This window comes from Phaseolus vulgaris, chromosome 7 (assembly GCF_000499845.2).
Source record: "Phaseolus vulgaris cultivar G19833 chromosome 7, P. vulgaris v2.0, whole genome shotgun sequence".
NCBI lineage: Eukaryota > Viridiplantae > Streptophyta > Magnoliopsida > Fabales > Fabaceae > Phaseolus > Phaseolus vulgaris.
Genome location: NC_023753.2, coordinates 30,212,091 through 30,350,718, shown reverse-complemented (window position 1 = coordinate 30,350,718; position 138,628 = coordinate 30,212,091). Strand labels below are relative to the sequence as shown.

At 31.5% G+C, this 138,628-nt stretch overlaps 19 protein-coding genes and 1 long non-coding RNA gene across 39 annotated transcripts; 10 read left to right on the top strand and 10 right to left on the bottom strand.

The window, feature by feature from the left end:
* Window positions 1–3,611: 3,611 nt before the first annotated feature.
* LOC137829871 (vesicle-associated protein 2-2-like) lies at window positions 3,612–7,737 on the top strand. 5 transcript variants are annotated; one of them, XM_068636846.1, is made up of 9 exons: window positions 3,612–3,950; window positions 4,125–4,215; window positions 4,333–4,403; window positions 4,496–4,577; window positions 4,954–5,069; window positions 5,157–5,327; window positions 5,709–6,440; window positions 7,099–7,176; window positions 7,346–7,737. In XM_068636846.1, exons 2-9 carry the CDS (start codon window positions 4,164–4,166, stop codon window positions 7,454–7,456), a joined length of 1,413 nt encoding a protein of 470 aa, XP_068492947.1. In that variant the 5' UTR covers window positions 3,612–3,950; window positions 4,125–4,163; the 3' UTR covers window positions 7,457–7,737. The 5 variants fall into 5 exon arrangements, with proteins under 5 accessions (XP_068492947.1, XP_068492946.1, XP_068492945.1 ...); XM_068636845.1 differs by having other exon boundaries at window positions 3,625–3,950; window positions 4,024–4,215; XM_068636844.1 differs by having other exon boundaries at window positions 3,654–3,950; window positions 5,157–5,333.
* Window positions 7,738–8,693: 956 nt separating this feature from the next.
* On the top strand, window positions 8,694–18,257 carry LOC137828160 (bifunctional 3-dehydroquinate dehydratase/shikimate dehydrogenase, chloroplastic-like). 2 transcript variants are annotated; one of them, XM_068634618.1, is made up of 12 exons: window positions 8,694–8,827; window positions 9,146–9,354; window positions 9,423–9,528; window positions 10,698–10,916; window positions 12,651–12,997; window positions 13,292–13,355; window positions 13,432–13,540; window positions 13,639–13,779; window positions 13,873–14,021; window positions 14,160–14,322; window positions 14,431–14,522; window positions 17,455–18,257. In XM_068634618.1, the coding sequence occupies exons 1-11, from the start codon at window positions 8,804–8,806 to the stop codon at window positions 14,472–14,474; spliced, it is 1,575 nt and encodes a 524-aa protein (XP_068490719.1). In that variant the 5' UTR covers window positions 8,694–8,803; the 3' UTR covers window positions 14,475–14,522; window positions 17,455–18,257. The 2 variants fall into 2 exon arrangements, with proteins under 2 accessions (XP_068490719.1, XP_068490718.1); XM_068634617.1 differs by lacking the exon at window positions 17,455–18,257 and having other exon boundaries at window positions 14,431–14,785.
* An 869-nt stretch (window positions 18,258–19,126) lies between these two features.
* Window positions 19,127–20,731, top strand: LOC137829869 (uncharacterized). 3 transcript variants are annotated; one of them, XM_068636839.1, is made up of 2 exons: window positions 19,127–19,400; window positions 19,542–20,731. In XM_068636839.1, the coding sequence occupies exon 2, from the start codon at window positions 19,660–19,662 to the stop codon at window positions 20,491–20,493; it is 834 nt and encodes a 277-aa protein (XP_068492940.1). In that variant the 5' UTR covers window positions 19,127–19,400; window positions 19,542–19,659; the 3' UTR covers window positions 20,494–20,731. The 3 variants fall into 3 exon arrangements, with proteins under 3 accessions (XP_068492940.1, XP_068492941.1, XP_068492942.1); XM_068636840.1 differs by having other exon boundaries at window positions 19,151–19,400; window positions 19,523–20,731; XM_068636841.1 differs by having other exon boundaries at window positions 19,160–19,400; window positions 19,612–20,731.
* A 4,898-nt stretch (window positions 20,732–25,629) lies between these two features.
* Window positions 25,630–28,622, top strand: LOC137829868 (uncharacterized). Of its 3 annotated transcripts, none has more exons than XM_068636836.1 (2): window positions 25,630–25,887; window positions 26,038–28,622. In XM_068636836.1, the coding sequence occupies exon 2, from the start codon at window positions 26,162–26,164 to the stop codon at window positions 28,226–28,228; it is 2,067 nt and encodes a 688-aa protein (XP_068492937.1). In that variant the 5' UTR covers window positions 25,630–25,887; window positions 26,038–26,161; the 3' UTR covers window positions 28,229–28,622. The 3 variants fall into 3 exon arrangements, with proteins under 3 accessions (XP_068492937.1, XP_068492939.1, XP_068492938.1); XM_068636838.1 differs by having other exon boundaries at window positions 25,661–25,887; window positions 26,073–28,622; XM_068636837.1 differs by having other exon boundaries at window positions 25,751–25,887; window positions 26,018–28,622.
* A 936-nt stretch (window positions 28,623–29,558) lies between these two features.
* Window positions 29,559–34,170, bottom strand: LOC137829867 (cyclin-L1-1). Of its 2 annotated transcripts, none has more exons than XM_068636834.1 (9): window positions 33,974–34,170; window positions 32,092–32,258; window positions 31,936–32,017; window positions 31,724–31,864; window positions 31,324–31,493; window positions 30,656–30,926; window positions 30,064–30,493; window positions 29,949–29,993; window positions 29,559–29,870 (listed from the first exon to the last, which is right to left on the bottom strand). In XM_068636834.1, the coding sequence occupies exons 2-9, from the start codon at window positions 32,241–32,243 to the stop codon at window positions 29,809–29,811; spliced, it is 1,353 nt and encodes a 450-aa protein (XP_068492935.1). In that variant the 5' UTR covers window positions 32,244–32,258; window positions 33,974–34,170; the 3' UTR covers window positions 29,559–29,808. The 2 variants fall into 2 exon arrangements, with proteins under 2 accessions (XP_068492935.1, XP_068492936.1); XM_068636835.1 differs by having other exon boundaries at window positions 29,949–29,984.
* A 4,543-nt stretch (window positions 34,171–38,713) lies between these two features.
* Window positions 38,714–41,423, top strand: LOC137829866 (gibberellin receptor GID1C). 2 transcript variants are annotated; one of them, XR_011084101.1, is made up of 3 exons: window positions 38,714–39,163; window positions 39,747–40,800; window positions 40,878–41,423. XR_011084101.1 is itself a non-coding variant. In XM_068636833.1 (2 exons), exons 1-2 carry the CDS (start codon window positions 39,125–39,127, stop codon window positions 40,740–40,742), a joined length of 1,035 nt encoding a protein of 344 aa, XP_068492934.1. In that variant the 5' UTR covers window positions 38,714–39,124; the 3' UTR covers window positions 40,743–41,423. The 2 variants fall into 2 exon arrangements, 1 of the variants encoding a protein (XP_068492934.1); XM_068636833.1 differs by having other exon boundaries at window positions 39,747–41,423.
* Window positions 41,424–44,678: 3,255 nt separating this feature from the next.
* Window positions 44,679–47,027, bottom strand: LOC137829865 (uncharacterized). Its single transcript, XM_068636832.1, has one exon. It carries the CDS (start codon window positions 46,901–46,903, stop codon window positions 44,804–44,806), a length of 2,100 nt encoding a protein of 699 aa, XP_068492933.1. The 5' UTR covers window positions 46,904–47,027; the 3' UTR covers window positions 44,679–44,803.
* A 10,055-nt stretch (window positions 47,028–57,082) lies between these two features.
* On the bottom strand, window positions 57,083–58,782 carry LOC137829857 (histidine-containing phosphotransfer protein 1-like). Its single transcript, XM_068636824.1, has 6 exons — window positions 58,565–58,782; window positions 58,281–58,411; window positions 58,093–58,161; window positions 57,737–57,808; window positions 57,531–57,603; window positions 57,083–57,438 (listed from the first exon to the last, which is right to left on the bottom strand). The coding sequence occupies exons 1-6, from the start codon at window positions 58,625–58,627 to the stop codon at window positions 57,406–57,408; spliced, it is 441 nt and encodes a 146-aa protein (XP_068492925.1). The 5' UTR covers window positions 58,628–58,782; the 3' UTR covers window positions 57,083–57,405.
* Window positions 58,783–67,351: 8,569 nt separating this feature from the next.
* On the bottom strand, window positions 67,352–74,713 carry LOC137829864 (autophagy-related protein 18h). Its single transcript, XM_068636830.1, has 9 exons — window positions 74,105–74,713; window positions 72,883–73,326; window positions 72,134–72,574; window positions 71,580–71,825; window positions 70,523–71,317; window positions 70,266–70,441; window positions 68,376–68,506; window positions 67,851–68,165; window positions 67,352–67,657 (listed from the first exon to the last, which is right to left on the bottom strand). The coding sequence occupies exons 1-9, from the start codon at window positions 74,273–74,275 to the stop codon at window positions 67,653–67,655; spliced, it is 2,724 nt and encodes a 907-aa protein (XP_068492931.1). The 5' UTR covers window positions 74,276–74,713; the 3' UTR covers window positions 67,352–67,652.
* Window positions 74,714–77,565: 2,852 nt separating this feature from the next.
* On the bottom strand, window positions 77,566–80,682 carry LOC137829858 (receptor-like cytosolic serine/threonine-protein kinase RBK2). The gene is made up of 9 exons (XM_068636825.1): window positions 80,309–80,682; window positions 80,087–80,193; window positions 79,642–79,995; window positions 79,314–79,565; window positions 79,070–79,227; window positions 78,776–78,855; window positions 78,385–78,520; window positions 78,137–78,286; window positions 77,566–77,966 (listed from the first exon to the last, which is right to left on the bottom strand). The coding sequence occupies exons 1-9, from the start codon at window positions 80,338–80,340 to the stop codon at window positions 77,790–77,792; spliced, it is 1,446 nt and encodes a 481-aa protein (XP_068492926.1). The 5' UTR covers window positions 80,341–80,682; the 3' UTR covers window positions 77,566–77,789.
* A 1,076-nt stretch (window positions 80,683–81,758) lies between these two features.
* Window positions 81,759–82,725, top strand: LOC137829862 (uncharacterized). Its single transcript, XM_068636829.1, has one exon. It carries the CDS (start codon window positions 81,829–81,831, stop codon window positions 82,645–82,647), a length of 819 nt encoding a protein of 272 aa, XP_068492930.1. The 5' UTR covers window positions 81,759–81,828; the 3' UTR covers window positions 82,648–82,725.
* Window positions 82,726–89,274: 6,549 nt separating this feature from the next.
* On the top strand, window positions 89,275–91,624 carry LOC137829860 (phosphoglycerate mutase-like protein AT74). The gene is made up of 2 exons (XM_068636828.1): window positions 89,275–89,920; window positions 90,907–91,624. Exons 1-2 carry the CDS (start codon window positions 89,455–89,457, stop codon window positions 91,323–91,325), a joined length of 885 nt encoding a protein of 294 aa, XP_068492929.1. The 5' UTR covers window positions 89,275–89,454; the 3' UTR covers window positions 91,326–91,624.
* A 168-nt stretch (window positions 91,625–91,792) lies between these two features.
* LOC137829863 (uncharacterized) lies at window positions 91,793–92,729 on the bottom strand. Its single transcript, XR_011084100.1, has 2 exons — window positions 92,551–92,729; window positions 91,793–92,437 (listed from the first exon to the last, which is right to left on the bottom strand). It is a non-coding gene; the product is annotated as an uncharacterized lncRNA (long non-coding RNA).
* A 249-nt stretch (window positions 92,730–92,978) lies between these two features.
* LOC137829859 (uncharacterized) lies at window positions 92,979–99,247 on the bottom strand. Of its 2 annotated transcripts, none has more exons than XM_068636826.1 (12): window positions 98,883–99,247; window positions 98,701–98,741; window positions 98,464–98,564; window positions 98,294–98,374; window positions 97,037–97,116; window positions 96,712–96,763; window positions 96,290–96,379; window positions 95,016–95,084; window positions 94,777–94,878; window positions 94,052–94,120; window positions 93,888–93,944; window positions 92,979–93,245 (listed from the first exon to the last, which is right to left on the bottom strand). In XM_068636826.1, exons 1-12 carry the CDS (start codon window positions 98,960–98,962, stop codon window positions 93,144–93,146), a joined length of 924 nt encoding a protein of 307 aa, XP_068492927.1. In that variant the 5' UTR covers window positions 98,963–99,247; the 3' UTR covers window positions 92,979–93,143. The 2 variants fall into 2 exon arrangements, with proteins under 2 accessions (XP_068492927.1, XP_068492928.1); XM_068636827.1 differs by having other exon boundaries at window positions 98,294–98,341; window positions 98,883–99,076.
* Window positions 99,248–103,013: 3,766 nt separating this feature from the next.
* Window positions 103,014–106,035, top strand: LOC137829856 (GDSL esterase/lipase At1g54790-like). Its single transcript, XM_068636823.1, has 6 exons — window positions 103,014–103,319; window positions 103,487–103,740; window positions 104,380–104,577; window positions 104,683–104,849; window positions 104,946–105,216; window positions 105,599–106,035. Exons 2-6 carry the CDS (start codon window positions 103,506–103,508, stop codon window positions 105,853–105,855), a joined length of 1,128 nt encoding a protein of 375 aa, XP_068492924.1. The 5' UTR covers window positions 103,014–103,319; window positions 103,487–103,505; the 3' UTR covers window positions 105,856–106,035.
* Window positions 106,036–106,532: 497 nt separating this feature from the next.
* Window positions 106,533–111,286, bottom strand: LOC137829853 (UPF0603 protein At1g54780, chloroplastic). The gene is made up of 3 exons (XM_068636820.1): window positions 110,849–111,286; window positions 110,492–110,684; window positions 106,533–106,952 (listed from the first exon to the last, which is right to left on the bottom strand). Exons 1-3 carry the CDS (start codon window positions 111,284–111,286, stop codon window positions 106,705–106,707), a joined length of 879 nt encoding a protein of 292 aa, XP_068492921.1. The 3' UTR covers window positions 106,533–106,704.
* A 182-nt stretch (window positions 111,287–111,468) lies between these two features.
* Window positions 111,469–114,355, top strand: LOC137829855 (uncharacterized). Its single transcript, XM_068636822.1, has 7 exons — window positions 111,469–112,145; window positions 112,561–112,640; window positions 112,727–112,787; window positions 113,026–113,083; window positions 113,210–113,267; window positions 113,602–113,674; window positions 114,089–114,355. Exons 1-7 carry the CDS (start codon window positions 111,837–111,839, stop codon window positions 114,179–114,181), a joined length of 732 nt encoding a protein of 243 aa, XP_068492923.1. The 5' UTR covers window positions 111,469–111,836; the 3' UTR covers window positions 114,182–114,355.
* Window positions 114,356–115,313: 958 nt separating this feature from the next.
* LOC137829850 (sodium/hydrogen exchanger 1-like) lies at window positions 115,314–121,364 on the top strand. Its single transcript, XM_068636815.1, has 14 exons — window positions 115,314–115,619; window positions 115,747–115,865; window positions 116,389–116,486; window positions 116,663–116,722; window positions 116,833–116,879; window positions 117,111–117,305; window positions 117,754–117,800; window positions 118,033–118,099; window positions 119,285–119,385; window positions 119,661–119,762; window positions 119,933–120,071; window positions 120,147–120,209; window positions 120,522–120,608; window positions 120,731–121,364. Exons 1-14 carry the CDS (start codon window positions 115,446–115,448, stop codon window positions 121,034–121,036), a joined length of 1,605 nt encoding a protein of 534 aa, XP_068492916.1. The 5' UTR covers window positions 115,314–115,445; the 3' UTR covers window positions 121,037–121,364.
* A 406-nt stretch (window positions 121,365–121,770) lies between these two features.
* On the bottom strand, window positions 121,771–125,694 carry LOC137829851 (phosphoribosylamine--glycine ligase). 5 transcript variants are annotated; one of them, XR_011084099.1, is made up of 6 exons: window positions 125,520–125,657; window positions 124,918–125,190; window positions 123,899–124,269; window positions 122,963–123,493; window positions 121,948–122,416; window positions 121,771–121,876 (listed from the first exon to the last, which is right to left on the bottom strand). XR_011084099.1 is itself a non-coding variant. In XM_068636816.1 (5 exons), exons 2-5 carry the CDS (start codon window positions 125,180–125,182, stop codon window positions 122,000–122,002), a joined length of 1,584 nt encoding a protein of 527 aa, XP_068492917.1. In that variant the 5' UTR covers window positions 125,183–125,190; window positions 125,520–125,694; the 3' UTR covers window positions 121,771–121,999. The 5 variants fall into 5 exon arrangements, 4 of the variants coding, with proteins under 4 accessions (XP_068492917.1, XP_068492919.1, XP_068492920.1 ...); XM_068636816.1 differs by having other exon boundaries at window positions 121,771–122,416; window positions 125,520–125,694; XM_068636818.1 differs by having other exon boundaries at window positions 121,771–122,416; window positions 125,556–125,628.
* Window positions 125,695–133,557: 7,863 nt separating this feature from the next.
* LOC137829849 (transcription factor bHLH94-like) lies at window positions 133,558–136,034 on the bottom strand. Of its 4 annotated transcripts, XR_011084096.1 has the most exons (5): window positions 135,373–135,964; window positions 134,827–135,234; window positions 134,569–134,736; window positions 134,275–134,360; window positions 133,931–134,056 (listed from the first exon to the last, which is right to left on the bottom strand). XR_011084096.1 is itself a non-coding variant. In XM_068636814.1 (3 exons), the coding sequence occupies exons 1-3, from the start codon at window positions 135,880–135,882 to the stop codon at window positions 134,641–134,643; spliced, it is 1,014 nt and encodes a 337-aa protein (XP_068492915.1). In that variant the 5' UTR covers window positions 135,883–136,034; the 3' UTR covers window positions 134,158–134,640. The 4 variants fall into 4 exon arrangements, 1 of the variants encoding a protein (XP_068492915.1); XR_011084098.1 differs by lacking the exon at window positions 134,275–134,360 and having other exon boundaries at window positions 133,558–134,056; window positions 135,373–135,960; XR_011084097.1 differs by lacking the exon at window positions 133,931–134,056 and having other exon boundaries at window positions 134,158–134,360; window positions 135,373–135,992.
* Window positions 136,035–138,628: the final 2,594 nt, after the last annotated feature.

The following is a 138,628-nucleotide window of genomic DNA, read 5'->3' as shown; positions in this document are numbered from 1 at the left end:
CTTTTTTTATGAAAATTCTATTTATTATTAATTATTTATCTATGAAATAGGTTTAAATCAGAGATTTTTAATACCTAATTTTCTTTATTGTTTGATATCTAAGTTATATTGATTTTAATTGTTATTATTATTATTATTATTAGTTAAAAAGAGTAATCTGGATAAAATCTTATTATCAATTTACCTGACCTCATTTAATAATAAAGGGGTCTATTACCTCATTTAATCTTGTTACATAAGCGAAGATAAATGAAGACATCAAATATTATATTTACCAAACATTAGTCTTAGACATAAGCTAGAAGATTAATTAAAAGAGGAATTTTAACTAAGAATGGAAAAAATTATGAATCAGTGGATTAACTTCAAAAAATTATCATGAGATCTTAATTGATTAGTCAACTTCATAATTAAATTTAAAAGTGAAAGGGGAAAAGTGGAATGATTGTTGGCAGATTAAACTTGCATGGCATCCAAAGGTTTAAATAAAATAAAGTAGTAAAAGCCAATCATGGTTAATTAATATGATGTCTTCATTAATCACGTACAATAAAGATTCTTAACCTATAACAATTATTTATGACCATATTAATAAATAATTATAATTTGTTGTGTGTTACTTTTATAATATAGTAATCTCCAATTAATTAAATAAATATATAGACTTTTTATAATTACATTAAATAAAAATACTCTTAATTTATGCATTATTGTAAATATAAATAATATTGTATACAAAAATGCTCAAATAATTATTAGAATATTTAAAAGAAATAATAGAGTATGAAGAATTTGAAAAACACTATACCCAAATAAAGGTAACAAAGTACTTTTTAATAATATTAAAGTTGTATAACTTTAAATAATGTTTAAAATCTTTAGTTCATGATAAAGATTGTTCACCAAAAAAAAAAAGGTAACAAAGTACTTTTTTAGTAAAATGCTAAGAAAATATGAAATTTAAAATCATAAAATATTAACACTGTTTCTAACTCCAAATTTAAGATACTAGATTTATAAAAAGTTTTATTTTTTTTATATATGTTGTTTAATTTTTTTCATTTCTACTTAAGAGATTTAAATTTAAACTTGAATTAATTGTGAATAGAGAGATAAATTTTATAATTAAAAATTCTCGTGATTTTTTTCTTTTTAAATATAAAAATTTGTAATTCCAGACAGCTTGACCAGTTACAAAAAGCTTGTATATGCCTACAATGTTTTCTATCCCAATTATATGATTTTATAAAAAAATTATAATGTTCTTTTTCATTTTCGAATTGTATCCTTATTTTACTTTTTATAATCATATTTATGGTTTCTATAAGTTTTTCTATTCTCCATCCTTTGTCCTTTCTTAAGACTTTTTCTACTGTTTATAATTTGTACTTTATATATTCACATTAATTCTTCTTGGAACTCATTTTTGTTTATTTATTTATGATATTTTCATACTATTCATATTAAAGCTGATAAAAAAAAATACTATTCATATTAAAACTTCTTTCTATAATTTTATATTCTCTTTGTACCTCATTTTATTTATTTATTTACGATATTTTCATACTATTCATATTAAAATTGATATAATATATATATAATATAATATAATTTATGATGTTTTTATAATATGATATTAAATTAAACATAACAACTATCATGTTTAAGTCATAATACACTTTAAATTATAAAATTTATTTTCAAGTTATAATTTCTTCTATTACATTAATTTGTTTGGTCACCAGTTAATTAAAAAACTTTAAAAATATTTAATAGCTCAGTCTGTTCACCATATAAAAAATGTTATTTGATGAGATTCGTAAAAAAAATATTATTTTCAAACTGAAAACAGTTTTCGAATGACATTATTTTAGCTGATACATAACAGATTCTTAAAATACAACCATAAAAGCTTATTCTTAAACATGTTAAATATTATCTCTATTATGTGAAGGTCTCAAACTGTAACCCATTTTGAATGTACTTTATCTTATACATTTTAAAATTTGGTCAGAATTTTCATTTTGAAAAATATATAAAAAAAAGAAAATATGATTAAACTATATTGTCATTGTTTCTTATTTTGAAACTACACTATTATTTTCTGCAAGATTAATTTAAATTATATTATAAATTCCAAAAAAGTTAATGTTAATTGTTAAAGAATTATAATAGTATAGTCATCTAAATGACATTTAACCTTTTTTTTTAACTTTTAAAATTTAACATGTTATTAATAGATATATTTTACATTGTTACCAAAATCAACTTAATTTTTTTAATATAACTTTGACAAACTTAACAACCTTACTACAGATAACATGTATCATTGGTGAAAGGGAATACTGCTTTTAAATTGTTATTAAACTCTCGATATAATCTACAATTAATTCTAAACAATGTATTATTGATTTTAAAAATAAAAAAAATGATATTTTAGATTTTTTTTATCGGCAAAATTGATATTTTAGATACTTACATTACCTATTTCGGAACTTTATTCACACAAAGAAAATATGTCCTAAAGAAAATAAGTAAAAAAATTGTAAAAAGTAAAAAAAAAGAAGACAATTTTTCATAACACTCTCTCTCTTATCATGTTAATGCATTTATTGTTGTCTCTTCTTATATTTTTCCGTTTTATAAAATATTTCAGATTTTTCTATAATACAAAGAGCATGATCGGAATCACATATTGTTATGTCTTCTTCAAGTGGAAAGCAAGCTGAGAAGAGATAGTTGGGGCTTTTGTGGAAGTGTCACGTGAAGGATTGTTTATGCACGTGATCGAATAAAAAAGAAAGATCATTAGCCAACAAGTTGATATTCTATTTAAAAATTTATATAAATAAAATACTATTTTGTTCTTTCTTATCTACTCACCTGTTGGTAAAGAAAGCAACAATTTTTATGGTGGGGTTCGCATTTAAGTGAAAGGTTGAAACAAAAGGAGTAATAAAGTTTTTCAATGTGAATTTTAGTTTATTTCAATAAATGCCATGGTAAATTTAGCAATTTCAATGTATTAAATATTAAATTTAACAATGTCTATTCTTAACCATTTCACATAGGGTGAGCAATATACAAAACGATATTTGGATGTTCATTATAATAAGCTAATAGGTGGGAGAGATAGAATTTTTGGAAGTTGTAGAATTTTTGGAAGTTGCAACAGTGCTATATGAACCTTGACAACGGCACCACTTATGCACCGTCCTAGACGTTGATTGACCGAGAAAAAGGAGATGAGAATCGGTTTTCATGCACAGAACTAGCTTAGCTGAAGGAGCAGACAACAATGTTTACTAACACATTATAAGTTAACTCAATCTTATTATAAAATTTATTTTATATATTATGAAAGATTTCATTTTAATCAATGTGGGATTCAATATTATATAAATAGAGAGGGGTGTGATCTCTTCGATTTTATAAGCCGGCTGCGCCGAGCCATGAGAAGGAAGCAGATAAATCAAAAGCAGGTCCGTGTCGGTAAAAGGTCAGTACAATCAACGTCTTCGGTGGAGGTCACTTTCTCTTGGGATGCTACGTGCTCCTCACTGCAAAAAAAAAAACAGTATAATTAATTTTAAATAAATAAAACAGAATTTATAATATTTCAACAAAAAGCCCTTTTCTTTTCCGCTTCCCCCATCTCACTCCACTTTGTTTTCTCTTCTGCAACTTAATAAGCTGCATTAATCTCTCTATCTGTCTACTCCACTTACAAGAAGAAGATCACGATTCACACGCTTATTCCCATCCAATGCACCCACTTCTGTTATCTCAACACAACCTTGCATGAAAGAAAAAGAAAAAGGGAAATTCCTACCACCATTTTCGGCTAGTTCCATTTTAACACATCTTTCACCTCTCTCTGCGTCAATTGTTTAAACGCTGCCGTTTCTTCGGCTTTTCCAGTTTTGAGAACCAACTCACTTGTGCTACTGGTATGTTCTTCTTCACTCTGAAAACAAAATTCAATGATTTCACCTTTTTCCCCATTTTCTGTTACGAGTTCAGTAGAGTTGACTCGTTGATCTGCCGCGACTTGACTCGTTCCCCACTTTTTCACTGCATTCTGCGTCGAATCGAACGGCTTCACTGAAACGCTGCCATTTTAGGTGTCGATCTCGGCTTCGGTTATCCCCTCGGGGACAATCATGAGTAAAGCTCCGATTATCGAATTCGAACCCAAGGAACTCAGATTTATATGTGAGTGCATTTTCTAATTCTTCTATTAGTTTGCGCGGCCATGCATGCTAAATCTATTATAACTTGTGTGTTTGTGTGGTTGGTTGAATAATATGCCGTGATTTTTGGCCTCTGTAGTTGAATTGAAGAAGCAAAGTTCTTGCTCGATTCGGTTGACTAATAACACCTTCGACTATGTTGCGTTCAAGGTCTTAACACCTTTCTTTTATCCCTGTTACTTGGGGTTAGGCACGGGGCTGGACGGGGAGATTAATCATTTTGGTATCATTGATGTTCGCAGGTCAAAACGACGTCGCCTAAGAAATATTCGGTGCGTCCAAATGTTGGAGTTCTCATGCCGAAAGCTACTTGTGAATTCATAGGTAAGCCTTCATCTTATGTGTGTTTGTTTGGTATTTTTCCCTTTTGAGACACTTGACTTGTCATTCTATACATTAGTTAATCTCTCTTGAGAATAAGTTTAGCCATTGTGGTGGATTATTTTGGGATAGAGGCCAAATGGCCTGAATTGGGCACGACATAGTTTTCTTTGACTACTTATGTTGCTTCTCAATTTTAAATTGCTGTAATTGCAACCAACAGTGTTTTGGTGAAATTTATTTTTTTAAGGGATACCAGTTTTCCCAAAACAACAAGTGAAGATGAATCCTCAAATATGAAATTAATTTTAGCATCGTAGTTTCTGTCCCCTTCCCCTCCCAAATTCAATTTTTATTGCTTGTATTTGTCATCAAACAGTTACAATGCAAGCCCAAAGGGAAGCACCTGAAGATATGGTGTGCAAGGACAAGTTCTTAATCCAGAGTACAGTAGTTCCTGCCGAAACAACTAGTGACGATGTTACTTCCAGCCTGGTATGGATATTTAATAGTGCGTGATTTCGTACTATGGTAGATTTTATATTGATTTCTATATTTTGACTTATTGTTTGGTAATGGCAGTTTGTTAAAGATGGAAGGAAGTATATAGAAGAGAATAAGCTGAAGGTGACCCTCATCAGCCCACCCAATTCACCTGATCTCTCTCCTATTAATGGCGACTTTGCGAATGGTCTTGATCATGGAAAGGTTCAGATATATAGTAAAGATGAAATCCAATCGCCCGAGCCGATGGTCAGAGTAAACTTCACCCATACTTGGCTCTAAATTATTGTCTTTTCTCTACTTCGTTTTCGAGATATTTCAAATCCCTGAAAAAAGATAATCGAATTTCTTAGCTACATAATTTAAGGGTTTTATTGGTTTTTATTTCTGGATTGTTATTTTCATAATTTGAAAGGTGCATTGTTAGAGTTGCAAATTTTTCATTTTTTTCTTGTGTCACTTTGGAAGCATTCTTTAAGCATGTTATAAAACCTGTTATTATTTTCCGAGAGCTGTTATCTCTGCTGTTTTTGGTAGTCTTGCATGTAAGGATGATCAATTTTACGATTTCAATTCATAAGTGTTGCATAGGTCATTCAAATGTTTTGTTCTGTTCCTTGTGTATGTCAGGTTCTAAAAAATCCAGACATGGTTCATGAGGTATTAAAGCTAGAAGAGGATATGGAGTTGAGGCCAGATTATTATATGGGGCTGGACACTATGAAGGATGCAGAGGAGCCAAATGAAGAAGCACGGTTAAAAGTGTCAAAAGATAAGGAGTTGAACATGGTAAAAGATGTAGAAGAACTAAAACCACAAAAAGGTTTAGAGGTAGAAGTGTCAAAAGATATGGATTTGAACAAAGTAAAGAATGAAGAGGAGCTGAAACCAGAGAAAGCAACTGAGTTGAAAGTGTCTGAAGTTATGGATTTTAACAAAGTAAAGAATGCAGAGGAGCTGAAACCAGAGAAAGCAACAGAGTTGAAAGTGTCTAAAGTTCTGGATTTGAACAAAGTAAAGAATGCAGAGGAGCTGAAACCAGAGAATGCAGCAGGGTTGAAAAAGTTAGAATTTCAGATTTTAAACCCAGTAAATTCTGTAAAGGAACTAAATCCAGAAACAGAGTTAAAAAATCTGGAGTTCAAAACAGTAAACAATATTGAGGAACTGAAGCCAGAAAAAGTTGAAGAGTTAAAAATGACAAAAGATATGGAGTTGAAAGCATTAAAGAATGTTGAGGAACTGAAGCTTGAAAAAGAAGCTGAGTTAAGAGTTTCAAAGAGTATAGAGGAGCTCAAATTAATGAAAGCTATTGAAGAGATGAAGTTAAAGCTTGATGGACTTGAGGCAAAACTAAATGAGGTTTGGCATGCCACCATTCTTTATTGTTGAAACTTTTTATCTGCTTGCATGTGTGACATGCTTCCTAGTAAGTTGCAAGTAGAAGCAAATTTGGTTTATAAATTTTTCTATGACCAGTTGAAGAGTTTGATTATTTTTATGCCTTGTCAAGGCACATTTTGGGTTAGTTTTCATTCGAGAGGTTTGAAGCATAAAGTATTCTTTATACCCTTTTCAGTTTACTGAAATATTTATAAGCATACTTGTTTTAAATTATACAGCTTCACCGATTTTTGTGTGATTGTATGCTTGATTGTTATTTACATTACTTTTCCCTTCCTTTCATTTGATTGATCTGAGATCCACTACATTTTGTTTAACAAAATATAAGTTGGAATTAGAAAAACCAAAGGAGACAGCCAGGCTGCTCTTCTAGCGTCTTTTTTAATATACAGGGGTGCAATTTGTGGCATGATTAGGGTCACAAAATAGTATAACTGTATTAGCTGACTTTTACATTCTTCTATATACTTAATTCTTTGAAAATGTCTTTTTTTGTTGTTGCAAATAGCAATGGATCAATTGATCCTATGGGTTTCTTCATTAAAACGGGCCGGAAGTAATAGTGAGTCTTGAGATAACATTGTTTCTTATTGCTTGTTTCTTATTTACTATGCAGTCTGGACTAACAATATCAAAGTTAACAGAGGAGAGGAGACTCAGCAATTATGAGACAAAAATCTTGCAAGAAAAACTAGTAAGCTTGGGGGTTTCTTGAGAAAGTATCAATCAGTATTGTAAATTAGATATTGTCTGTTACTTTAGAATTATTGCCCATGTACATATGAAAATTTTCAATTTTATTCCGTTTCTTCTCTTAGGGTCAGTAGATTTCATTTCTTATGGTGGGTTTATTCTTTTTGTAGGGAGATCTTATTAATAAAGGTCCAAGAAAAGTTCAAGTCGGATTCCCACTTCTATATGTCTGTATGGTGGCGCTTATCGGTGTCTTCTTGGGATACCGTTTGCACTCGTAATACTTGGCTGATTAACCGAATTTTTGAATAGCAGAAGTTTAGGCATAAATCCACCTTATAAATGTTACAGTAGGGGGTCTGTATACTTGACGGTCAGTGATATTCGATCTGATCTCTGTAGTCTATAGTCTATATAGTTTGTAATCATGTACGTCTCCCCATTTGTATATGCAAAGTTACCCAGGTGTACAAGTACAAATAATGAGATATGGCTGTCTGGTTTGGTAGATAGATGGATGACTTGTGTGGATAGTAGAAAACTGAGTGTTTCAGATTCTTCACCTCTTTCTTTATCTCCACGTTCATCCATGTTTTCTAGGCGGCTATGGCAATTGGCCTCAGTGAATACCAGCCGTGATAGAACATCCAGTTTCAATGTTCAAAAAATTATTAATAATGGCCTTATTTAGAGTGGAATGCTTTTAGTCCAAACAACATTGTTTATCCTCCCAATGTCATAACGTTTTTATTTCTGCACTTAAATCTATAATATTATAAGTGAAATCTCGCAAGTCATACTGTTTTAAACCTACGAATAACTAAAAGAAAATAAAAAGGTTATAATCCCAATTATACACCCTCATTTTATCAGACTTTTCGGTTCCTTATCTCTAATTTTCTAAAGTAACAAACAGTTGCTTTATTTTAATTTTTCCATGATTTTTAAAGTAGATTCTTACTGCCCATCCAAACACGTTAGGTTTAAGTGATTTTCTCGTTAGTCTCGCTTCCATCCTTCAGTCCCACAATGAATCACGCAATACGAGCCTACGGTTTTTTTATGTTTAGCATGCCATACATTTTCTTTTTTATGCTTTGGCATACATTACTTTAAGGGCATTGCATTTTACGCTTCCATGAGACGATGAAATAACAAATCTATTCCTCAAAAAATGCATTTCGAATTATACATTTCAACATGTATTTATTGTACATTTTAATATGTATTTCTGATCCCAAAAATACCTTTAAGAATGTGTGCAATATATTCTGTACAATCTGATAGTATATTTTAGAACGTATTTTTGAATTTAAAATATAAGTTCTGAAATGTATTTTCAGATAAAAAATATATTTTAGAATAAATAATTTAGAATATATATTTTTTAAAGAATAAAATTGAAAATATAATTTTTATGAAATAGGGAGGAAAAAGTAGTAGTAGCTTATTCGAATAGCAATTTTCTCTATATATGGTTGGTACCCACGTGAAAATCATCTTGGGGTGGAACATGTGCACGAATATCTACGGTTCCCATCTGCCCATTTTCCTAAATAAGCCCGTTTTTCTTTCTGTTTTTTTCCTCAGCAGCATACCACACTCCGCCAACCTCTTTTCCTCGCCAAATGACTACCACCACCAGCGCCCCGGTAATTATTTTCTTTTGCTTCCTTTCTTTAAGCAAAAATAAAGCAATGTTGGACAAAACTGCCCCATACACATTCTCTCAAACAAAATGAAATCAATTTTTTTTATTTATAAATTAAATTTCTTAATGAATGAACTAATTTTGTACAATTTATTTCTTTTTAACACTTTCAAAATCCGCATTTAATATACTTATAAATTAATTTCACCTAATAAAAATGTCAATTTCATCTTTTTTCTCTTATAAAGGTAGTTGGAATAAGATTTACCATTTATCTCAAAATGTGAAAATTATATTCTAACATGGTGGCCAAATCCAGTTCCAGTGGGACAGAAGAAACTCAACACTGATATGTGGTTCAACAACAGCAGAGTCAGTGGAAGAAATGGTGTTTGAGATGGAGAAGGCAAAAGAACTGGGTGCTGACTTAGTAGAGGCTCGGTTGGATTTGTTGAAGGACTTCCACCCTACTCATCATCTTCCATTTCTGATCAAAAACCGTCATTTGCCCATTATAATCAGCTATAGGTTAATTATAACTTGAGCATTTTGATTTGATTAATGGTAGGTTATAACTGATGCATGGTTTGTTTCAGACCAATATGGGAAGGAGGAGAGTATAAGGGTGATGAAACCATGCGACAAGAAGCTCTACGTCTAGCCATTCATTTGGAATGTGAGTTCGTTGAAGTTGAGCTAAAGGTAATTTAATTAGCTACTGTACTCTTTACCTACCATGCAAAACACAATTAATTCAACAGCACTGTGAAAAATGATGCTACCTAAAAACAATTCTTCATTTAAGTTTCATTTATTTTACATCATACCACTATTTCAACGATATGCATTTTATTATTAAATACTATGTACTCATATAATTTTAGGGAGTTTATACCGTCTTCAAACTTCAAATTTGTAAATAAATAGCTCGCAACTTTAATATTTGATGGAAAAAACGCATGCGGAAGTAACACACATAATCACGAATCAACAGCAGAAAATAAACAACACAGAATTTAACGTTGTTAGGTTGCCAACTGCAACTTACACTAATTACAAGTACAATGATTTTTTAAATAAAAATTATAAAGAAAACACAATGATTAAGTCTATTCACTAAACATGATGTCTAGTTAGCTCAATTCAATTGACATGGTTTCATACTCAACAATATTATTGTGGTGTACTTTTGTTTTTTACCATCGTCATTTCTTTTTTAATAATAAAAACACACTATTCTTTCACTAAATAAAGGAATGCAAGTAATATTAAGTTGAAGATAACTACATATACTTTTATTTGCATCTTTTTTTTATCTTCATCTTGCTAATAATTATAGAATTAAATTTGATGAAATATAAATGAGAATATAATTCGTCAAATAGTATTTTTTATATTTTTAATTAGTATTTATTAAAACAAATTATATTTAATTATCTGAGTTTCATACCAAAAAAAAACGTTCTACATTAAATATCACTACTTTCTAATTTTTTTTATCATATTATATTATTTATTATTACGTTGAATAAAGTTTGTTGTTTACTGAACATTACTTTTATCATTGATTTAAAATTATTTTGGATTTATATTCAATTTTTTTAAAAATATGACTTTGAAATTGGTACCAAATTAATTTATAAACATCTAAATTATTATTTTTTTATAAAAAATATTGATTAAATTTCCAATCTGATTATTAGATTTAAGTAATTAAGAATTAAAATTAATTTAAAAAATATAAATTTGAATTTAGTTCCAGTACAAAGTGTTTGGATGTATATATAATAGAGTTGAAAAGTTATGAATATTTTGTGATCCTTGGAAGGAGCTCTACATTTATTGTTTGTAGGAGTGTTTGTGTATTGAAGGTAGCAGATGAGTTCTACAATCGCATTGGATGGAAGAAAGCAGAGAGTGTGAAGATCATTGTCTCTTCACACAACTTGGAAAATACTCCATCAATGGAGGAAATTGGTAACCTTGCTGCTACAATTCAAGCTTCCGGCGCAGATATAGTGAAGATTTCTACAACTGCCTTAGACATCACGGATTCTGCACGTCTTCTCCAACTCCTTCTTCACTCTCAAGTAACCTTTCAATTTACCACTGCTCATATATTCACTTCTCATGGGTCTCTATCACAAGTATATCATATCAACATAGATCAAAATTATGATTAAATTTAACATTCACCATCTTCACTTTGACTCTTAACAAATCCAAGGTTATGAAGATAATCACCAATTATACCCTCTCAAGCCTTATTTAAAGATCATACAAGGCCTCCTCTAACTTGTAAACCTTGTCCCTTAACTTCAAATCTTTCTGTTTGTTTCACAAATGTATCCTCCTACAAATAATCATTTAAAAATGAAAATGTGACATCTACAAGATAAATTTTCCATCCTTTTTGCAACCAAAGTAAGCAACATTTTGAACATTCACAAATGTTTCCGAAAAATTTACCCCAAACTCTTAAGTATATATTTTTATTACTAATCTCGCCTTGTATTTATTTATAGAACTATATAAGTTCATCTTACTGTTATGGAATATTTGTATCCAGGACTATCTACCATCTCCCATGTATAATATTGTAGGAAATTTTTTTATGAAATTGAAAGTTTTCATTGTTTTTTTGTTCTTTCACAACCATGGTATTCTAATTTGAGATACTTCCAAATGGCTTATTTGGAGACCTCATGTTAATAATTATTGTAAATATTACTTTTGACACTACAGGAAAAAAATTAACTTAAGTCTTTCTTGTTTTCATCTCTTTTTAAGTCTTCATCCGAACTAGGGGGGTTTTCTGATAGCCTAAAAAATATCACAATCATCTTCTATTACTTTCCATAGATCTAATGCTTCAAAAGTGGGTTCACTAATTGTGTGTAATATATCTTTTGTTCTTTCTCAACAATATCTCAAGATATCAGTTTAGAAGATACTAATTTCTAGTATTTTGTTTATTAAAACAGAGAAAATTATGAGGAACATAAACTAAGAAGTTATTAATAATTTATTGAAAGACTTTTATAAGCTAACACTCAAAATGTAAACAACTTAACGAATTTCCTATAAAATATGAAACAAAATATATGACTCCAATAGTTAAGTGTTCAACATTTATTTCAATTATAAGATTTACACGTATATGGATTTATTTGAAATTTCACACATATTTCAATATCTATCCTTAGGTTAAATTAACCATTAAATTATGAATTATTTGAGAATTTTTAAATAAGTTTCTTTACTTTTAAAAGTTATAGATGAAATTCAAAATATCTACAAACTTTAATAGAATTCTACATCAGGTATTCAATTACAAATGATTCAATATGTTTGAAAAAAAAAAACTAAAGGTTGAGCAAAACGCATGAATGTATATCTGATGTTTTGTTAATGACAAACCAAATATACACACTCGAAAGTTTAGAATTCTGATAGCAAGTTTTTTGAATGTGATAACAAGTTTTTTGAGTTGAGAAACTTTATGAGAAATTCATAAGCAGTTCAGGTGTTTGCTAGTTAATTTATTCATGAAAAAAAAAGTGTAAGATTTTCTGTTAAAAGTAAAAGAAAAAAGTGTATCATTTAATCTTATGACACTGTTTTGAATCTTTCTATTTAACATTCTTGATTCTATATTACTACTATTAGATAAAAAAAAAATTTAGCTGAGTCTCAGATAATCCACAGTGTAGAGATTTCGCCTTAAGAATAAAAACATTACTGAAAAGTGAGTTCATCCTTTCTTTCTTTATACTACAGATCTGTAAATCACATGCTGAGTTTAATTACGTGAATAACTGCAGGTCCCAATGATTGGAATTGCAATTGGTGAGAAGGGGATTTTGTCACGGATACTCTGCGCAAAATTTGGAGGATTTCTCACGTTTGGTTCAATTGAGGATGGTGCTGTATCAGTTCCTGGGCAACCAACTATCAAAGAATTGTTGGATTTGTACAATTTTAGACACATTGGTGTTGACACCAAAGTACACGGTGTTATTGGAAATCCTACTAGTCATAGCAAAAGTCCTCATCTTTATAATGCAGCTTTCGAGTCTGTGGGATTTGATGGAGTTTACTTGCCTTTCTTGGTCGATAACGTCTCAGATTTTCTCAACACTTACTCATCCCTTGATTTTGTGGGATACAGGTATCATGATATCCTCCAAGATTCTTCTATTCTGTAACATATAGTTGAATAAAGGCATTCCCATTTTTCTATACTTTAGCCATTAGTGTTATTGACTTATAAGTTTATTCTTAATGTACTTTAGAACACAAGTAAATGATCTATACAAAGCTTATTTAATGGTGTCATGTGGTCACAAAAATTTAGCTGGACAGCACTTTTGTATGTGAGAAAAAGGGCCATGTAATGGTTATGTCAAAATTATGGTTTCAATATCACGATTGCTAGTAATTCTTAGTTCTTTAACAAAAACAGTTACACGATTCCTCACAAGGTGGATGGACTTAGATGTTGTGATGAGGTTGATCCTATTGCTAAGGTATTTACTCTTAGGCCTTAAAAAACTTCTGTCACATTTTTTCTATCATTTAAACTTAATCAAATCATTTTATCAGGCAATAGGAGCTATTAGCTGCATGATTAAGAGGCCAAGTGATGGGAAACTAATAGGTTATAATATTGATTATCTTGGGGCCATTGCAGCTATTGAGGAACGACTACATGGTTTCTACATATGTTTCTGTATTTTCTTTGCAGATATTGAGGAAGGACTATACAAGGCTTTGGTTTATTTATAGGCTTTTTGTTACAATTGTTTGCAGATTCAAACGGAAGATCCATGTCTGGTTCACCGTTATATGGTAAACTGTTTGTGGTTATAGGAGCTGGTGGGGCAGGAAAGGCACTAGCTTACGGTGGAAAACAAAAGGGTGCAAGAATAGTTGTTGCAAATCGTACATATGGTGAGAAAGTGTTGTTGGTTTAGTTTCATAGTTCATTCATTGTGATGAATGAAAATGAGGAGCATAATATATTTTTTTTCTCTTTGTTATCAGCCAAAGCCAAAGAGCTTGCCAGCAGAGTGGGAGGAAAGGCTATTACTTTGTCTGAATTAGAGAACTTCCACCCAGAACAAGGCATGATTCTGGCAAATGCTACATCTGTTGGAATGAAACCAAAAAATCACGAGTCACTCGTACCAAAGGTTTTGTGTTACTTTTGCATATTCTGATATTACTCTAAAAAGTTACACTAACGATAGTTTCTGAGAAGTTGGCTCTAAAAAGAACTGTGATTTTAAATTATAAACTTCATGCCACATGTTGTTTCAATGTTTTAACAGGAAGCCTTGAAACACTATTCCTTGGTATTTGATGCTGTTTACACACCAAAATTGACAAGGCTCCTTCAAGAAGCACGAGAAGTTGGTGCTGCCATCGTCTATGGTACAGAAATGTTCATCAATCAAGCATTCGTGCAGTTTGAAAGGTTCACAAAGTTGCCAGGTTAGACAAGAACGAAAAAATAGTACAGCAATAACTAATGATCCGTTTTTATATTCTTTTTTGTCCCACACCTCCACCTTTTACATGAATCCACTTTTTCTGTTACAGCACCAAAGCAACTCATGAGGGATGTGCTGGCAAGAAATACCTAATAAGATACATCAACATAAGGTATATGAGAGGACTATAATCAACATAAGGTATATTTTATTGGTATAATAGACTTTCATCTAATTTGTTTTTAGAATTCTTTATAAATAGGTATAATATACTTATGTATCGTTTTTGTTAACATATGGGTTTTGGTCTAATTCCCCCATATTTTTGTATTTTTTTTAATAATACTTTTTTCATGTGATGACAGATGATTGTTGTTACTTGAGGTGTCAATCTAGCTGAGATGTCAAGTTGCATAATGATACATAACATAAAAGTTTTTTTATAAAAAAAGGACTTATAATCTATTTTTAACCTTCATTCGCTTCTAATGTGGTGGAACTTTTGGTCATACGATAAAACTGTATAAATTTAAGCAATTTGATTGGTTTCCTTCAAATGTATTAATTTAGATTCTAATGTAATGCCAATAGCAAAAAAAATTACTAGTCTATTAAAATTTAGGTATAATTACCTTATTCGTCCCTACATTTAGGATCAATATTTAATTTAGTATGGTGATTTTAAAAAAAATCAATTTGGTCCCTATGGTCACTATGTTTTTAAAATGTATCCAAATTGGTCATTTTTGTTAAGTCGCACCTTACGGCATCAAGTGTTGCTTATGTGGTAGAGAGAAGTAGGATTAGGTGTTCTTTGGGAGTTAGGATTTTTTAATTGCTAGTTAGACAACATCACGCAAGCTTTGCTTGTTCCTTCCATACGCAGCCAAGACCCCCTTCTTCCAGTGGACAGAAAACTTAATCCCCCGCTACCAACTCTTTTCCGGATCACTGGACAACTCATATATGTGATGAACATTTCCTTGAAATTGAAATGAAAGCATCTAAAATATGAGTAAGAAATAAATTACTGATTTTCCAAGTTAGATCCTTCAACAAGTCGGAGAGAGAGAATGCCTTCTACCCACTAGCTCTAATTCTTTCACAATTTAGAGAGAGATGCTACACCTGTCCTTGTATATGTTCGCACCCCCTATTTGAATAAGGCATTCGAGTAAGACTAGCGTCTCCTTCTTTCCCAATATATGCTCCACAATTGCTTGTTTCCTATCTTCCAAAATTTTAGCAACAACCATACTTTTTTTCAAGATTTATAGCAATTAGAGCCTCTATCATGCACAAATGTTCCTTCACTTTCATCATCATCAACACCCAAATTCTGCAAATCATCTGTATAATTTGGTTCTAAACCTTTTATGGGATTACTGACATGTAATTCAAAAACTCACTGCTTGCAATTAAAAAAATCTTAACCCCCAATTGTAATTCCAATAATCCTAACCCCCAATTGATTTTTCACTAAAGTAATTTCTCAATCCACGCAACTTGAAACCTCACACCTCACAAAACACCAAATCCCATTTCTCTCTGCCACATAAGCAGCACTTGACACCGTAAGGTGCGACTGAACAAAAATGACCAATTTGGATACATTTTAATAAACATAGGGACCAAATTGATTTTTTTTTAAATTACAGTATTAAATTGAATATTGACCCTAAATGTAGGGACGAAATAAGGTTGTTCGAAGTTCCCTAAATGTGACCCTAAACATTTAAATAAGGTTGGCCCTAAATGTGATGTTCTCCTTACGTTGTTGACGGTCTCCTTCGATACAGAACACGACGATATTCTCCTTGCGATGTTGAACGGGGGTATGCATATGTGAAAGGTACTTCGAAGTTCAAGTCAATTCTCATGAATAGTTGAGAGTAATAAATGTTATTAAAAATATACTTCTACCTTATCATTACCAACCTATTTATAGAGCTATATTGGGCATTCGCATGGATGGGTATGGATTAGTACGGATGGGAGTTAACCTTGTATTAGTCTAACACTAAGTACGTTTTTAACTATGGATTAATCTTGTTCTTAATCAACAAGTTCTTGAGATATGTTCGACGGTATTTTTGAGATCGTTATGTAATCTTTTCAACCTTTTATGGTGAAGATGATCTTATTTGTGTAAAGTACACTACCAACACAAACTCAAAAAACTTTGCTTGAGAGTCTTTTTTGCAAGAAAATTTTTACAAATGTTATTTGGCGGGTGTTGAGATGGACTTAGTTGGGTCTTAGTTATCTCCCTAGCACCCCAAGCTCGAAGGGTATTCCTTGTAGAGTCTAAAAGGTTCTTAGTGCATGTTGGTTGGGGACTTGAAACGACATCTCTCGTGATCTATGTTTGAAATGGTTGTATCCATCATATGTGGATAGATCTGACGGTTGGTGAAAGGATGTGCCTTTTAGGCTACCTTCCTTTCCAACTTCTATAAATAGGGGTGAGTCCTTGTGTTGGAACGGTGCAATTCCATTGACAATGTATGTCATGGTCTAGAAGGGGTTCTGTACGAGTTCTTTTATATGTTCACATATCTTCACATTCGTTTCCTTTTGATGAGTTCACTATGGGTTTTCTTCGGGTCTTAAATGTTGCTCCTACCCAATTACATCCTAATTCACGAGCTTCATTGCAAGATTTTTACTTGTTGTTTGAGTTGGTTAAACTAAAGTCTTCCCTTTAGGTTTTTCTATATTATTATATGCCCGACCAACTGACCAAGTTGGTTGGTTGTCACTTATCAGCCAATCATGAATGTGTCTTTTTGCACTCTATATGTCTTCATATAAAATTTGAAGGGAGAATTTCTTAAATTCATAGTGGAGCCTTTAAGTCGACACTTTTTTTTATGATGGGATAAAATCAAAGTTCCCTTTTTATTGGAATTGGAATCCCATTCAGTATCGTAATTAGGCGAGGTTGATGATGACCTCCCTAAGACATTGAGGTTTTAAACTTGTTGCTGAGGAGATTACCCATGTGAAAGATCCTTGTCATTTATCTTTTCCCCCAATGATAGGTGGATTTTACTAGTATGTATAGTCTTTATTTGATTTATTTGCTTATACTATTGATGTTAATTTTACTTAATGCTTTTATGTATTTTAGGTGTTATGACTCACGTCACTCATAATTTCAAGCAAGTCTTAAAACAACTTTAATAGCAATGTGGCAAAGTTGGTGACAAGGTTTTGAAAAAGGGACTCACCTTCCCGATGATGGTTGTCATTCCTTCAACGGGTTTGGCTGTCGACCAATTGCCTCTTCGCCGACAAGAAGAATCATAAGAGAGAGATAAACCCTTTGAGTCGCCATGGAAGTCTCTTAAAAATTTAGGCCATCGTCGTATGATGTTGGGACAAGTGTTGCCCCTAACTCCTCCGGAGAAACTTGCAAATTTCTAAAAGTGTTAATATTGCCCTAACCTCTATCGAGAAGGAAGTCATGACCACGACTTCAATGGAAAAACTGCTTGCAACTTGTCTGGAGATGCAAAGTAGAGCTTTTTTGCTTACAGAGTAAACGAGGTCGAGGCTTCCATGTCCTCTACTATCGAAGTAAAGAAACTGTAAGAGGTCGGCAAAGAAATAAAACTATTGACAAGAGATCAACAATGTCTTTTTCTCACGTGAAGCTTACATGGTCAGTGTACTACTTGAAATGCAAATAACTGGAAATGACAAACATCGCTTAAGAGTTGAGGTAAAAAACAATTTAAATACATTTTTCTCCTTTAGTCCTCTAAGATGTGTTTTAAGAATAAGACTATGACCAATTTATGAACTCCAAAATGAAGAGTACCTCAAAAACGATGATTGATCCTAATGATATTATATCAATATATATGAGATCAGAAGAAAATCATTCTTAAATAATTATTAGTCAATAAATAGATCAAATTGTGCTTATATAAATGAAAAAAACATTGAATTAAGTTGACTTTGTGGATTACTACTTCCAGTTTATTTAGATTATTATTTTTCTTATAAATGAGATATTATTTTTTTTATCAAATCATCATTGTTAATTTTCAATCATTATTATATTTAGATTGGATATGTTTATTATTACTAATTTAAATATGATTAAGTTAGGACCATATCAAAGAATTAAAACTCGTATTTTTCATCATTTAAATAAGTAATTAACTTAAAAAATATCCCAATTGAATTTAAATAAGCATATTAAAACTGTTTTATTCTAAAAGGTGTTTTTATTGTGGGCTTAAATATATAAACAAAAGTTTAAGAAGAACACTAAACCAAATTCTTACAATAATCATATACCATTTAAAAAATCACTTCGGTTGCGTTTATTATTTGAATTTGATTTTATTTGAAACACATATTTAAACTTTTTTTTTTACTCATTTTTTTATTTAATATCTTTCTCATTTAAGTGTTTTCTAATATTGGGTATTCAGTAAATATTTTCTAAAAAGATAAAAATAAAGAACTTATAATTTTTGGTATTTACAAAAATTACAAGTCAAGTTTATATATTGTTTGAATACTTGAGATAACATGAGTCAATTGTTTTGAAAGTCTCAACTCTATTATAATTTTATCTTAAAAATTTAAAGGAGAAAAATATATTTAACTTATTAAGGTGAGAAGATGGAGAATACAAACATATATTATTTAAATTTAAATTTAAATTTATTCAGATAAAAGAAATATGTTGTTTGAATCATTAATAATCCTTAAAAACTTGTGCTTGTTTAAATTTTATAAAAAATATACCCCATTTATTAAATAAATAAATAAAATATTTTTTTGTTATGTTTCATCTCACGAGAATTCCCATCTTCCCTGTGTCTGATTTAGAGTTTTCACTTTCCCTCTGGTTTTGATTTCCACTCCCGCGTTAAAGTGCCCTTTCTTTACATCTGTCTGTCGTTTTGATTTAGGGTTTTACATTTCCTTTTCCTTTGCCAACATGTCCATATCTGTTTATTGACTCGTTACAGAATCAACATCTTACAGAACGAAGCATTGTTATGCTCACCATTCACGCTTCCTCGATTTTGATTCATATTTAGTATTCGAAACCAGGTGCCATTTTTATTTAACTCTTATCTGCGCAGTTTTCTGTTTCATAATCGACATATTGCGTGCATATCTTGTTTAAACACTGTATGAAATGTGGGTAGATAGGTTTAACTTTACCGTGTTAGGGTTGTTTGTGTCAACCAGGCGAAAATCACTGTGCTTCTTGTGGATTGTGAATTGGTAAAATTACACACATTGTACTTTCTACTTACAGTGAGATTAGCAGAAATTTGGGTGGTTGGATTTTGATTTGAATTCTGCCATGGAGTGCAACAAGGATGAGGCTTTGAGGGCTAGAAAAATTGCTGAAGCTAGAATGCAAAGAGGTGAATTTCAAGAGGCTCTCAAGTTTGCTACCAAGGCCAAAAACCTTTATCCTGATGTGGGAAGCATTAGCCACGTTCTTGCGATTTGTGAGGTTCACAATGCTGCAAAGAGGAAACTCTCTCCCTCTGACATGGACTGGTATGCGATTCTTCAGATTGAGAGATTGGCGGATGAAACAGCCATAAAGAAACAGTACAGAAGGCTTGCACTCCTACTTCATCCTGATAAGAATAAGTTTTCTGGTGCAGAAACTGCTTTCAAATTGGTTGGGCAAGCCAATGGGGTTTTGAGTGACCAAGCAAAACGTTCTTTGTATGACAAGAAGTTTGCAGTCTCGGTGAGTTGCCCTGTGCCGAAATCCACCGATTCTAAGAAGAAACCTGGACAGAAGACATTCTGGACATGTTGCCAACATTGTAATACTAAGTACCAGTTCTGCATGCCATTTGTAAATGCAACCATACGCTGTAAGCAGTGTTTGAAATCCTTTAAAGCTTGTGCTATTCCTTTGGTAAATATCCAGAAGGAGTCTCCAACGCATGGTCCCCCAAAACCTGCCTCTGAAAGTACTGGTAGCAAACCCCCTGGTGGAGGAGAACATGCTAGTACGTTTATGAAAAAATGTTCTTCTGGCGTTGGTGGTCATTCTGAAGGTGCTCCTGCATCCACAGGTGCGGAGTCACAAACATCTAAAAATGTTGGAAGTAAAAGAGTTAGGCAGTCAGCACCAGATTCTGGAGAAAGTTTCAAAGCTGGTAAATGGTTATGAGATGAAAGATGCTTATGTTCGAGAAGATGATATTGATCCTTCAAGACTTGATGCAGGGAGTTCTTGTAGACAAAAGCAGCAGCATGTTTGATGCGTGGAAACTTCTGAAGGTGACGATTTTGAAGTCACTTCCAAGGGTAAAAGTTTTTTTATAATTGCCAGACAATTTTCATTGTACTAAATTGGATACATCATTTGGTATTACAATTCACTAAGCTAAGAAAATAGTTTGGATAAACTTGTCTGACTTACCAATACTGTCTAACTTCTCTGATATATACTTCTTCAGTAAAGATCATCAAAATTAGTTAAATTTATGTATATATTGATTGAATGATTAGTGACAAATGAACCAAATTATCTTAGCCTTTTAGAGCATTAAGATTTATGAAGATATTTTGAGAGGAACTTAGTTGTGTTTGTTTCCATGTATTATTGTGTTTGTTTAAGTGGTTTTGATAGTATGAGGAGAGGGTGTGACCCTTTTTTTCATTTCTCACACAAATAAAAATATTTGTGTTGATTGCATGTAGGATTCCTTCATTTTATTCAAGTATTGTTGTGCATTCATTTTATTATTATAATATACAAGATGTAAAATTAAATATTACATAAATTTATTTAACAATTTTAAAAATATTTAATTATACTATTAATCACTTGATCCAAATAAATGTGACATCTTCTCATTTGTGTAAATCTTGCCACCTCCGGATCCAAACAAATGTGACAATCTCCTTTCCATATAGGGATGACAATGCGAGGTAGGCTCACTAGTATAGCCTGATTAGGCTTGCCTTCCAGTCTGCACGAGCTAATAGTGAGACAGATTGATTCGTATAAATAAAAAAATAATTATATTATATTTTTTGCAAAAAAAAAAAATCATATCACACTCATTTATTATTGCATTGTGATCTTTTTTTATTTTATCTTTTAAAAAATGAATTTAATGTACTACAAAATGTAGTGTTTTATTTTAATCATCTAAAGGAGTTAATATTAAGAGTGAGAATTGATCTAATTTTAAGTAAAGTCTTAAATTTATAAGTTGCTAATAAAAAAATAATATAAATAAGATTTTAATAAGATACTCTTTAAAAAATTAGTCATCTTTATTCAAATATTTTGTACCAAAACTTTGATAGGATATTTTTATACATTTACATATATATAAAGGGAAAATAAATGTAAAATAAAATTACTTTTAATCAAACATTCTAATAATTCTCATACTTGAATTCATATTTTATCTTAATTGAATGAACTGAAACATAAATAAAATTTTAAATTTTAGCAGAAGAAATAAGTTTTTTTATAATTAATAAAATTTTATTTTTTTAAAAAAATATTTTTTTTATATGAACTACTTCTTATACGGGGTAGGACAGTAAAAAGAGTTTATATTTCTTACGCGAGTCAGGTCAACCCGGTCAACCCGACCCGTAATTTGTAAGTAAAATGTGAGGAAAAAACAATGCTAACATAACAAAAAAATTGAGTTTACATTGTGGATTATATTTTCAGTTTTTTTTTATTATCTTATTGAGTAGTAATTGTTTATCGTTATATATAATACTTATTATTGTTTATTCATGATATGATATTTTCAACGTTTTAATAACTAGCTAACTTTTATAAACAATTCATGTTAATTTAATTGAACTAAAAAGTGAAAGTAAATATGTTGAAAACAATATTGGATTGTGTGCTTATATTTAGAAAGAAACGTAAAAAAAAAGGCAAAACTGAAAATTTATTTGTGTTTGCTGGTTAGGATAACCTGCTAACTCACACAAAACATATTGGTTCAATTGTTGCGTTTTCTGGATCGAAATTTATTGAATTTGTTCAAACCTAATCACCATTGATTCAAGTAACAGATTCTTATTTTTAATATGCAAACATGGCGATTCAACTCATTTACATTATATTCTTTAAAAAACATTACTTATATGATTTGCACATATATTTTTTTACTTTGGGATTTTAATAAGTTATTCAAATTTGACTTTCTTTAACCATGGTAATCATAACTAGTTTCAAGTTATATATAGAGAGAGACACGTATATACATATATATGTTTTTGAACTTAATTATTTTTTCTAAAGGAGTAAAAATGACAGAATGAATAGTAAACTGAACAATTCATAAGTATTTCAACCTATCCACCATTTCTTTTTAACAAAAAAAAAAAAAAAAAAAATTTGTTGGTAAATAATAGGAAATAAGTTGTAAATAAAATATAATTTTAGTTCCAATATTTAAAATAAGTATTAAGAATTATCCATGCTCATTAACATAAATGCTAATGATATATGTTAATGTTGATATACGTTAATGTTTCGATTTGAAGTTTATTGAAATAATATATCTATGATCAATTATGATATTTGATGTATTGTCCGTTTTTGAGTTTTGTCACAATTTTATTTTTAAAAGGCATTTCGGTAGATTGAAGAAAGAAAAAGTATATAAATTGTCATTGATTTCACTCTAAATAATGTGAGATTATATTAGCGGTACCGAAACAAAATTGCAAGTATTTGTATTATTTTCAATAACTTAAATACAAAATATTTTGAAAACGTGTGATAGTCAATGACACGAACCAAACATGAGAAGATCATATTCTTATATACTCACGTTTCTAAAAATAATTTTATAAGATTTAAAACAAACACACAATATTCGTCAATTCCGCTTTAGAGTTTTTGAAAGATGTATTAAAAATAATACAATTAAAATTTTGAATTTCATGCAAAACATAATAATATTTGATTTTCTAATATATTATTTTGTCTCAAATTAATTACTCATTTATAAAATCCTGTTCTTAAATCTAACCAAAATCAAAATTTCACATTAATTAAAAACATTAGTTAATTTTTTAATTTATAAAAATAAAAATTACTACGTTTTAAAAACTATATTCGATCATATTTATATGGCGTTTTTTCATATTTAAATAAATATATTTTTAAATAATATCATTATAGTTAGAGTTTTGATAGTTGAAATTTACTTATGTTTATATTTAAGTTCACTGACAGTATTTTTTCTTATATTTGTGTTAAAGGGAGTATTAATTACGGATATTCTTAGGGGTAAAAAAAATTAATGCATCTGTTTTACAATATAAAAATTAATTTATAGTTTTATTTAAATCCTCCGATAATTATTGCAATTGTAGTATTTTTTTTATTAAAAGAACTGGTGCTCTCAATTTTCAATAACAGAATATTTTTTATTCCTCAATTAATTAATCTAATTTTTATAAAAAAACACACACATATATATATACATATATTATACACATATATATTCTTTTAAGGATGTTATTTAATAAAAATAATTCATTTTGATTTAAATATAAAATTACTTAATTTACAAATATTAGTTAAGAATAGTACTTTCAAACACATTTATTGAAATGGTATTCATATTTAAACAGAATGGTGTTTTGCTTTAAAGAATAATAAATAGGGTTCAATTAATTAGAATCTATACCAAACAGAGTGTTAAAAAATATTAATTATAGCATTAAAGCTAATAAAATAGAACACTGAAAAAGTAATAAATACTATTAATTGTCCCCTGTTCTATATTCTATAGGAAACTCTTGTTTTGAGTAAAATAAAAAGAAAATGTAAATGAAAAATGTGTTTGTTTATTTAAAGAGAAAATTACATTAAGACAAAATTAATTTCAAAAATAATAAATTAATTAATTAAACCAAAACTATCCTTATATTTATTATGAAAAAATACAACGATTTTTTTTTTTCATTTTTTTCTTTTTCCTAACTGTTTATAAATACAATTTTATAACTATAACTATATTTTCCTCTGTGGTGTACATAAATTATTACAATCTTATTTTAAGTTGTAATTTTTAAACTAAAATAACTATTTATAATAAAAAAATTATCTACACAATAAATAAAAACTACTACAAATAATCTATAACATTAATAAATGAGATTTTTTTTATTAATAGAAATTCTTACAATTTTATCCTTTGAGTATTGTTTTTAAACTAAAATAACTACTTTTAATAAAAAAAATTCTACCTACACAAAAATTATAAACATGATTGGTAATATAAGTGTAGGATAATTACTACTTACCAATAGTTTTTATTAATATAATAATAATATTTTTTAAAATTTATATTTTTATTATATTAGTTAATGCAAAGCCCTATTTGTATATCCATTTATTTTTTAATATTTTTAAAATTTATTGTGTCTCCATCATTATATTTATTTAAGGTAAATTTACAAATTTTGTACACGTGACGGTGTATTACTATGAATATATAATTTTTTTTTAATGAGGTATATTATTTTATTTATTTACTAATATACAAAGAGGATAAATATATAAAGAAATATTACAACATTAAAAATATATAAATACAATATAGATGTATATTATACTGCATTTATTTATATTTATACACATATAGATGTAATTATATATATATAAAGTAATATATATTATTATTAAAAACCTTGTAATTTATTTACTCAGGTATCAGATGTGTTTGTAAGTGATGTTAACTGGAAAACTTTTATTTAAAAAAAAAAAACTTTCTAATTTATTATATATTAGTTCAATAAAATAATAACTATCATAATTCTTTAGTGTAATATTTATAACAGTAGAAATATAATAATTTTTAGTGATGCAATTCATGAGAATTTTACTTTTGTTAGTGTCTTTTAAAACTAAATTAGCTATCTATTAAAAAAACTAGTTATAATAAATATATAAAAAATATTTATTTTATAATTGTTTTCTATAAATATATATTTTTATTTTAATAATTATGATAAATTTTTTTTAAAAGTAGTTATTATGCAAAGGTTTGTTGGGTGAAATAATTGACGTTGTTACGAATTTAAACACAAGAAAATATCATTTTCCACTTATTAGCAACAAAATATATATTTTTCACTTTATTTTCTTTTCTTAACTGTTTATAAAAAATATATATATTAATTTATAAAGCTAATATAATCTATTGTGATTTAACTTTTCCATTCTATTTTATGTAAAGTTTTGTTGGGGAAATAATTGATGTTTTATGAATTTAATTTTCAAATACACGAAAATCACATGTTCCCTCTCACTCATTTAGCATTTTTGTCTTCCCTCCATTGACTTTAAATTTTTTTGTTCCACCTTGGCTCCCGCTTTCAAGCGCCATCTCTTTGTTTTTATCTCTCTATGTTTCGCAGTGATTCATTTCAATTCCATTTGGGATCTCTTCATTTTAGGGTTTCTCGTTTCTCTTGGAACCAACAACTAAGCTTCCGTTCCCCCAACTTCCACAAATTTAGATGCTTCTTCTCATTTGAATATTGTTTGTTTACTATTCCGAACCAGGTTGGTACCTTTTGTCTTAACTTTTAATTGTCGAATGCATAATTTAAATCCTTTTGTGCTCCTGCGTGTACATATACTATGTTTTGCTTAAGTGAAATGCTCGTAGTTAGGTTTAATTTCATCGCATTAGGTTTATTTTGTGTTGATCAGGTGAGAATATTGTGCTGCTTGGGTATTGGGAATAGGTATAATTACAGAAATTGGCGTTTCTACGATTTGGTTGGTGTGAGGTTTAGAGAAATAAGGGTGGTTGGATTTTGATTTGAATTCCTCCATGGAGTGCAACAAAGAAGAGGCTGTGAGGGCTAGGCAAATGGCCGAAGCTAGAATGCAAAGAGGTGAATTTGTGGAGGCTCTCAGGTTTGCTACTAAGGCTAAAAAACTGTATGCTGATGTTGAAAACATTACTCAGATTCTTACTGTCTGCGAGGTTCACAATGCTGCGCATAAAAAGGTGTCTGCCACTGACATGGACTGGTATGCGTTACTTCAGATTGAAAGATTGGCTGATGAAGCAGTCATTAAGAAACAGTACAGGAGGCTTGCACTGCTACTTCACCCTGATAAGAACAAGTATGCTGGTGCAGAAGCTGCTTTCAAGTTGATTGGGCAAGCCAATGGGGTCTTGAGTGACCAAGCAAAACGTTCTTCGTATGACAGCCAGTATGGAATCTCTGTGAGAGCAGCTGCGCCGAAATCCACTAGAAAACGTAATGCAAAAAAAGGTCAGAAGAATTCTGAATCACACCATAACTCAGATGGGAACGTGTTCACTGCAAAACATGATGAAAATGCAACAAATGTTCAGAATAATTCTTATCCGAACACCGCCGGTCCCAACAGCCAAGCTGGACCGATGACATTCTGGACATCTTGCCGACATTGTAACTTTACGTTCCAGTACTCCATGCAATATGTGAATGCAAACTTATTGTGTCTGCAGTGTTTGAAGCCATTTAAAGCTCGTGTTATAAATTTTGGTGTCCCATCTTCAACGTTTACTTCAGTAAATATGCAGAACGAGGGTCCAATTCCTGGTCCCCCAAAACCAGATTCAGCAAGCACTGGTCAGAAACACTTTGGTAGAGAACGTACTGCCAGGTTTGTGCCGTCAGATACTACATCTATGAAAAAATGTGATGCAAGAGTTGGTGCTCATAGTGAAAAGGGTAAAGATGGCTCTGTTCCTGCATCCAAAGTCATGGAGTCACAATCCTCTAAAAATGTTGGAAGTAAGAGAGTAAGGCAGTCAGCACCAGATTCGGGAGAAAGCTCCAAAGCTGGAAATAGTGATGAGATGAGAGATGCCAATGCTCCAGAACATGATCTTGACCATTCAAAAGTTGGTGCAAGGAGATCTACAAGGAAAAAACAGCATGTTTCATATACGGAAACCTCTGAAGATGACGATCTTAAAATTCCTTCCAAAGCGTCACAAACAAATGAACCACTTAATGCGGATGACGTTGAGAATAAGAATGTGCCCACAAGTAATGGATCGTCCAACAGCGACAATCCAGCTACTTCAGCTGCTGGTGTGGCTGATCAGAACACAGAGAAGGTATCCGAGTCAAAAGAGTATAACTGCTCTTCATTGAATTCAAATGTTCCTTCTAGTCCAAAGATCCTTCCTTGTTTTGACGCAGAATTCAATGATTTCGAAATGGATAAGGAGGAGGATCGCTTTGCTGCTAAACAAATTTGGGCAATATATGATACCGATGATGCGATGCCAAGATTTTATGCTATAGTCAGGAAAGTGATTTCCCCTTTCAAGTTGCACATTACTTGGTTGGAGGCTGATCCAGATGGCGAAGACGAGCTTGATTGGCAAGAAGCAAATTTGCCTATTGCCTGCGGTAAGTTCAGACTCGGTAATTCTCAGAAAACTACAGATCGTACTATGTTCTCTCATCAGGTGCGGTACATAAAAGAAACTGGCAAACGGTCTTATCTGGCATATCCCAATAAAGGAGAAACTTGGGCAATTTTCAGAGATTGGGATATCAAATGGAGTTCTAATCCAAAGAAACATTTGGAGTATGACTATGAATATGTGGAGATCGTATCAGATTTTTCTGAAAACGTGGGCATCGCTGTTGCTTCTCTGGACAAAGTGAAAGGATTTGCAAGCCTCTTTCAGAAAACTTGCGAGAATGGAGTGGACGTTTTTTACGTCCGGCCTAATGAGCTTTATAGGTTCTCGCATCAAATTCCTTCTTTTAAGATGTCTGGTAATGAGAGGGAGGGTGTTCCAAGAGGATCTTTTGAATTTGATCCTGCTTCCCTGCCTTCTAATCTTTTTGAAGTTGGTGATTCGGGTAAATTTAAAGATGAATAGCTGAAACACCAGAGCAGTGGTTGATGAGAGTAATGTTGCTTGAAAAGGTTCCCCTGTCCTTGTAAGTTCGTCAAGGGGACAATAAAAGGACGGATAATAATCAAGAAATGTAAAATGGTACCGCTGCATGTTAGGCTAACGAGGGCAGGGAAAACATCAGTGTCTTGAAGAAATTGAAGGACAGATGATTTCTTCATTTTGTTTTGATTTAACCTAGAAATGTTTTCCCCTCTATCTGTTTGTTACTCAGCCTTTTCTGATTCTGCATGGCAATTTCTTCATTTGCCTTGTTACCATGGGTACCACCTAGGACCCAAGTTCATATTTTTCTCCGCTTATCTTTGGAATCAAATCAACTTTTAGCTATATTATTGACTAAAAGAGTTTTATTTTATGGTGGTTCTTAGATACATTTATTCATGTTTGCCCCCAAAATGTCATTGTTTTCAGTTAAAAAAATAATAATTTAAACACTTTGTTGAATTAATTAGATAAGCAATAATCAACAGTCTGCTTACTGTAATTGACACGGAAATTCTGTTTGAATAAGACTGAAAAAGATAAAGTTTAAATTCAATTTTTCATTAATGTTGGTTTATAAAACAATGAACTGGATTGAACAAACAGCATGTATGGTGACCTAGCAATTGATTGAACGAAAGTTGAAGAAAGGGATAATTTAGTTTTTAGACCAAACTAATATTACCCTTAATGCATCTAATGTAGTTGGATCTATGTAGTTAACTAGTTGAGCATATATGTTTTTATATATATGGTTAAATTAATCATTAGTCTGTCACAATTATGTTAGATTTAATTGTATTTTTTTATTTTTAAAGGACGTCGCATAGGTGATTTTGGTTCCTTTAATTGTAACTGTTCTGATAAAAAAATTATACTTTTCTTTTCAAATTATTAAAATTGAATCCAACTATTAATAGCGTGAATTATATTGAGAGGATCATGAATTCAAATGACATGCCATTTCACAAAATGGATTGTCACGTTACAGGAGACTACTGTCATTGAAAATGTCATTCTTATTAGATTAGAAGATTCTTTTGGCAAGATAATTTTTATTAGTTAACTATATCAGTAACTAGAGAGAATATTAATGGTTAACGATCATACTTTTTATTAGCTAACTATATCACAATATTGACTACAGCATATAAAAATAACATCATTAACTCTTCATTTAAAATAATTTATTTTAAATTTATCTGATGACAGAATATTTCTATAAATAGTTTAAAATATTATGAAAATAACTTATATCTGCTCTGTTTAGCTTATTCTAATAACATCTTCAAAACAACCTAAAGAATGCTTTCAACTCATAAAAATGATTTAATTCTATTCTCTCTTCGACTAAAAACAATTATACATAAGTGTTTACGTAAGTGCTTATCAAATAAGACCACAAATGAGCCCTAAATTGTTTCTACCACAAATGAGCCCTAAATTGTTTCTATCCGTAAACGCTCTTTACCTAAGTACTTAACAAACAGTGGTTACTGATTATAGGATCAAAGGGTGTGACCCAAGCGGGTAAATCTTGGAAGATGTTCTAAATAATGTCAATGATGTCTATGTCGATCTTTCTCCCTTGAAGAGTAAGAAGAACCATGGTAATCCCGATCTGTAAAATTGAAATATGTTAAGAAGATTCAATGCTAAATGGAAGAAAATGCAAAACCCCATTAACACAGAACTATACCGTGTGAAGAATGGCGTTTTGACTTCTCGGAATGTCCTGCATCCACTACAAAAACTTAATTTAAGTCGAACACAAAAGAAAAAAAAAAAGAAACACATGAAATCTGTAAGGACACCTGAATCCTTTGCTCTCTCCCTAGAACGGTGACCTCGATCCTTGAGCTTGTCCCTCTCAGCTTCCTCTCGTTCCCGTTCTTTGTCAGAATCCCTTCCTCGATCCCTATCTCTGGATTTTGTTCTGTCCCTGTCCCTATCTCTGTCTCTTTCCCTGTCCCTATCTCGGTCCCTGTCCCTGTCCCTGCGTGTCTCACCAACGACATCTGTTTTACGGTCAGACTTAGACTTCAGTATGTGTTCCTCTTTTGCCTCTCCGTCTGTACCCGTGCCTTTTGATTCATCATCAGACCTTTTAGAATCTTTCAGCTTATCAATGGCTACCTTCACCATAGCACCCTTGCCACCAATGGATTCAATGTTAGCTTCTCCTTGAGCACCCTTTGGCATAGAGGTGTCAGTATCAGCTAGTGGACTATATTGTGGAGCATCCTACAAATTGCCAGTGATTTATATATGTTATGATCACGACCGTATTATCAATGGTCAATAATACAGGTTTAGACATTTGTCTCAACAAACAACAGATGCTGATATAGAGATATTACACCACTACGGCAAATTACAGGTTAATGTGGATGAAGTGGGTATTACCTTTGGTGTTGATTGAGACTTTGATTCCAATGATTTGTTGGAGAATGTAAAGTCCCCATCCTTGCAGACTGGTATATATTGTGCCTTTGGAAGGCTATAAAGGTGAGCCAGAACCCTGCAGACTTCATCAATCCCAGACTTCTCCCCATCAAATGCCTTCCACCATGGTGGGTTCTCAGGAAGGGGTACTTGGAACCTGCGAGCAGCAGCATATACAACTCCACAAGCCACCACCTCACTCTTAAATCGAACACACAATGTAGTTCTCAAACTGCATGAAAAAAGTGTAGGCGAAGCAAAGCAGAAAACATGAGACAGCAAACATAATGTTGTGGTAAAAGATGGTGAATAAAAGTCATCACCAAAAATATTAGGACTAGTGAATAATAAAGAAACATTTTACTCCACTCCAAATTATGCTTCGATTTTGAATCGAATGCTTGTCATACAACATTTTAAGTATCAAGTGTTTACTAATAGCTATGAGATCAACAGTTCCAAAAGCCAAAATAAGGTATTATACCCTTCAAAAGACCTGATCATGTGACAACGGATGCACTCACTCTAATTCAGGAATCTTGTGGAAGATAAATAAATCATGGAGAATGTACGGACAAGCACAAAAACACACACGAAACAGAATAAAAATAATATATGCAATTATGTACCTATCATTAGCCAGATTCCAAGCTTCTTGCCTCAATTCTGGAGGTGTTTCAAGGGTAGCAAGGTAATTTGAGATAAACTTATGAGGATGTTCAACATGACAAATGAACCCCATTTCTTTCAAAATATGTCTTTCTGTTCTGCTCAATTCCATTTTCAAATCAACATATTTCTGTTCATGAAGAAAGAAAACGGAAAACATTCAAAATATGAAATAACTAGAATTGCTGAAATGAGATTCATAGCATGTGTTTGGATCATCTTGAAGTAAGTGTGTTTGATGCTCAAATTATCACAAAAAGTGGAATTCCACTGTTAAGCAAGTCCGAACTCTGAGAACTAGAGCAAATAGTATGTCTGCGTATTATAGGATAAGAAAAGTGAAAATTAGAAGCTTCTGACCTTGGAATACAAGTCTAAATGCTCCATGGGAAAGTTCTCCCTCCTGCACTCCATCCTGTGAAAAACAATAATTACTTGTCTGGCTTTTCTAGGGTTTTCCTCCAGTTTTGAAGCCAACCATACACAGCTTGCAGCCACTTTCTGCAAAGAGACGCTATGAGCATAGTAATTCATGAAGTACAGAAGACAATATATCACAGGATAATAATGACCTTGACATTGAACCGTGCAAACGACTTCTTGCAATAGAAACGTTGAAATAGAACCTGCCCAGTAGCCATGACTGCTTGAGGCCTGTCTAACAATTAAGGTAACAATTTGGAACAAGCATGGAAGTAAAATGAAAATGAACACAATCACAAGGATACAATCTGAGCAAAATGCCACTTTCTTGGACAAGATCACAGCCATAGATTCTAAGGGTGGTCTCAGTGGCTTCATCTATGCCATCTTTTCTAGAAGGTGAGTTTGCTACCTGCTCGTCGGTGAGGTAGAACGTGTCAATTGCTGTGTAGATCATCCTTCTTTCTCTATCCTGAGATAAAAATAGGCACAATTTTGTTCATGAAACTTCAAAACTCTGCTGCCAAAACTTGAAAGTGAATCAAGAGGCTAACATGATGGGAGCATTACAGTATTACAGTAATGGTTTTTAAATTAGAATAGCCACTAGTCGAGTGCCCAGTTCATCCTAGCCAATCTGAGATAGAACTAGTATTTAGTTTTAAACAAGTAACATGCAATAATGAGAACATTATGAACTACTCATAAAAAATGTCCATAACTAACATAATATTCTGAAATCGTACCACAGCATCATACTTCCTCTATATATCCAATATTCTGAACTAGCTTGGTTTGTGATGGATATGTAATTGAAATGTTAACTTTGGACTGCCAGTCCAGTTCTGTTTAACTAGAGGAGAAATCTCATTAATAATTTCATCCCATGGTAACTAAAAGCTCAGATCGGGATTGAAAAGAAAGTAAAAAATGCACTTGTATACAAAAAAAAAAATAGAGCAAAAGAAGACATATTACATAATCGAAAAGCCAAAATTATGTTACAGACGAATATCCCCAAGTCACAAATAAGACCAAAAAGCAGATCAGTCTTTTCTCTTGAGCAGCTGAGTATCCATATGTCAAACCCTTAATACCTTGTTGCAGGGAGATCAAGTGTAAAATTCGAATAAATGAAACGAAGCAAGATTTTTCAACAACACGTAATTTCAATTGAATAATTGTTAATTGCAAATTCACACAGCACACAGGTTCCAATAGCAAGGTTACACGGGAAGGACATTCATGATTGTTTTGATCCTATGCAGAGTAGCATATAATATTTACAGAATTCTACTCAGTCATACCCAACAACACCACGTCCTAATTGAGCACGCTATGTTAATATTACTAACAAACAAAAAGGGGGAAAAGAAGAACAAGAAGAAATTTTAGGTGGACTGTAAGAAGAAAGAAGATTGTGCAGATGGTGCGAATGAAAGAATACGTAATGAAAGTAGAAGTAAGTAGAAGTAAATTAGTTTGGACTCAAACAAGCCCAACGCAAAACAGACAGTACACCCAGAATTAAAAAAGAAGAAAACCATACTCCAACTTAAGCAAAGATCATTACAGTCAACTTAAGCAACAATATGCAATTAATTAACACAGTAGTTTCAGTACTATACTATAAAATGTAACATGCCTGCAACAAAGATAGCATTATCTGATAGAGCAACACATACAATCAGTTGCATAGAAAGAAACTCAACCACCAACATACTCGTATTAGAACAAGAACATCCATGTAATCCGAAAAAATATGAAAAAAATCATATTATCAACTACAGCATATCCAATGCTACTAATTAGAGCCATTATTGTTCTTCAGTCTTCAAAACATATTGTCAACGTGCGCCCAATACAGAACAATCAGCAACACAAACCAAAATCCACAGCAAATCCCGACCAAGGATCCATCAAAAACAAAACCAAACCTAGACCAAATCCAAACACGTCCCCACAATTCCGATTCCAAAAATTCGAATAACCACCAAATGCGGAATGCAAATCGCGAAATTCCACAATTGCAAAAACAAAACAAAAATAAAACCTAAAACCTAAACAAATGAAACCAAATAATAGAGTTTAATACGCAAAATTTTATAATTATGGTTGACATTAAAAGCGAAAAAACTTCGGAGAGAATTGAGAAACAGATGGAGAAGAAGGAGAGGAAAAAAGCACCTGAGGATCGAGCTGTAGGACGGGAAAAACGTTGGGAACTTAGAGACAGAACGAGAGAGATAGGCTTTTCGATATTGAAAAGTGAAATTGGGGGAATTAGGGTTTTGATTCAATGAAAAAGTGAAGAATCCGAAATTTTAGCGAAAAGAGAAATGAAAAATTGTCCATGTCCAAATAACGAAGCATAATATAGTAGTGAGGTTCAGTTGCTTTTTCCTTTCTTTTATTAAGATAAAATGTGTCTATCTTCTCTCTCTTAAATCTTAAATAATAATTATAATAAAATTTGATTTACTTTTAAATTTTTCATTTATTCTCTTAAGTCATTCTAAAACTTTTATATTATATATTATCAATTGCAAAGAAGTCATGGCATGTAAGATTAAATATTAGTCTAATTTAATTATTTCAGTCTAACACAAAATTTAACTTCAGTTTATTTTGAGATCAAATTTTACTTAATTTAAGTTTGTGAACACATGGTTAAGGTTGATAATTCGACGAAATTCAAAATTATAATTATCTTACATATTATTTATTATATAAGAATAAAAATTAATTATATAAATTTACTGTCTGATATATAATAATAATAATAATAATAATTTTATTATTATCGAAAACACGTCATTTTATTAGATTGTAAAATATATAATTATTATGTTTTATAAATAAATAATTAAAAATATATAATATTATAAAAATATTAAAAAAATTATATAGCCATTATTTTACGAAAAAATAAGTTATTTAGTTATTTTAAAACAAAGAAAAAAATTCAACTATTTATTTGATTAAATAAATTATATTTTATTTATTAAAAGGTAACATTTTCCAATTAAAAGATACTAAAAGAATTTATCCATAACAAAGGATTCATTTTTTTTATACACATCTTGTTTCCAATTTTATCTTTCATAATATTAGAATATAGTAAATTTAACAATTATTTATTTTAAAAACATCAATTTCAATAACAACAATTAATATTCTTTTTAAAAACAGAAAAAATGATATAATTTATAATTTAATCTATAACAATATATAAAGAGATTTTGTTTTACACATTTCATTTTTTTAATTTTATCCTTTATAATATTAAAATATAAAAAATTTAACAATTATTTATTTTTAATTTAAAAAAAATCCAATTTCTTACAATTTTATAGATAACAGCAATTAATATTCTTTAAAAAAACAGTAAAAAATAATATAATTTATAACTTAATTTAAATAATATTAATAATAAAAAATATAAATAAATACGTTTCTAACTAAATTTAAAATTAAAGATGATAATATGTTCATAATAGCAAAATTATATGCATTCAACTATAAATTCTTCATATGTCTGCATTTTTTAGTTTTGATTATTATAACTATGTTGAAATAATAATTATTTTTAAAGTTTTGAAAAAGATTAAAATTAAGTAGACTTGATATATTAAATTTTTTGTTTTATTTAAATAAAAATAATTAAAACTAACAATAACATTATATAATTAAACATATTTTTTCTTATTCTATTGTATAAGTGGTTGGAACCAAAATAAAGAGAAATAAATAAAGTTGTTGATGTTGTATACTCAAATGGTTGTTTTCCTGATGAGTTAAAATTTATGATCAGAGGACTAAATGGACCAACTATCAAATTTTCAGTCTGTTTGAATCATAAACTTGATGTTTTCTTTTGTACCTCCAAATTTTATTTCTCTACCTCCATATTTTTATGAAAAAATTAATTAATTAATTTTTTAAATTTAGAATTCGGAAAGTATTTCATGTAAATTATAAAATTTAAAATAGATTCTAACTCTACAATTTGAAATTTGAAATTATATTTTAAATTGTAAAATTTAAAAGTTCTTGAATTACACAACTAGAAAATGAAAAAAACAAAGTCAAGTCGAATTGTGGTTTTATAATTTAAAGAATTATGAAGATGCGTGAAGAAAATGCCCAGTCTAAACATAAATAAATTAGTAAAAGTTGAAAAATTAATTTTAGTTCACGCTGGATTAATTAAAAATGTTCTATTGAAAAAACAAAAAAATCTTAATATAGTATTAAGTAAAAAAAATAACTAATTTTTTTTCTATTTAGATCTAAACTTATATTATTAAAACTTAGATCTAAATATTATATATTAAATATTTGATTCCTTTTATGTGTATTTGAATGTCAACCTTGTAAAAATATGTATGATTTTCAACTCTTAAAATTAGTAAGTTATGATATTATATTTTAATATTATTTTATATATTACTATTATTGTATCAATATCTGTTTATTTATAATTTTATTTATATATTTCGAATTAATTCAATTATTAATTCCATTCTTAAAATATTGATTAAAATATTTTTTGTTTTTATTCAAACTATCATTTTATCAGTATGAGTTGAACTCTCATCTTGAATAAAAAAAATAAGAAGGATAATATATAAGCAGAAAAAATTTACAAATTTATCATTAAGAAAGTTTTTTGATAATTTATGCGTTTCTTATATATATATATATATATATATATATATATATAAACTTATGCGTTTCTTATAGAAACAATCTGATGAAGTTTTATAAATAAAACTAAATAATTAAGATTTTAATACTTGTTTTATTAAATACTTGTTTTATTTTAATTTATATATTCTTTCTAAAACTATTCATACTAAACATAAAAATCCGCATCTTATATTTTTTTTAAGAAATTATTAAACTTATATCATATTAAGAAAACTCAAATTTATTGTCAAAATATATTCCAAGATCTAATTCAACTTTTTTCTAATAATATATTTATTTTGAGATTTTAAATACTTTTTATAAATCACACAAATTCTTTACAATTATTTAATGAAAGAGAATTTAAAATAAATAAAAAATCATTATAGATTAGAAAACCTCATTTTATATCAGATATATCAATTATTTATCTATTATAAGATGTATAATAATAAATCATATATACAGCATCCGTGACAAATATACCTTTCAAATCAACCTTATTTCCTAAAAAAAAAAATGTAAGAAAAGAAAAAAGTAATGCCCAAAGGTTTCATGTCCAAAATAACAAACCATAAAAAATAACGAGTTTTATATAGGCAAATTATCTCTCTATTTTAATAGTTTTTCTCCACCTTATACTACTTATGGTTAATTATGAAAAAGTCAATTTAAAAATTTGTAAAATTTGAAATAATTATAAATAAAATATAATTTATTTATTTTAAATAATTTTAGTTGCATCGCCATTTTTATATCTTCCTTCTATTCATTATTTTCCTTGTTCTAACCTTTAAGAGAACAATTATCATTTTAGTGTGTGAAAGGATTCACTATTCATTATATTCAGTATTTTCTAATGTAAGATATTATTTTTTAATTTTATATTTTACTTTTTTTTTTAATTTTTTATAGGTTTTGTGACTTTTAAAAAACTGAAAAAAGAGTTAACAATTATAAAATCATCATTAAAAATATAATAAATATTTTTTTCGATCATCAGTATTCACCATAAATTATTATAAATAATCACCACCATTTTAAAATAAAAATAAAAAACACCACATTCTTTATCATACTAAAAAAATATTGTTAAATTTTTAAAAAATATGAAAATGAATTTGAAAGGTACGGAAGTGTCAGAAAATTTGCCTTTATATATATGGTTGTGATAGTGCAGTTCCAGTGATTGTATGAGTAAGATTATGTGATATTATATTATATTTCTTTCAGATACGAAAGGTGAATTGAGTTTGATGAATATATAGAAATCACTAATCTTACAATACTTTTATGACTGAGATTGTTTTTACTACAATGTATCCTAAAGGATGAAGAATCACATTTACTACTGTTATATTATGAGTTAATTATTCGCAATCGAACTATATATAAGTTAAAGAATATTGAAGTAAGACAGTATTTTTTTTCTTCTGTTAGGTTGGGTTTCACTTTCATAACTCTATCACAATCTATTTTCCTCGTTCCGTATCATTATTCTGAAACAAAAAATCTCAGTAAATAAAATATTTACTCGAATCTTGCAATTTAACTCACTCGTTTAGTTAACTACATGATTTTTTTTTTCTACATACTATTTTGGTACTTGGTTACTAACGTGTATCACCATTAATTGGAGGTAAACAATAGTTTCAATTTTACATTCTCAATGTATATAGATATTACTGCTAAATTATCCATAACTTTTGTTTGTGTTAGTTTAAATGTTGTTGAGTTTTAGTGTGTCATTTTCCTTTGAACATGGACCGAGGTGGTCATAGCATAAGTTAAGTTAGCTAATGTGTCATCATTTGAAGTTGGATTTGACCTGGTCATAACCTACCCAATGATTGAGTTAAAATTAAGTTTATAAATAATGTTAAGACAGTGTATATATAAGATATGGGTCTAAAGGAATTTCATGAATAGTTTGAAGTGTGGTGTGAGGGTAGGAAAATGGATTAATTTAATTAAAAAGACGAGAAAGAAGAAGAAAAAGGAATGAGTTGGTAAAGTAAAAAATTAGTGTGGGTGGAATCTTGATTAGTGGTAGAACAGTGGAGCAGTGCAGTGCAGCAATTGGTAGTTGACACTTGACAGAATTATTATGATGCCAAAATTGTGGAAGTGGAATTCCGAACGGCAAACAAACGAGGATGTCTGTCTTCACGTGCCACGTCACGTTCCAGGAACTGATTCACTCTCTTTTTTGTCTCTCACCTTCTTTCCATTTTTATCACACATTTCAATTTCACGACCCAAAAGAAAAACCAGTAATTGGAGAAAGCGATTCGCCACTGGGCCCCACCCAATAGTTCTATTTGGGCCTTTCCTCCCTCCCATTGGCCCTTCCCCCTGTATCCCTGTGTCACTTTAGCATTTTCTACAGTGCGCACCGTTCCTTATCCTTCACCATCCTATTCCCATTCCCATTCCTATTCCTCTTTCTCTGCCACTCACCAACTTAACTCAACTCATCGCCCGCAATCCCACGCTTATCATAAATTAACAAACAAACAACCCTTTTCCTTCGATCTCACATAACGCGATTCTCCTGCTTTATGGATTTCCGTCGTCCACACCTTTTCTGATTCTCGCCTTCCCAAGCGCCTCGCGGATCTGTAATCGGAATACTGGATCGTTTCAATGGCTGGGACTAACGAACTCAACCCCAACGATTCTAAGGTACGCGCTTCTCTCTAACTTGTATTTTTGGATTTCAATATTTTTCTCATACAACAACTTCCAATTCTTTAATTAACCGTACCATGTTTGCTCATGCCAATCTTTCTTCTTTCGCCTCTGATTAATTCTCTATTTTTTTTCTTCTTTTGTTCTGTTTTTGTTATTCTCTATACTGTGTACTATGTATGCCTTTTATTTTTTGTATTCCTTTAGGTGTACAGTTTTAATAAAATGATAATCACTGTCGTGTCTGTGATTCTTCGTCATCGTTTTGGGTTTTTGAGTTTGAACATGTTTTGGTTTCGTGGAAGAGTAGGTTGTGCTTTGTTCTGTTTGTGTAATAGTTTCCGGTTTTGGTTGGATCAGTTCTTTGTTCCACCTAACGCGGTTTCACTGTTTAGGGTTTGTCATTCAATGTGCTGATTTGGGAAGTTAGATTCATCAGTTTCCCCAAAATTATTATTGGGTTTATTGAGTTTATTGCCCGTACCTAATTATCCTCAGTTTGATATTTTTTTTTTTTCTCTCTTCTTATTATCCTTTTTTTTATTATTATTTTAAAATGAATATGAAACTGGTGTAGATGGTGGTTCCGTTGAATATGTGGGTTCTGATCTCAAATTTCAAGTTGGCGTACAACCTTCTTCGTCGTCCGGATGGTACTTTCAACCGGGACTTAGCAGAGTTTCTTGATCGGAAAGTTCCGGCAAATGCGAACCCCGTGGAGGGAGTGTTCTCTTTTGATGTCATTGTTGACCGTGAAACGAATCTCCTGACGCGAATCTACCGTCCTGCTGAGGGAGAAGAGCGTCCTGTGAACATTCTTGAGCTTGAGAAACCTGTGAGCTCTGAGGTTGTTCCTGTGATCATATTCTTCCATGGTGGAAGTTTTGCTCATTCTTCAGCCAATAGTGCCATATATGATACGCTTTGTCGTCGCCTGGTGGGTATCTGTAAGGCCGTTGTGGTGTCTGTGAACTACAGGCGTGCACCTGAGAATAGGTATCCTTGTGCATACGATGATGGGTGGACAGCTCTTAAGTGGGTTAGCTCTAGATCTTGGCTTCAGAGTAGGAAGGATAAGAAAGTTCATATCTACATGGCTGGGGATAGCTCGGGTGGGAACATTGTGCACCATGTTGCCCTCAAAGCTGTGGAGTCCGGAATTGAAGTGTTTGGGAATATACTGCTCAACCCATTGTTTGGCGGGCAGGAAAGAACCGAGTCTGAGAAGCGTTTAGATGGGAGGTATTTTGTAAGAGTGAAGGATCGAGACTGGTATTGGAGGGCTTTTCTTCCTGAAGGGGAAGATAGAGACCATCCTGCATGTAACCCGTTTGGGCCAAAGGGCGAAAGCCTTGAAGGGACTATATTTCCCAAGAGCCTTGTAGTGGTTGCTGGTTTAGACCTTGTTCAGGACTGGCAGCTGGGTTATGCCAGAGGGCTTGAGAAGGCTGGCCAAGAAGTGAAATTGCTATTCCTGGAGCAAGCAACCATTGGGTTTTACTTGCTGCCAAATAATGAGCACTTCTCTCCTGTTATGGACGAGATAAAATATTTTGTCAGCCCTGACTGTTGATAGGCTTAACTTTTGCTATAATACACTAGTGGACGTTAGAAGATTGTGTAGAAAATAGGTATGCTACTAAACTACTTTTTTTTTTTTTTTTTACCTTTTGGGTTCTTTACTGTAGGACTTTGCTCCCGTGATTAGGTACTTGTATGCTACTAAATGTGTCGTGAGATGGGTGTAATCAGCATATAGCTGTGATGTTTTTCCGAAGCACATAATCAGGAAATTGGGTGCTGCGGATAGGTGAAAGGCTTTTAGGACAAGGGGAGCTCTGGCCATGTTTATGGGAACCACTAAAGTTGTGATTACCCACTCTGACTTCCAGCCAAAAAGGAGGGGAAGGCGTGTTATTCTATTTCTGGGCGTTACCTTGATGCCAATCGGTGGGGCTTGTCGTTGTCTGGCAAGTGTTATATATAACTAATTTTGGAACTCGGATAGGAAAATATGAATGATATGTTGGTGCTGTTAGGTTATTTTCATCTATGCTATCTTCATATGAGTGTTTGTTTTAAGACTGTTCACTTTTTCTCTATATAGCTAATTTTACATTTCTATGTCTTTGGGTTGTCCTTGTTTGACCATGGACACTCCTTGCAAATGTAAATGGATGTCTTTTCGACGCAATGTTAGGGCTTGTATTATGTTTGCTTCTGTATATATAGACATTTTTCAGTTTTTTTCTTATGCATTATGAGTCAAAAATTCTGCTTCCATGTGCTTTTGTCTCTGAATTTTCCTTTATTAACCATCATAGACTAATGTCCGTTTCATATGGTTTCTGCAACTAATTTTCCTTTGACCAGGCAGAATAAATGGTGTCGTGGCATGTTAGGCCCAGATTAATGTTGAAAATAATTATCTTCTGAAGGAAATAATGAAATTAAAGAATTATTTTTTAAAATAAACTGAATTTCCATGAGGAGTAATTTTGAAGCATTGAAGACAGAAGATATTATAATTGTCTCTTTTGGAAAGTTAAAGGCCCACAAAAACGTGTTACCACTCAAGCTTAGGTTCTCTTTTATTTTAGAGTACCCCACAGGCCCAGGTTTTCCTTTCGTGGCTTTATTATGTACAGAGCAGGCAGCGTTAGAATATCGCCCAAGAGGCACTCGTGCAGGCAGGGATTCAAAGTCCCAATAATTCTAATTTTCTATTTCTTTCGTCTTTCAAAATATCTTCTTTTAATATCTATATAGAGACAAAAAAATTAAAATATAGACTAACTGAAGTAAATAATAAGATAATGTTTTCTAAAGTGACTGAATAATAAGATCATGTTTTCTAAAGTGACTGAGTGCGAATTTTTGTTATTGCATGAACAGGATCTGTAACAAAATCTTGAATCCAAACAATAAATCTAAGTGGGAAATTTTTTTATAAAGGAGGAGAATTTGTATACATATAAGATAAAATTTGGATACAGATATTCTATTTTATACATTAATGCTATTTGATATATTAAATTTAGTATTATATAAGTCATCGCATATAAATAATTTGATTATTTTGAATAATTTAAAATCAGTATATAGTATTATAATATATATTATTCAAATAACACTGTATAACATATAACGATGTATAAGGAGATACCGTTTTTTTTTGGGTAATTTTGTTAAAGATATATTTTTATCCTTAATTATTTTATGACTGTAGAAGTCTAGTAGTAAAATAAATAATTGTAGTCTCTTTAATTTAAAATTTAATAATTAGATTTTTAATAGTAGTTTTTTTATGTTTAAGAGAAAATACAAAGTAACAAGCGTTACTTTGTCTATTTTATATTTCTCTTATATTTCTCCATCTTGTCTTTTTTTTCTCTTTTCATGGTGTTTTTCACCGACTCAATATAACATTATTTACACTTTTAAGAAAATAAAAGTGTAAATAGTATTATATAATTGAGTCGTTTTTCTCCTATTTTAACTCAACAAAGTTTAAAGACTTACGGGAATTTTGACGTGTACACTTCATATCTTTTACTTGAAAGTATATTCAAAAAGACACAATTGAGTTTTTGTTTTCCACACCAGCTTCTGTAAATTACATTTGTAATTTGCATACTTCTATTTAGAAATTATTGGTAGATGATTGACGAGTGATTTTAGAACACGACAAACTAATATATAAAATTAATAATTATCAATATTATTTGCTCTGTTAATTTACTTTTTAATTTTGTTTTCGAAAATATTGTTTTAAATTATTTTATTTATTAAAACTTTTAAATGAAAATTCATAACTTTTCCACCTCAATCTAAAATAAATAAATAAATAGAATTAATATATTATAATATATCAAATTTAACGTAATAGGAATATGTACACATGTCAGCATGTGTTTATGATAATAAAAAATAATTTGTTTACAAATTTAAATTCAACTAAGTAGTATTTTATTAATATTTCAAGTCTATGTACTATATTAGCAAGTTTATAGAAATAGTTATCTGATAATTTTTTTTATGTTTGATTTTAATTGAATTAAATTTTGGTATTTGTTATATGTACCAAGTATAAGATACCGTTTTTAAAAGCACAGCTTAATATAGATTAAATTAAAAATTATTTTAAATTTCAAATTCTTAGTTCAAATAGAGTAACTAATTTTTTTATATGCAAAAATATTTTTTTAAAATTAAAATTTTAATGAAAAATTTATGAAATAAAATATTTAATTATTATTATAATATATTTAATAATTTAAAATATAAATATTAATACATTAATATGTAGACTTTAAAGTGTAATCCAATTTTAGAAAATGGTATTGTAAAATTAAATTTACATCTACTTAAATATTATAAAATAATATTTTATCTCTAATCAATATTAGATCTTTAACAATGATAAAAAGAAAATAAAGAAATGAAGAAAGAAAGAAAAAAAGATGAAAAATAGAAATAGAAATGGACATTGCCAAGTAGATAGAGAATAAAGATAAAAAAAACAGAAAGATAGAAAGGTGAGAAAAAAAAAAGATAACATGAAAATTTTAAGCAATTGTATTTTTGTAAATTTTTTCAATTTTAATTTCATTATGAAGTATTCTAAATTTAAACAAAACATTTCATTATGAAGTATTTTAAATTTAAAAAAAAATTATCCTCTAAAAGTTTATTATTAAAAAATAAAAATAAGCAAAAATCATAATTTTTAATACACTTAATTAATAATTACTCGTTTAAATTTTATAATTATAATTATTTTCCTTTCGTCATTCTATATCAATTTTCTTTTAAATTATAATATTGGTACCAATTATCGTGTTAAAATTTAAACCATGAATAACTTTTAAAAAATAACAATGGTTACTATTTGTACAATCAATCTTGTTCTTTATACGTGAATTTAACGCAAAGATATTATGCCTAGAATTAAAAGAAGAGAACAAAAATTATATGCATAAAAATTTGTCCATAAAGTAACCAAACTATTGCGAAAATTTAAAAATATAAAAACTTGAAGAAATAAAATTATGTAAATGGCAGATAAAACAAGTAATTAAATCGTTATTTTTTTGGAATATCTATAAAGTATAAAAAGAAAGATATTAAAATTGGACCTTGTGTTAGTTTGAGTTTATGAACACACATTTTTTGAAAAGTGAGAATAAGAACCCGTTCTAATGATCTTGCGCACCCGCTCTATTTTAAGATCATGATAATCAAATTTATATTTTTGTAAACAAATTTTGAATGATAATTGTTTTGATACAAATGAAGTAAGTACACAATATTTCCACATTATCCAACTGAATATCCATTTATTCCTAATACAAGTTATTTTAATTTTAAAGATTTTAAAATCTTTTTATTAGTTTTAGATTTAATCCTTCATTTTAAACTTTACTTTTTTTTTGTTTTTAATTGTTATTTTCGCAAAACAGAAACACTATGGTATAAGTTAGAGAGAATTGAGTACCAAAGGAAATGATTTAACAAGTCCACAAATAAAAATTCTGCTAAAGCATTTCATATTATAAAAACGTACATCTTGATCACGTTACAAAAGTAAGATATTGAAAACTAGTTATTCATCTAAGAAAAAAGGATCAAGATTCAGCGTCCTCTAGCAACATAAGCAGCTAAGGCAGCAGCAAAAATTGTAGTTGCAGAGGATATCACAGTCCACATGTTCTTACTTTTGTGTGCTCCCGCCACAGACTTGTTCAATGAAACCACTTTCTGCTTCATTTCATCCAACATCTCCTCTTTGCTTTCAAATGCCTTCTTTATTCTTTCCACTTCTCCAACAGCTATTTCTTCCATTTCTTCAACATTATTCTCACACCACACCACTTCCTCTTCTCTAACCTTCTGTTGAGACACCAGTGTAGCAGTATTCTTCAACAGTGTCAGGGCCTTGTTCCAATTATTGCACCAAACTTCAATCTTAGCACTCAAATCCTCAACCTCCTTTCTTGCCTCCACAAGCTTACTCTGCAATTCATCATTTTCCTTTCTCAAATCACTCACATTGCCCTCCAGCTTCTTTTCATTCTCAACCATCTTATCTCTATCACTTCTCACTTGTCCCAAATCAGCATCTCTTTTCTTACCCATTTCCTTCAATTCTGCAATAAGCAACTCTAACTTCTCCACTTTATTCTTCTCCTCATCAAACACTTTCTTCATGTTTTCCTTCTCGACCCTCCCTTCTTCCACAGCACTCTTATAACTCTTAACTTGTGAAAGCAACTGCTTATTTTCCTCTTCAAACTCCATGCAAGACTTTTTCAATTCATTGATTTTTCCTCTCAAGTCCACAATTTCACTTTCAAGATCAGCCTTCACCTTCTCTATTTCACCTTTAACTCTAACAGCTTCATCAATCTCGTGCTGCTTATCCTCCAACTCCTTCAAAGCCACATTCAAACTCTTACGAACACCGTCATTATCCTCAGTTAATCTCTCAACAATCTTTTCAGTGTCCTTCTTCTGCTCGAGCAAGGAACTGATCTCCCTCGCCATCTCCTCCACCCTCTGCGTCGCAAGACCAAGTTTAGCGTCCACATTGACAAACTCGACACGCATGCACTCCTCTTGAATCGTCCAAGACTCGTTGACTCGTGTCAGCTCCTCTTCAAGAGCACCAATTTTCTGCTCATGATTTTTGCATAGCTTTGCAAACTCACCCTTCTCCCTTGTCACCGCTTCAATATCCTTCTTCAACGATTCAATGGACGCAAGTGATAATCGAGAACTCTTCAGCGCTGAATCTAGCTCCGCTTTCAACTCCGCAGAACTCCTCAGCGCTGAATCTCGCTCCGTTTTCAACTGCGCAGAACTCTTCAGTGCTGAATCTCGCTCTGTTTTCAATTCCGCAGAACTCTTCAGCGCTGTATCTCGTTCCGTTTTCAACTGCGCAGAACTCTTCAGTGCTGAATCTCGCTCTGTTTTCAATTCCGCAGAATTCTTCAGCGCTGTATCTCGCTCCGTTTTCAACTGCGCAGAACTCTTCAGTGCTGAATCTCGCTCTGTTTTCAATTCCGCAGAACTCTTCAGCGCTGTATCTCGCTCCGTTTTCAACTGCGCAGAACTCTTCAGTGCCGAATCTCGCTCTGTTTTCAATTCCGCAGAACTCTTCAGCGCTGTATCTCGCGCCGTTTTCAAATCCGCAATGTCTCTCTCTTTCTGCAACAACAGCCTTTCACCATCCAACCTAATCTTCTCCGCTTCTCCTCGAAGCTTCCCCTCTCTGTCTACACTCTCCTTCAACCGTTTCGTCTCGTAAACGAGTCCGTCTCTCTCTTTCGCGAGAGCACCGGTCTCGTTCCGGAGACGCGCAGCGAGGCCTTTGAGTTCACGATTGAGACCTTCAACCTCGCCTTCCTTCTCTCCAAGGAGTGTGTCGAAGCAGATGTTCATCTCCTTGACCTGGCTGTCGACGAAAGCCGAAGTGACAGCGTTTTCAATGTGGAAGGCAGCGAGGTTGTCGTGATAGGTAACGGCGGAGCGGTGGAGCTCGGACTGGAGAGAGTCAATCTGGTGACGGCACTGAGCGGTCTCCTTGAGAAGGACGCCATTGAGGTTTTTGAGGTTCTGAATCTTCTGCAGAGAGGAATCATCAGTTACGGTAGCCATTGGCATGGTTTGTGTTTCGATTTGGGATTGTTTGGCTTCTTGAGAATGAGATGAAGACATTTTCTTTTTGGCCATATTGAAATGAAGAAAAGGGGTTATCTAGGGTTTTGTTTTGTTATCTTGTTACGGCAGAGTATGTGGAAGGGAAGGTGTGGTGCTAGAAGGATATATATATATATATAGTGTGGTTTCAAACAATACCACAGAACTGAGGTTGAAGGATAGATAGATTATGTCTGTTGCCTTTCCGAATTCAAATTTTGGGCCCAACCCTTCTCTCTATTTTTTCAAACTCCCAACGCTTCTAACCATTCGCTTCCCCACACTTTTTTTTTTCTTTCAAAAAATCTATATACAAAAAATTAAAATTAAAACTTTTTTTTTACTTTTATTATAATTTTTATTAGTCATCCTACAATATTAAAAATATTTATTATTTCAAAATATAAAATATATTTAATGTGAGAAGTTAGAGATGGTAAACGTGATGGATTTATTTTTATTAATCATTCAATCCCAACACCCTTCCACTGTTCCTTTTAACCATCAACTTTATTATGATTTTGATGTGAAAATGGAAAAAGATAAATAAAAAATTTATTGTATTTATTAATTTATATAAAAGATCCTTAATTATCATATGGAAAGGTCTTGGCTCATGCCATTTTTTTAGAAATAATTATTAATCTTTCCGTGCTTTGGTAAAATATTTATATTTTTATATTACAATATATGTAAACTTATCAAAATTAAGTGAATAGTAGGTATATAAATAATAAAAGAGTAATTAATATTATCATAAAAGTCCAACCGTTAGAAAGAGTAGTCTTAAAGCTTTTAAAATTGATTTAAAATCTCACTTATTCTATTAAATGTTGTTGAATAGAGAATTAAAAACAATTCTTTAATTCAGTTTATTGTAAAGAAATAAATTAAGTCTAAAACTGATATTTCACATTAAACTAAATATTTAATTTAAATAACAATAATAAAACAATTCATTCATCTACTTGTTTATTACATTAAATAAATAGAAAGTCATAGTAATATAAAAGTTAAAAGTGTTGAATTTTGTTATATATATATATTTACATAATCTTATTTTGGTCAATTTTTTTATGAAAAAAGAAAGACAAATTTTTTTTTCTGTTTTGTGGATTTGTTTTTGCAATATGCAATTCTAACTTTTTTCCACTTTCTTTTTCTCCAATTAAACACCTTTTTCGGGTTTTCATTCTTCACCATGCTTCGTCAAACATACTAATATAACTCGAAACAACTGTTTGTTTCCCTGTTTCAACTTTCTACAATATCTTCAACAAGGCCATCTTTTCTCGTAACTTAACAATTTCAAATTTTTTGTTGCACTCATCAAAAGAGTATCTGCATATGCTTTTGATGGAATATGCTAACTTTTGAATTTTCATTGTTTTAAAAAAATTATAAATAAAATATTTGAGTAGTATCAAAGGATTTTTTTTTTAAATATGTTGATTAGCATTAAAGGTTTTTTCTTCTTCTAAATAATACAATATTAATGGAGATAGTACATAAAAGAACTTATTTATTAGTTACACTTTTAACCCTCTACTCTACTATAAACCGAAAATATCATAGATCATGTACAAGATATTTATTATTTTAAAATAATTTAAACATAATAATATATATAAATACAAATTTTTACAAGAAGAGAGTCTCTTTATATATATTACATCACACAAATAACACATACAAGAGAACACTATTGAAATAATTTTTAAATATGAGAAAAATGTATATAAAAGAAAACATTTTGAGTAACAACACAAAAAAAATTAATTTCATCCAACACAAGCCTAAAAAAAATCATATAAATCACACATAAATCTATACATAAAAAGATATTCAACAAATGAAATATCAATTGATATCTTTCAGAAAACTCATATTAAATATGTTCTATAAATTAACATTTGATTCAAATTAAGACTTAGATTAACAAACGAATCTAAGAATGATGAATTAATATAAGTTTATTACAATCCAAATTGCATATTTACACATGTACGGTGTACATGAAATTTGAGTTTATATAAGTTAGACGATCAGGGAAGTAAGAGTGTGTATGTTATAACACAAGTATTTTTACTTAATACACAACTCAAACAATAGTTCACATATTATCTCATATATTTGTGACTCTAAATCCATACAATTATTATAATTTCCAATAATAATTTTCATACAAGATAATTCAATTAAATAAAAACACAAATTAATTAAATATATAATTTAATATTCTATTTACACTTATATTAAAAATTCTCATTTAATCCATTAAATAGGCAAAAAGAGAAAAAAGAAAAAATATAGCTTTAACATTTTGTTTGACAAAAAATATCATAAAATCAACCTCATGTAGCATAAATAAACATGTGTTTCAAAAGTTTTACTTAAAAAATAATTAGAACTTTCAAACAAATTCAAAATGATCAATACAACCATAATTTGCTTAAATATAATCTTTCTCTCATTTTAATTCAACCTTAATCATTCAAACTCAATATATGTTTTCATTCACATCAAACTCATATTTGTTTAACCAAATTTAAGCTATCACTTTTCTCAACTAACTCCATCAAAATTGATATTAAATCTAAAAGAAAATTAAGAAAATGAAGAATCTTTATAGTAAACAATAACTTATTCTTATTTTAAAAATGATTAAAATAATCTTTGCTTCCCAACTATAAGGAGGTGTGATGAGATTATAAAAAAAATGAGATTTAGAGGAATAAAATTAGAGAAAAGTTAGAGGAATTATAAATTGAGAGAAACTAGAATTATTTTGAAGTAAAAAGTTGAAATGAGTTTTAGAGGGATTATTGGGGGTATATATATATATATATATATATATATATATATATATATATATATATATATATATATATATATATATAACTCATTTAAAATATCTCAAGAAAATCGGATAAATTTCCTATCTAACACCATTTAGACTTTTATTTCCCTAATTAGCACTCTTTTGTTTTTATTTCCCTATCTAACACTCTTTTGTTTTTATTTCCTTATCTAGCACCCTTTTATTTTTTATTTCCCTATCTAGCACCATTTCAAAAATAAATTAAAAAATAATATTTTTTTTTATAATTTTAATTTTGAATGCATTAAAAAATAAATATTTTAATATTTAAAATAGTTAAAAATATAATTAATGAATAAAGAAATGTATTTTTACAAAATAAAAAAGTAATAAATTTAAAATGTTTAGTTTAAAAATTATTTTTGTAAGAATGAATAAAATAAAAAATTAAACTCTACAACAACATAAAAGTTGAATATATAAACATAAATTAGTATTTATTTTTATTGTTATTGATGATGTAATTATGTTAATTTCAAGTAAAAAATGCAGGACATAATTATAAAAAAACAAAGTTAAATAAGAACTGATATGGACATAAAAGAACAACATGATCGGAAAAAAAAATGTTCATATTGTCAAACACCAAGACACATATAAAGAATATGTTCCAACATTACTGGATTGTGCACTTTTCGTCATTAATTATGTTTCATTTTGCACAAACTATTTAATGTACCATTGAAGAAAATATTAAATGAATTATCATCTTTCATTTATTTTGATTTTTATGATCAACATATACTTATTTAGTATCGCCTTATATATCTTATATTTATCTTATTTGGATTTATTTTTATATCTTTTATCTTTATCTTAATTTGTTTTGCCTTTATTTTATATCTTTTATGTTTTTAGTTATTATTTTTTTTCTACCATTCTTTTTTTTTTATTGTTGCTGTTTTTATTTTATAGACTCTTTTTTTTCATTTTTTGCTTCTCATTTTTAAGCATTAAGTGTAACATTTGCATTAATTTTTTTTTAGGATTTTGCATTTAGGATAGACACTTCAATATTACTTGTGTATCCACTATTAATTAATACTAATTGACTTTGTTTTTTTTGTAATTATGTCATGTATTTTTTACTTGAAATTAACATGATTACATAATCAATAATAATAAAAATAAATAGTAATTTATGTTTATAGATTCAACTTTTATGTGGTTGTAGGGTTTAATTTTTTATTTTCTTCATTCTTAAAAAAAATAATTTTAAACTAAACATTTTAATTTATTTTATTTTATTTTATAAAAACTCTTTTATTTATTCATTAATTATATTTCTAACTATTTTAAACATTAAAAATATTTATTTTTTAATGCATTTAAAATTAAAATTATCAAAAGATAAATAAATTATTATTTATTTATTTATTTTTTAAATGGTGCTAGACAGGGAAATAAAAAATAAAAGAGTGTTAGATAGGGAAATAAAAACAAAAGGGTGCTAGATAGGTAAATAAAAACAAAATGGTACTAGTTAGGGAAATAAAAGTCTAAATAATGCTAGATAGGAAATTTATCTAAGAAAATCACGTTAATTCATTTAATCTTTAAATTTGGGTTTTGTTAATTTAGTTTATTTCATAAAAGCATTTAATTTGATGAATTAGGCCTGATATATGACAAATGGGATATTGGATTTTATGATACAGGTGCGTTTAGCATACCTAGAGCTTCAAAATAATTTTCGCTGCAAGATCTTTTTATAACTTTTTTTATTTTAATGAAAAGTTTTGTAAGATCTATGTTTTAATTAAATTTTTATTTAATTGTTGGGCAAAAGAAATAGTTATAAATTAGAAAAAAACATTTTTCTATTTGTATTACTAAGGATTTTATTTAAAATTTAGGATTTTAAACTTTATCTGATCTTAACATGTTTGAATGAGAATGTTTAATAAAATACAAATTTTAAATATAATTCCTACGATAAGAAATATCTAAAAAATAAGAATTGTTGAGGTAATAAGAAATAATTCATATTTTTTTCGTTGGTAGTTGAATATTGGGAAATTACTGACTAATACGAACACAAGCACGTGGATAAGCATCTGGATGTGGAACATATTTTCAGGACACTTTTCATAATGTTTATTGCACATAATCATAGACTAATTTGATTTGCATGGTTTACTCTTTCATGGAATAGGTTATAATTTACCTATTGGCTTATTGTTACTTTAAAAACCCTAATGTGATAAATAAAATAAGTATATTTATTTATTTATTTTTACCTTAATTATACATTGATTTTATTCATTTGTAGTTACATACTAATCCTATTTATTTATTTATTTATTTCACTATTATTAAGTATCTATTAAGTAATTAATATTATTGTTACTCAATTATTCTATAAGTAAATACGTTTTTTTGAAATATTAAATTATTAAATAATATAATTTATTTTTTAAAAAAAGAAATTCTAAAAAAAAGCATAACAAGTGTTTGAAAATTACAAATTTCAAACAACTTTTAAAAACTGCAATCCAATTGATCTACCGAACAAAAGTAGATTGAATTGAATTGTTTTTAATGAAAAAAAATATAGAAACTCAATTCAATTCCACTTAATATTTTTTTTATTAAATTTCATTATGAGTTTATTTAACCTCACTCATCTTAATTAATAGATATTAGTATCATCGTTTATAATCTTTGTTGAGTTAATATAAACATAAAGAGAATCATCCCTATTTGTACAAGTGATTCTCTTGAATCAATTATTTAAATTTGTTCATAATATATTGTATGTAATGGATACAAATTATTTTTTAAGACTTTTGGCGGAACTTTCTATCAAAACATTACTTTACTTAGATATTCTATACATTGTTACTTGCTATTCTATAAAGACTACAATTACCTCTCAAAGGGAGTTTTTCAGAAGATATCTGTGAAATGAGCATGTTAAATATATTTATACAAACTGAGTTTTCTTAAACAATCAACACAAAAAATAGATTTCTACAATTATACATTAGAATTTGGATGCTAAAGGTAACCATTTATAACAAAAGAGGAAAGTTGAAATTTTATAAAGTATTGATAAACATAAACCTCAGTTTTGGAGTAATGTTAAAATAATACTTGTCATAACCCTATACTCAGCACCACTTAAAATAGGTGATACTCTTAAATCACAGCTGAATCCATTTCTTAACATCCTACAAAAATCTCAATCAACACTTCAATAAAAAGGCTTGAGTGGTATTTTTTTCCTCACATCTACTAACCTAAAGATGACTAATTTTACATTGGAGATCTTTTTCTGTGTAAGATATTATTAAAGAAATAATGATTATCAAATTATATGCAATTATACGTAATTATACACAATTAATTTGATAACGATAGAATCCCATGATTATTGGATCGTCACATACTTAGCTTGTAATTTGGAGGGAAAATCTCCATACACTTGTATATTTTTTATACATGGAGTGATGTAAATACACACAAGAGAATAAGGCATTACCATTTTTCTTACCATCTCTTGATATACCATTTTCTTTTCTTACCATATTCTTATATATTATTTTCTTATATATTAAAAAAGGAACAAGAGACAATAAACTGAAAAGGAAAAGAGACAAAAAATAATGTAAAATGCTCAGTCATGTAGTACAAATTGTGTATCATATAATTGTATAATCATATGTGTTTTCATTATCCTTCTTGTGTTGTAGATTTGGTTAATAAATTTTATTTGGAACTGTCCGGCCTATAGGTCGGAAACGACCAACAGTATAGGTGACCACCCGACTTTTGAGCCAGACCGTTACTCTCCATTTAATGATCGAGACAGCCTAACCAATGAGCTTTAAATGGCGAGTGACTATTTATACATACAATGAATAGTTAAATGACCAACCCAAATGACTCGTAACCGTCCACTCAAAGAATATCACCGAATTAACCTATAACTATCCACTCTTGAGTAAGTACATCTCATCTTATCTCATACCTTTTAACTCTCATACCAGAACTTGTGTTCGTTGTGATCCTACTGACTGAAGCAATTGTTATCGTGGTGCTACTACTGACTTAAGCATTGGAAAGTCATTTTTAGGTGGACCTCCCATTTTGCATTGGAGACCAACTGAAGGTCGACACCTAAGAACAATCCAGTCGTCACTGAGTTACACTCCCGAACTCATTTCCAGTAAAAACAGGAACTAATCTTTTTATATAAGAATTGAAATACGTCTTAATTATTTATCTTAATTTTATTTATTCTTTGTAAAAAAAAAACATGTAGATTGTTATTTGTTAATGATTTAATAGACGTTCACGTTTAATCTTGTTGATAACACGTGCATGTTATAGTGGTAATTAGAATAAGAATAAGTATGTGATTGCGTGTGGGATGTTGCACTCTCCTTGTTCTTTTACATGCATGCACAACTTTATTAAATATTGTAATTAGTTAATTAGTTTAAGGCATTATGATGGTACATTAAGAATAAAGCAGAAGGCAAAAACTCCTTTAAATGTGATATGAAGAAAAAAGTAAAATATAGAGGAAATGACTTTAAACGGAATCTACCCAGCTGGAAACTATTAGTCAAATAAGTTTGGCAAACATTATTAAAGTAGATAAGAACTGAACTTCCATACCACCGTTTTGGATCTTTCCCATAACTTCTTAAAGAATTCACTCATGAGACAATTTTTAAATCTTATAGATTCCTTATCAGAACAGTACCAACTTCTGAACTATTATTATTTTTGTTCATGACAAGCTATTGTCATCATGCTGTGGAAATCTGACTAAGTACATGGAATTGTTAGGTCATGGGCTAGTGCTATTGACCTTCAAATAGCAAAGTTTGTGGATGTTAAATAAGTTGTTGTGTAAGAAATAGATGAACTAAAATCAATTCAAAAATACTTGTCTCCACCAAACATTCAATTATCCAAATGGATTGAGCTTAATTGTTCACAAGTAAAAACATATACATTTATTAGTCTCATCTCCTTTTTAACATCACACATATTGTAGACACATCCTTTTAATCAATTATCCAAACTTCTAATAGAGTTTTTCAGAAGAAAAAAAACTAATATATAACCGCTCATCTCTATTGAAACAACATTATTCGAGTCAATCATCGCATTTTAGGTATCGTTCGTTCTGGAATTTGAAACTTTGTCATAATTTTGTCCTTAGAAGATATATAAGAAAATTAAAGTAAATTTTTTTATATAAACTATCATTAATCTTGACTCTTTAACAATGTAAGATTATATTAAACGTACAAACCAACAAAAACGAGTATATCATATCATGGTTTGTCTGTGTTGAAAAAAAAACTATTATCAAAATATCTATTTGTAAACAATTTTTATATTACAATGACTTTTTTTTTAGTTGAAAGTGGTTTTTAACTTCTCTGAGATTAAATATTTTTGAAGATTTTTTTTAAATTAAAAAAAACTCTTAATAATAAATCATATAAAAAAGAAAACATTTAGAATGTGATGTAACAACGACAAAAAAAAAAATGAATGAATGCAACAATAAAAGAAGACTAAGGTAAGATTCAATGTGCTAACTAATAAAAAAAATATAAACATAAATTAGATGGGAGGGAGACTAAGAAAAAAGTCTATAAAATCCTATGAAATTTAGAGAATAATTTTGTTTTTCACAAAAATCATACACATATAAAAAAATCCCTTTCTTCTAGGGGATATGTTTTTTTTTTATAAAGAAACAACTTCAAATGACTTCTAAAGAAAAGGAATTTTTTTTCTACTTATATTTGTTTAAGTAAGTTTACTTTTAAGATATTAAAAATCACAATAAGTGATTATGTAATTGAAAAAAATCACTTTTTCTTTCTGAAAATATTAAACAAAGACACTAGTCTAGTAGCAAGGCTGCTTCCGGGATTGCCTATATATAATTAGCACAAATTTAATAATACAATTAAAACCAAATTTATTGATTACCATGAACTGCATGAACATGTTTTAAAATTGTTTTAAATTAATCAATAATCTCGAAATTCGAATAAGATTAGTTTTATCACATAAGCTAAGTGTGGTGTAAAAAAAGTTTGATATTAATTAATACAATATGGTGTTCAGTAACTAAGGAGAAAAAAAAATGATGAGCTACTCTGTCATTAGTTATTATTACAGCTATATTAGCTTGGTTTTGGATCTTGTCTGCAAATAACGTGCTGACCAGGAGACATCTCACGTATCTGAAAGAAGTTGACCTTGTAAAATACACCAATGCATTGAATCTACCTCATTTCAGACCAAACAACATATCACTCCTAACTACAAATCTTCCCTCACAACACATCAACACTAACCACCATCTTCCATTTTTTTCTAAACACCAAATTCTTATGTAATCACGGCGGTTGGAGATCCCACATCGGCTAGAGATGAAAATATCATTCCATGAGTCAGTTTTATAGAATTGAGTTAGACTTAAAGTTCACTTCATAATATGGTATCATAGCCATTTCGAGCCTATCATAGCGAGTGTTTGTTGAACTTATCAGACCATTGTTATCAGGCCGTTATCGGACCACCGATAATATGTTATCCCACACAGAGATAAAAATGGATGCAAACCTCACCCTATGAACTGATTTAATGGGATTGAGTTAGGCTTAAACTGCATTTCATAATACTCACAACACTCACTCATATTTAAAAAACCCTCAAAACTATTCAAACCGTTAGCATTGAAGATCTACTGTGATACTATAAGTGCATTTACTGACTTTGAGTATTAAGAAGGAAGAGAAAAAACACATTTCCCAGTCCATACTAGAACAATATTATTAGTTAATTCTCAATCATTCTGAATGTTACTCTCATATTACTCTGGGATTTCCCCGTTCTGCTTCTAAATGGGCATTTTTCATTGCTGACAAATTTGACTGTCCAAAAACATGCTTGCTACATAGATTGTAAAAGCAGGTGCATGGCCAGTGCTAGTGCGCAAATCAAAGTAATTTTGCAATGTTTATTTATTTGTAGGAGATCTCGCAGTGTACTTCACCGACTAGAGACAAGTTAAATTATAATATATAGACAGAATGAAAACATAGTCTTACAAATTTTACGAGGTTAAAGTTAAATAAAAACTTATTTGAAGGATTCACCGTATCAGAACTCATTTGCACCTGAATAAGGATGTGCATTATATGGACCAAGACTAGGCTTATAACGCTGACAAAAGTGATTAAGGTTAAGGTACCCTTAATTTGAAGCATTCAAGTTTGCCACCTTAAGAAAATAATAGCATCTATTGTTTAGCAATTTCAACAAGTATAGTTAATTCAAGAGCAAAATGGTTATTCAATCAAGCCCTATATTATAGATGACATTTCAAAAATCAAGATAATTACTATTCCAACAGCTAAGAGTTCCAGCGTCTATTTTTTCTTTCTTTAAACCATAGAAGCATGTGCTATTCGCGTTGCTTTTGGACTAAATATAGGTCAACTCTTGCTCAAATAGACCATGATCCACTTGACAAAATCATACACAAAGTGAAAAATACAACATAGAAGTGGGTCTGTTTCGTTTGCAGATCAGACATGATTTGTTCTGAGTGTTATTTCCAAATTCCAATTGCAGCAAAACATCTCTGCCTCCTATCACACTACCTACAAAACTATCCACCAGCAGCCAAAATCTGTTGCTCCATCTACAATCACACAAGTCGAAAGATAAAACTATACATTTTAACTCTTCTCGGGATTTTATAGAAAGCACTAGACTAGAATCTCATGCCCTTACCTTGAACAGAGCTTCAAGCCTGCTTTTCACCAAGTAGTACTCTTGTGTCACTTGTTGCAAGTTTTTAAGACACCTGAAACCAAGATTTTATTTCGCATTAGCATATGAAGATTATTCTTTTACCACAGAAAAAAGTATATCAAACCACACACAAACACCCCACATAAGTGAAGTGTATTTTGATATGGAATTGTGAAGAACCTTACCCTTCAACGTTTTGCTCCTCGCAAGAGTTTCGGAAGGAAATGCAGACTCTGTGAACTCTATGTGCTCCAATGCTGCATTTCCAATAACTTCATCAAATTTAAGATACTTTTATAAACACCAAGCAGTGAGGTACGACAAATGGAAGTGTATCATCCAGAATATAGGCTCTAACAAAGATGAGGGCCATGCCACTATGCTACATGTTCTTGGCAAAAATAATTCAACAGGGACTAAGAATGTAGTATTTCTAGTGACAGCAGGTGGATACAATACAACTTCCACCAACTTAAGAAATCAAGGCCAACATTACCAACATAGTTTGTTTTGAGAAAAAGTTCCCTGTGAACAAAATTACCTGGAGCTGCTACCCTTCAACTGGTGAACAAGAGCATCCAACTTTTTAAAATCAGTGCTGGGCTGGCCTCTGTTTGAGACGAATGAATCAACATTATTGAAGTGTGGAGTTGGGAAAGAGGTTCCCAAAGAGACATGATTACTTGGTCTAAAGATGTACAACAAAACAGGAAATTGCAGTGCCCTTACAGTGTTTTTGTGAGCTCATTAAGAAGCCTCTCCGCGTCTTCAAAAAAGAGAGTGACCACTTCAACCACAAAATCTGGGTTACTTTCATCTTGAAGTTGCTGAAGCTGGTTAAATTGTTCATCTAGAAAACCCTTTTTGAAGAAAAACAAAGACAGCACCACAGTGAGAAATAACAAGGAAAAACAGAAAGCAGATAACCCAATAAACATAGCTCATGAACCTTCCTTTTCTAGCTATATTTCCACTGTAATGTTAAGTGGCAATTGCATAGCATAGTTACTTACCTCATGAAATAGGGAAGCAGTGTAATCAACAAGTTGCTTCTGCAGCTGAACTAGACCGTCCATAGTTAGTCTCAAGTTCTAACCACTAACTCAATATTTTAGGTACTCATTTCTTCTGCTGCTGCCAAGTTTTTATATATAGTGTGGTTTTTATTTTATACTTGAGATGAGACAACTATCATTTGTGTTTCATATAATAATGTATATATTTTTAATGTGGTAACAGTTTTCAAAGGCAGTGACTTATAGTGTTCCTGTTCATTGCTTCCCCATGAACCTATCATTTATGGCCACCTTCACCTCAAATAGTTTAAAATAAAAGGATCAATAGATATAATCTAAAACTAACGCCACGTACCATTCATGTTTCTTTCTTTTTCATTTGGTAATTATTGCCTCCCTCTTTTTATTTTTTTAGTACATTGCTAGATATTACCTCCATCTTTATCTCTTCTTGCTGCATTATTTTCTTAAAAGCAATCTTATCATTTTCAATTCCACCCTCAACCCCAGTTGCTGACTTCCCTATATTGGGATCAAAGTCAAGACCCTAAGTTTCTCACTTCACTGTAAATTCTTGCTAAACTAAGCTTAACTTGCTAGTTTTTTAACTACAAAGCAATAAAACGAACCTAACCTAACCTAACTTCCTGATCATTATATACCCAAAGAGATAACATTTAATAAACTACTAAAAATCGACCCAACACAGCACAAAAGTTTTATTTTATGTTCGGCATATCATAAAAAGAAAAAAATTAGCCTGATATATATACAAGAAAAAACAACGTTTTTACTCTATTCAGCTTACATAGCAGCAGAGTGGTGTTATAAAAAGTAATTCTTTGATATAATTTTTCCAAGAAATTGCTAATTATATAATTATTGCGTGTTTTAAACTCTTAACAAGGTTAAATATGTTTTTTGTCCTTCACTTTCATTCAAAATTGATTTTCTTTCCTAGTTTAAACTTTAGACTTCCTAGATATCAGTTATGATATTGAAATAATAATTGAGAAGAACTCATTCTAATAATTTTTCTATTAGTATAGTCTCACATAGCTTAGGAGTCGAGGTCAAGGACAATTTAAATACACATTTCCCCCTTAACTCATCCATGCGCATTTTAAGGACAAAACCGTCACAACACCGACTTTCAAAGCGGACAATACCTTGTAAACTCTTTTCCTTAGTCCTTGACTAGAGGGTTTGTTCTGATATCGCCAATATAATCTCACATTGCTTGGAAATCGAGATAAAAAACAGTTTAAATACATTTTCTTCCTTCCTTAACCATCGAGACATGTCTAAAATTTAGACTACGAATGAAAATCAATTTATAGCACAAAGTAGATGAAAAAACATATTTAACTCTTTTTAAAAATTCAAAGAATCGAATGAAGAGTAGGTGAAGTAAGGGTTTATTTTTTCTTTCTTGGCAACACAAGCTTGCTTCAGAGCTCGCTGTCATGAAGAGAGTGGAAGAGAAAGTTTGCAGAGGGCATCCAAAGATATTTTTGATGAACTTTATCTTTTCCAAATGAAAAATGAAATGGTGTAGGTAACATATATATAATTAAAAATTGAACTTACGTGTTAATTTGAGATGAATTTGGTGTGATATAGGATTAGACTATAGTAGTTATTTCATAGCATATCTATTGTTATCCCTTCTAAGATTGTGAAGTATGGTAATAAGTGTGTGTAAACTTTTCCATTATGATATATCTAAAGTTGCTGATGCTGCTGCTCTCGCATTTGTTGTACTTTCTCTTGCTGTCGATGTTTCATTGGTGATGCTTCTCATGAACAACTGCTATTAATTATTTCCAAAAGCGACAATTTACCATAGAATATGGCATCTATGACCCACACTTCTCATTTTTCTATTTGTTATCAAGTATCAAAATGTTGCTCTCTTTAGTTTTTTAGTCATGACAGCTATATACAATTACAGTTTTTCATTTTTTCTTATATTTTACGTAAGGACCCACATACAAAAAAGTATCCTTTTATTTTATTTTTATGGAAGAGGTTTAAAAGTTGAATAGATTTTATTCAAAGAGATGAGATTTGATCAGTTTGAGTGAAACAGTTTTAATAAAAGATATATTTTGACTTGGATTATTTTGTTTGGGGGAATAATCATAGATATGACTCAAAGAGGTGATGATTTCATCTCCATCTATGGTATATGACAGTGCAAAAATTTTAAAGTGATATTTGCGAAAATTCTAACGCTTAATTCACCCAATGAAAAAAAAGAAAGAGAATAGTGAAGAATAATATTCATGTAGCACCCCCATAGACTATATGCTTAAATAAATATGTGTTTTGTTTGAAAAAGTTAATTAATAACTTGATTTACATAATAACAGCTTACCATCACATATCACATGATAATATGTTTGTCTTATTTGTACGAGTTAATTTCAACCAGAACATTTAACTCATTTATTTCCTTTAAAATATGATACTATATTAAATATTTATTAAAATAACATATTGTGTTAAATAATTATTTAAATAGTACCATTTAGTGTAATAATTCAGAATTCGATTTTATTCTTAACTTGATAAGAGTAAATGTACATTTGATCTTGTATATACTTATTGTTTGTGAAAGTTGAATGTATAAAACAATTTCAAACTTGTAAAAATATGAGAAAGTTAACGAGTGTATTAAGGAAAAGAAATTGACACATTACGTTCACTGAATAAGTTATGTGGTGGGTCGTGTATGTATGTAACCAAACACACAGTGAATAGGGTACCCCAATCACCTTTTTCTATTTTTGGTGTAAAGAGTATACCAATAGATACACATAAACTAATAAGATACAAACATTAGTTTATGATAATGTTTGGTCGAGGAAGGAATGGAAGGTGAAATAAAGAAATAGATTTAATTTGGTAAGTATGGTAGGAACGAAATATGAAAGATGAAATCCAAAAATAGGTGAGTCCCATCAATATTTTCTCACACTATTTTTTTTTTATATATATATATATATATGAGTTTTTTTAGCAAGTGAATACATCTCTCTTGACGAACACGAGAAATAATTGAATATGAAAGTGAAATGATTTTAGCATGGTCAAAATAAATGTATTTTTATTTTAAATGTAAAAAATAGATAAAAATTTACAAATTTTAGAAAGGAGTGACAAATTGGATCAGATCTTAGTATAGTCATTGACAATTATTTAAGTGAGACGAATTAACTTTTTCAACTCAATTAACATAATTCACCAACCCGTCGGAATACTAGTAGGATAGATCGGACAAGCCTATTCCTACCTTTTTTAATTTTTAGTACTTTTAAATATAAATGTCATGCTTTGTAAATAAAATTGGTGATTATCAATATTACATAAAAAAAAACTTTATTTACATTAATTTTTTATTCATCATTTTATTAATAAATAAAATATTATTAATATTTACTTTATTTTATTCAACATTCTTTGAAAACTTAAAGAATCTAAAATGATATATTTATTTAGCAAGCCCTCCACTCAACGTTGTCTAATAACAATCTTGCACCATTTTGAAGGGCTATGGTCATTCAAAAAATGGTTGATTTGCATGGGATCCTTAATTGACGAGTTATTCATCAATATTAATAACCACAACTGGTTAACTTTCATTTTATTTTATAAAAATCAATCTTCGATATTGCCAATCCTTTTGTGGTGGGCCTTGGAGATGACACAATAACATAATTTTCTTACTAGATCAGTTAAACATATTGAAATTGTATTCAACAAACCATCTCAATATTGCACTGTTTAGGCTCTCGAAGGCTTATCCATGAACATGATCACAAGTCAAACTTGCAAATAATATTTAAACATATTTGATCAGCCATGCGTTAAATTTCGAGGAAAAAATAGTTTAAATTTAAGAAGATGATGAAAAGACATGTAAGATGCAGATGAAGTAAAGATAAAAGATAGTTCTTATTGAGAAAAAAAAAATGGAAAACAATGGAAGAACGACAGCTAAGTCCAAGGATAAAAACAATGTTTGAACACAAGTTTGAATGTATGGCGTGGTCCTAAAAGATAAGGAGGGTAGTGACCCATGAAACAGAAATCTGTGCAGTGATGAGTGTTGCAGTGAGTAGTAGGAAGAACAGAAAGGTTGAGGAGCAAATGGGGGGCCACAAAACAAAGCAATCAGAAGGCAGCATGCAGCTTCTTCACAATGAAATAGTGGAACGTGGGTTTGGTTTCACATCACAAACTGTGTATATGTTATAGTGAATAATTGGAGCTACGAAACTGATATGTGAAGGGACCACCCTCACCATCTCTCAGTTTTCGTATGCAGTATTATTTGCTACATAAATGCACTTAATGCACCTTTTCTTCCCACCACTGCAAGCCCCAAAGAGTACAAATATTTAGGAGTTTTAGGTATCCATTAAATAAATGCTTAAAAAGTATAATTGTAATATACTAAACCAGCATAAACTTCATCTTTTATACTGATTTTATAGGATTGGTTGAGTTAAGTTTAAAGTTTTTTTTTTCCTAGAACATGGCATGAGTTATTGGTATTGACAGTGTTTTACCTTTTTTTACTTTTGAGGTTTTGGTTTTGAAGCAAATGCAAGATGTTTTGGTTGATCTTAGAATAGAGTTTGAATAATTTTGTTGACAAACCATTTGATGTAGAAATATATGTGTGGCTGGGATGCTGGATTCTTCACTTCTTCGGTCTCTCGAAGGCTTATCCATTCATATTCATACCAACACCTCACACGTTGCTACACCAATTAGCCATGCATTGCATCAAGTTGTTACCAATCTTTATAGAAAATTATAATGGTGTTTATCAAAATGAAAAACAGTAATAAACACAAAAGTTACATTTTTTTAGTCATTTCGTGAAAACAGAAACGTATTATTGAACAGTATTTTCTTAGAAAATGTTATGGTTCTAGAGTGAGATTCTTCGAGAGAAAATGTTATGGTTTGCAAGAGAAAGGTATATGGTAGGTGGTGCGTTTGAAAATAAAATTGGAGGGGTTTATTGCACATTATTTAAGGGTTCTAGTGAGTTAAGTTTGGTGAATCATGGATGACTCTCTTTAGCAAGGCAAAAAGGTTAGGATACAAGTTATAATTCAAAGTCCGGTGGAATTACAAAATGGACACTTGCGGAAGCAATAAGAAAATAATAGAAAATAGAACAAATAAAATAATGACATCGAGAATTTTTAATGTGAAAAAATTTCCTCAACTTAGAAATATAAACCCACGGGACTTAGTCTAAAAAATGTTTCTACTATTAAAGTAGGATTACAATATTTGTTTATCTCACTATGTGAGGATAATACTCAATCTCACCCAGATGAAATTCAACATCTCTCTAACCTTTCACTAAGATTTCTAATAGATATCAACTTTCTCTTTTACTCTCTATGTTGCTCTTCTTACTTGCTTGTTTTTCTCTTTCTCACAAGTTCACTCCTTTATACAGAGAATGAGAGGAAGACTTATCACATAAAGAGATAATGGATAATTAAAGCTCATCACATTTTTAAGAGAGAGTTATAATTCAAAGACTTTTGGAATAACCATCATTGAATATATTCAATGGATCAATTATCAAGATTCATTGGTCATGATCCCCATTAGAATAAGGAGGGATTCATGACAATTTCTTGGAACAATTTCAAATAAATGAGGGTGAGGTGTTTGGTAGAGAGGTTCTTTCTATATTTTAGTGATTCAGGGCAAACTTTAGGTGGTGGTTAGAAAAAAATAAATAGAAGCTTACTATAAGAAAATTGTATGTAAGAAGATAGTAAGAAGAAAGAAAAAGTTTTTATTTGTATATTTACTTCACTTCATTTATAGGAAGTATATACCAGTGTATGGAGACTTTCTCTCTCCAAATTACAATCTAATTAGGTAGATCCACCAATCATAAGATTCTATCATTATTAAATTAATTGTATATAATTGGATACAATATCAATATCAATATCGTATAATATTACATACAATAATGATGTATAATTTGATAATTATTATTTCTTAATACTTATTAAGAACACATGATACAAGAAATATAATTAAAAAATAAGAAATGATAGAACAAGATATCAAAGGTAGATGAAAAAGAGATAACAAATACCTTATCAAATGTAGACAATCTTAAATTTGATTATGTCACTTATTGGATCTCTTTACACACTTCTTCAATACTTTAAGAAAGGAGAGATCCAACACTCATGAGAGTTCCACTAAGAAAATAACACTTTTACATATAACAAAAAATACAAAAAGGTTCTTGATACACTCAATTTGATTATTAAGGGTGGATTTTACAAGTTCAAGCGACCTCTTATTCATAAGGTTTTGGTCATATTTACAAATGTGGCACTCACTTAAAATGTTATTTTTCTTATTAGAAAATAATAAATTAATTCAAAGGAGATATTTAGAAATGTCCCAATCCATATACAAATGACTCCAACCTCTCCATCTCTCTATCTATCTAATACTCACATAATCTCTATACACACCCAAAACATAAAAAAAAAAAAAAACACATTGCTCCCTACACAATAATTCAGCTTTCCAAAAACTTCGCAATAATGCAATGTGCAGCACCTAAAAACAGAAATAGTTATTGAACGCAATGCTCCTTGACCCTTGTATCATCAACACCAATGCTCCCTGATTGCTGCATAATTATGCAGCAACTACATAAGCACCTTTCACGCTTGTTTCTGCATCTTCTACATTAAATCAACCTTATTCCTGCTGCCAAATATGCTGTCATGAATCCCCTTCCAACGAGCAGCACCTAAAAATAAGAATAGTAATTTAACGCCAATGCTCCTTTACCCTTGTTGACCCTTGTAACATCAACTGCAATGCTCCCTGATTGCTGCATAATTATGCAGAACTATGCAGCTTCTACATAGGCACCTTACACACTTGGTTCTGCATCGTCTACCAAATATACCTCCTTATTTTTATTTTATCATAAAATAAGTTATTCTGTAAATTACTAGTCTATATAGTCTCTTTTTAAGCTATTTGTTTCATTTCTTCTAATTGTTTTACGTTATTATTTACTTTGTCTTGTCTTCTTGAGATATCTCGTTGAAGTTCTTCTTTAACTGAAAACTTTTTTTTTAATTCTACATCAAAACCCTATTTCATTCTTCAATTATTCTTCCTATCCTCCAAAGAACCAAATTTTCTTCTCAGTTTACCATGTCACCATTTTTGTAAGCTAACTACTAGGAGGGTGTGAAACTTTGCCATGAAGTGTCTGGCTGTAGTCCTTAGTTAGACTCAGGAGGATATATCAAATCTGAGAAAGATTTGTATCTATAACTTAACCAAGAATGGCAAGAACTAAAAGTAAAATAAAAAAAATAGAATGGACAAGATGAGAAAAATGGAAGAACACGTAACCTTTGAATGGCCACAGGATAAGTATGAGATTTCTCTCACTTGAAAAATCCCTTTAATATAAGAATATTTGCTAAAAGTACCAAACGTTTAGTACACTTGAAAGAAAAACTAATAGATTTATAATTTTCATTTACTTTAAAGTGTGTAAAGTAGTATATAAGATATGACCCTTTATTTATAGGTGAAAAAATAATTCAAGAAACATCTAAGGAAAACAAAATAAAATCAAAGTAACGTGTTCTTTCTCTTAACATAACGGCTTCATGTTAAGGATGAACAATATTCTAACTTTCTCATTAACAAAGTGATTAGATTCGTAAACTTAAATAACCACTTAATATATAATACAATTAACTCTTTTTATATTTTTTTAATTTATGTCATCTCCTTGTTCTTACTTTATTTATAATAAGTGTGTGAAATATTTAAATATTAAATGAAGATAAAGATACTGTTAAAAAATAATAACTAATATTTTTAAAGAACAACAAAGATAACATTTTTAAAATAGTAATTAAATAGCGTCTATAATTTTTTATAAATAAAATACTTTTTGATGAAAATTACACGTGATAAAGAAAAGACCAAATATTATATCATGTACATCACCACTGTGTTTGCGTGTTGATTCAAAATTTCGATATCTATTAAAAAAATTCATGCACTAATCAAGGGTTTATTTTTTTATTGGGTTAATTACTATCCTTGATTACATTGCTTCCCCAGCAAAAATAATATTAATGACATTCTTTTATGAATTATACTCTTGATCTTTTTATCTAACATTTATTATATATACACTCATCGTTATGTAAAAAATAAGTTCTATAATTAATTAAAATTCAACGCATTTATGAAATTTTAGAACATTTCTCGCGTATTCAGTGCATTTAAGAATTATTTTGGGTTATAACCACTCTTCTGGTTAAGAAATAACACTACTTTTGTCCTAAACTTATGTTTTCCTCTGAAAATTATTCGTAACAATTCTAGCAACTGTTTATCGAACTTGGGGAAATTATTGATAAGGATACTTTTGTGAAAAAATAACTGATCCAGAAGATAATTAAGATTGTGTTAATTATAAAAAGATCCAACAAAACTTCTATTGGGCTTATACGAATAATAGGATACGAAAAGTAGTTCTAATATACTTATATGTCTGGTCTCATGTTCTATTAAGGAGAGAAGAATATAAACAGGATATTGAGGTATGTTGAAGTTGATACTCTTCAAGATCAAGAAACTATTTTGCAATGGACAAAATGAATCTCTTAAATTAAGCAAAGACTGACGAGAAATATAAATAACCCAGCATGAATGAAACATAAGAGAGCAGGGTAAAGCAATGAACTGTGAATAAAAAAAAATATAATACACACGTACAGAACCCACCCTGAACCCACACAAATAATTTGTAGTTTTGAATTTCAATATACATCATTTACATGAAATTAGAAGGTGAGAAGAATAATTGAACTGGGAAGGAATATTGAAAGGGAAGAACAACAAATTCCTTGAATTAATGGTCAGTAGCATTTAGCTTGTTGCAAGGAAATCACCTGCATTGGTCAATTAATTTCTCCTTTACAGTACCAATTTACAGCAGTTCAGAGGGAGGCAAACATAAAATTAGTAATCGTCAACCTGCAACACAAGCATTCTGTAGTTTTAAGAAAAATAAAAACCAAACCGACAAGAAGAATGAAAACATTTTCAATATCTTGTGTTCTTTTTATGCACATCATCAAGTGCCACACACACTACGTGCACAAACAGAGCAACTATGGATAAGCTGAATATCATTGAAATAAAAAAGGAACCTGCTTCAGATTCATACCTTCTTCAGAGAAGTCAAATACATCACCAAGCATGTCATCAATATCACCATCTTCATCAGATTTTTCCCTGCCACATGGACTGCTACAATCCACTTCAGTTATAACTTCTGTTGATTCATGACAGTCAACTGATGCTTTACAATAACCTTCTTGAAAAAATTGCTCAAAGTCTGGTGAGTCACGTATTGACTCCTCACAAATAACATTCATATTCAAATCACAGCCACTAGAACTTGAATTGAAACTGTCACTGGCTTTATCATGATTTGATGATTTAACTTTTGCAGTTATAGCATCCGCAAAACCTGAGGCACCTGTTGAAACATAATTTGTGTCAACAGTTGACTTTTGTGGCTTAAAAGAGGTAGAGAGATGATGCCAACACAACCACCTCTCTGTTCTTGAAATTAATCTTACTAATAGACAAGTTATTAGAAGAAAAAAATCTTGAGAAGTCTGAGATAATTACATAGTTCACTAAAAAATATAACCCGGAAGATTTCACATTGTATTGCTTATCTTACCAACGAATGTCTTTTCAGCTAGACCAGGTACCGTCAATTTTGAATTGAAAATTACAGCTTCTTCTGACAACTTCTCCTCGGCTCCATGTGAATCAGACGAAGAGCTAGAGCATCGTCCCATAACAATACCTCTGACAAAAATTGTGGAATTAGTTAGCATATGCATGGACGGTTGTGCAGATGTTTTCAAATTTCAGACAAAAAGTACAACAAAGATGAAAAAACCCTCCAAAATTAAATTCAAAACAAATGACAAGTAAACATCGGTCCCCAAAACATCACACTCAATATCATTGGCCAGTAAACAGAGAACCAAGTAAAAGTTAAAGTTTAAACCCCCACAATAAAACCATCCCTATATAGACTCCATATATAAACAATTTAAAAACAAAAGGGAAATAAATAGGAAAAATAACATAAATAGCAGCATGACACAAATGGGATGTTTCAAAGTCCCATTACTTCCTAATTATATTTTTAAATTTAAAGCATCTCCACGTAGAACTTTAAAATAAAAATTAAGCAAAGTGATAGGTACCCATTAGTTTTGTTAGTTGGTTAAATAAATAAAGTATGCAGCCAGAAAATAAGAGGGGAGGGAAGAGAGATCATCTTGTCATTTGTAAGAGGGTTAGGAGATGCAGACAACGGAGGTTCTGTAAGTCAGACAGTTTTCTTTATTTAATTCTGATTAAGTTTATTAATTAGTATGCGAGTTCTGATCTTTGACTTTTGTAGGAATTGTTCATGAAAATGATGCCAATATTTGATAGGAGGGAAGGTTATAGGTGGTGCTGAAACTAGATCTGTAGCTTAGAACCATTGGAGTAAGCAGGGAGGAGAAAATATTGTGGCATGCTGCATTTGCATTGAGAGGATAAGCTCTACAATGACGGTGTTCTTGAACCAAGAAAATAATCAAGAACAACAACAGAAGAACTGAAGAAAGAAAAAGAGGCGAGGGTGAAGTGAGGAAATTCCGGGGAACACACTACCATTGGAAGAAGCATTTCAGTCATGGTAAAGAGTAAGTTATGCACGCTGATCAGTAAAGAGTAAGTTACAATATAAGAACCACCGCAGAATTTATTAGAGGTAAATGATCCTTTGAATTGCAAGCACAAGAAGTATAAAAAAGAACGGCATGTGAAACAGAGGGTGGAGAGCCAGATTGGAATTACAGAATCCGGGTCAATCTTTTGACCTATGAGCCAAGTCCAAATCACTAAAAAAGAGTGGGTTTTAAAGAAAAGTATTGCATTTGACTCTTTGGCTAGCAATGAGCCAAGTCCAGCTGGTACATGGACAAAAGCATGCGGTTGCATAGACCTATAACCCGTGTCCACACTTTTGGGTGCCATTACAAACAGGGACCTTATCATCCAATCTATCAGAACCTTCATCACCTTCTGACTTTGCTGTTAATGATGTAAAAAGAGGATTTTGGTTATGTATAACGCAATGAAGCCCTGGTGGAGTTTTAATTTTTGCTACTACATTTTGTTCACATTTAGACAAGGTGAAACTTTAGAGGAGTACTGATTAAGGGTGGTAAGCCGGATGGATTGGATCAATTTTATTTTGGATTATATAAGAATCAGATAAAAAAATTCATTAATTTATTTTAGTCCATCAAAAATCTTTATTTATTTATTAAAAATCCAATCCAATCCAGAGCAGCAGAGAACAAAGCCGGGCGTTAATTGTAACTTAAAAATTAATCTTTGACAACTCAGAAAGAGGAGACTCAAATATATTCATAGTGCAGAAAATCTGAGAGCCTGATATTTAAATTGAATGCATCTAGAGTGGAACTTTTCTAAATGGATAGTTTCCGTAAGACATAATATCGAGTGGACCAACTGCGATAAGGCAGAAAAGTAATTTTACCTGTCACCCCAGGTAGACTGAATTCTGTGGAAATGGTCGAAGATGGGCAACAGATCTTTCTGTTTTATTTCAATCTCATTAGCGGGAATATTCTCTATTTCAATTTCTCCTCTTGTACTAAGTTCATATGAATCTGGCACTCCAGCTTCCAAAGGACTCATCACAAAGAGAGACACCTAAAAAATTGAGCAAGAAATAGTTTGTATGAAAGAATAAAGAATGTTGTACAATGTTCAGCACAGAAATCAAATGATTACCTGGGACTCCTGCCAAATTGGTATCCGTCCAGAGCTTATATGTACCTCTGCATTTGAGAAATGACATTGTTTATTAAGTTTTATAGAATTATTGCTCCCGATGCTATTAACTTCATAATCTGAATTATCCAAAATCATTTCTGCAGCTTCCAGTCCACCAACAGTATTCCCCGGTACACAAACCTCTTTTTCTGGCCAATCATATCTCCTACAGACATCCCACCACTGAACAGGTTCAACCTTCACACGCAAATCTTCCTCTTGTATCTGTGCTAATGGAACTGGGGCTGTTCTTAAAGTAGTTTCACTTGACTCTGCCGCCAATGGCGATAATAATTTATATTGAATTAAATGACCAGAAGGGGTATAAACTAGTAAGTGCTCCATAGCATGAATTTTTGAGTATGCATTCTGTGAAACGTGAGGAATGGAACTGTGAAAGACAGCAGAAACAGCACCAGATGGAATTGGAACTTTCCCTGCTGCAGAAGATGCCGCATTACTAACTGTATTGAGCCATCCGGCATTACTATTCTTTATTCTGCTAACCACCGAAAGAACAACCGGAGGTGGGGGTGTCATGCTCAACTGCTGGTGATTTACGGTGAAATGTGGAGTGAACCACCATGGTAGAGGAAAAATTGGTAAAAGAGCAGGCCCATCTGTGTCTTGATCGTTCATCTTAAGAACTGTCTCACCACCAAAAGGAGCAAGAACAAAAATATGACAAGTTCCCTTGGAGGAAATGATGGCAACCCAATGACTGTAATGGCTAAAACAAATATCTTGTATTACCTGTACAATATGCACAATTAAGTAAAGCCCTTCCCAAGCAAATACACATAAGAATTTAATTTTGATATCCTGTTATTTACACTGTCATCCAAACATATACTTCCAAATTAGTAATGAACTTCGTACCTCAAAAATGTAACTCTTTCAATAATGTGTCAACACATCATTAGATGATAGTATAAAAAGCTTCATACTAACAGTTTATCAAATTTGGGCTCTAAACATAAAAGGCGTTAAAGAAACAGTGAGAATAGAAGCATACCGCAGATGTCATGCCACGGTGGAGCTTGTAAAGGTGCACATGTGAACAGCTCCAATCACTGCTTTGAGAACCCGATCCATTCCTTGAGCAGGATGGCATAATTCGAAATATATTAATGTTGTTGCCATGAATTGAGGCTGTAACTAAAAGTGTCCCACTTGGGTCAAAACATAAAGCAGATATTGGACTAGTATGAGCCCTAAATTGTGCCACAACAGCTCTAGAAACAAAGTCCTTGACAACAACCTGCAATGGATGAGAAATACTAATCAAAAAGCATATAGAATGATTACTTTCCTGTTTCAACTGACATAAAACAATGATTAAAAGAAGATCAAGGAAAGAGAAAAGACTACAGCAAAATACTCAGGGCTATTAACTACCTTATAAAATTCTTCTTCTATGGCTAAGCTGAACCAATAGATGATCTCATGCAAATTGTAATACAGATGCCAATATTACTTTAAGAAAGAAAATATCTAGTCAGGGTCCAGCACATTGCAAAATAAAATCATACTATAACGTGTTAAGTTGTCACCAAATATAATACTCACCATTCCAGCTGTATCAGTTTCTGTAGAATTTGATGCAAATCGACTAACTTTCCAACTTGAGTTTGATGATACAGGAGAGCTAGATCCATCAGGTATTAGATCTTGATAGTATTTAGACAATGTTTTGTATCCCATATCACTAAGATTGATCAGCCCTGCAGCCAAATGCTTGCTAGATTCCATGGCATATCGAGCTACCAAGTTTCCACTGCTGGGTGATGTTGATGGGCTGCCTGCGGGAGGAGTAAGACTCTGAGGACTCAAGCGACCAGTGTTTGACAACAATGGGCTGTTTGAAGCATAAGCTAACCAACGGGGCCCTACAGCCATAGGACCGTAGCCAACATTAACCCCAATCATTCCTTGTCCTCCCAACTGAGGTACGGGGTAAGTAAGAACACTGAATTTATTCTCAAGAGTAAGAGCATCAAAACAATATATCTGCGAGGAAAGTATAAATGAAGAAAACAAAATTAGACAGATTTTACCAATGGCAATAGCAAGCTAGGTTGCTGTACTACAATGAAATTATAAATAGTATACATAATTGATCCATTACATGACAGGATAATCTATCATTAACCTGCAAAGTTGCAATATGTCCAAGGAAATTGATAAGACCTGCCCATAATCTCCCAAAACAATCATATGCTAAACTTCCTCAACAAAGTAACATGTATTTTTTTTCACAACTAACAATGTAAGTGCTACAAACAAATTGAAGAAGTACTCAAGTCAAAACAACTTACTTGTGTAGCTAGACCAACAGCCACTATTCGAGGACTGCATCTAACCATGTATACAGTTGAACGAAATCTCAGAGCATGAACATAGGTATGGGACCTTAATGAGTAAAACCGAACTGCTGTAGCTGAGCTAACAATATTTTCTGCTTGAGCTTCATTATGGCCATCTCTTACATTTAGCATTTTACCGGGGATCTTTGATTTGTCACATGCAACAACCAACAGTAAAGGGTGTGATGCTCCAAATCCTTCACAACCTTCTGATTTTGTAGGGACAGGCTGCATCTGTAAAAAAGAAACTGGATCATCACGTCTCGAGACAAGTTCCCTGACACTAGAGGCATCTTCCACGTCAAGAACTTGAAAGCCATTGGAATAACCAAGCAAGAGGACATGCTTGAAAGAAGACGGACTTAGTTCTAGCCTGTCAAAGCAAGCCCAAAGCACCTGTTTCACAAATAAAGAGGTAAATATTTCTGACTCCATTCATAAGTAATAAGGTTACAGCTGGAGAGCAATCGTGAAGTTCGCCACAGGGTAGTATTGATCAAACTACAATTCCAACACTACAATTGGGATCCGTAAATTACTCGGTAGTGCCAGACCACAGTGAGTGCTTCGAATAACCAACACATATAATGCCTATTCTATATCCTACGTTAACCCTATCCGCAATTACAAGGCCCGTTGAAAGTTGTTTAACTACTCCATTATCATCAAACAAACCAGTCTCAAATTAATCATGTTCTGCAATAATGAAAAAAATAAAACAAACAAAATAACATCTCTTCAATTTTTTGGAGTTAGAGAAATTGCTATTGTTAACCAGAATATTCAATGCCTCTTCATACGAAACCAAAGGACAGAAATAAACAAAAACTATCGGAATGGAATTGCATAGACATAGCCATATGGATTAAGCTCTTAGCTTCGGTCAATAATCCAGAATAAATCCAATTCCAATGTTAGAGACAAAACACATGAAATAGCGACAAACAGTTGAATCGCGAGATTGAAGACAGTGTCTAAACAAAAAAAAAATTATCTCCAGAAAGACATCCCAGCATAAGCAAATTTTTGCCGCACTAAATTTTCCTCAATGAACAAAGCTCAAAACTCACGCATGTTTGACTTGTCAGTTTTCAACAGCATTCACAAATCGCAATTTCAGGAGGCAACATCAACTGACAAGTTTCGAAGAGTAGCACTCACGCAAAAATGCTACCTGGTCTTTGCGGTCGTGTCCTTCGCCAGATATGGAGGCGGCGACGGAGGCCCCGGCGGAACGGACGCCGGAGGAGGCTGTCTTAATGCAAGACGATATGAACTTGAAGGAAGAAGGAACGAATCCATTGCTGCTCTTGCTGCCACCGTTGTCCTTGGTCTGATTCTTCATAATAAGGAATTAAACGATTTTCCACGGGCCACCGGTGAGTGACCGGGAATTCCGTCGACGAGAGTCGCGGAACGCAGGCGATCGAATATAGCATAAATTGAGAGGCGTCAGGATTCGCCGTGCGCGGCGGCGGAGGACTCCGGCGTTACGTGTTAGTTGGTGGTTGATGAAATTTGACCTTAACGAAGACGGTTCCTCTTCTCTCTCTTTCTTCCGTTTAGACTTTAGACTCAGCGCTACTCTGCTTCTGCTTGGTGCTAATCTCAACTCTTATTTCACTATTGCCACTTCGCTCCCATGACATTTTCCAAAATCCCCGTTACGTCCCTTTCTTCTGCTTTCAAACTTCAACTTCGCTCCAAATTACCATCCACCCCTTCATCTCTTCCTCTTCTTTTTCAACTCATAATCACACTTATAAAATAATAATAATAATATTAATATTATTATTATTATTTATATTGCAAAGCAAAATCAAAGGGGTTTGGTGAATGGAAAGGACGGTTTGGTTGGTAATTGAATGCTTGGAAGCAAATTATTGGTGGATGAGTGTGAGGGGCAAATTGGACATTACAATGCCGAGGTGTGTATCGTGCGTGTGGTATTTTGATGGTATAAGATTGGGGCGTTATCGAGTTACGAGCAAGTTTAGGGGAGAATTCTGATACGCAAGTTTGTAGGGATACCTTCCGGAATTAAAAAAGAATTATATAATATTCTTATGAAAACAAATTGTATTTATTTATTTATTTGTCATATCGATTACTGTATCACATGTTTTTCTCTCTGCAGATTTTTTTCTAGTTTTTTATAAATTGATTATGAAGTATAATTTGTCGTAAAAAATAGAGTCCACACGGCATGTTGATTACCAAACGGACAAGGCGTGGGAATATCTTAAACTAGATGCGAACCTAATTAAAATAAATTTTATTGCTCTTCCAACATCAACTTGTTTACCAAGAAAGTGACAATAATAATTGAGTCGTAATTGTAGGTATAGTTAGAGTGGATGTAAATCCACCTCGGGAATCATTTTTTTTTTCAAACCAGATTATTTAGGGTTATGTATAGAATTGGCAATAGGGGGGGTACCCTAAGCCCACGCAAATCCCCAAATTCCTGCCTTATCTTTTCACCATCCTTCATGTCCATTATTTATGCCCCATTTCAATGTAAAACATTTTTGTAATCTATGATCTATAAGCTTACTTCATTAAACTAATTATACCATACACTTTTTTTTTAAAACTAAAATAGTTTTTTTATTTATTTATTTATACAAATTTATGCGTATATTACAATTTTTTTACGAACATCTCCTTCATTTAAAATGTGCATTTTCTTTGAAAATAAATACCAAAGAGGTCCTACGTTTATGGGTATTTTGCAAAGAAAATTATTAGGCGCGTGATTTTGTTATTGTTAATTAAAATTATTAATAATAAAATTTAATGTTTCTTAATCTGCCAAGATGTTACATTACTTACCACTCATCAATACAAACACATGCTTTCTGTAGCCTTTTCGACTTCTACTGTATCTATCTATCCATTTCTTTCTATCTATCTATCTATCTATATATATATATATATATATATATATAACCATTAATAAAGAGAGATTTAAACAAAATTTATAACCATTAATACAAAATTGAAAGTTAAAATAGTCGTGGCATCTATCAATTATTATGTCAAAATAAATAAAAAATAGTGAAAAATAATTAGATATATAAATATTATAATGAAAAATATAGAAGATTATAACATGAATTGACAAACACAGAAGAACCAAGTGATACTAAGAAATTTATGATTCATGGATCGATAACTATCAATTTATGGACAACAAGTGCAGATTTAAAACTAATTGTTTGCAACTTTAAAACTGACCCTCCCCTTAAAAGTTTAAATTTGGTGTCAACCTTAGTTTTCGCCTACCCAGTACTCTATCCACCGAGCCATGTGCTCCCTCTCTATCAACTTTGTATTTATACAAAACTGGATGATAATTACAATGGGGAAGATACAATTGTGTTTAACATAGAGAGTGAAGGTACCCTTTGCACAATATTTTGCATGTAAACTCATGCTATAGAGTGGCTACGAAGAAAAATCAAAGATGTAGGGATTGTAATATGAGCAGTGATGTGAAGATGCTCAGTTCTTAATATATTATTAAAGGAAAGTTTTGGTTAAGAAAGATTTTGTATTTAAGTGTGTCCTTTGGTGATCACCTATCTTTCTTGAGAACTTGATTGGGTGAAAGATAGTTGTTCGTGTGTGAGTCATGTGTGTATATGGGTTGGGGAATGTACATCATATTCAAGCTAACTCACTTTCAACAATTTTATCTAATGAAATTAAACCAAAAAGGGAATATGATCTGGAGAAGAGTGTAGATAGCTATTATGTGATGTTTACAGAGTATATGTGTATAGATGAAGTGTGAAAATCCAAAAGTTAGTTTCTGATATTGATTGGTATATAATTAGAACATTGTTGTAAAAGCCTACTTTGTTAAGGAAAAACAGAATGGATGGAGACATCCGTCATAGTTAGAAGCAACCGAGAGGGCTAACTGCAACAACAAGTGAGGGTTGTGGGCTGGCTAACACTGTTTCAAAATATGGAGAGGCAATATGGGAATGCGCAGGTTGCAACAATAATCTGGATAGCATAACCATGAAAGCAACCGTGAGCATGGTAGTCAAATTAATTGCAACAGAGGGATGACATTAATTGAAAGAGAGGGATGAGGCTAAAACAGTATAATCTTGTTGATATATAAACATGGATTCGATGATTCTGAAAAAGTAAACAAAATATCTGTCAACAATGCAGTGAGAGTTAAATAAAACTCAGACTTTCTAGTCCAAAAGTTGTTTTTATTTTTTGCAGGTATATGTGTAGCTGAGAATAACAAAGATTAAATAATCAATGGAACCAAGAATTGAAAGTTAGACATGAGCCAGAGGAAGGATGATTAATATTAATATTCAGCTGGCTAGAAGGGGAAATCATAATATGTTAGACAATGGACCAATGTAAAAACACTATTATATCCCATGAAGAAGCATTGCAGAGTTCTGGTTTTTTTGGTTGACTCATTGTGCAGTTTGTATGAACATGCATAATGTAGTATAGTAAGGCATGATAGTATATACATAAGCAATTTATTAGAGTGGTTTGTTTATGGTGATCAATGTTCGATTTCATAGCCACAAACATACACCAAGTCATGAATAAGAACATCAAAAGATTGGCGTTACTTATACATGTGTATACATCAAAGGTTGTCTTGGCAAAGTGCTGATATTATCACACGCATAACATTTATATATACAAGTTGGTCCATTGAAATCCAGGTAGCCTTTAATATTTTACAGATAAAACCATGGGAGCTAATTGTGCAAAGTTTATGAATGTATAATTTCCATGGTATGGACTTCATGGAAGTTTGCCTTGAGAATTTTATACATCTTTTGTAGTCCTAAAAACTAACAATGTCCTTAGCTCTCCATACCCAATGCAATTTCTTGATGCCGCTTGAGTTGTGTTAGATATTTTGTTGAGTTGTATTCGTGCGCATCTAACAGCTCTTCTGAGTATGTTCTTTCGAGAGGTCTATTTCCCCTTGCTCTTGGAAATTGCATAAGGTGCTTATCACCTCTTAGTAGTGTGACAATCTGCATATCCATCAAAGAAACGTATGATCAATCTTTTATGAATTTGTACAATTTTTGTTCTTTTCACCATTCTTTGTCCCTTTCTTAATTCTCACTGCATATCCAATCTCTAGTGTTATAAAACTAGAAGACTAAAACATTGTAATGGTAATGTGATGTATACAACTTGCCTGCCTCATTCTGGGGCGTAAGAGAGGAGTTTGTTCAATACAAAGTGATGCAGTTATAACTAAACAACCCAACTGTCCTCGATCATAATCATCACCTAGAGAAGGATCAATAAGGTCCTTGATATGATTGCCGTTAAGCAAAGGTTTTGCCTGTCATACACATATCAAGAAAGTACAAAAAGCTAAGGCCTCTCACATGCATGCATGCAGTGCCAGAATAGATATCGCATTCTAGGAAAATGATTTACCCATATCACAATATTTTGCTGCAAATGATCCACGGCTGGTCTCCCCGTTATGATCTCCAAAAGTAGGACCCCAAATGAATAAACATCAGTTTTTTCATCTACTATTCCGTGCATGAAATATTCAGGGGCAAAATAACTGTCAAGTGATTCATCAGGGGAATTTATTAAATCATCATCAGAACCTAAACTCTGATCACTTTTTCTCTTTCTTTTTTAATTGAAAAAATTCCCTTGTTTAGTTTTGTTTTTAAATATTTGTATAGTACACAATGTAAACAAAAACTAGTTTAACAACACTTTTCACTGTTTCACAAAGACAAAGCTTTAAAAAACAGATTGAAAATACCGACTTAAAGAACTCTATGATTAGTAAAAAAAATTATTTACATACCCAAATGTGCCTTCAAATTTTGATACATTATAGTGAGTCCATTGTTCGGGTAACCACTTTGCAAGCCCAAAATCACATATCTGGAAAACAATTCAATTATTAAGGAAGTGATGTATAAAACACAACCGGGAATGTATACAACCTTATTAAGAGACTGTTGTTGATCTAGTTTAGTAGTATAACACAAAATGTATCAACAAGTCATCAAAGAAAACATTTAACAAATTAGCACAAACATGGAGCATGTTTCATGTGTCAAAGTTGCAACAAGTTCAAATGAAGTTTATTAGAAACCTGTGGCTCAAAATTCTCCGTGAGTAGAATATTCTCTGCCTTAATATCTCTGTGAATGATTCGTCTGTGACAACTCTCATGCAGATAGAGGAGACCATCAGCTATTCCCAGAGCAATTTTATACCTTTTACTCCAATCTAATTTGTTTTTATCTGAACCTGGAATACATAATGACAAAATAAACATGAAATAGATAATAACAACTTTCAGGTACGAGGATACTGCAATCAAACTAGGTACTAACCATGAAGAAGAGATCCTAAACTTCCTAGTGTAGATAGCTCAAAGACAAGCTGCATTTCTCCTTCTACACAACATCCAACTAGCTTGGCAGTATTACGGTGGTCAACATGAGCGATTACACCTAGCTCAGATAGAAAGCCCGCGGTTTTTTCCTCTGTGGTTCCTTTATTCAATTTCTTCACAGCTATTAACTGTCCATCTTGGAGACACCCCTTGTAAACATCAGCAAAACCACCTCTTCCAATTATATTTTCTACAAACCGATCACATAAGAGTAAAAAATGAGTATTAGAATCGAATTCTGACCTAGTTAGGGTGAGGTTTCATACCACTGTCAAAATTGTGGGTCGCTTTTCTGAGGTCAGAAGGGTTGAAAGTGACCCACGAAGAGTTGAAGTTGTATAGCTTACTTAAAACATGACTTTCTCTACTACTTCTGCTTTTCCACTTTGGTATCTTTGGAGAAATAAAATGGGTGAGGGACCCTAGCCGCTTAAAAGATTTCTTTTTCAGAAGTTTGAAAAAATTACTCCAGTTATTGTGTGCCCTTGTGCTTGAACAACTGGCTTCCCGTTTAGCTAATGGTGGAGAGTCAAAGTCAAAGTCATTCATGCATACTTCTAAGGTTCCTCTTGGTGATGCAATATTTTCTTTCTCTTTCTCCTCTTCTAAATGCCTCAAGTCTAGGAACATAAAAATGAAAATCATGAGCATAAAGCAAGAGAAGTCTTGAGTCTTCCCAATTGGGATGAAAGTTGAGGAATTGAAAAGAACCATGAGCAGAAGATGAGCAAGACAAATGTTCTTCTTTGGGTTTAAGATGTAAAGCTTCACCAAGTGAAACCCTTTTCGGTTTATTCAGATTGTCTTTTTCATCGTCCCTGTAAATGCATGTCACATAATATCTCATAATATAGAAATTGTAAACAAAAGTGGATATTAATTTTGCATGCTTTCAGGGCAACATTTAGGAAGAAGAAGAAGGGACGTGAATACCTTAAACACTGTTCTAGCGTGGGATTGGCCATGAAAGAGAAGAAAAGGCAAAAGAGAGCGGATACAACTTGATGATAGGGAAACTCAGAGGCCCTTTTGTTAAATAATAAGACGTATTTTATTTGTTTGTAGGCTTTAGAAAGTGCAGTGATGCAGATGAATGAAATTCATAATGGAAGTCAGAAAGAGAAGGATTAATTAGATTAGATTAGATTGCATTAGACATTGATGAGATGAGAGCATGTTGTGTTGTGACAGGGACAAACAACAGAAACGAAAGGTTTGCACTTTGTGGCGATATGTGCTCTCAACCAACCACAAACGAGAACGTTACAGACAGAAAAAGCCAAGTGAACCACTTACTTACGACGAACAAAGGTTGGAGTAGAACCCACCATTAGTTTTATTAGGGTTACTTTTATTTATTTATTTTATATCTACTCAATCCTTTTGCATTAACAAACCAAATTAATCAAGTGTCTTATCAGTGATTTTAGATAAAATTAGAGGATATAAATTGCCTTTTTCCTCAATAATAATTAGTTAATTACTATAAATTTTGGTCTCACTTTAATTATTATCTTATAAACATATCAGATTTACATTTTATTTTGATTGAAAATTCTTAAGGATATTCTATCTTGGTATATCAAAAAACATGTATACATATTTATTCAGTTTTATACCTTAATTAACACATATATCAAAATTAAAACATTTAATGTTTAAAAAAAGATATGAATACAAGACTTTCTATAAGAAAATTAATATTAATTTTGTCTTTTCTAATTCTTAGTTATTTTTTTTTATATATGTTTAATCTTTATTTTGTCTTCTTTATTTTAATTTTTATTGATTTTTATTTTATATTATGTCTCTTTAATTAAACCTATGATGAGTATATTGTTCGTACATATTCAGACTTTATGCTTAAGTGAGGAAAAAAAATATTATTTTTGATATTTTTTGCTATGATCTATTTGAAAATTCTTTTATACTTGTTGTTTTGCTTTGGACACGAGTAATATTAAAAAAGGTTCAAATATTCAAAATAGATATTTGACAGCCATACATTCAATAATAAAATAAATCAAGAAAAATAATATGCAAAACATAACATTTTTTTTAAAGTTTTTCATGTTTAAGCCAATGCATTATTCATGAAAAATAAAGTGAGGATGAGAATGTAGTTTGAGAATGCGGAAGAAAAATAGCAATGTGCCATTATGGGAGTAATCATAGGGCTATCTGAGTGGGACTCGGCACAATTTGCTAATTGTTAACTTTGTTCTATCACTACAAGTCATGTTTTATATTCATATAACCATTTTGTTATCATCAATCTTCTCCTTTCCACTTTCTTCACCTCATTCTTACCATAACCATCTATCTGTGTGGAGGGTGAGAATATCATTGTAATATTCTCACCTTCCTTATCTTTAAGATTTACAGTCATAAAACACAATAACATATAGGTACATTTCTTGTACAAAAATTTATCTATATGTTTTGATATACATATGGTGATAATTTTCCTATTGTATTTTCCTATTCTTCTTTCATTTTCATTTTCTTTCCTTTTGCATGTGTTCAAAAAGCACATTCAACTCTTATCATTAGATCTTGTTACCATTTTTAACATTACTATGCGTGTTTTGAATTCTTCTTTATTGCCAAAATGGATTGGATTAAGTAAGGATATTGATAAAGATATTGAAAAATTGATAACTTGTACAAAAGATATTGATTTTCAAAGCATCGATATTAATGATGAAATTGATGTTGATAAAGAAATTATTAAAGATGAAGATGAAGATTACGATAAGTTGGTGGAGGATGGAGGAAACTTCCCTCCACCAATTTCATCACTAAATAAGCTTGGACAACCTACTTTTATTCTTGTACCAGTAAGAGAAAATGGAAGGATGCAACTTAACAAAGTGAGAATAAGGAGACCTGAAATTCTCTATGCTACAAGAGAAGATGGACGATTGAGATTGTTTCTCATTCCAGATTATTGTGTAGAAGACAATATAAAAGAAGAGGAGGAGGAGGAGCCTCAGGAGAAGGAAGAGGAGGAAGGACAAGAGCTAGTTGATGAAGATGGAAAAGAAGAAAAAAAAGAAGTTAGAGAAAAATTAATAAAGGAATATGAAAAGAATGATGAAGTGGTTCAAGAGATAAGTAGGCATAACCATACGAATATTGATATTGAAGGATTGAATTTTTCTAGTGATAGATTTATGAAGTATCATGAAGTTTTGAATCATATTGAACATCATCATCATGCTCATAGAAGTCATCACCATCTACATAAGTATGGATTTTGTATTGCATGACATTAAGTTGGAGGCTCGGACATGGTAGCCCTACTTTTTGTATTTATTGAGAATGTATATTTATGACTGTAAATTTTACTATGTATCCTTTCTTTTATTACTAAATTTCCCAATATAAAAATATGCATGATGGATGCTATAAATTGGAAATGTACATAAACATCATAAACATAAGTGAAATTATTTTTTTATTGGAGAAAAAACAGTGTTTATGTACATAAATATTCACTTAGTGATTTTAAAGGAATCAACTCGAAAATTTTGAAAAATTACATACATAATTTTGTGTGGTAGTATTTATCATAGTCCCATACAATCTAGAATTTTGTCTGAAAAAACAACAAGTTATGGAACTAATAAAACTTTGTAACCCTATTCTGAAAATTCAAATAATGAAAAATTGACGGGAGAATAAAAAAATGAGAGATATATATTGTTGAAGGATGTTTTGTAGTTACTCTAAATCTAACTATTAGGTATTGATATGTTTATTATTTTAAAAATATTAATATTGAAATTAATTTTAATTTTCCTTTTATTAAATTAAAAGTATATAAATAATTTCTTATTTCTTAATGTACATTTTGTTTGTTTGGTGATGGAATTATGAACAGGATGGGGGACAATAAAATATAATAAAATTAGTGAGAACTCTATGAAAATGAAACAGTTAACCATTATAATTATAATACAAACATTAGTGAAAATCGCAACAATAAATAAGATGGTTATTTTTAATAATAATAGTTAATAATTATAATGATAATAATATTATAAATGGATGACAAATCAAGTTCTTCTACATTCTTTCATTTTCTTTAATCATAACTTCAATTTCTTAGTAACTTCTCATTGAATAACTTCCTCTTTATTTATGTCATCATCAAATTCTAAACCTTGTGTTTTTCTTAATATAGTGTTTTCGTTCATGTTTGTGGGTAAGGGAATGTTAGGGATTTCAATTTGATATGTTTGATGAGTTGATTTTGAACATTGGGAATTTCAAGAAAAGATATTTTCTATTTATATCCTTCATTACTTATGTTGATTTTAAATTTCTAACAACCTTATTTAAAAAGAAAATAAAGTCAAAATTTAATATTTAAAATTTACACATTTAAATCTATATATAAAGGATATTTTGTATGTAGGTTAAATTTTTATTATCATAAAAATTGAGTAAAAGAGAAAAATGCAGATACACCTTACTTGTGTCTGTGTTTCCGTAGTTTATTATAAAGTTTTATAACTTGCCATTATGATAAGTGTGAAAAAAGACAAAAATTAAAATAAAGAGTTTTTTAAATACACGATTTAAAAAAAATAAAATTTTAAAGACTAAGATTTAAGATGGTAATAGATTATCGTATTGAGCTAAAATTTAACGTTTAAGTATGTTCTTTATAAAAAAAATAAAGTATGAGTCAGATTTATTTATTTGTTATATTTATTTTTAATTATGTGATTTAAAAATAGTCTATTTTATTATAAAAGCTTTAAAAGACTAGTAAACTTATTATATTATTAGCTAAATAGTACAATGTAATATGTATTGGAGTAAAGTTAATTACTTATTAAAATCTAGTCTATAAAAAGGTCATTAAACAATGCATAGATTTTTGTTTTATTAATCTGATAAGTTTGACTACTTGTGTATTGCCATGCTTATTAATTAATAAAATTAAATAAACGATTTTAGTATATTATAAATAACTTAAAATCTTACTAAAAAATATTATTTACATTTACATAGATTGATATTAGGTCTGAAAATATTTTTAAATACTAAGATTTAACATTCTTAACCAAATAATTTTTTATTAAAACTTAGGTTTAATCAATTTTTTAAAAAAGTGTCAGGTGTGATTTTAGCTTAACGTAAGTCAATCACAGACTTTTATAATGAGAGTTTTTTTTATTCTTTTATCAAAGTAGTGCAATTTTAATGTGTTATTATGAAAATGAACATTTTTTAAAAAAAATTTACATGAATACGTAAATCATGTTAAAAATATGATTTTAAAATAAAAAAATCGTGTTTTCAAACACGATGTTCAATGCTGAAATTGTGTTTCATCTTATGTTTTTATTTTAAATATGTTTTGTTAAAATTATGCACAAAATTATTATTTTTTTTACCTGTATAGGCTAAGGGGTCAAATAGTACTTGTGACTGGATGTACAATTGCTAACATGTGGGTGATCTCCAAATTCTTTTAAGTCTCCTTTCTTCAATGTTGATGCTCAGTCGATTAGAGGTACCTGCGATTGTACTCCGACGCTCAAGTCAGTGTTATGATTTAGGTGTATTATAGTAGAATGTAAAAATATACATTGCTTCTTCACAGAAGGCTCTATTTATAGTGTTTGGTTTATGGACTTTGACCTTTATGGGTTGAATATCTGTTACGTAAGAGATATTTTTTCGTATATTCAACGCCATCATGCTTGTTGTTACTTACTACATTCATGTCCTTTGACTCGGGCGGTCGGTCACAGGGACCAAGACACTGGTTTGTTCGGTACACTTGTCCCCCAGGATCGAAGAAATTAATTTCTACAGAGCCGGAGATGATCGTTGGAGTTCCCGATGTAAGATATGATCGTTTTGGGAGCATTAAATGTCTGGTCGGGATGTGAAGTTTGCTTTTTAGGAGAAATTCGTTGTTTAACGTGCACTATTCAATCAGATATATCTAACAATTAGGATTTCATGTCGTTTCGTATGCCAGGTGATGGGAACCATTAGATGAGTATGGATCTAACGGCTCCGCACAGATGACATGTTAATCTCTTTCCTCCTTGTTTTTCTACAAATAGGGCAACATTTTAATGTAGGGTTTACGCATTGCTTCCAAAGAGTTTACTGAGTGCTTCGACTGTCAAGTCCCTCCACTTTCTTTCACTCTTCGTACCTCACTCAGGTTAGTGATGGTTTCTTCTATCGATTCCTCTGATAATGTTATTAATGTCGAGTCTTCTGAGGTTACTCGCAGTGCATCTGGTAGTGCGAGGGATGTAAGTAACCCAGACCGTTCAGTCAACTAGAGATCAGAAGGCCCGAGTAATGAGTGGGTCGATCCTCGTGTCCTAAATATCCCTACTTCCTTCCAGGATTCCAATAACTTGGATATCTTTTTATCTAAAATTGCTTTTTTAAAACCTGATTCACCTTCAGATACGTGAATGGCTGGCATTTGTGGGTACACTGACCGAGTTTGTCACAGTCGAGAAAATGTGCCTCACGATTTCTTTTTTTGTTTATAATACCTTTTTTCTTGGATTTACATGTTACCATTCCTTTTGATGACTTTACCATGGGGTCCTTTGGATTCTCAAAGTGGCACCGACCCAACTACACCCTAACTCGTTGGCGTTCCTCCAGGCGTTACGGGTTCTTTATGATATTTTTAAGCTTATTCCCACACCCCAACCATTTTTGTTTTATTACAATTCCTATCTGAGTACTCTTATGAGTTGGTTGTCCTTGTTGAGCCGACCAAGGAGTATTTGTTTTGCACCTTTTACCACCTCGTACAAAATTTTCAAAGAAAAATACTTCAAAATATTTGTGGAGCCGGACGCCCGAGATTATTTTTACGATACAAAGGGGCAAACAAAATTTCCTTTCCACTAGACCCAAAATCCGACCCAAATTGCCATCGGACTGAGATCGTCAATGTCAGCGTTGGACTAGTTAGATTTTGTTGTTTTTTATCAGCTTCCGTATAGGTTACCTACTCGGGAGTTGATAGCGTTATACAAGTCGTCCAAGAAGTAGGTGGATTTTACTGGTATGTAGATTTCTCATGCGTAAGGTTGTATTCATTATGTTGATGTTGTTTAATTCATTTGTGTCTTGCAACTATTGTAACTCGAATGGATCCAACTCTGGGAAACTTTATGACCAGCTTGAGATGCTAGGCGACCAACAGAAAGATAGGCAGTTTCGAAGCGATTGGGAGGGGTAACCTGATCGTTCCAGGTGATGTTGTCCCCTCGAGCACTAACGCCCCTCCGGTGAGTCAAAAGAGCGGTTGTCTGGCTAAGACAGTCCCACAAAACAAGGAGGCAGGACCGTCTTCTCAACAACCTTCAATGCTCAATCCCTTCATGTAAGTGGCGTCGAGGGTGCAAATTGCAATCACCTCGGAGGATGAAAGCGTTTTAGTTTCAACTAGCAACTTGATTGCAAAGTGGATGGAGTTATGGAGTCAGACGTTGTTGGTTGGCCGAACGCTTGGAGAAGAGTTACAAAGGACCACGACTTTGATGGTGCCCAAGTTGAAAACAGAGTTGGCCAAGTTTACTAGTTCTTTGAAAGCAACTTTGGATGCCATGGAAGCATTCAAAGAGAAAGGGCGCCAAGAGAATATTGCAGCTAAGGAAAAAGCGGAAGTTAAAGAAAGGGAGAAAACATATATGCGAAAATGGAGAAGTGTCAATCCTTTATGTTGGGTATAAGTGGGAAGTACTTCCGACAAGGCCTTCGTCAGACGGCATTTTTTCACGGTATACCTGTCGAAGATTCTCAATACGACATTGAAAAAGATGTCGTGGAAGGAAAGCTGGTGCCACTCGACAGAGCCACTGATGAGGAAATGAAAGAAACCAACGGTGGAGAGAACACAACGCCCTACAATGAGCCGAACGCATCCTTTGAGGAAATATTTGAACCAATTTAAACGGATATATCCTAGACCCAGGATGTGAGCATGAAACAATTTTACATTATAACTTGAAAATATTTTCATATGCTTGAATACTTTGCTTTCCGATGGACCGATCAACATAATATGTATATTATTTGTATTTTATCCTTAATTGCTCCTTTTCATTAAAGATCTGGCTGACTGAGCCTAAATTTCTTTCAACAATTAATGATTACAAATATCGTACTTTAAATCGATATACGAGACTAAAATAAGTATAATAATCCATATATGACCGTCGAGTAGATAGAAAAATAATTTGGCATTTAGTAATTTAACTAACGTAACTCGATCATTGACAAATAAAATCTGACCAATTGAACAATGGAGTATGATAAAACTTTAACACTTTTACTTTCTAATTAAAGAAAATATGGCTTGAACGAATATGAAGTAGGGATTTCCAGTGTTAAATTATTTTATTCCGATCACTCGACGCGATATTTATTTTATTTTGATCACTTGACGCAATATTTTATGTGGTTCAAATCGCATTTAGCGATAATTTTATTAAAATGCACGGGTCTAGAATGAACTCTCGATGAATGCGATTGAAGTTGTGACTCCTTAATTCTATTCAGACAATTATTTGTGGTTTTTAGTTACGCCGGTTGAGGGGTTATCCTCAATGGATTCAGTTGGAGTTGGTACTCCTTGTTATTTCTGGCCGATCGGTCGGGCTAATCATATGAAAAACAAGATAATTTTAAAGTACCTCGTTAAAACCTTCTCGATCGAAAACCCTCCTTAGGGATAAAACAACCAAGCCAGGAAATAGTACACTATTTTATTAAATTTCATCAACTATAATAAATTTTGAGATGTGTGACATTCCACATTCTCGGTACATTTTTACCTGACAAAAATTCTAAATAATAAGATCCACATGTCGTTGTGTCTATGCAGAACGGTCTTTCCCAGTTTGAGAACTTGTCGCCATCCTTTCGGGTGTCACTGCACATTCGTCAAACCAAGTTTCCCTTTTGAAAGTTTATTGGTTTTACCTTTGAATTATATCTTTTTGCCACCACACTTTGCACACTTCTTCTCTTATTCGGCTCTTGTCTCTGAGTTCGTTGATAAGGTCAAGGCTGACCAACAAACTTTCTTTATTCAAATCTAAATCCAGTGTTTGTCGTCGTAGAGAGGACTTTCCTACTTCGACAGGAATCACAACTTCCGTTCCATAGGTCAAACTGTATGGGGTTTAGGGTCGACCAGTAATAACCGACCGTAGTTCTTTAGTTGCCATTGTTCAAGCTCCTGAATGAGTACCACATATCTCTCGTGTATCTTCTGCATAACATAGGTGGCTTCCTCGGGGATAATACATTTTAAGAGTGGTTGAATGTAACCTCTTCGATTTATTATATGAAATTTTAATTTATTTTTTTTGTGAATTTTAATGTGCCATATAGTTTTAAAGATTTCTATAATTTTTATTCCAATACAAGGATTTTATACATATATTTTTATTAATATTTTATTTGCTTATTAATAAAAATATATATTTTCAAAATAAAAATATAATTTTTATTTTTATAATTAAAGATCTTATATGAGATTTGAAGTTTTATTTTTTTATATTATGTCAGAGTATTTCAATAAAAAATAATATCTTAATCCTGTGAATCTGAGCGTCCAATAATAGAAATTGTATTTCCCATAACACAATATTATTTGTTTTCTATATATTTTTAAATTATATCATTTTAATAAAAAAAAATGCGTAAACATCGTGTACGCTAATATGGTCAACATTCAAAATTAAAAGGAAAAAGTTATTAAAATTTTCAACAAAACGGTACCAAATAAACCTTTACGCTTTAAGCTGGTGGGCGTGACCAGAGGAACTCCTAAAATCAAATTAATTTAATTATTAATATAATAATAAGGTCATTTTGACTACTTTTTATTATAAAAACAGTTTTCTATTCATAATACAAATGTTTACATAGAGTTGTGTATATAACATAAATGTTGATATTTACGAGTAACAATATTTTATTTTCAAAATCAGTTGCAGAAAGAAAGGGTTGTTCAAATTCTGAAGTAGTTAGAAGATAGTAAATTTGAAATTGAGGGAGAAAAAAATATGAGGGAAAATATTGGAGAAGAAATGAAGGGAGGAGTGCTGCCGAGGAGAATAATTCTGATGAGGCATGGGGAGTCGCAAGGGAACCTAGACACGGCGGCGTACACCACCACTCCCGACCACGGCATTCATTTAACGGAGCAGGGCTTGGAGCAGGCGCGTGACGCCGGCGTCCGCCTCCGCCGCGCGATTGGCGCCTCTGGTTGCTCCCCGGACTGGCGAGTGCAGTTCTACGTGTCGCCGTACGACCGGACGCGATCGACGCTGCGCGAGGTAGGTCGGTGTTTCTCGAAGAAGAGGATTATTGGCGTGAGAGAAGAGTCACGGATTCGGGAGCAGGATTTCGGGAACTTTCAGGTGGAAGAGAGGATGAAGGTAATAAAGGAAACCCGCGAGAGATTCGGAAGGTTCTTCTATCGCTTTCCGGAGGGAGAGTCCGCCGCGGACGTTTTCGATCGCGTTTCCAGTAAGTTCTCTCTCTCTTCTTTATCATTGCTCTCCAAATGAATTTCTCGTTATCCTGCATTTTCAGTTGAAATTAACACGATTAGGACAAACTTTCACATCATAAATTAAAGTAGTTTTTTTATAAATTAAAATTAGTATGCAAAAATGTTTCACTTTTTTAATTTATGTATTATCTTATTTTAGATTATAATTTTTTTTACGAAAAGCTGAATCTTAGCTTTTTATGTTATGGGGATGTCTTTTAAAATCATTGTGTTGATTTTATGATCAGAATTGACATGTTTTACTAGATTTAATGAGTTTTAAATTTAGGTTTTAGGAACCAAATTATCATCTTGTTTTGTAATTTCAACGATGAAAACGCTCCCAAAATTTCAAAGCAATCTTGACCACAAAATTTGTCACATGGTTCATGTTATCCGAAATTTTCGTACTACTAGAATAAGAAAAATGTCGACTTAACTTCACCCATCATGTTTTAAAATTTAGCATATTTTATCTTTCCACCAAATATTTAATGTTTTCTGACATGATGTTGAAATGAAATTAATTTTTTAAAAAATAAGATTTTTTTTTCATTTAAACTTCATTACACATTTCACTATCGAGGTTTCACGCTTTTCCATATAATTTGTTTATAATTAAGTATATTTTGCTTTCTTGTTCTGTCACTCATCATAACATTAACATTTATCAGACCTGAAATTAAGAAATAAAATGTATTTATTTTTAAAATATTAGTGATGAAACTTATTGAATTGAAACTTAGATAATAAAAATTTCAATGGTAAAATTTGCAATTAGAGTCAAACTAAAACAAATTTTACATTTTAAAAATTTTTAGTCTAGTTTCAACTATTTCATAGTTCATGAATGTGTCACGTAGTCACTATTTTAATATTTGTCGAAGTTCTAAAGGAAAAAAGAGGTAATTTTTTCTTTAATTTTAAAACATGAATGATTACTGAATTGATTGGTTTGCAGGTTTCTTTGAATCTCTGTGGAGGGACATAGACATGAACAGGCTTCGTCACGATCCTTCCAATGATTTGAATTTCGTAATTGTTTCTCACGGGCTGACATCGCGTATTTTCCTTATGAAGTGGTTCAAGTGGACGGTTGACCAGTTTGAGCACCTAAACAATTTTGGGAACTGCGAGTTCCGTGTTATGCAGCTAGGAAGTGGTGGTGAATACAGCTTAGCTGTTCATCATACAGAAGAAGAAATGCTTGAATGGGGACTCTCTCCTGATATGATAGCTGACCAAAAATGGCGCGCCACGGCGAGCCGGGGTGAGTGGAATGATCAGTGTCCCTGGTACCTTGGTGATTTTTTTGATCATCTTCCTGACTCTGATGATGATGATGATGCTGTGGAAAATGAAGGGGAACTAATTCTTTAAGTGTATGTACATAGTGTGCTTCCCATATGGGTTTATGGATTGATTTTTAGTTTTAAATTATTTGAGAAGGGTCTTCAATAGAATGCAATTGGGAAAATTAAGGGGAAGAAAACTAGGAAAGTGGTAGTTGACACTAATAGCTGGCCTTTTGATTGTAGGTCGACTACTCAACTTTATACTGTTTGTAGGGCTTTGCATTATTGTATTAAAGCTTCTTTTGCTTCTTGTAGACTATTTGTTACGATGGCAAAGCCTGCGTTATCATTGTTTACAAAGATTGCGATGTTTTAATGAGTTCAGTAGTATGGTTTCTATAATGGTTATGATGAATCTAGGCACGCTCATTTTTATTAAATTTGTCTCATTCATTTTCAAATGTGGTTTAGTACTGTGTGCCCCAAGAATTCTAAATTGCCATTTAGATATAGTGTAGAAACAAACAGATTTTGCACATGACAAAGTTGGAGTATTTGCAAATATTTTATATCTATTCGTGAGAAACTCAGATGAGAGGACTTGTGGATTTTATCAGATAAATATTGTATTTCTTAGAATTTAAGAAGCAGAAGAGGACTTAGAAATATTAATAAGATTAAGAACAGGAATATGACTTGTCAGTGAGATCAGAAGCAAGTTTCAGAATTGGTCGCGGAGGAGGCATTGGTTCTTCCTCTTCATCCCGAGAACCTATTTTCTGGAAGGACTTGCTCCAGATCCTCTTAAGCTTGTTAGGTGGCCGAATCTCTTCCACATTCTCATTTATGCTTACGGTTTTCTTTATTGATCGCGTTGGTGCTAAAGTTGAAGTTGGCGTTGCCGATGTTAATACCTCATTCTTTCCTTCCTTCTTATCATCAATGTTCATGCATGAGTTATTCTTCTCTTCAGCTTGCTGTACATGAGAAGAAACAGAGTCACCTACAACACCTTCAGTTGGTGGAAGCTTCTTGCCATCATCAACTTCGCTTGGTGTCTCTGACTGAACCTCCTTTTTTTCTTTAGAGTCAGAACTGCTTAGCGCAGTCGAGCTTGAACTGTCATGTCTAGAACGCCCTAAAGTCACTGTCTTCGACGCTTGTAAAGTCAGAGCTCTTTTGAGAAAGTTGTAGAGCCTGCAACAAAAGGCCATAGGTTGAAGATTGAATTCTCTTAGGTTCATCCGCTAAAACTTACCCAGAGAATAAAAGATATGAAAAGGGTGGAAGAAGAGATTGATTAAACCCACCGTCAACTAACAATACAAGTTTATATCAGGAAGTAGATGTTGAAATATTTGGAAGATATTCTTTGCTTTTCTTAGAAAGTTGCCATTGAATCTGAAAGTAGAAAGCAAGAATATAAGAAGGCATTGCTTGATACTGCATCTCCCCTGCTCAGATTATGTTTACTGCATGGTATCAGCACATTTAAGCGAGGTAATTAATCATGACTTAAGACAGATGCAAAAATTTCTATGCTTTAGTTACTCTTTCTAAATTATTAGCAGGGTTGTCAAATTAATAGGGAGTTGATAATTTATTTTTCGTGGTGATACAAGGGGTTGGAGAAGAGAATCTATTTTGCCCATTCTTCCACGTTTACTATTTTATTAATATTTTATGTTGGCAAATTCCTTTCCCGCAACGAAAGAAACTGATAAGGGGACACGCGAAGAAATAAAGCATTTCCAAATGAATTTCATTCGAATTACAAAATTTGCATAGGTTTACACCTATACTTGATTTATATTCAGAGGACAAAGCTCCAGACAAAACAAATATAAGAATTCAGCTCAACAGTTACAAGATGCAACATAGGAACACCTAACTATCATAAATTTTAGGCTTTTGACGCTTTTGGTGTTATCCGTCCACATAGACGCCAGCTTGCGCCACGGTGAAACATAGACTTCTCAAATACCCATATATCACGGACAAGAACCTGGTAAACATAGGAAACCAGAAGTCAGGGCGAAAGAAGACCTTTTATATAAAATAAAGAGCAATGTACTGAACTTGAGTGAACAATTGATTTTGGAAGTCAAAAGGTTGAATCCTCAAAAGTTTGAAGTTCCCTTCGGAAAATTAATGAGTAACCAACTACTATATAATTCATGCTACAGAAAATTGATTCCAAACTGTTCCCTTCTATACCAACAATGAGCGAGAAAATAAAAGGTAATGAAGAAAGAACCAACTAACTTTTCCTTGATGGTTTAATGCTTTTTGATAAATTGGAAGAAAGAAAAAGGAAATGAATATTCAGGAATGCCACAGGGACAGAATGGAAACAAAGAAATCAAGAGCCCATTTGATTCTCTTATACTTTTTTGTTTTAAATAGTGTTTCCTAAAATAATATTGAATTCAAGTTCTATTAAGTTAAAAAAAACAGAAATAGTTAGGAGATGGTTTCTCATCCTCTTCTGTTCTCTTGAAAAAACTCTGCTTGATTGCTCCGTAGACAAACTTCTAAAAAGCATAAATATGTACATGGGATAATCACTTTTACATGTGACGAGAAACAAATTTGAAATGACAAAAAACTGTTTTTAAAAATAATAATTAGCAAGCATCATTATTACCTCCTTGCTTTTATCTCCAGCTACCACAGATCCTTTCGAGTCATATGCTTCAAATTTCTGAAATTAATTTAACATTCATTCAATGTTCTGAGTTGTTGAAATTCCCATTACTCATGAAACGCATAAGTTTTCAGGGATTGGACCAATTTTAATGTAAAGCATACCTGTTTAGCCAAAATCTCAAGAGTAAGCTGAATAAATGTTTTATCCAGGTCTTTCCGATCAACTCCAATCTGTAATTGAAAAGAAAGTCACCACTAAAAAAATATTGAAAAGCAAAATACTGATTTCAAAATATGTGCACTCTTGTGTAAGAGAGACTGATAGTACAATTCAGCATCATATATAATCTGCATATCTGCATAAAGTTAATAGATCAGAAGGACGTGTTTGGTTGACTAGCACTTCTAGATTTGTCAGCATACTTCAAGCAGAAAATACCAATTATATACAACTAAAATTTTGTTTAACTATTTAATCCCAGAAAAGCTTTATACAGCACAAACTAGTTAAAAACTTCGAAATTAAGTTTTTTGTGGTGCCTACAAGATATAACCAGTAACTCCAAGGAGATCTCCAGAGAAACTTAACAAAGATACCAAGAAACAAAAAGGGATTAACTCCAAAGTTTTCACTCGTAAAATTGTCAGAACATCTCCAGTAATGCATCCTAGCAAAGCTAATGATAGTTATACTATTACTTGATCCAGTGGGACCAGATTTTGATCAGTGATGCTTCAGTGTTAGCAAGTTCACATGTCAGCTCTTTGATGTGATCCAGTGCCGGTAAAGGCAGATGTTCTTTCTCTTGTTTCATATTTGTGCTACATTTCGAGTTACCTTGCCACATCATGACCAAAACTTAAACACAATGCAGAAGAATACTAACCAGACGTGCCCGCAAAGTTCGAATCGTAACAACAGGCTCAACCATTTCCCAATATACCTTGCTCCATGCAGATTCTCTTAGTTTAATTTCATTCTTAAGTGCCTTGGACAAGAGAATGAAACACAAGATCTCATAAATTAAACTATATTCTCTTTGGAAATTATTAATGCAAAAAATATACAAAATTGCACTATAGATCATATTCACTAATAAAACCACATAAAAGAACTGAAGCATACAGAAAACATCTTCTCGGTAACTGATTTCCGTAATGATCTTCTGTCACCATTAGCAATTAGCGTGTTTATCTGAAAAAAAAAATCAGCATTGGGGCAAACAAGATATCCCTACTGAAATCATAGAGGAAAAGAAAGTCAATAGAACAAAACACATCCTGCAACTGAAAGAAAGAAACTACCAAGAAATAGGGATTATAAAATGTCCTAGCTGGCAAAAATTCAAAGCATGAACAAAGATCAGACATAATGTCTTTTGTACTTAATTTCTTCAAGGCATTTTGTTTAAATTGACTCTCCTGAACACTATCTGTAGTGGCTGTATATCACTCCAAAATGGTCTCCCTTCAAATCTTTCCAACAATACATTCTCCTAATATATTAAATTATAGCAATCATACACCTACATTCTGTAAAAGAAACTGCATGCATCCAATTTTGGCATTCACAAGGTGTGGCATGTCTACAAAATAAGAGCGAATTTGTTTCTAAGAAGGCTTCAAATGCCATTTAGATATATGCTCTACCAGGCACACAATCTGTTCAATTAAATAAGGATTTGAAATCACCATAGGTAGTTAACCAAAACAGATTTCAAATTTAAATAAAGACTGCATGTTCTGAGCAACATAGTCATCATTCATAATTTTTACCAATTTAAACACTTGTATGAAATTAAATTAATTAACAATTGATTCCTCTAGTTTTCAACAAATTGGTGTAAAGTAGACCTATATCATATGACAATCTCGTTGGTTTGGAACTGATCCACATCATCTCCATGTCAGTAGAGAATCCAGAGATAGTGCAACACAGGCAAACATGAGCCCCGTAAGGAAAGATATTGGCATGCAAGTCAGTTTTACAAACGTGGCACAGTGGCACTATCTTTCTGACAATACAAACAATGAAACTCATGGAAGACTGAATTTATTTATTTATATCAATTTGGAATTTGAAAAATATGAATGATATTGTTAAAGTTGGAACTAGGGGGACCAAAAGTGTAATTAAAATACAATATTTTTTCCACTTCTTATTTTCTTTTAGTTCCTAAATTTCTTTTAGTTCTACTGTAGTGCTGCCTGAACTAACGGGCAATGGGTAAAAGATCGTTATCAAATGGCAGAATCAGTAGTAAGAGAAACAAAATCACATTGTTTGAATTATTTAGCAGACACCAGCACTTAATGGAGAAAGACTTTGTTGGTCAGTTGTTGTTTGATCTTGTCACCATGAATTAAAAAAAAAAACATAGTAAAGACTACAGACCACACCTCCTTGTACATATTGACAGCCTCATTGTAGAACTGCTTTTTTGAATATCCCTTTTTTCTTAACTTCGCAATAGCATAGGCACTTTTGAGCTGCAATAGAGTAAAACACAAGGCTTGATTAAGGTTATCGATAGCCTCCATTAGGGTCCAGGGTCAATATTTTCAGAGTAATTTTAATTTTCTCTTTCTTTGCCAATCTCTCATAAAAGAGAATATTTAGGAGAAAAAAGGGAAAAGTGAAATCAAAGAGAAGAAAATAATTCCTCATTAAAAGAAAGCAACAATCTTCTGTGATTCTACAAGATTGGGTGTAAAGAAAAGAGAGAATGGAGAGAAAAAAATGGATGAATTTTGGCTCTATTCTCGAAATTTGGGGGAATAATGCAAACCGAAATTAAAATAAGATATATATACATAATCACCTCAAGAATTATGTCATGTTTTGTTCTTCTCCAACCACTTCTAGTGAACCATCTGATGCATCAAATATCAGAGAAATTATACATAAGATCATGATAACTAATTATAATAGTTTATAAGGAAATACATGGAAGGCATATCAAATTGTTGAAAGAAAATAACTAGAAAAAGGCATAAACAATTCTAAATGTTAAAATAAAACCAAAAATGGCTATGCAAATTTTAAATATTGTTTATATATATATATATATATATATATAACTAAATTCTGTTAGTGATGAAAAGCCCTGTATAAACCATAGAGATCTAAAACCACTGAGATCTAACCTCTTCCAAAATGGCATTTTTGCACGAGGTTCATAAGGTTCATAGATAAATCCAGGACTTGATATGGATATCTGTTGAGCCTGCATACATTAAATGACAGCAAAATATCAAAATTATTATCTGATCTGCAAATTAATGCCTTGTCTGACATCTGTTTCTGTTTTTAATTTTAAAAACATGTTCTTAAAACTGCTTTAAAATTTGTTTTTAGGATAACATTTTGAAAACTGAATGAATGAAAAACTTGTATGTCAGTGGTCTACTTCTCATCGATATGCAAATGATAAGATTGTATTTTTGTTAGTTAGAAAACTGCCTCTAGTGAATGTATATACTTACAGTTGTGCCATCATGTTTTTATGGAAACTGGTGAGGAAACATCTTTTAGCTGTTCCTGTCTTTTAGTATTCAAAATTGATCTTATAGGATAATTTTAACATCTAGTAAGAAAACACTATCAAACATGGTTTTATCTGTTCATTTATCTTTAAAAACTAAAAAACAGAAATCAAACAATCTCTATATAATCACAGAAAGCCATTATATATAAAATTCATTTACAATATCTTTTAAGCTGTAGATAAATGCTCAAATTCAAATAAGAGGGTAGCCTGAAATCCATCTAATCATCAACTCTCAAGGTGGCTGTTTTAGAGAACAAGACCCAACTGAAGCACATGTACTTACATCTAGCATATCCAAGTTTTAAAATGATGGAGGCTTTTCGGGTGGTCTGTTACTTGAAATGCTAATATGCTTTGAATCTTTTGACAATACTCAAAATTTATGAATGATCAAAATCTTTCTAATGCCTTAGCTTAACTTTAGCCATAAACTGCATCTCTTAGGTTCCGCACACCATCTCGTTGAAGAGTAGAAAAAACTCTTTTGAAGAACCCATTTACCTCAAATGGCAATTATTTTCATAGAAAGGAAACAAGATAATAAATCCAGTAATTGAATTCCAATATTCAAAGAAATGGATATATAATCCAGCATACAAGAAGTGCATAAATGAGAGAGAGATAGTAACAAGTCAATTCAAAACACCACAAAATCAACACTTTCATAACTAAAGACTGACGCCGAAAAGATATAGGAAACATCCATACAAAAAAAATCATCCATAAATCTTTTCAATCCAATGCAATAAGTATATCTCGGATAAAACACATGTAGAATATACTATATACTATGAAAAATAGCAGAAAACACTTGAGTGTCATAAAACAAAGAAAAGAAAGGTAAGAGAGATACCACTTGTCGCGCTTGTGCTGGGGCTTTGGCCTGAGTAGTTATCATCCTCTTATCGTTCATGAAAATGGACAACTCAGCAGCCTAAGAGAAACATAAAAAGGACTGAAAGCTAGAAATTCAAATCCCAAAAACCACGGTCCTGATAAATTAAAACGTTCAAGAATATTTACCATTGTAGATCGAAGTGTCAAAGATTTTACACCAGCAAAGGGAAAACCATCTTGGCCCTTTAATAAATTAGGATAGAAGCTCCTGAAATTACCCTCAGAACCTGATCAGGCAAAAATGAACTTGAACGGTAAACAAATAGATGTTAAAGACCAGTTCCTAATCATTCAGATACATCTCTCTTATAAAACCCCTTTCGCATAGAAATGAAGCAACAAGAAAATATTAAAGTAGATTACCGTTTGATATAGCAGAGGAATAAGTCTTGGAGCTACCAAGTCTGAAAATTCAAACACAGCGAATTGATAGTAAGGAAATGAAAATTGCACCATGGCTTTCATTTCAAGGGGAAAACAATCGTTTGGGTTGATGAAGAAAATGCACTTTGTCAGATCGCAATGAAAGCAGTGTTGTTACTCACAGATACGACGAAGATTCTCCAATCTGAGATGAACGATAAAGTGTGCGAACTAAGTGAAAGCGTTTGAACGGCGTCATCATCTTCAACGTGATTCAGAAACATTAATGTTACAATTACAGCTTTGATAACAGATGAACGGTGAATGCAAGATTAACCACCACACAGGTTTCTGGTTTTTCAAGGGTTTAAGCCTTCTTCATTAGAAAAGGCAGAAGCTTGGAATATAGGGAACTTCTTTTTGCACCCCAAAAGGTTGTTTCTGCACCCCATAAATTTCAAAATGCCCACTTTACCATTCTTCAATTAAATGGCAACGGAGGTTGTTGTAGGCACATCCATTGTTAGTTTTTGCTTTTTGAGAGTTTACAAAAGGAGGAGCTGAGAGATAGATTTTGACACATCATTAAGTTAAAGTCAAATTGGGGGTAGTTATTTTAGTCTTAAATTTCAGGTTTTTTTTTATTTAAAGTAGTCTTGGGTTTCTAGTTTATAGTTTAGATTAATATTACTTTTGAATTATGACATTTAGAAAAAATTGTATTTAGAGTTTCATAATTTAAAAGTTAAAATTGACTTGTCAATTATGTTTCAGTTTTTTAAAATTCATAATATATAACTGATTTTTGAATTGTGTATTTGAGAACAAAAATTGTGTATATTTGATTATACAATCTAAAAGTTAAAATTAATAATATTATTTGATTATTTTTTTTCTTAGTTCATACTTAAGGTTGTTTAATTGCATAACAATAATTGCATAACAATATCAAAGTGTTATATTCTTTTGTTATCAGTTTTACCATTATTTTATCCGTGATTGTTTTTTTTATAGATCTGGAATTCAAATTTAGAGTAAAATATAAAATGAAGTTGAAGTTGTTCCAAATGGATGAAATGCTTGATATTATGAAATTTGAGACAACAAAAGATAAATTAGTTGAAAGTGATTGCGTTGAAGTTTGTACAAAAAGTAAAATTTATTATTTTTGTAAAAAATGTGACAAGAGATATATGTTTAGTTTGTGATATATTTGTGTAGTTATTGAAAACACGATATGACTTACTTAAACGCGTCTATTAGCTAATATTTAAACTTTGATTTATAATTGTGATATTGAGGTCTGATATAAAAAACAAAGAACGATGAAGAAAGACATATGTGTTGTTAGGATGTGACATAGAAAGTAAATATATAAGAGATACAAAAAGGAATTACAACTCATTATAACTAGTACACAAATATGTAACTGTCCATTTAAATTGCTAGGTAAACTAGTATGCAATGAAGATTGGTAGATTGTGAAGTTAATATGTGGGAGTCATAATCATGAGTTGATTGATACATTAGTAAGTCATTCATACGCTAACAAATTAAAACTTAACAAGTCTTTCATGATCGTTGACATGACTGAAAGTTTATTGGAACTTCGACTAACATCCTACTCACTTTGAAGGAGAACAATGTGACCACTATAAAGCAAATGTACAATGACAAGTATGCATGTAGGAAATCATAAAGAGAACCAAAAACTAAAATGCAATAGTTAAAAATATTATTGGAGTGTGACATGTATAATTACTAGAGTAGTTTTGATGAGTTTCCACAAGTTGTAATAGATGATTTTAAACACATCATGATTTAGTGAAATTAGTGAATGCATTTAATATTGTATTGTTGATGGACAACCAATAGATTTAGGCTGTCTTTACTTGAGATTAATGGTGTGACGTCCACAATATTGATTTTCTTTGTGACTTTTGTGTTATTAGCAAGTGAACGAGAAAAAAAACAACTAAAATATTTAGAGAGTTGTTTTTTAAAGTGGATGTGTTTTCTCGAGTAATTGTCAATAACAAAGGGAACAAAAATGATGAAACCAAACCTAATTCAACTCAAAGAGAACATTGTGACATTGAGTGACAAAGATTCTTTGCTTGTAGCGATAATGAAAGTTCCAATGACAATGAGGATGATACTGGCAACTAGGTCGTTTTGACTGTTGAGAAATTCAAGCAAAGTAGAGGCAATATGGAGAAGATGATGGAGTATTAGGTTATGTATATATATTATACTAAGAGTACTTTCGTATTTTACACACTCCCACGGGTGCAGAAGGAAAGCATAGGGTGCAAAAAGAAAAAGCCTGAAATTTACTTAGAATAGCATTTGATTGGACCAAGGGCTAATTCTTCATGTACCAGATCAATTGTAACATGCATTGAACATCTTTTTAAATTCCCAAACTGTCTTTGTCACTTTTATTTCAATTTTTTTTTTTGCGAAGGAGTTGGTTTGCTGTGGTGGAGGCGCTTTGAGTGGAGGTGGTGGTGGTGTAGTCATTTGTGGTGGTGGAGGTCAAGACATTGTATTTAGGTGCAATGGAGTTGTGTTTTCAGGTAAGCATTTTTGTTTTCGTGTGGTGGATGCAGTGGCAATGGTGCAGGTCGTTTTCGTTTTAATTTTCATTTTCATTTTTTGGAAAGTGGCTTATGGATGTAGATATCCGAAAGCATTCAATGTAGATTGCGAATATTCGCATCCAGAATGTTAAGAAAGGCCTCCAGATCTTGACGTCTAGAAATCATTGTTGGGTATCTTGATAAGAAAGACTATGGATGGTGATATCTGAAAGTTACTTATCAGTTCCAGACAATCAGATCCGAAAATGCATTATTTGTGTTGCGGACATAAAATGTTATGGGTAAAATAGTCAATTACTATAAAAGTGTTGGGTACGGGTCAGAAGTTATATAGTATAGGGAGAATTAGTCTTAAACAAGTCCTCATCTTTGGGTTGGGCCCATCGAGTTAATCTTAAGAGAGACTATTTTCTCATAGACAATTTCTTCCTCCACCTCCATAGTCTTTTCCCGTATCTCCATATTTTTGCTGAAAAGTCAAATTTACCCTTAATTAATTAAAAATTAAGCTTAAGTCCTTCATCCTCCATCATCTTCGTTCTAGTGTAGAAAGTATTCTAAATTATAAAACTCAAGTTATAATGACTTCCAAATTCTAGAATTTAGAATATAAAGTTCACTTTCAAATTCTACAATTAGGTATATAATTTGGAAGAAACTTTGTATTCCAAATTTTACAATTCAAAAGTCATTTTTAACTTAGAAAATAATTTTTAAATTATAAAATTTAAAATACAAATTCCTAAGACATTTTTGAAATTACAATAGGAAGATGTAAGAAGAAATATGGAGATGCAGGAAGAACTTGTTCTTCCTCACAGTACATATGAATTTCTCCTACACACCCCAAGCGCTTTTTAAACTTACAAACCTTAAATATATCATTTCTAAAAAAAAAATAAATATAACCATACCATTCGGAAAAATCTTTTCATATGCAATATTCATTTTTCCATGTTTTTTATTTTATTTTCTTGAAAAAGTAATAATTTAACTTATATGTACAGTTAAACTAAAATAATTTTTAATCACATGTTCGAATTAATTTCAACGTTTTAATTTTTTACAAAACATTATTACTGCATCCTTGTAAAAAGAAAAAAGCCACATTATATTTTACCAAAAAATAATGAATGATATTAAGAGTTTTAGTTTTATAAATGTTGGAGTATTATTTTGCTAATCATTATCCTAATGATGCCAATTAAGAAACATTAAATAGATCATCTTGTTAAACACTTTTACTTACTACTAAAGAAACGAGTCAGGTGACTTCTATATTTTCAATACAATGAATTTCTTTTTCAAAGAAACTTTTCTACTTTGGAACATGTACTCGTCAGATAATAGTGAACAAAACCATATTATATATTTATTATATGCAAAGGACATTTAGTTAGAATAGACCTTATACCATTATTTCAAAAAGTACATTTGAAATTTAACTAAATGTTGGTTCATTTGACTATATCTGTACCTAAAAATTATTTATTCTATGCTGATATTTTTAAGGGTAAAGTTATTTGTGTCCTCTAACATTGCCACAAAACAGTACTTATTGTTTTCTCTTCAAAAGAATCTAATAACAAGATCACCAATCCTGTTTCTGCTGCAGATTTGGCACATTATTGCTCACGGGTATGCTTCAAAAGAATCAAAATGTTCATTGCATGTAACACATACCGAGAACGCGTGTGATTTGTTAATGCTGATGATTTTCTGTCTTTTCACTCTCGTTGGATTGCATGCACACAGTTGTCATTGCAATGTGTAAAGGTTCACGGGAAGCAATAGAAGTTAAGACAATTAATTCATGCATTCCAATGCAAGATAAACCATCTCTTAACTTATGGAATAGTCTTTGAATAATGCAAAAGTCTAGTTTTCTTGAAAAGCATAATTAGTTTATAAGAACATGGTAATGCAAAGCAAAAGGAACGGTTTCCTTCTGGATTCAGTTGCTTTCTTACTATCATAAGCAAGCTTTTCCTTTGATGTTGGTGCAGTATTTTTGAGGTATTAGAAAAGGCAAAAGATTTGATTAAATTTATTTATTTCGAAATTATAGAATCTGATTTAATGACAGTTGGAATTTCACTTTGAAGCAAGTGCAATGCAAGGCACAAGCATGCATAAAATCTAGCTATAATTGGAATTCATTTTGTGTTATTGGTATTTGGCAGGCATAAAGTGAGAGTTGCCATGGATTCTAAGAATGTTGTTGCTTTTCGAGTTGTAACATTTTGCCTATGTTTGGCTGCTGCAAATTCGGTTGATTTCAGTTACCCTGCAGTTTTCAACTTTGGTGATTCAAACTCAGACACAGGTGAACTTGCTGCAGCCATGGGATTTCTAGTTTCCCCGCCTAATGGACAAAATTACTTCTTAACCCCATCTGGGAGGTTCTGTGATGGACGTCTCATTGTTGATTTCCTAAGTAAGTTTCTAATCTTTCATGAAATTGTCATACACTTACTGCAAACATTAATCAAGAATGTTGATGAGACTCTCAATACTCACAATCATTTCACCTTTCACTATTCCTTTCAAATTTAGGACCTTACCTCTAATATATTCACATGAGAGAGAACACTGAGAAGTCCTAAAGTTAGTTTGGAACTCAAGAAATCTCAGTACATCATCTCATAAGCATGAGTCACATCTCTATTTATTGAGTGTGTTTTCTAGAAATGACTATACTAGGTCTGAGGATCTGAAACTTAACTGTGTTTATCATATTTCATATGGTCCACAACACCTCAAACATCAAGCCTGAGTGATATGAGTGCATGCTCAATCAGAAGATGTAAATTCATTTTCTTGGAGAGGTCGTGTTACTGTCAATGGTTCTCATTGATTACTTTAAGATTAGAGGTTGGACTAACTTAATTATTGATAGAATACAACAATGGTTCACTTCCATAACAAGACTTACTAGACAAACCTTCTGATGTTACAAATGTGAGGTAACTAAGCATATATAACTCTGAAGGCTTGAATATTATCCATGCAATTGTGAACATATATAGCGATGTGAGCACCACCATATCCATGTGTTGTTGGTTGTTCATTGCAGTGGATGCGATGAAATTGCCATTCTTGAATGCCTACATGGATTCTGTGGGATTGCCAAATTTTCAGCGAGGATGCAATTTTGCACCAGCAGGTTCAACCATACTTCCAGCCACTGCAGCATCCATCAGCCCGTTCAGCTTTGGGGTTCAGGTATCTCAGTTTCTGAGATTCAGAGCTCTGTCTCTTCAATTGCTTCAAGGTATATGATAAATTAATGAACTGTGTTCTTACTCCTTTGGTTTCAAACTATAGTTTTCTGCTTATCCCGTTCATTTGAAGGAAAGTGATCTCAATAATGTTTCAGAAAAGAAATTTGATCAGTACGTCCCAACTGAAGACTCCTTTGAGAAGGGGTTATACATGTTTGACATAGGCCAGAACGATCTAGCTGGTGCGTTTTATTCAAAAACATTGGACCAAATACTCGCCTCAATTCCAGCAATTTTATTGGAATTTGAAACTGGAATAAAGGTTGATAACATACTTTTATTCTAAAAGTTTCATTTCATTACTTCCATAAAAATAGTTATACTGAACTTAACATTTGTTCTGTGTTTTGTGAGTTAGAAACTGTATGATCAAGGGGCAAGGAATTTCTGGATACATAACACGGGTCCACTCGGATGCTTGCCTCAGGTTGTTGCCAAATTTGGCACTAATCCTTCAACACTTGATGAACTAGGATGTGTTAGTTCACCCAACCAAGCTGCCAAAGCCTTTAATGTACAGCTTCAAGCCTTTTGTAGTAAATTGAAAGGACAGTATCCAGATGCAAATGTAACACATGTTGACATCTTTACCATAAAGTTAAACCTCATTGCAAACTATTCTAGATATGGTGAGTGTAAGTTAAGAAGTTTATTTGTTGCCTCATCTCAATTCCAATTACTATTGATTTCACCTTTTTCTGGGGTAATGATTATTTATTTCCAATAGTTATAGATGCTAGCTTATGTAAATCTTGAATTCGTCACATCATGAGTATAAAAGAGCAACTCACATATACACTGCATAACACTTTATGGGAATTCAGTGCATTACAATTGTGATTGCAGCAAAATATTCCAGTTATCTATTACATTCAAAATCGTTAAAATTCTAGAATTGTGTCTAAGTCTGATGAATTTAGGGATCAGGATAGGCCAATATGGCATTATTTATTTTCTAACACATTAGTTGTTGGACCAAACAACTAAATTTCTGTGAATATATATCTGCAGGGTTTAAACAATCCCGTATGGCATGTTGTGGATATGGAGGTCCACCATTGAACTTTGACAGCAGAGTTTCTTGTGGGCTAACAAAGATATTGAATGGGACGGAAATAACAGCAAAAAGTTGCAAAGACAGCAGTGTGTATGTAAACTGGGACGGAACTCACTACACTGAGGCAGCAAATCAACATGTGGCATCACAAATTCTCACTGGAAACTACTCCAATACTCTTTTGGGAGACAAAACGCCCTTCCTTCTCTAGCTCAAGTTCTAAACCCTTTATCTATTTATTGTTTTAACAATTTTATTCTCTTGGTACTGTTGTAGTGAAACGAACAGCTGATTGTAACCTTGACTGAAAGTCATGATCTTACAAACTAATACGATTCAAGATCAAATAAACTGACTTTGTGATATGGTCAGTGAAAAGTTTCTATGGAGCTTACTTGGACGTATCATACAAGTAAAACTAAAAATTGATTAACTGAAGTTATGAAAGTTATTAAGAAGTGGACTACCCATTATTATATAGTCTCACGCATGAGTTGGCAGGGGCTTGTGTTGGAGATTATACATCGACTAGAGAGTAGGACATTTAATAGTATATAAGTGGATGCAAATTCCACTTTATAAATTATTAAATGTCTTACTCTCTAATGTTTTTTTATGTGAGATCTCCAATAAAAATGGTATAACATAGAAGACGAAAATAATATGGAGAGGCAAAAACTTTTCCTATAATTAAAATTAACTTGTGCACATGTTAAAATGTGGCTTTTAGAAGTATGAGAGGATCAAATTCTTTAGGAGGGGATTAAAGAATATGCAAGAATGCAATGTACAAAAGCTAGGAACCCTTGTCCTCCTTTAGTTTCATTGAAAAAGAAAAGGCACTTTGACAAGAGTAGTATTGGAAGAGAGGCGGAGAACTAGAACTCCTTCTAATAACAGTCATATGCATATATTCTGGAATTGCATTTACAAGAAAAAACTCTCATCTTATTCTTCAGCCTTCCCAAACTCAATTGTAAGATGAGCATGGTTACAACTGCACATTATACATCTGAATTTAAAGAGTAAGAATTTGAAAGACAGATCTACTTATATTATTTTATTTTTTGGATACATAAGCATAATATTGTGCCATAGGAACAACGAATGCAATGACCAACAAACCGCCAACAACCAGAGTGAATTGTCCACGCTTCTCTTCTGTCTCTTCCTTGGTCTTGAAGTTAGACTCACGTTTGTTGTCTTTGAATGTAGGCCCACCAGGATCTGGAAGGCCATCAATGGCAGCAACTAGACGTTTAGCAGTGGTAAAAATAGCTTCATTGTACTTCTCATCCGTAGCCAAAACTGCATATATAAACCACAAATAGGTAGTTTTGTACACCTCAAGAAAATTAAAATGATTATAGTTGTTCCTTAACGAGTAAAGTTAGTTTTACAAATAGAGTTTACTTAGAATGCATTCCCATTGTAAATGGTTCAACATATACTTCTTTAGTAGTTATATATTGCATGAATTCTCAATCACATCCCTAGAAAAAAAGCTATTAAATTGGTCTTTACACATGTAAACATAACCGATATGGTTCATGCCACTGCTATGATGGGAAAAACCACACGTGGAAGCAACACACATAATCATGACTCAACTGTAGAAAATAAACAACACAGGATTTAACATGGTTCGGTCGCCAATATGCAACCTACGTCCATGGACAACTAATTATGTTTTCACTCTGTTTGTTACAATTTTATTACAAGAACAAAGATTTCTTAAATAGAGATTATAGAGGGGACACAATAATTAAGACACTCACTAAAGCATGGTGTCTAGTCAATCCAACCCAATTGATTATGGCTTCACACTCAACATGCTAACCCCTTACGCATTATTAATTTATGTGTTCTTTATACATGTAATGTATTCTTAATTTGGTTCCTATACACACATTCTTTAAGAAGCTCACCGTAAAAGGCAATGGAAAACAAGTGTAATAATGAAATATCTCTGTATTGTATTATGGATATAGTAGTATATGGTTTTCTTACATTTGGGAATGAAGGCAAGCACTATTATCAGTGAAGCAGAATACAGAGAAGAAGAAGAAGAAGAAGATTAGAGATTTCCTCTAAGGGCCAGAGAGAGAACAGATCCTGAAAATATTCTCCCCTTTCATCCCATCTCTCTAATCCTTATAGAGTGACATCATTCACCACACAAATTCCTTCAACGTTTGATTGAGCCTCCTCGTACGTTCACTCTATCTGTTAACCTTGCTTTCCTCACCCTTTTCTACATGTGTATTCTGCATAATGCTTTTCCCAAGTTCCTTACTAATCAAGTCATCATTTCCATGCGACTCTTTGTCCAATGACTATTCTACCCTCGTAGTGTCCTCCCAAGTATCTTGATTTGCATCGAAAACCATCCCATTGTAGCAAAACTTGGACAATATGCTGATCACCTCTTATGATAGTTTGAGAATCTAGAATTCTACTTGGTTGAACAATAGGGCCGAACTCATTGTTGAGTAAAGGAAGTAGATATGGCTCCTGATGATCACCTTTGCATCTCTTCAATAAGGACACATGGAAGACTAGATGAATTTTAGCTGAAGCAGGCAAGATTAACTCATATGCTACTGTACCAATTTTCTGGATTATTGGAAAATGACCAAAATATCTGAGTCCTAGTTTCTGATGCCTTCCAAGGACCATTGAATGTCGTCTGTATAACTGTAATTTGCCCAACACTAATCCACCTTTTCCTCAAACTCCAATGGAATACTATTTTTATCAATAAAATTTCTTCATTTGGTGTTAAGCCTTAAGCAAATGAGCTTTTAGCTGAGTAAAGGCTAAATCCATTGTTGCAACAACTCTTGTAGGGAGGGTGGATCATATTAATCCAATTGGTACTTGGTAGCGGTTGGGGGATCTCTGCTATAAACAACTCGAAAGGGACCTATGTCAATACTAGATCGGAAGGAACTATTGTACCAAAATTCTGCGCAAGGAACCATTCCCTTGGATGATTCACTATGAAGCATCTTAAGTACATCTCTAGACACCTATTGAGGCCTTTGATTGTCCATCACTTTGAGGGTGATATGATGGGCTCAGGGCAAGGGTAAGTGCTACTCAGTTTGAACAATTGTTGCCAAAAGTTGCTAGTGAATACCCTGTCTCAATCAGATACAATTTTTTTTCAAAGGTGATGCAATTTCACAATGTGCGTTCATTAATACTTTAGTAACTTGGTTGCTAGTTTAATTGGTTTTGCGTGTGTCGAAATGAGCATATTTAGATAATTGGTCTATAACCACCAAAATAACTATAATGCCACGAGAGGGAGGTAAACTAACTTTACAAAGTCCATGGCTGAGTCTTCCTTAATTTGGGAAGATGTAATAGTAGACCAATAGGTAGCATTTTATTCGTTTTAGTTTGTTGGCACATGAGACATTGTTGCACATGGTTCTTAATGTCATAGTATAGGCCTTGCCAAAAGAAATGGGCAAAAATTATAGCCATAGTATGTGCAATTCTGGCATGTCTTCCTACGGGAGAGTTGTGGAATTCTTGGAGAATTTGTTGAATCAAGGGATGCTTAGGAGGAATGACCAATCTTTGTTTCCATTAAAGCAACTGATGTAGAGCATGTAGGTTGAGAAATAGCCATGAAAAATGATCTAGAAAGTGCATCAACCATACATTATCTTTACCAGGTTTATATTCAATAGAGAATTCATAGCCAAGAAACTTATGAAGTCAAGCTTGTTGTTTTGGTATTTTGATAGTTTGATCCATGAGGCATTTTAAGCTTTCTTGATTAGTTCTAACAACGAATTTGTGGCCCAATAGGTAATGCTTGAGTTCGGAAATTGCTTTTGTGATAACATAGGACTCCCTTGTATACGTTGACTGTTTTTGCATCCTAAGAAATAATTTCTTAGAAAAGAATGCAATAGGGTGAGGGTCCTAGTATAGGATGGCACCAATACTAGTACCTAAAGCATCTGTCTCAAAGATGAAAGGTTTTGAAAAATCTATTTCTACTAGAACTTCCGCTCTTGTGATGGCCTCCTTTAATTGCTAAAACGTTGTTGTAGCATGAGAATTCCACTCAAAACATCCTTTTTTTAACAAATTAGTGAGAGGTGTAGCTATGGATGCATAACTTCTAATAAATTTTTTATAATATCCAGTTAAGCCCAAAACACCCCTTAGTTTCTTCAATGTAGATGGAATCTACCAGTTCAATATTGCCTGCACTTTGGACTGATCCATTGCCATACATACCACTTCTTGAAACAGCTTGACCCACTACCGGTTCTTCATACTTACAGAAAGAAGGCTAGCACTGTAATCAGGGAAGCAGAAAACAGAGAAGAAGAGAAATTTCCCTTGAGATAGAAATAGATTCCCAAAATATTCTCCCCTTTGATCCCTTCTCTCAAATCCTTACGTAGTAACCTCATGATTGGCCCTCCTTATTTTTTGTTAGCCTGGCTTTCCTCACCCTCTGTCACATGTATTCCGCATAATGGTTTTCCTCGGTTCCTTTCTAACCAATTCATCATTTCCATGTGATTCCTTGTCCAGTGACTTTTCTACACTCTTAACACTTTTTTAATTACATACATGAGACCAAATTAAGAATGTGTTATGTTTACAAGAACCAAACTAAGAGTGCTTAAAGGAATCAAATTAAGAATTTGCGACACATATAAGAATTAAATTGTGTTTAAACTTATAAATATTGTTAGTTTTTATAATAATATCTTTGAATGTCATATACAGGATGATTTCTAATTGTTTGATACTATAAAAATCTGTGTATGACAATTAAACTCTTATAAATAGTATTACAAACTTGCAAATACCTGGAAGGTTCTCTGAGACAGCGGCATCAAGGATAGTTTCTCCCACAGCTTGGACAAAAGCTGGACCACCAGTTACTGCTCCTTCTTTCTGACTGGTGACAAGAACCACAATACCCTTGTTGTTGCCTTCTTCTACAGAAGGATACCATCTCTCCAGGACTTGGTCAGCATACTCAAATGCGTCGGCTTTGCTCTGCAATTGGCCACATTCATACAATCAAAACATTTCATTTAGCATTTTCTTTAGTCCTTTCATTCTCCATTTAGTTGCACAAGAAGCCAAATGCTTCTTCACAGAACGTCATGCGGAAATAAGAAAGACAGTTTGGTTATTTAACCACATATTGTGTAACTAACCGTGAGTTTTCTAACAGTAATAAAATTGATGTGAAAGTTCTTCCTTGATTCTAAATCAGACAATAACCGCTTCAAATCAGACTTGGTCACCCTACTAAGCACTCCTGCATCATCAACCACATAAGAATCTTGGGGTGGACCCTCGCTAAGCACATCAAACTCAGATGCCAGTGCATTGCCACTGAGCAAAACTGGGCTAAAGTTGAGGGCCAAGGAGATAGCCAAAGCTGCTAGGCCCTGTTGAGCATGAGACAACCAGGTTGTGCATGATGGTTTGGGAGATGAAGTTTGGTTCTTTCTGAGGCTGGAAACAATGGGTTTGGAGCAAAAGAGAGAACTTGACTTGGGTTGGGGAAATGGAGCCAAGAGGATTCTTGAGGGTGAAGGTTTGATGTTGAGGACTGGAGAGAGGGAGTGAGGAGGAAAAATGGTTCCCATGATGAGGATCAGCAAGGATTCAATTGCAGAAGGCTCCTTCTCTTCCACATCATTCCTTGTTCTCTGATTTGGTTCAGATTTCGGGTGGTCTCCATTGGTTGGCAGTGTTTGAAAGTGGATAACGTCTATTAGCCATGTGGATCTTTTGGTCCACAGAACTACAAATGTTCATTTTTCTTTTCATTTTCCCCAAGTGAGCTTGCATCATTAAATAAATAAATAAGCCTATTTCAAATCTTTATATATTATTTTCCCTGATTCATAAATAAAGTTTACTACACTAAATAAATTAAGGTGGGTTTTCTCTGATTAACTAGTTATTTTGAGTTCTGAATTTTCAGAATTTGTTACCTATAATGTATTCTTGAAACAGTGTTTAAGCTTAAGCGGTAATTTTTGTCTGATCATGATTGTTCCTCTGTGAGGATAATGTTCTTGAAAAAAAAAAGCTACTTTTTACAATGATTCATGTGCCCCTGAATTGGGTAAATTTCAAAATCAATTTATTTTGGCTGAAACTAATGATAACTGTCTCCATGCACTTTCTTTCATGGCCATTCTTTTATCAAATCTCTGCATCACCAACAACACCAAACCCTTCTTCTCTTTCACCTCAAAACCCATAATTTGTGAGGCCAAGAACCTCACTTCCAAACGGAACCTTATCCTTCAAACTTCTCTTGTCAGCATCGGCATTGGCCTAACTCCTCTTGTCTCAGTTGCGCAATCGTCACCTCAAGCGTTGCCGTCAAAATCGCTTCTTTCTGGCATTGAAAACACGGCATCTTGGTTTCAGTTCTACGGTGATGGGTTTTCCATTAGAGTCCCGCCAGAGTTTAAGGATATCATGGAACCTGAGGTTCACTCTTAACTACTTTTCTCTCTCAATTTTTAATTATAATTTCCTGAATTACTGAAAATCAAATTAATTCTTTATTTAGTCAATTTTTTTCCTTGTTCAACTTAGTATATTGTAATATAGAAATTTACAATTGAAAAATGATTGTGCAATGTGTAAATAGAAAGTTGAAGGTGTCTACAACTTTTAGTAATGAGAGGTTTGTTTAACTCAGCTGAATCCAGTTTTCAGTTAGTTGGAGTTTGATGTAATATTAGTTGAATTGAAATTGTACAGCTATATATAGCTGATTGATCAGCATAATGCTCCTCAATAGTATTCATTTTCAGAACTTGCATGTTAACAACAATATCATTGAAGGTTTTGAAACATTTGTGAAATTTAGTTGAGTGAGATAATATTCATTTACTTGTAGGATTTCAATGCTGGAGAGTCTCTTTATGGGGACAAGGCAAAAGCAAAAACATTTTCAGCACGGTTTTCATCTTCCGATGGGTAATTTTATATTGAATCCCTCACAATTCCACATTTTCTTGCAATGCACTTGTGTAACATGAGCATGTTCTCTGCGATTGAAACAGATCTGAGATTCTAAGTGTTGTTACTCGTCCAACCAATCAACTTAAAATCACCTTCTTACAGGTAATCAGGCTGTCAATGACATTTTATTATACACATGAACACTTATCCTCTAAATTATTTCAGTAAGACAAAATTCACCTCTTAATGTGTTTGTCCGAGGAGAACTGTACTGCATATCAGTCATCAAGTTTTTGTGCCTATGTTGTGACAAGCCACTGTAACTGAGATTATATCACTGTTTGCTATTCTTTATGAGAACTTCTCAAGGAACTTACGTATTATTCTCTGATTAGAGTAGGCTCAGAATATATCTGATTTAGGTTCCCTGAAGGAAGCAGCAAAAATATTTGTTCCAGGTACAATTTGTAGATTGTTGTATCCAACATTTAGTTATTCAAATTATATGACATGCTTCGTTGCTCCTTCTGTTTACTCATAGTTCTTGGTTTTAGTATTTCATTCTTCCCATATTCTGCATGCAGGAGGGTCCAAACTTTACTCTGCAAGATCAATAAAAATAAAAGAAGACGAGAGTTTTACGTAAGTTCATTTCAACTGACTCAAACTATATAGACCAAAACTTTTCTCCTTTTTGGGACAAATACAAAAAATAGTTTTTTTAAAAAAAATTCTTACTAAATAGAAAACAGAGGTTGTCTTAAGAACAGAATAGCTAAAAGTAAACAGCATTCATACCCCTTCCCCCAATGTTTGATTGAATACTAAAAATGCTAGTGTGGAAAATTCTGAGTGTGAATTAATTTTTTAAGCCATTGTTATTTCAACTGGAACCAACCCTGTTACTGTGTCTCTATAATATTGAGTGTTTCTATTGCATCAAATTCCAATGCAATATTGGCTTTTACATTTCCAGGACTTACTATTTCTATGAATTTGGTAAAGATGATCAGCACGTAGCAATGATGACAGGTGTCAGCAGTGGAACGGTTTGTTGCTTCATCCATTTACTGATACAATTAGCCTAGTGACTCTGGACCAGTGGGATAGTTTTTTTAATAAATAATAATTATTAATATCATGAAATATATTAATCTGCATATTTTAACATCAATATATAATATGTTTATCACTTGACAATAAGATCAATAAATAAATTTAAAAAGTGTAAAAAATAAAAAATTACCATATTTTATTATAAATTTAGAACATTAAGAGGATGAAACTTTGCACCCTCAATTCAGTGTAGATTCGCCACTGTCCATAAATCACTGCCAATTGGTCATCAACTTCTGCTAGAGGAAATTCTCATTTCTTTCTGTGGTGATACACATCGATCACCTTATATTTTCGCCAACATAAATTACAGAAAAAGTAAGATACCTGGTCCTTATGTTCTGTAGGCTTTTATTGCTGGAGCAACTTCACCACAGTCGAAGTGGGACAGCGATGGTGTAAAGCTTCGTTCTGCTGCAATATCATTAAAACTTTTGTAGCCATGTACTGAATTTTTTGTAGCTGGGTATGTCACTCATAGTTTCAACACTTAAGTGGTATGGTTTTTAATCTTTTAATCTAGTGTAATATTATATGCTATTTTAAGTCACAACTGGCGATGTAGGCCATTGATTTTGATAAATGTCTAATCAATATTCTATTGGCATGAACAATGATTCTTGTCAACCGACTCATTCTAGCTTCTATTCCATAATAATGTTTTTTTTTTTCTCTTTCTGATTTGAACCACTTCTCTACTTGTCGCCTGCATGACTGCATAAACCTTACCATCTTGGGTGCTTTCAGCTGCCAGTCAAAGCTGAAAAGAAGTTAATAAATGTTGTAAAGCAAATGCGTTTACTGATTACTGATTTTTTATCTAGTACCATTTGATGGGACAAAATGCATTTTTTTAGTTACTGAGGTTTGGAAGAGATGAATTGGAATTGGGTTGGTGTTAAAGGAGAGGGACAAATTCCAAATTTTGAAAGATTGTGTTATTGTTCCGTTAAAATAATTTTGGATTAATTTAAAAAAATAATTGATTTGTTTTTGGGCATCATATTTTAAAGATGAGATTAGAAGAATTTATTTTTGAGCCCCTTTACTAGCAAATTCCATTTCACTCGCAATGACCTTTTTTCTTTGAGAAAAACGTCTAAAATAGTGTGTTTTGAGAACCAAACTTCTTTTCGAGGTGTTAAAAAACATAATTTGACTCCTAGAGGTTCAATTAATTTTGTCCAAAATCAATCACAGGATTCATTGTGGAGATGAAAAAAAGTTATCAAAATTGTTTTTGTGGGTTCTGTTCTGATAATGGACTCAAGGAATAACCTGCACGGAATACATACTTATTTATGATCTCTTTCAACAAACGTCACTAGTGATGCTGTTTTTGCATCGCATGCATAATTAAGGAAAAGTACTAGATTAGCAAATAATATGTGTGATACTATTAACGTGAAATGAGAAAAGGAAATAGAAACAGCAGGTCAGTTTAGTGCATGAATGTTAGGTTTCTCTCAATATTCAGAAATAGTAAGGGAGAGAAAGACATGACTTGCAGTTTGTTGTCAGTTCTGAACGTTACTTCTAATATGTGCTATCCTTCACGTTCTGACAAAATAAATATCACTTGCCAAAACTCTCAGACGTGTAAAGAATCAAACCACGCAAACCAAATTTATATATAACTCACCTCAGTGATCTTCATCACCACTGACAGAAAGGACAACAAACTTATTAAGTACTTTAACCTGAATGCTCGCAATGGCTTTGTTACTGCCACCACTCCATCTTTCAACTCCCTATCTCAGCACCAGCACCATTGTGGCTCTCTGTGTATTCTTCACTCTCCTAGGCACTTGTGTCATCATTGGCCATCTTCTGGAAGAGAATCGGTGGGCTAATGAATCCATCATTGCCCTCCTTCTGGTACACAACACTACACATTCAACTCATTCTTCTACTCTCCACGTAGGTACACGCAATATAGTGGTTCTAGAGTTTCAATATTAATATACTATGGTACATTTGCTTGGCTTGCTTAAAAAACTTGCAGGGTTTGTGTTCTGGAACGGTGGTTTTGTTTGTGACTAACTTTCAAAGTGCCAAGATTTTAATATTCAGTGAAGACTTGTTCTTTCTTTACTTGCTTCCGCCGATCATTTTCAATGCCGGGTAAGTATGCTTATCAGTTGTTGCAATAACTGACTCTAAAATCATGATTGTCTTATAAAGAGTGCATGAGATCTTCTACTGGTTTGTCTGGTTAAACAATCTAGTAATAGTGTTAAGAAAGGAATGGTGGTCTAGTAGTGTTTAAGTGCATCTATGAACATGAGAGTGTTTGGTAATTGGATGCTTCTAATGGACACTAGTGAGACACGTCTAGTAGCCTTCTAGCTAGATCCTCTACTCTTGTTTATACGATGATGTAATGCATCTAGCGTCTTAACCGTTGTTCCGATCTTCTGTTACACTCAAGTCTATATATAGATGTTTACCACTCTACAAATAAGGTTCTGATTTCAATATTATGTGTTTGATCTTGTGTTTCTATCATCTCTCTTTCTTCTTGTTTTCTGTGTTATTGTTGTTAACCCAACAATTGTCATTTTTCTCCATCTGTCTATTATTTCTATATCAATTATTTTATTTATAATTTATTTGATTTTTTGTATAATTTCAAATGGCATGTTAGTTTCCAAGTCAAGAAGAAACAGTTCTTCAAGAATTTCACTATTATACTGCTCTTTGGAGTCATTGGAACAGTTATTTCATTCTGTCTGATATCTGTTGGTAAGATCTGCTTTATCTGGTAACCTTTTTCAGTTTCAAATCGTTTAATTTCAGACGTACTGAGCCTTATGGTGAATACCAATGATAAACAGTTGTATTGCTTTCATTGTCAATTACACAATCTATGTGGAATGAACACATTAAAGACTCTATAATTTCTCCTGCAACTTCTGTAGGTGCCCTTCTGCTCATTCAGTGGATTGGAATAGCTAACCTTGACATAAAAGATTATCTAGGTGAGAAATAGTTTTTCGTTTAGAGCAATCTCATCTCACTCACTATCCCTTAATCTAATCAGCACTTGTCCTTCTATTCTGATAACTGTTCGTGCACCGTGCATGTCAAGCCATCGGTGCCATATTGTCAGCAACGGACTCAGTTTGTACATTGCAGGTATATTCTAACATTGGTGGAGGTACAATTTATATAAAACAACATAGTTTACACTGTAAAAGGTTTTACTATTACTTAATCACAAGTAAACATTAAATTTAGGGTCTTTCACAATAACTACATTAAAAATCATACATACCCTGCTTTTTTATTTACAGTGACAGCCATTGAAATTAAAATCTTCATATATTATCATTTAAATGCCTTCCTTTTTCCATTTTTGTGGTGAAGGTTCTCAATCAAGATGAAACACCCTTGCTTTACAGCATTGTATTTGGGGAGGGAGTAGTAAATGATGCCACGTCTATTGTGCTTTTCAATTCGGTCCAATCCCTTGACTTCAGCAGCACCACTTCTATGACAGCCTTGAAATTGTTGGGGACCTTTCTTTTCCTCTTCTGCTCTAGTACTGCCCTTGGCATAGTAGTAAGTTTAACTTGAAAAGACTCTTTAGAGCAGACTTCAGGGAGGCAAAACTATGTCATACTGAGAAATTCTATATGTTAATGTAAGGCAGCATATTTGTGCTTCCTATGGTTGTATTTTCTCTTTCTGTAGTCACCTGTCTCATTATCTGCATTAACAATAAACAGCCTGAAGAAATATTTGCTCCATGAAAGCATTACATAAACATGATTCAACTGCCACATTTATGAGCAAACAAAATAGATACAGTTTCTTAGGTGAGCTACTATTGTTTTTCAAACAAGATTGAAGTTTCACCTCAGTAATTCATAGTTATTCTGATAGGAGAATAACACCATCAATACTTTAAAAAAATGGCATTCAAGTTTCGTCCAATTTTTGAATTACTAATTGTTGAGAGTGGTGAAGCAGATTTATTCTGAGTTGCTATAGATGATGGCTTTTTCAGGTTGGCCTTTTAAGTGCTTATATTATGAAAACACTCTACCTAGGAAGGTATGGTTTCCTTCCCTCTAGTTTACTGATTAATCTTTCAAATAGCTTCCTTTTGTTTAAAAGTTTGTAATTTATAATCAGAACCCAATTACAAACTTTTATGATAACCCAATTACTAGTTTTGAATTATATGAATCTATTTGAAAACTTAATGAAACTATAGATATGACTTGTACTATGTTTAACTGGTGGCTTTGTGCGATGTACCTCACATAGTTCCTTTCATTTGCAGGCATTCTACTGATCGTGAACTTGCACTTATGATGTTGTTGGCATATTTGTCATATATGATCGCTGAGGTACAAATCACCATCTACAAAATGCATATTTTATTTTATTTTATTTACTTTCTTCTTGAATCTTTAGGTTAAAAACATCCTCATTCCTCCGACTAAAAATTATTTAAAATGAAATTTAAGATTTAGGGTTTAATTGCAACTTTCCTCGATACAGACACACTAAAGTTTAGAATGCAAGTATAAGTAAGATCTCTTGCATTAGATAATAAGACGAAAAAAGAGTTAAGAATATATGCATAAAAACCTTTGAAATTAAATGTTTTAAAAAAATTAGGTTAAGTGTGGAGTTTATAATGGCTCGTGACCTATTAAAAAGAGATATTGTAAGTTGTAAGATTTAACATCTTTCTCACATCCAATATAATGTGACCCATGACACATTAAGTGCTTGATTAAAAATTTATATAATGTCATTACACTTATAAGGTGCTTGAATTAATATATATATATATATATATATATATATATATATATATATACTGTTTAACTACATTTTAGACGCCAAAACTTAATTTTATTTTATTTTCAACTATTTAGAAAAATCAGTTTTAATATAATATAAAATATTAGAAACTTTTTTCACATGTAATTTTGCTTAGTAGGATTAGTATAGACGACGACAAAAAAAAAGGCAAGTATTTAACAGTTATATAATACTTAGACTGAAAACTATTGATTAAACTAAAAAATCTCGATATCAATTGATCCATGTACCCAAAAAGTTATAAAAAACTATTATAACAATAAAATATAGTAAAGATCAAACATTTATACATACTGAGAGTAAATTGAAAACTTTTGCATAAAGTAAAATTGAAAATGAGGGCCATACCAAAAGTATATATAGTTTTCATCAAATCCCCATTACCACTTACCAGCGACAAATACAGTGTCAAGAACAATATGTGTCATTCAAATAGTTAACATAGTTTTTCCAAGTTCCAACCCTTCCGGTTATTCAGGGCAATATTCCTTAGGAAGTGGATGAAAGTAATTAAATTATGACAGACAAGGTAAAAACAGTGGAATAAATTAGTATCAACAGTGGTTTCTACTACATGAGGGTCATAATTTTTTTGCAGAATGGCTAAAAATACTCACTAGTAAAGTGTATTATAAATGCAGTTATTTCACTTTAGAAATTCAATATATGTATATATATACACATATGATTGGCTTCTGCAGCTTTTGAATCTCAGTGGGATATTGACTATTTTCTTCTGTGGCATTGTTATGTCACACTACACTTGGCACAATGTTTCATTAAGCTCAAGGACAACAACCAAGTAAGGACATGATCTTTTAACTCTTTTTGAAAGAGAAAAATTAATATACATTAATGTTAGTCAACCCTGAGAAAGGCAATAATAATCACATAGTTATGAGATTTACGAAAACCATTTCATTCTACTGAACCATTGCTATTCAGCAATCTAAACTCTGTTTTGACGCTTCTTTTTCAAAGAAAGTTGACCATGGAAGCGTGTAAAATAAATAATTTTTAACCAAACAAATGAAACAAGTTAGAATCTAAATTTGAAAAACACTTTCACTATTTCAGGCACGCCTTTGCAACCCTCTCATTCATTGCTGAAACCTTTATATTTATATGTGTTGGCATGGATGCTCTAGACATTGACAAATGGAAATCCAGCGAAGCCAGGTAACTAAAAAAGTCTCTGTGTTGCACTGTATAGCTTGAGTTAAAAACCATTATTTTAGCCAGGATCTTCAGCACCACTGATGCAACCATATTTTTTCATCAAGGAACACATAGTATTCTATTTTTATCATTTGTCATTTTCTCAACACATTACCATGTTGTTGGAGCAGTACAGGAATTTCATTTGCTGTGAGTTCAACTTTGTTTGCATTAGTGTTGATTGGAAGAGCAGCTTTTGTGTTCCCTATTGCATATATTAAGAATCGCATCAATACTAGAGAGAGTACCAAAATTGAATTTCGTTCACAGGTGATAATTGTGGACCTCAAACATTGACTTTTCAATTGACCTCACTGAATTTCTGCTAAACTATTCAAAATGCAGTTTATCATATGGTGGGCTGGCCTGATGAGAGGTGCAGTGACTATTGCCCTATCTTATAACCAGGCAAGTGCATGATATAAGGTTTTATGTGTTTATATGTTAGTCCATGCAAATTTTGGTTCTAGTCTTTCATTACTTTTGTTTTAATTCTTATAAATTTTAAAAATAGTTTTTATAACGACATGTTGTGCATCTAGACATGGCTGATGCTATTTCAAAGTAGTTACTTGACATATCTAGTAGCAGTTATGTCATTACTAAATAATTATGCAAATCCTTTCAAAAGAAAATAATATTTGCAATGATCAAAATTATAAAAAAAAAAGTTTGACTGAATCCAGGAGACTAAATCATCCGTGATGCTTTGAAATGTAGTTTGCAGAAGCCAAGAGTACATCATCAACTCAAGACTCTGCATTAATGATCACTTCTTCTATAATTGTGGTCTTGTTCAGCACTGTGGTGGGTTTCATCTTCTATAGATATAAACAGTCTTAATATCACTCAATTACTATTTTGTGAATTTTATTACTCATTTCTCGCGTATTTTACTTTCATTGCAAACAATCAAAAAATGCAAACAGGTATTTGGCTCCATTACTAAGCCGCTGATAGAGGCTGTGCAACCAAGGCATCCAAAACCAACCAGTTTTGATTCTACTGATAACGTGGAAGATTTGAGATTACTATTGCTTGAAAACAATGGTCCCATTAACCAAAGCAACAATCAGCCATTTCAAAGGGAAAGTAGGATAAGTATGCTAATAAGCCATCCAAGCATAACTGTTCACTACTTTTGGAGAAAATTTGATGTCAAGTTTATGAGGCCTGTGTTTGGTGGAAGGGGTTTTGTGCCATTTGTTCCTGTCGAAGCAGCGGAGAATTTTTGAAACACACAATTTAGCAGCTTCTCTTCACTTTTTTCCTTCAATAATGTGGTGCACAAAGGTTACCTTATATGCACTGTATGTTTGATACATTTTCTCTCTAAACTGCCGTAAATTAAATGGCGGAAATCGGATTTGAGTGTGATCAAGAGATGTATCATATATTGTCATGTAATATTTGTGCTGTGATAATTTTTTGAAGAAAAAAAATTCATAAAGTTCACAAAGAATTCTGAATACAAAATTTTATATAAACAGCTAAGTCCCTCACTCCATTGTGAGTGTTGGATGATCCTTGTGCTCAATGAATTCTTGAACTGTGTTAAACGATTACTTGTTAGTTGTTAATTTTATTTTATTTTATTTTTGTTCAAAGAGTCATGGATATAGTGATTATGATTATATAGCACCAACTGCACAAGATTATATTTATCTAGCATTTTACTGTTAAGTTAACCTTTGCAATGTTCCAAGCGTAAATAAAGGTCGTCTCTTTGTCTTTAATCCTTTGAAGATGTTCACATGTCTATAAAAATTTAGCAGTATTGACTCTGTTCAATGATGTGATGAGCAAATTGACAGGGGACATTGACAGGCGTTGACATCAGTAGCTACTTTTTTAATAGCCTCATTGTAAACATGTGAACTACGACCCCTCAATTAAAGAATCAATGGAAATACACCGAATTCAAGTTTGAACCTTAAAATGTCTTGAGGAAGGATTTCGTTTCACCCAGTTTAATATATAAGTTAACTTCTTTTATTGAAACCAATTTGAAGAGATGGGGGAGGATGAATAGTTTCTCACGAGGTTCCCCACCATGGCTCATGATGTTGTTACACCTGAAAAGCAAAAATGACAAGATTCATCTACTAGAAATCCCCTCTTACATACTGCTTGTAAACCAATTTACCAGTATTGAGCGTTGACCAATGTCTATTACTAATGTTCTCAGTATCAGTAAGTTATTCCTTTTTAGCATATTGTTTCTGAGGTAGGGCTCTCCAGCCAATATCCCGACGGTAGAAGCCTCCAGGCCAATTAACATTCTCAACAGCTCGATAAGCTCGATCACATGCCTCTTCAAGATCATTACCCTTGGCAGTAACCCCAAGAACACGTCCCCCAGTTGCAATAAACCTTCCTTCAGAGTCAAATGCGGTTCCTGCATGAAATATCTTGATACCTGGAGCAACAACCTCAGCTTCTTCAAGGTTTTCAATCACTGTTCCCTTCTGGTATGATCCGGGATATCCATTACTTGCCATTACCACAACCATGGCAGACCCAGGAGACCACTTCAGTGATACCCCATTCAACTCTCCTCTGCATGCTGCAAGCAGAACTTGTACCAAATCCGACTCCAACCGAACCATTAAGACCTGCTCAAAATTTCAGAAGGAAAAATTATGCACATTATCCGTTAGCATAGCTTCCTTGTTACTAACATAAAACAGCGAAAATGTGATATGTTGTAAACATAGGTTGTACACTTTGTATTTTGGAAATCAACTTATGATTGTGTGTTTGTGCGCATGTGCTTGAGTTAAATGAGACGTATGATATCAAGGAACTAGAAAGATGAGATGACTAAAAATGCTTTGAAAGAGTTGGTCACCAATTTGTCAATTTGCAATTTGTAAACAAATATAATTGACCTCCCAAAACAAGGACAATCATCGCAAGAAATTTAGACATCAGTATCCCTTGACAGATTTTTCAAATTAACAAGTCGACAAAAGGATTATAATAAAATTGCAAGTCTTTCGAATTAAAATTTGCATATATCTAACCATGACAAAAGCTGAATTTCTAAAGCAGTTATTTTCAGTAATGCCTTCTGATTTCTAGCCTGTCGCATTTCAAGGGTTAACTACTTACATTAGAAAGTGAATTCATTCTAATAAGCATCTTATGACTTAACTGACCTGGCACTCTGGATCACCAAATCGCACATTATACTCAATTAACTTAGGCATGCCAGACTTCTTCTCAATCATAAGCCCAGCATACAAAACCCCAACAAACTTGGAACCTTCCGCTGACATTCCCTTTACTGTTGGGATGATTATAGAATCCATTACAATAGATTGAAGTTCCTTGGTTAATATAGGAGCCGGAGAATATGCACCCATACCACCAGTATTTGGCCCTGTGTCACCATCACCAACTCGCTTATGATCCTGAGCAGATTCTAGTGGAATTGCATTTTCTCCATCAACCAATGCAAAAAATGATGCTTCCTCTCCTTCTAGAAATTCCTCAACAATGACACGACAACCTGCAGAACCAAAATCACCCTGTACCAGCATTGAATCAACAGCTTTATAAGCCTCTTCCAGTGTCATGGCAACAGTAACTCCTTTTCCAGCAGCCAGTCCATCTGCTTTAATAACAATCGGTGCTCCTTGTTCTTGAATATATTTCTTTGCAGCAGATGGATCGGTAAATGTTTTATACTGCACTAGTAAACCACAGTTAGTAAAAACTAACAAAAAAAAATTCTTCAGAGTGAAATTGACATAAATAGGGTCAAATGAAAGTGGAGGCACACACATGATAACTTCACTAATATCATAAAAGTGACTTCTTAATATATTCTGACTTGATTAATAGAATAATCAAGAGCCAAATTGTTCATATTTAATATCAAAGAAACCCAATCAGGTTATCAAAAATTAATATCCAGAAATCAACATGATATAGTTTTATCTAATCTGCTTACTAATTAGTAATTAGTATGTTAAAAATTTTACAAAGAAGCTACTAATAAGATACAATACACGGAAACATGCACAAATATCATTCCAGCAGAATTAGGATTAAAAATGTATCTGGTTGATGAGATTCAAAATAAGACAGACCTTGGCGGTTGGAATATTGTACTTATCACACAAATTCTTCATGAAATTCTTAGAACCTTCCAAAGCAGCAGCCTCAGCAGATGGACCAAAAGCTGGGATTCCAGCTTTAACTAACTCATTTGTGAGACCTGCAACAAGTGGAGCCTCAGGTCCCACAACAACTAGTCCCACTCCCCTTTTCTGGCAAAATGAGATCACTGATGCTCCATCAGAAACATCAAGGTCTGAGATGCAAGTAGCATTTCCGGAGCTAGCAATCCCAGCATTGCCTGGGGCACAAAGCACTGTATCACAGGATGGTGATCGTTGCAAGGCATAGCAAAGTGCGTGTTCACGTCCTCCTCCACCAATAACCAGCACAGTCACTCTTTCTTTAAAGGAGGCACAAGGAAATTTGAAAGTAATAAGAAAAATATCGGTAAATGTAATAAAGTGAATAAATACTTATATAAGACATTGAATCTTCTTGACTCTGAAACTTTAACAGAAACAAAAGATTACATCAGCTGCAATTGTCAAGAAACTATCAATGCGCTTGTACACTTTATATGATGTGCACAGCATTCATATCGTTGGAAATCCACATCATGTCAAAAAGTGAAAAACAAAAGTCACCAATGGAAACTTATCACCTGTTCAATAAAGATATTAGTTCCTATTGTCAGGCAGCAGCTTACCAGCTACCCGAAACCTTTATTCCATTAATATACCAAGTGTTTACACTTCACTGGGAACAATAATTGGGGACTTAAGACATTAAATATGGTAAACTTATGCTACAATGACCTATACTTGGATGTTAATGAGAACTCAACCGGTATTAACCAAGAAAGGGCAACCTCGACAACTTTGAAATTTACTCCATAATACAGTGTCTCTTCGATGATTTTCAGAACCACAGAGAAAAACTACTGGTTACGTTAATGTGATTGACCAATAGCGGTGTTAGAGGACAAAGTCCCTAATAATATTGCAATACAAAGATGGGAAAGTGTAGATAGAATAACTGCAGTGCTTACCGGAATTGTTCTCTGTGTCAACGCCAACTGAAGGCGATTTTTCGGAATTCTGAGCAGCACATTTGAAAACACTATGGAATGCGCGTGAGGGTGTATTCCGTACAAAACTACGATCAGTGGAGCTCAAATTCAAGGTCTCGAAAAAGAGAGAAGAAAACTTGTGGAAAGTTGTGTGGTGTCGGAACCCAATTGACTTAGAAACTGCATTCTTATTGCATCCATGAAGATTCAAAGAAACTGCAACATTGAAGGTGGCGCAAGACATTGTACTCCCTGTTACAAAATTATCCAGCTTTAGTAAAAACAGTATATAAAAGTGTAATATTTCCAAGAGACACGCAGAGGGAAAGAAGAAAATTTTAAAATTCCAAAAGCAGCACTCTTAAACTGAAATAAAATCCGTTGAGTTAATTTATCAAACAGGTTGTGTACTTGAAGAAGAAAGATGAAGTGTAGGCAAAGTGAGAGGGAACAAGAAAAGAAAAAGTGGATTGATGCACCGAAAATGGTTTTAAAGGCAGAGACATATACAGTGGCACAAAGCAAGGTTAGAGATTAAGAATATTGAAGTGAGAGTTAGAGAGTAATGAAATGAATTTCACCTATGAATCACAATCCTCCTCTCACACACAACCAACCTTGTTCCTCAAATGTTTTCCGACAAAAACTATGTGCGCCTTGTTGTGTTTTTTCCCCTTACCCCTTCAAAAAAAACTACTGGTAGTATTATTAAATGTTAAAGAAGGTAACCATCACCACCTATTAAATAAATTTAAACTCTCTATCTCTCTTAAGCATCATTTAATATAAAATTTAACAGTATCATACACATACTGCTACCCCAAACCAATTAGAAATTTTAGAAGAATTCAAACCAAATATAAATTTAAAATTTAATGTGGGCACCAATTACATATAAGATGTGTAACTAAAATATATGTATTTATTAGTAATAAACATATTAATGATGTTTTAGTCGACAAAAATCGAACAGCAGTGATAATAATTTACTTTATAGCTCGATCCTAATTATTTATACCTTATTCTTAATTTGGTTTTTAACCGTTTAAGTACCCAAAATAATACATCCAGACTGTGATAATGTTTACAGTCTAATCCAAAAGTTTATACATATCATAATTTTTTTTTTAAAGTATATCTAATCTCTTGAACTCATTTATTCACTTATATTTTTACTAACAAAAGTATTAAAAAATATTTTACAAGTATCTCATCACTCGATAGAACAGTTTGATAGAACAGTTTGATGAACTTATATTACTCGCACAAACACTTCAAAGAAAGACAACTTATCATTCATAAAAACAAGGTGTACATATTTGATTTATGCTAAAAAAAATAATGTTTAAGTCCAACAATTTACAAGCAGTTTGAGTTTGATTTGACTGAATCTTGCACGACCTTTTTTTCAATAACTTAGCACGAGCTTCTTCTTTTTCAAGTTACGCCTAAATTGAGACATAGTTAATATGAGATGAAAGAGTCATGTTAGATTGGAATGATTATATAGAACAAATGGGTCATGAGATATAGTCGAAGGTGAAAGTTTAATATTAACTTCATAATAAGAATAGTGAAAATTATAAAGGTTTCAAGAAGTTTCAATGCCAAATATTAGGATATTCATTGCAAACATAACACGCTAAAAGATGTTGCCTATATTTTAAACGGTAGAAGGGGTCAGTTCTCCTTTACACGTCACCATTCTTCACTCATCCATGTCTTTATGATTTTGGGTTAAGCAATCAAATTTTTAAACCTACAACAAAGAACAAAACGCCCACATATCAGTTTCAGCTCTCCTCACTCAACATGTTCAATAAAATAAAAATGTTATAAAATATTAAATACAAATTCTTATCCATCTAAACTTTCTAAATACCTAATATATTTATCTTAATCTAAATAATATTTTAAAATTTGAAACATAAAAAAAAAATCTTAAAAATTAGCATATTTAAGATTAAATTATAAATATTTAGATATATACATTGTCATCAAAATCATTAGCTAATAATATAACATAAATAATAAGAATAAAAAAAATGTAAAACACTTATTCGGGATTGAAGTAACCTAAATACAAATTAGTCGACAAAAAGATAGAATCAATTGAACTTATTTTAAACACTAAAACACCTTTACAAATGACTGAGAAACCAAACCCAACAATACAATCCAACACCAAAGATTTTTGTAGTTCAATATGACATGTAACAAGTTTTAATCCTAGAACACCAATAAAAAAATTTGTTGTTTAGATAATCCTAGACTAAAAATACAACCACGTTTCATCAATAAGTTCCTACAGCTTTATCTGTGGTTGATTGTATGGGTATGTAAGTGTTTGTGATAAGGTAGGTTATAAGTATATATATTTAAGATGAATATTGAAATTAAAATTTATTTTTATTGATATCATATTTTTAATGATAATTTTTCTATATATGATATGTTTTTTAAAATTATAGGTTGGGAAATGACACTCATTAAAAGATAAAAATACCACATCACAAAAATTTGAATCTCGTGTGAACCAATATTGTATTAATAAATGGTCCAATGATCCACTTATTTCAACCACTACTAGTATTAATAGTTACACATATTTCCTTCCATTTGAAAATTTAGAATGCAAAGGGATAACTTATTTCCTTGTTTTGAGAATGGAAGCATGATGAGGGTAGAGAATTGAAAAGCCATTGAACAATGTCTCGTGCAGAGCAACATTAGGGTATGTTCTCTTTCACTTTGCTTCTTTTCCTTCAATTATTAGTATCTTCTTTCTATATCATTTCCTTTTCTTTCTTTCTTTCTTTCTTTTTTTACTTTCTTAGAGTGGTTGTCATCGATATCTTAGTCACTCTTTGTCTTCTTTGCTTGTTTATACTATTTCATCAAAGAAAGGAAGTGATCTTATCTAGTTTGCACACTATTTCTTTATTAAATTCAAGTGTGTGTTATGTGTTGCAATTCAAAATTATTCTCATTGAATCTCTTTTAATGTGCTTATTTCTTGGAACTGGTGATCCTCATGTCTTGGTATAAGTGGCACCTACCAAAACTTTTGCTTCAACCTCTTCTTTTTGTTAACAAACAAAATTTGAAATCATGAGAGAGTGTTGTGAGGGTTGGAGTCTATGAATGCCACACTCACTAGACAAGAAGACAAAAACAAAGGTGTTTGGAATTTTCTAAAATATTAGAGAGAGCTTCAACAACAGTTAATTAGGAGTATTATTATTATTAGCCTATTAATTCCTCAAGTACTTATTTTATCATTTTGATATTTTATTTTGTTTTAATTTTTATTTTTATAATCACTAAAAAAAATCATCAAATAGAAATCAATTTTAGAGACTAAAAATAATTAGTTATTGTAGCTAATTAGATATCAATTTAGAAACTATTTAACAATAATAGAAACTAATTTAGAAACATTTTTTTTTTAATTTTTAAAATAATCTCTAATTTAATTACTATACCAATTAATTATTTTTTTTCTCTAAAATTAATTTATATTTCATAATTTTTTTAATAGTTAATATAAAACTTTACCATTTTCATTGTTCTTACATTGGACCAAAACAATATAAGTTTATATAATATAGGATCAAAAGAGTAAACTTGTGGGGTAGATGCCAAAATAATAAAATTGATAAATTATAGAAATTATTTATATATTTAATATAAAAATATTTTTTACAAACTAATATATATTTACTATTTTTATGATTTTTTTAAAATATTTTGTCATTTAAAGACAAAATATATTAGAAATAAATATTTTTTAATTTATGTCTAATTTCATGTTGATTAATTAAGCATGTTACTATTAATTAAATTCATTTCATGTTTTAATTTCATAAAATAAAGAATTGCAATCACTAAAAAAATTATGAAATAGAAACTAATTTTAGAGACAAAAATAATTAATTGATATAATAACTAAATTAGATATCATTTTAAAAACTAATTTATTTTATTTTTAAATTAATTTTTATTATTATTAAATAATTTCTAAAAATAATCCCCTATTAATACACAATGTCTTTCGGAATTACTCAAAGCCTTTCTTGCTCTAATCAGCACTAACTCACGGAAAAGAGAGTATAAATTTAAATATAAGTTTTATTAGAATAATAAAATTAAATAAGCATGATATGGTTAAAAATTACTTATAAACATGATTTATTTTATTTAAGTCTAGAGCGTGTATATATACGTGTGTCTGTAAAAAAAAATCAATTATATTAGTCTTATTTTAAATGATATCATTTAAAAATATTTTAATGTTTAAATTATTAAATTAATTTAACTAATACTAACCGTTTTAATTAATGTGAAATTAGGTATAAAATAAAAAAATTTAAATTAATTATTTTTTGAAGTTATTTTTGGATATAAATTACATAATATTTCAAGAATATCACAAAAATAATAAATTTTAAATTTTAAAAATATATATTAAATATGTAAATATTTTGTATAGTATATTCATTTATTATTTTAGCTCCTCTAATATAAAATTTAACTATTTTAATTTTAATGTAGAAATTTTATCTATAAGTGATGGATATTGTATTACTATGATATATGGTATTATATCTCATGATAAAAAAAATTAGAGTGATATTTCTTATTAATCTTTTTGAAAGGATTAAGTTTCTTCAAAGGAAAAAAAAAACTTTAAATAAAGAAGTAAGTAAACTTAGTTATTAAAAATAAAAGAAATGACCAATATATATATAACGTATGAATGCATAATAATTATGTAAGTGATAAAATATCAACTATTGATTCTTTCATCAATAATTGAGATTACTTATTTTAAATTTTGTAGGGTCAAATTTCTCTTAAAATAAAGAAAAAAAAGTCTATTGTAAATTATTATGAATAAAAGAAACCGAAAACTATTTAACCAATGTATAAAAAATTGAAATTTATAAGCCGTAGCTTTCAGAAGGCTTTTTAATTATCATAAATATATTCAAATTATTCTTAGTGTCCTTCAAAAAAATCTTCTAATCTCGACAAACATAACATTTGAAAATAATAAGTACTATTTTGACATATTAGTTCAATGATTATTGAGATCACATGTGATATAGCATATCCGTACAATATCACTACCAATTAATGATAAAATCATTTTAATTTCTTAAATTGCGTATAAAAAAATCGCCAACAAATTATTTAATACAAGTACCTATTGTTCTCCTAATTTAACTAGAACAACGGTTTAATCAGTTCAATAACTATGTTTTGTATCTATAAATTATAAATTTTACTCGCTGATTAATTGGAAAATTTATTGAAATGAGATGATTTAATTTCATAATTATATAAATGAGAAACTTTAAAAAAAATGTTGCGTTTCGAAAAACATTTTTAATATAAAAGTGTGGTGTTTCAAAATATAACTTTTGTTTTTTAAATTTTATTAACGAATAACCAAACACATTGTTTTTAATTTACACTCCCAAGTTTTGTAGTTAATTAACCTTTCACAACTTTTTTTTTAAATATTAATTTTTTTAATTACACGTGCCTAATTCGAATCTATGTTTATTTTAAAATGTAATTTACTTTTCCGTTAAACATATATTAATTTATAAATATATAATTACTTTTTTAGAAATTAATTATGCATAAAGAATAAAAAATATTATATGGTAGTTTAGATGCTTCAATATTGATAATTTGATAACCCATGTTTTTATACTTGAAAATTATTTAAGTATCACTTTTCTTGTGTTTTTTTTTATGGATTTTGAATTAGTTTTTCATATTTGTTTATATTTTTTTAATAATATTTTTTTTCTGTGATTAAAAATTATTGTTGAAATATGAGATATCAGTTTAATTAAAATGTCAAGTTTTATAATGATATTTAACATCATAGATTTTTTTATAAAAAAAATTCTCTAATTTGTATATATGATAAACAAAATGAGTTGAATTTATAAATGACAAAGAAAAATAAAATATAATACAAAAGAGAAAAAAAAAGTTGTAATATCCAAAATCCTCCACAATCATTCTCTCTCACATCATTCATTCATTCATTCAATTTAATAGTTGGAGTCATTGTTCCTCAATCTATTTGGAGATGTTTTAGTACTTGTACCTCAAATTCACATGTTCCCAATTTTACTTTGGTTTTCTTCTAGCACAATCTCTATATAATAAAGTTGTGATTTGAAACAAACATACTTATTTTGATAACTTTTTTGAAATATATATCTCATACATTCCCTCTACTGTACCCAAAAACAATAACTTAGCAAATTCCATCATCATAATGATGATGACTTTGTTTTAAAAACTAGTCCTATATTAGTATCTAGATAAATTTTAGACTAAAGGTAGCTTCCATTAAAGAGGAATAAGAGAGGGCAAATGAAGGACGTGAAGCTAAAAGTCAACGTTAAAATACGATCATATAGTTATTTCAACGGATAGTACATATATTTAATCATTAATAGTTTTATTTTGGTTAATTAAATCAATTAAACGTTGATTTTTTTATTTCACATATTAATTTAAACTTATTTAATGAATGCTTCATCTCTTTCTTTTGGTCATCCAGTTTTTAAAAAAAAATTATCTATTTATTTGTATGTTTAAAACTTTAATATAATATTAATTATTATCTTCTCCATGGATGTTTTTTAAAAATAATTACAAGTATTATATTTTTATAAATAAATTTTAGTTGAGTTATAAGATCATTGCTGAGGATATTTTTGAAATGTTTTTTAAAAATAATTACAAGTATTATATTTTTATAAATAAATTTTAGTTGAGTTATAAGATCATTGCTGAGGATATTTTTGAAATATTTAACATATTTGCATATCCCATTACAAGAAAATTATGAAATAGAAATTAGTTTTATAAAAAAAAATAATTAGTTTTATAGTGACTAAATTAGAAAACATTTTAGAGACTAAAAAAAATTGGTTTCTAAATTAATTTTTATTATTTTTAAATAGTTTCTAAATTGGCTACCAAAGTTTTAACTGCCAATTATTTAGATTCTAAATTTAGTAGAAAAAACCTTGGTAGCTAATTAGATACCAATTTAGAAACTATTTAACAATAATAAAAACTAATTTAGAAACCAAATTTTTTTTAGTTTTTGAAATGGTATCTAATTTAGTCATTAAGACAACTAATTTTTTTAGTTTTTAAAATTGATTTTTATTTCATGATTTTCTTGTAGTGTACAATAATACATTAAGTTACAAAAAAATTAATGATTTAAAATTAAAAATAAATATATTCTTAGTGAAATTGTTAACTATGTTATATTTATAATTACCTCAGATAAAATGCTTGTATTGTGAGATTATATAAAATAGTTAATAAATGTTCTATTTCCTCCTTACATTAGTATTCCCTTATAAATAATATTTAATGGTGGATTTGAAAAAAAAAAAAAAAACATGTAAGGAATAGAATTAATATGTTTTGAACAAAACCGTCACGAAACACTAATACACTACTGCATTAGTGGTCAATATTTCAAATAAGATGATTGATTTTTAAAATGTTATCTCTGATATCGAAACATAATAAAATTAAAATAAATAAAAGATAATGTAAAAAAATTTGAATAAAATAATCAAAATAACTTGTATAAGGCTAGATTTATTAACTTAAAGGCTATCGAGGAGAGAATAATACTTGATCAATTAATACAGAACTGATACCTATACTGTGATTGCAGCCAGGGACACCATTAAGTATTATATATATATATATATATATATAGTAGAGGGTTTTCTGGTGCTTTAATTTGTTCACGTTGTAAGAATAATTAGCTGTGATGAGGAAAGGGTGAAAAAATTTAGTGGACTAACAGAGAAGGTTTTATGCTTGATGAGGACTTTTCTTTGTACAAGAAATTAGGAGTTACAGAATTTACTTTTCTGTAACTTTCTCAGCAAAACGGCAACTTTTGGCTAGCTTTGTTGGTTGGTGGTACTGATAGTTCAAAGGAAAAACATATTGAAAATGCTTACTCGTAAGATAGTTGAAGTAATTGAGGAAATCCTTATAAAACTGGAAAGTATTCCATGAATCTATGTTATTACTGTTTTGGATTTGACAGAAAGGAAAATTTTCACTCAAATGGGGAACAGAACAAGGTTTTAAATTTGAGAAAATATCACATATGAGATCACGGTTGTAGAATGGCCACTACTTAAAAAGTCACACAGTTCACTACTACTCCAGCAATCATCATGATAACTCAAACCTCCAATGCATACAAAAAGTTTGTGTACAAAATAAAGTGCATCAATGAAGGGAAAGCTTTTTCACTTAGACAATTTACTCTATTTGCTCTCAAATCACTCAACAACACACTCCTCCATTCAACATGTTAATCGCAGAAAAGGACTTTGGTTTTGGCACTAGTTAATTTTACATCTGTAACTTTATTCTTTTCATTCTGCTCTTGGAGATCCCACCACCACCCCCCCAAACCAACCTTCATTTTTTTATCTTTTATTTTACCTAGGGATTCGGCATTGAACATAGTACACCCTCATGGGGCCATTAATCATTTGCATTTTTTCTAAGTTATGAAATAATTATAGACACAGAAAGGGAAGTAAGAATCCGTGATATAATACATACACGTACACTCAGACACATGCATCATGGATTCAGTATAGCCATCTTGATGATGCTCATGATCATTATGATGATGATCATGATCATGATGAACCCTTTATTTATTGTTCTGCGTGTAACACAATGCACAGAGAAAGGTAAGCCCTTTTGAAGCTGTGTTCCGCAGCCTTCCCCTGCAATGCAACTCTACTTAGTACTTACTTGGTACAGACTACGGTGTAGGTGGGTCTCCTTTGACAGTTACGACCTTTTGCTACAAATCCGGAACAGAAAATAATGCCCAACTCTGATTACTATCTCATTTAATCAATTTTTACACACAAAAACTTCCATTGAAGTGCTTGATTGAGTCCAATCATCATTAGAACCTCTGATTATACGTATGTGTATGTTAGTTGTGATGATACTGCGAAACATAGAATCAGTTTGAAGTTGTGGAGGTTTAAGCCTCTTCAATTCCTTGCTTTGGTATCTGATGACATATACAAGGAATTGATGAGTATTGAGTATGCAGTTTTGGTAATTTAAAACAGACTTATTAAATTATGACAGACAAATAAAATAAACACAATATGTTGGCAATTGCCAAAAATCTTTGGCTCTCATTTTCATTCAATTTTATTTTCAGATGCTCCCAATTTCAGCTTGACAATTTGGCTTTGGCTTATAGTTGAGGTAGACAAGACCCACCAATTTCAAAGCAAGGTGGGCAAAATTGACCAAGCACTAGAATATGTCTCAAGAACAATATACCACCACAGAGCCTCCTCCACCCCCTACCTCAGAGAGAAAAAAGAGAAGAAAGAGAAAAAGAGAGAGATCAAAAAAAGTTGGGGAGCTACAAAGACATACACAAGAAGGAATAAACCAAAAAACTTCCTCCAAGGAGTCCACATCAGTAGATTAAAAAAAGGTGAAGTGAATAGAAGTTGCAATAATTAGGTACATCTTGAAAGAGAAAAATAGCAAGAGATAATGATCCACCATGAAGTAAGGTCTAGACATGAGGTTAAACACCAAGTGGAGCAAGGCAAATTTGGTGGTCAAGGTCTGATCTTAATTCAACACTGCCTCTTGCTGAATCCTATCCAGCGTCTGGTACACAGCTTCAGCTATATCATCAACGGATCCCAACTTGCAATCATCTTCTACCTGCAAAAGAAATTTCAAGGCATTTTCACTTTGCAGAAGAAAATAATTAACTAAAAATATCTAAAGTCTAAGGCACCAACAAAGCCAAACCTTAACACTTAGAGAGTAGAGTACAACTTCAGCAGTGGTAGTAACATTTAGGTGCAAGATTGTGAGGCGCATAGTATGCAAACCAGAGACCAACTTCAAGAGTTGCTTGGGGCGCTTCTTGGATCTTATTTTGAGATTTGCATGGCTTTCCACCATGGTCACTTCTATGTCAGCAATGCCATACTTAACTTCAGCCACGTCTTCACCTATGGTTGCAGAATTATCAGAGCCACCACCGCCACTTGTTGAATACTGCGGAAAGGCGAAGAACTCTGAAAAGGGCATGTTTGTTGCACCACCAGCATCAGATTTCCCCTCTCCTTCTTTCTGAGAACCAAGAAAATGCAGCCTCTGCTCAAGCTCCTTGACAAAGTTAATAGCACCTCCAATTATAGAAGCTTGATCACCCTTCAATCACCAACCACCAACCAGACCAAACAAACAAACAAGTGGACAAAACAAACAAAATTCAGCTAAACCTTTTTATTTTTGCAGCAAGCAAGGAAAGAAACAAAATAAGTAAGAACAAAATGAAGTGAAGTATACCCTTTGGATATAAGAGTCTGGCATGAGAGAGCGAAGAACAGAAAGATACTCATTCATCTGCTTTCTTCTATTGCGCTCCACAGCAATGTGAGTCATTCTTTGGTTCTCAATTTCTTCCTTGTTCTTTCTGCTTTTTGCTCTGCGCCTCTTTGGACGAGTGGTTAAGCTATCCAAGTTTTGAGTGCTGCTACTGGGGTCTGTGGTTTCTTGAAGTTCATTCAAGTGGGGTAAGATAGAGGAGGAGGAGCTGGTCCAATCTCCTCCATAAGGGTAATTGTTTGGTTGGTTGGTATTATTTTCGAGAAAAGTAGAGATGGAACCTTGTTCTTCTTCTTTGTCGATGTTGATGTTGATGTGTTCACAGTCCCCCCAGTTGGGTGAAGTAGCAGCCAAGAAGGTGCAGTTGTAAAAGTCCTTCACTGATCCAAAAGGGTCTTGTGATTGTGGAAACACCACTGCTTCCAGTGCCATGGCTCTCTCTCTGTCTCTCTCTCCCTCGGGCAAACACATAACAAACAACTTCAAATACCTTCAAGAGGAAGACGATGAAGGGAAAACACCACTAGTGTTGTGTTGGGTCCTCTTTGCAACCAGTTTTTGCCTTATAAAGCCCCCCAAAAATGCTCACTGCTTTGCACGTGAAATACAATTAATTCAATCTCAAATACACTAATTTCATAAATCCACTTAATAACACACTTTTTTATGACTTTAATCATTACCTATAATATACTTCTATACCTGTATTCAACTGCAAATTTTCGGTAATGTAAAGTTTAGTATTCTTATTATAAAATTAACAATGACTGATATTATAAAATTGTTTTCTTATAAATATAAGGTTTAATTAATTAATACATACAGAATCATCACAAAACAAAATTATTGTTTGTGGTACCTGGAAATTTTAAACTTTAAAATAAAAAACTAATTTCTTAAAATTCGTTTAAAATTAGATATCATTAACTGATGTTTTTAATATATAATAATTAATAAACAGTTATAGTTTATTTGGTCAAGTTGTGTGTGTGTATAATAGTTTTGATCTTTTCTTCTGTATGAAGACCTCGTCTATTATTCAATAACAACAAACAAAAAAATCCAAACAAAATTGAATTTGCTTTAGTTACTTTGTTTGGAGTTCATGTTATTGAGCATGAGTGTTACATCTCGAAGCTTTCTGAATAAAAAAAATCTTGAAACTTTTGGGATTACACAGTGACAAAGACATAAATTATCCTTCTTTTTTACTTTTTAATTAGTTAATCAGTGAGACATGACAAATTAGGAGAGATTAAGAAATAAAATAAACCAGTTTTCTTTTGACGGAAAATAAAACATAGTTACTTCCATACTATTTCAAAGATTAATAAGAAGATGGAAGAGGATTAATTCTAGATTACCTTAGAGAATTAATAAACTATAAAAGTAATGAAGCAAAATTTTATTAATATTTTCGTTTTCTTTAAAAAATAAAAACTTTTTTGCTCTTCTTAAGTCATCATCTCCCATACATAATTATATTTTACTTTGAAATTGTATCTCATAATAAATTTTCGTTAAAATATGTTTATATAGCGTCAAAAATCGTAAATTTAAGATTTTGCAACGTAGATTTTATAAAAAGAATTGTATTAAAATAAAATTTATAAAAAGGTGTTAAAAATATGTAATGTAATAAAATAACTTAAAATAAAATAGAACTTCATTACAGTTTGTGATAAATTATAGTCACATGTGGGAGAACATGCGTGGGAGAGGGAGACGTGTGTTGAGTGCATTTGTTTCTCATAAGAGAGGAAGAAAAGTTTTTTCTCGCAAAATTATATTATATTTTATTTTAATTTTTTTTTAAGACTCAAAAGATTACAAATAACTGTGACTTAAGTATTACCATTTCTATAACCGATGTAACTTCTTATAATTTTTAATTTTTAAGTCACATCTCTAAAATTGTGGTATTTATTATGTTTAGACAACAATAATTTTATACCTGTAGTGTATTTTAGTGTTGTGTAAACTTAAAACAATGTTATAATGTATTTTTGACATAATTACTTATCATTTTATAAAAAAATAATATGTTATGATATTTAATCTCTATTTTATTTAAATTTAAGATAAAAATCAATTCTTTATTTGAGATAGATAAAGATAGAGTGGACACCATTATTTCATAGTTATAAGATTTGGATCCAACTTATTAACATAATCAGGGTTAGTAGATCAAACTAAGTAATCCTCGATAATAAAAATAGATTTGATTTGGTTGGTCCATTATGTTTTTCAAAAAATTTTATAATGTATTGTTATTAGAAAAGTTATTTTGATGTTAGTTAATTTATCACTAATAATATTCAATCTCCTTATCCGTTCAAACACAAGATTAGATAAAATAATAATACACTATAGTACGAAACTTCTTCAATTGCATTTTTCATTTTTTATATCTCTATATTTATTTAGTCTTCTTAGATTCTTCATTCTACTTCTGTTTGTAGGGAAGAACTTACATCAAATAAAGATAAGAATATTTCATAGTATATGAGTAGATGTAAATCTTACCTTATAAAGATTTTATAAGGTTGAGTTAAATTTAAAGTTCACTTTTTAATATATGAAAATTTGTTGGTTTATGAGATCACCATACACCACTCATAAATATATAGTATCACATACGAGTTTAACAGTCTCGACGTAAGGGAGGAGTGTATTGAAATCTCAAAGTACAAACCTCACTTTATAAAACAGTTTTATAAGATTGAATTAGACTTAAAATACATTTCTGTTCTTAATTCTTTTAATTAAGAAATGGAAATGGAAGAGTAAATAAAAGATTGAATTGTTTGAAGTAAAAAGAAAATTCACTTCTGGCTTAAAAAAAAGACTTCAAATATATATATAAAAGTGGATAGAATGATATGATAAGTGAAGGAATTGTGTGGTAGGTGTATATGAAGTGAAGTTGTAATGAAACAACATGCTTAATTAACGTGAAAGAAAAAAAAATAAAAGAAGACACCTACCACTTCTACAACAATTGCGGTGGTGTCTGTATTTGTATGAAAATGATATGTCGAAGAACATAATGAGTTAAGTTCCTCTATACACGGAAAAATGTTGGGATTAATCATTGACCTCTTATTCTGCTTGTAGCTACTTCCATTTTAGCAAACCCTTTTCATTTTTATTTTCTTAAATAATTCTTTCACAACTCTCAATTTTATATTTTTTTAATTCTCACACAATATTGTCG

What these genes read in the sequence shown, in the direction of transcription:
- LOC137829871 (XM_068636844.1), top strand. Translation starts at nt 4,164, where the DNA reads ATGAGTAAAGCTCCGATTATCGAATTCGAACCCAAGGAACTCAGATTT. An exon ending in CAAGGAACTCAGATTTATAT is followed by an intron (nt 4,216 to 4,332) that starts GTGAGTGCATTT and finishes TGGCCTCTGTAG; the next exon opens with TTGAATTGAAGAAGCAAAGT. An exon ending in TCGACTATGTTGCGTTCAAG is followed by an intron (nt 4,404 to 4,495) that starts GTCTTAACACCT and finishes TGATGTTCGCAG; the next exon opens with GTCAAAACGACGTCGCCTAA.
- LOC137829851 (XM_068636816.1), bottom strand. Translation starts at nt 125,182, where the DNA reads ATGTCTTGCGCCACCTTCAATGTTGCAGTTTCTTTGAATCTTCATGGA. An exon ending in ACAATATTCCAACCGCCAAG is followed by an intron (nt 123,494 to 123,898) that starts GTCTGTCTTATT and finishes TTACTAGTGCAG; the next exon opens with TATAAAACATTTACCGATCC. An exon ending in TTGGTGATCCAGAGTGCCAG is followed by an intron (nt 122,417 to 122,962) that starts GTCAGTTAAGTC and finishes AATTTTGAGCAG; the next exon opens with GTCTTAATGGTTCGGTTGGA.
- LOC137829866 (XM_068636833.1), top strand. Translation starts at nt 39,125, where the DNA reads ATGGCTGGGACTAACGAACTCAACCCCAACGATTCTAAG. An exon ending in TCAACCCCAACGATTCTAAG is followed by an intron (nt 39,164 to 39,746) that starts GTACGCGCTTCT and finishes AAACTGGTGTAG; the next exon opens with ATGGTGGTTCCGTTGAATAT.
- LOC137829860 (XM_068636828.1), top strand. Translation starts at nt 89,455, where the DNA reads ATGAGGGAAAATATTGGAGAAGAAATGAAGGGAGGAGTGCTGCCGAGG. An exon ending in CGTTTTCGATCGCGTTTCCA is followed by an intron (nt 89,921 to 90,906) that starts GTAAGTTCTCTC and finishes ATTGGTTTGCAG; the next exon opens with GTTTCTTTGAATCTCTGTGG.
- LOC137829865 (XM_068636832.1), bottom strand. Translation starts at nt 46,903, where the DNA reads ATGGCCAAAAAGAAAATGTCTTCATCTCATTCTCAAGAAGCCAAACAA.
- LOC137829856 (XM_068636823.1), top strand. Translation starts at nt 103,506, where the DNA reads ATGGATTCTAAGAATGTTGTTGCTTTTCGAGTTGTAACATTTTGCCTA. An exon ending in TCTCATTGTTGATTTCCTAA is followed by an intron (nt 103,741 to 104,379) that starts GTAAGTTTCTAA and finishes TGTTCATTGCAG; the next exon opens with TGGATGCGATGAAATTGCCA. An exon ending in GTCTCTTCAATTGCTTCAAG is followed by an intron (nt 104,578 to 104,682) that starts GTATATGATAAA and finishes ATAATGTTTCAG; the next exon opens with AAAAGAAATTTGATCAGTAC.
- LOC137829853 (XM_068636820.1), bottom strand. Translation starts at nt 111,286, where the DNA reads ATGGGAACCATTTTTCCTCCTCACTCCCTCTCTCCAGTCCTCAACATC. An exon ending in TTACTGTTAGAAAACTCACG is followed by an intron (nt 110,685 to 110,848) that starts GTTAGTTACACA and finishes GGCCAATTGCAG; the next exon opens with AGCAAAGCCGACGCATTTGA. An exon ending in TGTCTCAGAGAACCTTCCAG is followed by an intron (nt 106,953 to 110,491) that starts GTATTTGCAAGT and finishes TTATATATGCAG; the next exon opens with TTTTGGCTACGGATGAGAAG.
- LOC137829862 (XM_068636829.1), top strand. Translation starts at nt 81,829, where the DNA reads ATGGTGATAATTTTCCTATTGTATTTTCCTATTCTTCTTTCATTTTCA.
- LOC137829859 (XM_068636826.1), bottom strand. Translation starts at nt 98,962, where the DNA reads ATGATGACGCCGTTCAAACGCTTTCACTTAGTTCGCACACTTTATCGT. An exon ending in TGACACTTCGATCTACAATG is followed by an intron (nt 98,375 to 98,463) that starts GTAAATATTCTT and finishes TGTTTCTCTTAG; the next exon opens with GCTGCTGAGTTGTCCATTTT. An exon ending in GAACTTTGCGGGCACGTCTG is followed by an intron (nt 94,121 to 94,776) that starts GTTAGTATTCTT and finishes TTTCAATTACAG; the next exon opens with ATTGGAGTTGATCGGAAAGA.
- LOC137829857 (XM_068636824.1), bottom strand. Translation starts at nt 58,627, where the DNA reads ATGGACGGTCTAGTTCAGCTGCAGAAGCAACTTGTTGATTACACTGCT. An exon ending in AATGAGCTCACAAAAACACT is followed by an intron (nt 58,162 to 58,280) that starts GTAAGGGCACTG and finishes CGTCTCAAACAG; the next exon opens with AGGCCAGCCCAGCACTGATT. An exon ending in GGCTTGAAGCTCTGTTCAAG is followed by an intron (nt 57,439 to 57,530) that starts GTAAGGGCATGA and finishes GTGTGATTGTAG; the next exon opens with ATGGAGCAACAGATTTTGGC.
- LOC137828160 (XM_068634618.1), top strand. Translation starts at nt 8,804, where the DNA reads ATGACTACCACCACCAGCGCCCCG. An exon ending in CCCATTATAATCAGCTATAG is followed by an intron (nt 9,355 to 9,422) that starts GTTAATTATAAC and finishes GGTTTGTTTCAG; the next exon opens with ACCAATATGGGAAGGAGGAG. An exon ending in TATTGAGGAACGACTACATG is followed by an intron (nt 13,541 to 13,638) that starts GTTTCTACATAT and finishes AATTGTTTGCAG; the next exon opens with ATTCAAACGGAAGATCCATG.
- LOC137829864 (XM_068636830.1), bottom strand. Translation starts at nt 74,275, where the DNA reads ATGAAGAATCAGACCAAGGACAACGGTGGCAGCAAGAGCAGCAATGGA. An exon ending in AAACTGATACAGCTGGAATG is followed by an intron (nt 71,826 to 72,133) that starts GTGAGTATTATA and finishes CATCCATTGCAG; the next exon opens with GTTGTTGTCAAGGACTTTGT. An exon ending in AGCTGAAAAGACATTCGTTG is followed by an intron (nt 68,166 to 68,375) that starts GTAAGATAAGCA and finishes ATGTTTCAACAG; the next exon opens with GTGCCTCAGGTTTTGCGGAT.
- LOC137829850 (XM_068636815.1), top strand. Translation starts at nt 115,446, where the DNA reads ATGCTCGCAATGGCTTTGTTACTGCCACCACTCCATCTTTCAACTCCC. An exon ending in GTACTGCCCTTGGCATAGTA is followed by an intron (nt 117,306 to 117,753) that starts GTAAGTTTAACT and finishes TGGCTTTTTCAG; the next exon opens with GTTGGCCTTTTAAGTGCTTA. An exon ending in TGGAAATCCAGCGAAGCCAG is followed by an intron (nt 119,763 to 119,932) that starts GTAACTAAAAAA and finishes TTGTTGGAGCAG; the next exon opens with TACAGGAATTTCATTTGCTG.
- LOC137829868 (XM_068636836.1), top strand. Translation starts at nt 26,162, where the DNA reads ATGGAGTGCAACAAAGAAGAGGCTGTGAGGGCTAGGCAAATGGCCGAA.
- LOC137829858 (XM_068636825.1), bottom strand. Translation starts at nt 80,340, where the DNA reads ATGGCCAATCCCACGCTAGAACAGTGTTTAAG. An exon ending in ACGCTAGAACAGTGTTTAAG is followed by an intron (nt 80,194 to 80,308) that starts GTATTCACGTCC and finishes ATGCATTTACAG; the next exon opens with GGACGATGAAAAAGACAATC. An exon ending in AAATTTGAAGGCACATTTGG is followed by an intron (nt 78,521 to 78,775) that starts GTATGTAAATAA and finishes ATCACTTGACAG; the next exon opens with TTATTTTGCCCCTGAATATT.
- LOC137829849 (XM_068636814.1), bottom strand. Translation starts at nt 135,882, where the DNA reads ATGTGTTTGCCCGAGGGAGAGAGAGACAGAGAGAGAGCCATGGCACTG. An exon ending in CAGACTCTTATATCCAAAGG is followed by an intron (nt 135,235 to 135,372) that starts GTATACTTCACT and finishes TGGTGATTGAAG; the next exon opens with GGTGATCAAGCTTCTATAAT. An exon ending in TCTACTCTCTAAGTGTTAAG is followed by an intron (nt 134,737 to 134,826) that starts GTTTGGCTTTGT and finishes TTTCTTTTGCAG; the next exon opens with GTAGAAGATGATTGCAAGTT.
- LOC137829855 (XM_068636822.1), top strand. Translation starts at nt 111,837, where the DNA reads ATGGCCATTCTTTTATCAAATCTCTGCATCACCAACAACACCAAACCC. An exon ending in AAAGAAGACGAGAGTTTTAC is followed by an intron (nt 113,268 to 113,601) that starts GTAAGTTCATTT and finishes TTACATTTCCAG; the next exon opens with GACTTACTATTTCTATGAAT. An exon ending in CAGGTGTCAGCAGTGGAACG is followed by an intron (nt 113,675 to 114,088) that starts GTTTGTTGCTTC and finishes TATGTTCTGTAG; the next exon opens with GCTTTTATTGCTGGAGCAAC.
- LOC137829867 (XM_068636834.1), bottom strand. Translation starts at nt 32,243, where the DNA reads ATGATCTACACAGCAATTGACACGTTCTACCTCACCGACGAGCAGGTA. An exon ending in TGGAATCTGGCTAATGATAG is followed by an intron (nt 30,927 to 31,323) that starts GTACATAATTGC and finishes TTTTTCATGCAG; the next exon opens with TTTGAGAACTACATTGTGTG. An exon ending in AAAACGCCATTCTTCACACG is followed by an intron (nt 29,871 to 29,948) that starts GTATAGTTCTGT and finishes TCAATTTTACAG; the next exon opens with ATCGGGATTACCATGGTTCT.
- LOC137829869 (XM_068636839.1), top strand. Translation starts at nt 19,660, where the DNA reads ATGGAGTGCAACAAGGATGAGGCTTTGAGGGCTAGAAAAATTGCTGAA.